Source organism: Myxine glutinosa, chromosome 1 (assembly GCF_964187855.1).
Source record: "Myxine glutinosa chromosome 1, kmMyxGlut1.1, whole genome shotgun sequence".
Lineage (NCBI taxonomy): Eukaryota > Metazoa > Chordata > Myxini > Myxiniformes > Myxinidae > Myxine > Myxine glutinosa.
The window spans coordinates 380,834,921-380,979,099 of record NC_136261.1 but is presented as its reverse complement, the minus strand read 5'-3'; the positions used below and the strand labels follow the sequence as shown (position 1 = coordinate 380,979,099).

The following is a 144,179-nucleotide window of genomic DNA, read 5'->3' as shown; positions in this document are numbered from 1 at the left end:
ACAACCAGAAGCCTCCCCGCCATCTTGCTTGTACGGTACCTCCCCACTGCCTAGTAGAAACACACACACGTGTAATGACATATTAGTACGGCAGATAGGTGAAATATTTGGGAGAATTGTGACTTTGATGATACAAGCACGAGAGTTGGCACACAGTTAGAGTATGCCCGAAGGAAGATATTTGGCTATAGGGCCATCGCAGATTTGTCCTGTGACAACAATGGCGGCCATTTTTCAAAATGGCCTCCATTGCTTGTTATTTTACATAAATTTGGTACATTACTGCGTATAAACTGTTGTTGTGGTCATACAAGCTTGACATTTGGCACATAATTAAAGACCCCTAACTATAGAGTTATCATATATTTGTCCTGTGACAACAACGTTTTTAAAATGGCCGCCATTTATATGGTATATTATGGTATATGGTATATGGTATATGGTATATTAATTTGTATAAACTGTTGTTTGAATCATACAAGCATGGTATTTGGTACACAGTTAAATATTCTGACTATTAGAGTCATCACAGATGTGTCCAATAAAAATGGCGCCCAATTTTTAGTACGGCAGATAGGTGAAATATTTGGGAGAATTGTGCCTTTGATGGTACAAGCACGAGAGTTGGCATGCAGTTAGAGTATGCCCTAAGGAAGATATTTGGTTTTTGGGCCATCACAGATTTGTCCTGTGACAACAATGGCGTCCATTTTTCAAAAAAGGACAAATCTTTGATGACCCTAGAGCCAAATATCTTTATTAGGACATACTCTGACTGTGTGCCAAATGCCATACTTGTATCATCAAAGGCACAATTCCTGCACCTATCTGCCATACTACAGACTTGGCATTTAAAATGGAATATTTTTTTTTCTTGACGTGGGTTTACTTTCTGAACTCAGTATATCAATCTGGTGAGTTTCTTTTACCCTTCGGTGATGCCTTTGTTGAAAGAACCATGTCACTGATTGTCTTTCACAGCAACAAGTCAATAACAGGATTATATCACAGGTGGCGTGACAAAATGTAAGGACAGGTACATTTGACGATTGGCTTCACAATCGGGTATATAAGGGTTGTTGCATTCTGTATTAGCTTCCTCTGGAGATGGTCCGTCAACTTGACAATGTTGTTTGTCATGGAGTGGTGGCTTTACGAAATTCTGGCATGAAACAGCGTGCTATTGCTCGGCAGTATTGCATCACTCAAGGTCAGGTGTCAAAGATCCTGAAACGAAATGCTCAGAGGGGTGTCCCTACTCCAATACCGAGGCCAGGACTTCCACGCAGAACCACAAGGAGAGATGATCGCCAGCTGCACCGGTTAGTCTGCAATGGCCGTACCAAGTCAACTAATTGGCTTAGGGCTGAGTGGCAGCAACTGACAAATGTGCCTGTATCTAGAAGGCTAGTCAACCAACGACTGATTCAAGCAGGCTATCGTGCCAGGCGTCGCCTGAGAAAGCCACGCCTGACCAGACAACACAGACAGCGCCGATTGCAGTGGGCCAGAGAGCACCGTCAATGGCAGCCAGGACACTGGAATCACGTGACCTTCAGTGACGAGTCTAGATTTCTGGTCTATCGTCAAGATGGCAGCGTCTGAGTGCACAGACAAGTGCATGAAGCCCACCACAAAGATTGTATAGTGCCAAGAGTCCAAGCTGGAGGTGGTGGGGTGACCGTTTGGGCTGCTTTTCATGCAGGGGGCAAAACTGACGTGGTTGTTCGGAATGGAAACTTGATCCAGTTCAAGTACATGGTCATTCTGGAAGAAACATTGCTTCCATTTGCTCGTGCAGCCTTTCGAGGAAACTTTTTCTTCCAAGATGACAATGCACAGCCTCATCGTGCTCGCATGATCCAACACTTTCTTTCTGACCGTGATGTAGAGCATATGGAGTGGCCTGCCATGTCCCCGGATATGAATCCGAAAGAGAACTTGTGGGCAGAATTAACGCGTCAAATCGACCACTTGGACCAGCAGCCGACCTCTGTGTGTGAATTGCAGCAGGCTATTGTCACTGCATGGCAAGCGATTCCTGTCCAAACCTTGGCAAATCTCGTGAACAGCATGCCTCAATGTGTACGTGCTCTCGTGAATGCTCGTGGGGGTTACACGAAGTACTGAACTGTAATTTTACTGTCCCTAATCCCAGTCATAATTTAGCTTTTGTTTTTGTTGAATTTTTTTTGGCTAATGTGCAAAATAAAGAGATACTTCTGGAAAACGTACAGAAGTTTAACACAGTACTGTCTGTGAATTGAGTTCGATATCAGTTTACATCACTTTCAAGGATCAATTTATTTGCTTCGAAATGTCAAATGTGGTTTTTGTTTCTTTTAAAGGTCACATTAACAAAATCTGGAATAATTTCAACATAATTCCAATGAACTTTTGGTTCTAAGTCATCTTGAAAAGTAAGTTCACCCCCACTAAAAAAATATTCCATATTAAATGCCAAATCTGTATATATATGCCATGGTCTTGCAAGGGGGTGAAATACATGTTTTTTTATGATTATTGAAATGTTTGAGAATGGTTATGGGATTTGTGTGAGTGAATGGGGTAGAAATCCACCGAGCCATGTCATTCACCTGTAACACCTGGACAGGGCCCGAGGAAATTTGGGCCCCATTGGGATGGCTCTGCAGGTAACGTTGGGTATTGTGCCATCCATCGGGGGACATGGTCTGTTGGAAGGGGTTGTATCAATGTTTTTTGTTTTTTTTTGGCATTTTCGGATAAGTTTTGTGGTTAAGGTAGGTTTTTGTGAGCTTTGATATTTTTCTTCCTGTGCCAGGAGTTAGGAGCAGGGACTTCAAGCTTTGTAAATATTTGAAATGTAAATTGTTGCTAAAGGGGATAGAACGTTAAGAAGAATAGATAAGTAGCTATGGCTCGCTTCTCACAGCCCTCCTGGTTTATTTCATAGGCTAATTAAGTGTGAGACGTGCTAATTTGGTGGGAGTCGTGCTAAGTGCTAATTAAGTCGGTAAGTGTGAAGACTGGAACGGTAATGCCTGCAGTGAACCTTGTGGGGGATACGGTTCAAGTGGGGTGAGGGGGGGGGAGGGGACTGCGGGAGGAGAGGAGACTGTGGGAGGAGGAGAGGAGACTGTGGGAGGAGGAGAGGAGACTGCAGGAGGAGGAGAGGAGACTGCAGGAGGAGGAGAGGAGACTGCGGGAGGAGGAGAGGAGACTGCGGGAGGAGGAGAGGAGACCCGGGGAGGGGGAGAGGAGACTGGGGGAGTGGGAGAGGAGACTGAGGGAGAGGGAGAGGATACTGGTGGAGGGGGAGAGGACACTGAGGGAGGGGTAGAGGTGTGAGGAGAAGTTGGAAAGGAATGAGGAGGAGGAGTAAAGCGACCCCCACTCTCCCCTGTGTGTGACCCACTCTCCCGTGTGTGTGACCCACTCTTCACCGCGTGTTTGACCCACTCTCCCCCATGTGTGTCACCTGTGGAAGAAAATTAATTATTTGTGTTCGTAATTTGTATAATTGAATGGATTTTCTTGAGCCTCCAACTGTTGTTGCAAACACTTAAGTTTTAATTGTTTAATTGCTTGTGTTACGGATTCGTCACTTCCGTCGTTGTGGTTTTCATCCACTGTAATCATTTTTGGTTCCATGTACTATTATTGTTATCGTATAAGTGAAATGGAGATAACTGTTTTCAAAAGGTAAAAAATTAGTGTTTTAAAAGAAACCGGAAACCGGATCGGGAGGGACCCGGAAGACGAAGAGGAGGAAAAAAGCGGGGCAAGTGAGGTCGGGAAGAAAAGCCGAGCTGCTTTGAGGTCTCGAGGAGACGCTGGTGGACGGGGGTCACGAGCGAACTTTGGTTTTCCCGGGAAAGGGATTCCTGTGACAGAGTGGTTATCGCTGTGACAGATAAACCTGCGTGATGGGTTTTGTGGTTGATTCTGAAGAGAATCGTTGTTGGAGAGCAGGTACGCCTCCATTACAGTCCTGCCCGCCATTTTGCCTCGCTCCCGCCATTTCGCATCGCTCCAGCTTTTTCACCTCGCTCCAGCCATTTCACCGCACCCAGCCGTTAGCCTGGTTTGCGTGTGTAATGTGGATTTCGAGTGGGAATTTGCGGTTCGCCGTTTGGGAGCCGTTGAACATTCATACCCGAAGGTGTGATTTCCCAGTCGCCTTTTGGGTGCACCTTTGCGCCTCTTTGGCAGCGTTGACTGTCAGCCGACCTGTATTCTGGTCTCGATACGACCTTTTTCTTGTGATCACCGGAGCGTGGTTCGACTTTGGCTTGGTGCCGGGACAGAGACTTTGGGGAATGTTCTTTTCACTCACTTGGAGCACAGTGAGTTATCGAGTAAGAAACTGATGGTACCATCATAGGAATAATATGGTATTTTGGTTGTGCAATTGAAAGTATATTGTACTTGTGCTGTTATTCTTGTGTGACATTAATACAATACTTGTTTTTTGGTAACAATCGGTGGGTGTGGTTTCACCATTGGTCATTGACACACATAATAACACATCTTTCTGCCGTGACTCCTTTTGGGGCTCGGAGGTACACCATAAACGGGGTTTGGGGAGGAGCACATAACAGAAATTGGGGCCTCGTCCAGGATTGAATTCCCTAACATTCCCAAAATTCGCAAATTTGGAATTTTCTAACATTCCCAATTTTTTCTGAAAATTTGGAAATTTTTGTGTGAAGGTTAACAGGTGCTAACTAATAGTCACCCTGGTGTTTGACGCAGAAAAGTTTGCGACGTCCCCAATGAGGCACAGTTCCAGGCGTTAAAAAGATTGGAACTAAATGATATTGGCAAAATATTGTAACTTGGAGGTCCGAGGTAGTATGAAAAAAGCAGAGATGCAGACATTGGTGGTGGAATCTCTAGTGGGCCAAGGAACATGGGAAGAGGTAGCCTTGGAATGGTTACCCGAGGAAAAAGGAAATGTGGAGCTCCGGAAAATGGAGATGCAACTGCAGAGCCAGGAAAGGTTAAAAGAGATGGAATGGAAAAGGAAAGAGCAGAACGGGATCGAGAACTCGAGGAGAGAAGAGCAGAGGAAAGAGCAGAGGAAAGGAGAGCTGAAAAGGAAAGAGCAGAGGAAAGAGCAGAACACGAACGAGAACTTGAGGAGAGAAGAGCAGAGGAAAGAGCAGAAGAAAGGAAACCTGAAAGTTATTTAAAGGAACGGGACATGGATTATCAGAGGGAACTTAAACTCAAAGAGCTGGAATTACTGGGGGAGTGGAGAGAAGTAGTATCCATGCCGGGCTAGTTCGACAACCATTCAGAACTCTTGGGATGTTGGTAGGCATGTGAGGTTGGTTCCACCCTTCAATGAAAAGGAGGTAGCCAAGTTATTTTTACACTTTGAAAAGGTGGCTCAAATGTTAAAATGGCCTGCGGGGTCCTGGATTATATTTGTACAAAGTGTTCTGGTGGGTAAAGCTCAAGATATATTTTCGGCTTTACCGATTGACCAATGTGCAGATTATGAGATAGTGAAGAAAGCCATTCTCAAAGCCTATGAATTGATCCCTGAAGCTTACCGACAAAAATTCAGGAATGCCAGGGATAGGGAGAGTGAGACCCATGTGGAGTTTACCAGAATGAAGGAAACTATGTTTGATAGGTGGTGTGACTCGAAGGAGATTGGGAAAGACTTCAACCTTTTACGACAATTGATCTTGGTAGAGGAATTCAAACAGTGTGTCCACGTGGACAATAAAGTACATCTGGATGAAAAAAAGGTACCGGAGTTGTATGAGGCAGCAACAGTGGCAGATGACTATGCCTTGACACACCGGATGGGGTTCCACAAACCTAACCTCCCGCCTAGAGTTAGCTAGGGGATTTACGGTAAATGTGGTTCGGAGAACTAATTTTCATGGAGGCGGCCTAGAGAGGACTATGGGGACAAATCTGATACCGCGACTTTTAGGGATCAGAAGACTGCAGTTCCAAGACATAGCTATCTTCTAGGGGGCCCGAGGCAGACCAGGAGTTTTTCCTCTGGGCCGACTTGCGCTTTTTGCAAGAAACCTGGGCATTTGATGTCCCAATGTTACGCCCTGAAAAGGAATAATCAGGAGCAGAGTCAGACTAGTTCAACTCCGAATGCGTTGGCCAATGCGTGGAAACGTCCTTTGAGGACAGTGCATTGTGAAGGTTCCCGTGCCAAAGTTACGGCATCACAGAACGACCTTGTCCAAAAGGGTTACAAACATTTTATTTCTGAGGGGTTTGTGTCACTGGATGGGGACTTAACTAACAAGAGACCTGTTAGGGTATTGAGGGACACAGGAGCACATCAATCTTTGATGCTTGAGGGCATTTTGCCATAGTCGGAGAAGACGGCAACCGGGGTTAGCGTTCTTTTACGGGGGTTTGGGGGCAATGTTAAAGCTCCTCTTCATGTCATCCATTTAAAGTCTGATTTGGTGTCAGAACCAGTCACTGTGGGGTTACCAACCACTCTTCCTGTGGAGGGAATCTCTTTTATTATCGGGAATGATTTGGCCGGTGGTCGCGTTTCTGGTAATCCGATGTTGATTGAAAAGCCCAGTATGCAAAATAACACAGCACAGATAGAGCAGGAGATTCCGGGTATCTTTCCATCCTGTGCAGTGACTCGTGCTATGGGTAGGAAGCGCTCTGAAGAGAAGAAGAAGGCAGGCGATGTGGATTTTGGGTTCCTTAGAGATATTGGAGGAAAAGTCTGGAAGAAATAATAGGAAAGGGAGTGACATCAAGGAACTTAAGGAAAAGGTGGCATCTGGAACAATAGAGGAAATGGAGTGTCAGTCGGAGACATCTGGGAACGTGGCTGAACAAACGGTGCTGGTCCGAAAGAGACTTGTTGAAGAACGACACAGAGATTCGGAGCTCCGGAGTTTGATTGGTAAAGCCGTTACAGAGGAAGAGGCTATGAAGATACCTGTGGGTTACTTCATGAAAGGGGAAATACTCATAAGAAAATGGAGACCACCTTGGGTGCCAGAAAATGATGAGTGGAAAGTTCATTACCAAATTGTGGTGCCACCGCTGTACCAGAAGGAGATATTGAGTTTGGCCCATGAGACACCTTTGGCCGGGCACCTTGGAGTGAACAAGACATGTGACAGAATATTGGTACATTTTTTCTGGCCAGGATTGCGACATGATGTGGCGGAGTTCTGTAAATCTTGCAACTCTTGACAGCTGGTGGGAAAACCTAATCAGAAAGTCCCATACACACCTTTAAAACCAATTCCAGCTTTTGAAGAGCCATTCAGCCGAGTCATTATTGACTGTGTCGGCCGTTTATATAAAACTAAGGCTGGACATCAGTATTTGCTGACCATCATGTGCGCTTCCACGAGGTTCCCACAGGCAGTGCCTCTTAGAAAAATTACTGCAGCAGTTATTGCGAAGGCCTTGATTAAATTTTTCACTTTGGTTGGCCTACCTAAGGTCATCCAGTCTGATCAGGGTTCCAATTTCATGTCAACGCTTTTTCAGCAAGTGGTACACCTGTTGGGAGTGGAACAAGTAAGATCAAGTACTTACCATCCCGAGAGCCAAGGGGCCTTGGAAAGGTTTCACCAGACATTGAAGAATATGATTAGAACGTATTGTTTTGAATGTGACAAGGATTGGGATGAAGGAATACCCTTATTGTTGTTTGCTACGAGGGAATCTGTTCAGGAGTCATTGGGATTCAGTCCTTTTGAACTCGTGTTTGGACTCGCAGTTCGAGGACCATTGAAATTGGTGAAAGAACAGTGGCTACAGGAGGAGTCGCAGTCAACAGTGGTAGAGTATGTGTCAACGGTTAGTTACAGATTGGTAAAGGCTTGTGAAGTTGCGAGAAGAAACTTGAAAGTGACACAGGATAAAATGAAAGTGAGACATGACAAGAAATCTCAGATAAGAAATTTCAGTCCTGAGGACCGAGTGTTAGTGTTGCTTCAAGTTCCAGGTCAGCCACTGCAGGCTAGGTATTTTGGTCCCGATGCAATCGAAAGGAGGGTTTATGAAACAGATTATGTGGTGACAACTCCCGACCGACGGAAAAAGCGGCAGCTGTGTCATGTCAACCGACTGAAGAAATATTATGATAGGAAGCCTGTGGGAAAAATGGTTCCTGTCTCACCTGTCGTGCCTGTAGTTGGGGTGCAAGAGAATCCAGAGGTTGAGGCTGTTGTGAAGTTTGATAACATTGATGACCAGGCTTGTCCCAGATTGACGAACACGGAAGTGTTGAGCAATTTAGATGAGAAATTAAGTTATTTGACGAGGGAACAACAAGGACAACTTTCCAGCCTAATTTTTGAGTTTGCACATTTGTTCACAGATGTACCTGGTCGTACCGACTTGGTATATCATGATATTGAGGTGGGGGAAGCCACTCTTGTGAAGCAACACCCCGATCGGATGAACCCTGTGAAGATGGAGTATCTTCGGAAGGAGGTTCAGTATATGTTGGAGAACGACATCATCGAACCAAGCAGCAGTGAATGGAGCTCACCATGTGTGTTGTTCCCAAAACCCGATGGCAGTTTCGCTGTTGTACAGATTTAAAACATGTTAATGCAGTGACCAAGACCGACTCATATCCCATCCCGAGGATTGATGACTGGATTCATAGAATAGGCCCAGCTAAATTTGTAACTAAATTTGACTTGCTGAAAGGGTATTGGCAGATTCCTCTTACTGATAGAGCCAAGGAAATCTCGGTTTTAGTCACACCAAATGGGTTGTATCAGTACAAGGTTCTTCCCTTTGGATTGAAAAACGGGCCTGCTACATTTCAACGGCTGATTAATCAGCTTATTGCAGACCTTGAGGGGGTGGAGGCTTATCTGGATGATGTCATCATCCACACCATGACCATGGAAGATCATCTTAAACAAATTCATGTATTTTTCAAGAAACTGACCGACGCAGGGTTGACCATCAACTTATCTAAGAGTGAGTTTGTAAAAGCACAGTTGGTGTTCCTCGGCCATGTAGTACGTCAGGGTCAGGTGCATCCGATGACAGCCAAGATAGAAGCCATTGATCGCCTCCAAGTTCCAAAAGGGAAGAAGGAGCTTATGAGATTCTTGGGTATGGCTGGTTGGTACCGGCGGTTCTGCAGGAATTTTTCTGATGTGGTAGCCCCATCAACGAATTTGCTGAGGAAAGAGACCAAGTTTGTTTGGGATGACAAATGCCAGGCTGCCTTTGCCCATGTCAAAGCGATATTAATGAGCTCTCCTGTCCCAGCAGCCCAGGATTTTCAAGCACCTTTCAAGTTGGCCATTGGTGCAAGTGATGTGGGGGATTGGGCAGTTCTATTACAGGAAGATGAGGATGGCGTGGATCAACTGGTGTGCTACTATTCCAAAAAGTTTAACAAACACCAGGAAAATTATGCCACTGTGGAAAAAGAGACCCTTGCTCTCCTGTTAGCGCTTCAGCATTATGATGTGTATCTGGGAACTACTACCTTTCCTATAAAAGTCTTCACTGATCACAACCCCTTAACGTTCATTCAAAAAATGAAAAATGAAAATCAGAGGTTGATGAGATGGAGTTTGTCTTTGCAGGATTTCAACTTGGAAATCGAGCATGTAAAGGGCAGGGACAATGTCGTTGCTGATGCTTTATCCAGAGTGAACGAACTTTGAAAATTCCTGTAGGGTGTTTGGAAGTTTTGTTGCTTTCTTCTGGGGAATATTAATTATTGTTGCTCATGTGAATTGATCATTTGGGTGTGAGTTTTACTTTTGTTTGTTAAAAAGGGTTTTTGCATGAAAATAACGTTTTCACAATGTTCAAACTTTCTTTCTTGAGGGTGGGGAGCGTTACGGATTCATCTCTTCCATCGTTGTGGTTTTCATCCACTGTAATCATTTTTGGTTCCATGTACTATTATTGTTAATGTTTAAGTAAAATGGAGATAACTGTTTTCAAAAGGTAAAAAAATAGTGTTTTAAAAGAAACCGGAAACCAGATCGGGAGGAACCGGAAGAAGAAGAGGGAGGAAAAACGCGGCGCAAGTGAGGTCGGGAAGAAAAGCCGAGCTGCTTTGAGGTCTCGATGAGACGCTGTCGAACGGGGGTCACGAGTGAACTTTGGTTTTCCCGGGAAAGGGATTCCTGTGACAGAGTGGTTATAGCTGTGACAGATAAACCTGCGTGACAGGTTTTGCTGTTGATTCCGAAGAGAATCGTTGTTGGAGAGCAGGTATGCCTCCATTACGGGCCCGCCCACCATTTCTCCTCGCTCCCGCCATTTCGCATCGCTCCAGCCTTTTCACCTCGCTCAAGCCATATCACCGCACACAGCCGTAAGCCTGGTTTTCGTGTGTAACATGGATTTCGAGTGGGAATTTGTGGTTCGCCATTTGGGAGCTGTTGAATGTTCATACCCGAAGGTGTGATTTCCCAGTCGCCTTTTGGGTGCACCTTTGCACCTCTTTGGCAGCGTTGACTGTCAGCCGACCTGGATTCTGGTCTCGATACGACCTTTTTCTTACGATCACCGGAGCGTGGATCGACTTTGGCTTGGTGCCGGGACAGAGACTTTGGGGAATGTTCTTTTCGCTCACTTGGAGCGCAGTGAGTTATCGAGTAAGAAACTGATGGTACCATCATCGGAATAATATGGTATTTTGGTTGTGCAATTGAAAGTATATTGTACTTGTGCTGTTATTCTTGTGTGACGTTAATACAATACTTGTTTTTTTGGTAACAATCAGTTTGTGTGGTTTCACCAATGGTCATTGACACACATAATAACACATCTTTCTGCCGTGACTCCTTTCGGGGCTCGGAGGTACACCGTGACCAGGTTTGGGAAGGAGCACGTAACACTTGCTCAAGCTTAATTAATACATGTATTAATCAGCATTAAGTGTAATCCATTTTATTCAACAGTAACTATTTGTCTGAGAGCTTTTGGACAAGTTTGAAATCTGTGCAACTGATGAACTCTCGCAGGTCTGGCTCGTGTGCAAACCCATGAGGCAACCAGCCTGCTCGTCGAAGAATGGCTTATCAGCGCATCGACCAGTTTGAAGTTGTTTTAATTAAATATTCATAGGATTTCATGTTACCTTTGAAAAGGATTTAAAACGTTAACTCATACATTAAAGATTCAAACTATGGAACAAGTATTTAATTGTTAGTAAGTCTGTAACTTGTAATCCTCTGAACTGAATCTTGTAACTATAACTTGTAACAATAACTTGTAACCCTCTGAATCTGAACACTTGTAACCCTCTTTTCTCCAGGCGGGAGATTGGGCCACCATCTGGTCTTCATTAAGAACCCAGATGTTATCTTAAAAGTCACAGAACTTGTTGATACTGAATTGCAAGGCAGACCAGATTCTTTGTAATACCATTTAAATAATTGGTGACATTTATGACTGAGTAAGAGATAACTAGTGTGCTGTCCTTTCAATCGACAATGGAAAGAACCTGCAGTACCATGGATGGATCCAACAGATGGTGCTGAGAGACCACGAAATTCTGCTGCCTTCATTGTTAATTTGTAAAAGTTTCTTGAATCTCTTGCAACTTTTCTTATCTCGTTCCCTCATAACCCTATCTAAGTTCCTCCCTCTTTCTCTCCTCCCCTCAGCCCCCACCCCATCGTCCTTGTTCTTCCCAAAAGTATAAGAAGACTGTGCTGCTCCAATGCTTCAGGATTTTGCTTAGGAATTGGTGTGTGTGTGTGTGTGTGTGTGTGTGTGTGTGTGTGTGTGTGTGTGTGTGTGTGTTCTTTTTGGATTCTTGCCAAGTGGTTTTCTGTATTCCTTTGAGTAATATCTTCCTTGTAACTGAAGTGAAGTCCTCCATGTTGCATTAAAAATCAGTCAATTCTCTTTTGAAAGGTTTGGACAATTTAATTTTTTGTGTTCTGTCATTCAATCAAGACTAAATTAATTAATTCCCCAACAATAATGGTGACGGCAGGAATGAAACTCACGTACACGAATGGGTAATGGGGAAAAAACTCACGTACACGAATGGGGAATTGCAGGCAGGAATGATTGGCTGGAAGGAGAAGGTTCAGGTCCGTGCAGAACGGGCGGCAGGGAGGTCCGGGAATCGCGACATGCCATTGGTGTCCCGCGGGCACGCACTTGTTCTTGGTTCAGTCGCAAAAAGCCCGGTCGTCAGCCTCCTTATGCGACTCTCCAGTGCTCCTTTCTCGTGTGCCTCTGAAGCTCATCCGCTCGTACCTTCTCCTTGCTCGTCTGCGCGTCTCTGCCTCATGCGTCGTCTGGTGGGGGCCTTGCGCCCAGGGTTTTATATCCACCCCCATGGAACCTTCACGAACCTGCTAGATCTTTCTGTCCACGCCCTCTCAAGCCATGCCCACCGATTCCTGGTTGGTCATTAGGGGGCTCCCTGGCTCCACCTTTGATGACGAGGTGGGGCCACGCCCTTCTTCTCCGTGATGACCTCATGGGCAATGGAGTTTTGCAGACGCTGAAAACAACCCAAAGCAGTAGCGGCGAACGCCGCCGTACTGGCGCTTTTAGGAGGCCATGGGGATATGGTAAGGGATCCTATCTTATTTGATTTGATGCAACGGAGAGTCAACTATTAGAAACAGGTCCTTAACTGAAACACATACTAATGATATAACTATTGAGAGGTCCTATGGTGTCCTACGTGTTGCAATGTGGACTAACTAAGGTGCAATTATTTCAATTAACAGCCAATTACGGGGAAATGTACACAGGGGTTTATTTATAAGGGAATTTACTACTAAATTTACATGTGAAGGTTCTAAAAACCGCAACAGTATCAAAGAACCTATTGCTGATTTTTGATGACCATGTATTATGTTTATTGTGTGTGTGTGTGTTTATCTGTTTGCCTGTTCTTGCATTCGTTTTTGTTATGTATAAGTGATTTGTGATAGAGATCTGGTTTTGGCCATGTAATGATTCGGTTTGGGGACACCGGACTTTGATCAAGTGAAATACCCTGATGTGTTTGATCGTTAGGACAGATCTGATCTGATTCTGGCTGTTCAGCACAGGTGACCGCAATTGTTAGCGGTGGTTCAGCCGTATCACGAACCTAGTCTTACTGCCGAGGAGAGGTTGTGAAAACAGTGATTTGTTGTACGGTGTGGTTGATTTGATTGTTTGTCACAGTTGGTGACCGTTGTGTGCTTACACGTTTGGTTACTGATATCCAGCCGGATCTAGTATGAGTGTTGAGTGAGTTGTGTGCTTATTCAAGTGGAGTGCGTGGAGGGACGGTTGTGTGCGTGTTGATTGCATTTTCCCTGATTTGATTTTATCTGATCTGATTTTGATCTGTTTGAGGTACACTGGTGTTGAATTGATTGTAGCTTTGGTTGAATTGTTGCTTTGATTGTGCCTTTGACTGTTCCTTCCTTTGATTGTTGTCGATTTCTGATCTGATTGATTGTGCTTTTCTGTTGTCTTGATTTTGTCTTGATTTGGCTCCCTCTTTGAGAGGGATTTGACACTTTTTGGATGTCTTTGATGTTGATTTGACTCTTTTTTGAGTTCTGTCAATCATTAAAGACTAAATTAATTAATTCCCGAACAATCCTCTGGGCCTTTAAGGGTACTTTGGTTATTCAGGGTATTTAAGGGTCTTTTGGGTTTAAAGGGTCTTTTGGGTTTAAAGGGTCTTGAAGGGTCTTTCGGGTCTTCAGGGTGTTTTGGGTCTTCATGGTGTTTTGGGTCTTTGGGGTCTTTTGGGTCTTCTGGGTTTTTTGGGTATTCGGGGTGTTTTGGGTCTTCTGGGTCTTTTTGAGTCTTCGGTGTCTTTTGGGTCTTTGGATGTTTTGGGTCTTCGGGTTTTTGGGTCTTACGGGTATTTTGAGTATTCAGGGTATTTTGGGTCTTTGGGGTCTTTTGTGTCTTTGGGGCCATTTTGGTCTTCGGGGGTCTTTTGGATCCTCTGGGCCTTTGAGGTGTTTTGGGTCTTCAGGGTATTTTGGGTCTTCAGGGGCTTTTGGGTCTTAAGGGTCATTTGGTTCCTCTGAGTCTTTAAGAATATTTTGGATCTTCCGAGTCTTTTGTGTCTTCGGGGTGTTTTAGGTCTTCGGGGTGTTTTGGGTCTTCGGGCGTGTTTTGGATCTTCAGGGTTTTTTGGACCCCACGGCCTTTATGGGTAGTTTGGGTCTTCGGGGTCTTTTGGGGTCTTCAGAGTATTTTGGGTCTTCAAGGTCTTTTGGGGTTTAAGGGTATTTTGGGTCTTCAGGGGTCTTGGTGGTCTTAAGGGTCTTGGGGGACTTAAAGGGTATTCAAAGGTCTGAGTGGTCTCAGCAGTCTAAACGTAATTAAGAGTTCATGGACTGTTTTGGGTGTTTATTTTTTGAAGAAGAAGAAGACGTTTTGGTCGCCGATAAACTAACAAACAGAAGACGTCATGCGGAGCACGATACTTGCAAAATCCTTCCCCCACCACCAAGAAAAAGAAATTCCATTGATACAGCAAATTGTCCATTTCATCAAGATTAAAATTGACAATCTTGATCAAATCTCAGGTCAATAGGAAAAAAAGTGACGATTTTTCAGATGAAAAATGATTATTTTCGAAGGTTGACCTTGAGCTGGCCTTTGCCCTTTTGACCTCAAAAAGTATGTTTCCCAATTTAGTGACTCGATATGCAAATGCTGTTCAATTTTCAAGTCAATTCGATGAAAATTGAGGATTTTAGATATTTGGCCTATGTTTACCTTTTGGCCTATGTTGACCTCAAGTATACTTGGTGGTTGAATTAAGTGAGCAGATATGCAAGTCCTCTTCAAATTTCAAGTCAATCAGATGAAAATAGAGGATTTTAGAAATGTGGCCCATGTTGACCTTTTGGCCTATGTTGACCTCAAATATACTTGGTGGTTGAATTCATTGACCAGATATGCAAGTCCTCTTCAAATTTCAAGTCAATCGGATGAAAATTGAGGATTTTAGAAATTTGGCAAAGTTTTGTGACATTTGGCCTATGTTGACTTTTTGACCCCCAAAAACAATAGGCTTCTCAATTGGGACGACCTATACAACTTGGTGAAGTTTCGTGACGATTGGTTTGGAATTGTGACCTGTAGGCCGGTGACAGACAAACAGACAAACAGACAAACAAACAAACAGACAGACAGAACCACAAACACAACCGACCAATATACTTGAAAAATCTTTGATATTTTGCAAGTAACAAGAAGACGTCATGCAGAGCACGACGATACTTGCAACCCCCCCCCCCCCCCCCACTCCCCAAGAAAAAAAAATTCCATTGATGCAGCAAATTGTCCATTTCATCAAGATTAAAATTGACAATCTTGATCAAAGCTCGGGTCAATAGGAAGAAAAGTGACGATTTTTCAAATGAAAAATGATGATTTTGGAAGGTTGACCTTGAGGTAACCTTTGACCTTTTGACCTCAAAAATAGTTGGTTTCCCTATTTATTGACTCAATGTGCAAATGCTGTTCAATTTTCAAGTCAATCGGATGAATATTGACGGTTTTTCAGATAAAAAGTGATTTTGGAAGTTTGACCTTGAGTTGACCTTTGACCTTTTGAACTGAAAATAGTATCTTTCCCAATTTAGTGACTCGATATGCAAATGCTGTTCAATTTTTCAAGTCAATCGGTTGAGAATTGACGGCTTTTTAGATGAAAATTGATGATTTTAAAAATCTGACCTTAAGTTGACCTTTGACCTTTTGACCTAAAATAGTATCTTTCCCAATTTCGTGACATGATATACAACTGCTATTCAATTTTCAAGTCAATCGGATTTAAAATGGCGATTTTAGAATATTTGACCTCCAGATGACCTTTGACCTTTGACCTCAAAATCAATCGGCTTCTCAATTGGGACGACTTATACAACGTGGTGAAGTTTCGTGACGATCGGTTTAGAATTGTGACCTGTAGGCTGGTGACAGACAAACAGACAGACAAACAGACAGACAGACAGACAAACATACAGAACCACAAACGGAACCGACCAATATACTTGAAAAATCTTCGATTTTGCAAGTAACAAACATAACCACTAACGTTTGCTCTATTATAATAAGATAAGTACATCGCGTTCTGTGAAACTAACTGTATTTGAGAACCTGCTCTCATTGTGCGAGGGTGCGTCATCGCGTTGTTTATGACGTCACGGGTAGAACCTCCTCCTTATTGGCTAGGGAGTTGCGCATCTTGCTTCCTCACTTGAAAACGCTTCGGTCGGAGGTGAGGGAACGTGTCTGTACTCGTGACCGGGTTTAGGAATAATTATCAAGTTATTGATGAGAAATGTATGACAATTGTGTTTGTTGAGGGGAAATGTTTCAACATAACAAATGTACAATGATGAGGAAAGAAGGGGGAGCCATATCCATATTTGATTCACACATTCGTTCATTTCGTCAACATGACACCGATAATGGCGACTGAAGAAGAAGAAGAATATAATATCGGATCTGTGAACTCGAGTATCAAACTTATCATATTCCATCTTTATCCGTTTAGCTTGTTTCCGTTTTGAAATCTGTTCCGAGAGATCCTCCTTTTCTAAGGTTGAATTCGAACACTTGGTCCGTCAGACCCTCATTGAGATCCATGCTGGGTCCATGGACTGAGGTGATTGTGGTGATGAGCGAGAAACCACCATTACTGATTGTATTTTATTTTAAAGTGAACACATTGATGGACTCGAGTCGAACGTGACAGAACTGGCTGGATTTACACGGCTGAAGGTGGATTTGGGGTGTATTAATGGGGGGTAGAAAATATCAAGGTTTTGGATGGGGACACAGCTGTTTTGAAGACCTGGAGGGAGGAGTGGGATTGAAGAGAATGCTGGAGTTTGTTCCAGAGGTGGGGGAGGGGGGGGGGGGGAGAGGAATGAAAGATGGAAGGTGAGCAGAGAGTCTTGATTTTGGCAGTTTCACCAGAGGAGGGTTGCTAACAGATATTGAGAGTCATGAAGGAATATTTGGTGGACAGAGCACAGACAGAGCAGGGGGAGCAAGGCCAGAGAGGAGTCTGTAGAAGACAGAAAGACCCCAACCTGCCTGCGTTGAGAGAGTGAAAGGCCCTCATTCAGCTTCATCGTGGGAGATACCAGTGATTCTCAAAGCCTTGGTTTCTACAGCGTGAAGCTGAGTTAGGTGTGAGGCAGGAACACCAGCCCAGAGTTGAGAGCAGTATTCCATCAAGCTGCAGATGACAGCTTTGCATGTGGTGAGAAGCTCAGTCGTGCCAAGAAAGGACTTCGCACGACGGAGGATGCCCAGTGACCGACTGGCTTTGAAAGCCAGCTTGGAAATGTGGTTTTCCCAGAAAAGATAATGGCAGATAGTGAGACCCAAAAAGCTTGAGTTACAGAACTTCTTGGAGAGGATTGTTGAGAAAGTATATGGGAGGGTTGTCCAGACGGTTTTTTCGGAGAGATATAGTGAGAGTGTGAGATTTGTCAGAATTTAAAGACATGTTCCACTTGTTTGACCAGTTTGTGATTTTATCCAGGTCTGCAGAGAGTGAAAAGGCTTCTGAATGCCGATCTGAGGGTTAAGAAATGCAGCGGCAGAGGTTGGAGTCTTCAGCTAAAAGATAGAGAGGATCTTCCATAGAGCCGGAGAGATCATTGATGATGACCAGAAAAATCACGGGCCTAGAACACTGCCTTGGGTATCTCCAGTCTGGACAGGAAGGGGAGATGAGAGAATTTAGAGCCACATGTTGACTACAACAGAAAAGGAAATCCTCGAGCCATGTGTGGAGATTTCCATGGATACCATAAAAGGAGTGTTTGGTAAGCACGGCGGGGTGCCAGACTCCATCGAAGTCACGAGATATGTCAAGAGACGGCTCTGATGTCCTGTTTGGCGTTGAAGGCACTCATCACTGGTAAATGGAGGGAAGGAAGTATCAATTCATTGCTGGTAAATGGAGGGAAGGAAGTATCGATTCATTGCTGGTAAATGGAGGGAAGGAAGCATTGATTCATCGCTGGTAAATGGATGGGAGGAAATATGGATTAATCGCTGGTAAATGGAGGGAAAGAAGTAACGATTCATCGCCCTGAAGGTGGCCAGAGGCAGTATGTTATTGTGTTGTCCGTACAGGCTAAAGCTCGTTTTTCTCAGCAACCACATGTCCAATTGTTGTCTGAATCCAAAATTTGAAGAAAAAAAAGTCCAAATCTGTCCAATTTTTTTTTTGTCCAAATCTGTCCACAACTTTTTGTAGATACAGTATCTTGTTCACAAACAAACAGACCGACAGACAAACAGACAAACAAACACACAGGGGTGAAACATAGACAGTAGAATGACACTCAGTAGAGCATCCTTTTAACCTCAAAAATAATCGGTGATTGAATTCAGTGACCTGATATGCAAATAGTCTTCAAATTTTAAGTGAATCGGATGAAAATTGACAATTTTAGAAATTCTGCCTATGTTGACATCTTGGCCTATGTTAACCTCAAATATAATTGATGGTTGAATTCAGTTCGCTGATATGAAAATCCTTTTCAAATTTCAAGTCCATCACATGAAAATTTAGGGTTTTAGAAATTTGAAAAGGTGGTTTACCTTTGGCCGATGTTGACCTTGTGACCTATGTTGACCTCATAAATAGATGGTGGTTGAATTCAGTTCGTTGATATGAAAATCCTTTTCAAATTTCAAGTCTCAATCATATGAAAATTGAGGATGTAAAAAAATTGAAAAGGTTGTTGACCTTTGGCCTATGTTGACTTTTTGACCTCCAAATAAATAGGAATCTGTCAGACCACCAAATCTACCATTTCATGAATATTCGTGGAGATGAGTTAAAAATTGTGATCTGTCGCCAAGTATAAGTGAGCGAACAGACAAACACAAAAACATACACAAACCAGAGTGATCAACATACTTGTCAAACATATATATTGTTGCGGTTTTGAGAAGTGTACATATAACATCATTAAAGGTTAAAGGTTTGCCCCCCATAGTTAGTCCACAAGCAACACGCAGGCCCATTTAGAACATTAGTTATGTCATAGTATGTGTTAGAATAAGGCCATTTCCCTAGTATCATCTGTGTTGTGTAAAAGAAATAAGATAGGCCCCCTTTCATTTTGCCTCTACCCTCCAAATCTACCTCGGGCAGAATCCATCCCGCGGCCCCTTTTTGCTATTCCACCGCATTAAGGTTGTTAACTAGCCGAACGGACATGAGGTGGGCCTGACAAGAAGGTCGGGGTGTGGTGGTGTTGAGGGTGGAGCGGCGGAGACAGCAGCGGTAAGGGCCACCAGCCAATCAGGGCTCGGGTGACATGGGTGACAGGGCATGGTATGGGCGTGCCTATAAAAGCCACCAAACAAAGCCCTCGCCAGGACTTGCACCAGTGGCATTGTGAAAAGGACTGATGCAGAGGACTAAGGCTGGCACTGTATGAGAGGGACTTGCTGGCGTTACGAGAACTGGAAGGAATTGCGCCGCGCATGTGAACTTGTGTAGGGAGCGCATATGAACTTGTATTGTGGGCGCATACAAATCGTATTGGGAGCACATATAGCGCCGGTCCAGTTATTACGTACGCATCTGAGCCGCAAGTGTAACCGCCCAGTCAGCCTTACCTTTCACCCCGTAATTGTCTGGTCTGCGCCAACAACCCACGGGGAGCTTCTGCCGGCTGACCATCTTCTTCGCGGTGCGAGTCGGTGACCAGAGCCAGCTGCGTGGGCACCATCCCTGGACCATCAACCTGACCATCTGCAACCCCGTGTGAGTGTGTCTTAGTGTGAAACGGGCCCGTGTCCTGGGATAAATTAAGACTGTGTAAGGCTGCACTGTGTGTTCTTCTGATGATTACTGTACATAGTGTAATAAACCATCGATTCTTCCTTGTTTCTTCCTAATTTGACGGTATCAGTGATTTCCTCCATTGGGTAAGCGTGGCACGATTAGGAACCGCTCGGATCGGGATCTAGTCCTTGATAACGGCTCGGGTCATGGTTCGCTACTGCTCGGCGTTTCCACCCATAAACGTGATTCAGGCGGGGCTCATTTCCTTGCCTCCTGGGTGGCGTTGGTACTTAGGTAATAGGAATTCGGCCTACAACCCTATTTAACACCGTCCGGAAGGAACGTCATAGCCCCGGATCCCGTCGGCTAGTCAAAGACAAGGGGACTAATCCCCCCCTTGGTAAGGGGAAAGGCCGACGAGGAGACCACAATAATTGGTGTCAGGAGTGGGATTTGACCCACAGTGCGCTTAACGCACTCCAGATTACGAGCGGCCGAAATTTAATAAAACCAAATTTAAAATCGTGCCATGGATAACCAAGACGTTCGGATGCCGGTGGGGGTAGAAGAGGAGGAATTAGAATTAACCCAGGACCCCCGGGAAGAATTGGAACACTTGGCAATGGAGGACATTGATGAGGGGCAGGTAGCAGGAGAAGAACAAAATGGCGGCGCCTCGCACGTGGCAGCGGCAGCCGAGCCCGCTGTGCGACCCTGGTGCAACATTTAATTGTACCTAATTCAACTAATGGCAAAGATGGACACCCAAGAGAAAAAATTGAATTAAATGGGGGACCAATTGAAAGTAGAAGGGGACAAATCAAGGAGGGAAATGAAGGGCGAAATTTGGCGATTAAGTGATAACATAAATAAAATAAATGGGAGAATGGACATCCAAGAAAAAAAGATGGATGCGCAAAGTAGCCAAATGAAAGAAATGAAAGACGGGGTAATGGGGATTGGAAACAGAATAGGTGGCCAAATTAAAAAAAATGGGGAAAGACATAGGGCGCAGGTCGAGTGGGAAAGTCGCCTTGGTACGCGACGAGGTAACGCGATTTGAGGAACGCGTGAAAAGCGAGTTTGAGCAGGGCACAGCTAACTTGACCGAGGGTATGGAAATAGCGACCCGGGGTGTGGAAAAGCCAACGGCCGCCGAATTGGACAGGGCAAATTCATATGTACCGGCGGTCGCCGAGCTGGAAAAAGAAAATGAAATGTGTATAGTTGAAATTGGGGTTGCGGAGATGGCAGAGTTAGAAATTGAATGGTCAGAAAAAGTGATGGAATACGTGCAAAGTCCGTGTTCGCATTGTGATGTTGTGCTGCCTAACCCCAATGGAAGTTTGCAGTTGGTGCAGGAGAAGAGGATCCTGAAGGTGAGCAGGAGCTTGTATAGCGGGAATGTGTATGGCGTGAAGAGATTTTTCTCGCGCTTGGGATCCAGACAAAGCCCGGGCGCCCGTGGAAGATATGTGGTGTGATGTACGCGAGTGAATGGCGTGAGTGTGCGAACAGCACCGGAGCGAGAGTGTGAAACCGGGTGCGGAACGGAGTGTATGTGGGAAGAGTGTGAAACAGAGTGTGCGATGGACGTGGAGAGTGAGAGAGAGTGCACACCAGAGCTCGTGATTGGGTGTGCAACAGAGTGCTCGCGAGATCTCGGAGACGGTGGGAGGGATTTTCGAAGCTCCACACGGTCTCCACGTTTTTCGAAGTTAAGTCTGTTCGCAATTGTATTTTGTCGAAACTGTATTTATCTTTCGGGGTGTGAAGTTATTGTGTGCAACTTTGGTTGTTTCTCGGTGTTTATCTTTCATAAATTGATCGTCTGTTTGCCGTGTCGCGAGCAAGGCCTTTGCCGCGTCGCGAACGATTTTAAATCGAAGTTAAGTGATTGTTCCCATTTGTATTTTCGTTAAAACTGTATTTATTTATGGTGTTGTACGTATATTGTGTCCCGACGAAGATTTTTCGGTGCAAATCTTTCATACCTGTATTGAAAATCGTGTTAATTCGTGTCGTGTCTTGAGGCCTTGTACAGTGTGCACTGTACAACCTTGAGGCTTTGTTTTTCTCTCAGCGGTCCGTCGTTAGTGATCCAATAACTTTCGTTCTCTGTATTCCCAGTCTTTTCACCCATAGCCTACTTCCTTGTGTAAATCTCAACTCAAAAAAAAAAAAAAAACTTCCTTCTCTGTTCTCATTCGTTTATTCATTCTTATTCGTTCGTTCGTTCTTCGACCACGTGTTTCTCCCCCATTTCCCCAGATAGTTTTCACTCATTAACCTTCAATGTTTACACTTTCCCCTCAAGTTATGTATTCCGTCATATTTTATAACACCTTTTTCTTCTTCTTCTTTAAAAGGCTGCTTTCGACTTGCTCACCAAATCAATTCATCCCCAAAAAAATATCCATCTCCTATAGTGCCTTTTTTCTACATTCTCTAAACTCTCCTGCACTCCATCCTCCATCCAGCGTCCTTAAACGTATTTTTAACTCGAAGGTTACAAGAAACTCATTTTGCAATAAATGTTCGTTTCCCATAAATCGTACACTTTCAAAAATCCAATCTCACCCCTCCCCTCCAAATCTTCCCCATCACCCCTCCCCTCCAAATCTTCCCCATCACCCATCCCTTTCAAATCTCCCCCCTTGCCCCCTCCCTCCTAAACTACCCCCTCACCCCTCCCCGCCAAGACGCCCCCTCGCCCCTCCCCTCCTAGACTCCTGCCTCACCCCTCCCCTCCAAATCTCCCCCATATCCCATCCCTTTCAAATCCCTCCCCTTGTCCCTTCCCTCCCAAACTCCCCCCTCACCCCTCCCCTTCAAATCTCCCCACCCTCATTGCTTCTCAATTTCCCCCCTCTCACTCCCCCTCCTCGAAGCGTCCTCCCCGCTTCTTCCCCCTTCAAACTCTCACCTCCATCTCCCCCAACCTTCTGCCTCGCTCTTCCCCCTCCTCAAATAACACCTCATTGTGGCTCACCCAATCACCATCAAACCTTTTGTCCGCCCCATCCTTCCCTTTCTCCGAGCTATTCTGAAATCTCTGACACACCTTCAACAGCTCTCCCTACCTCTTCCACCTCTTCCACATCTTACCCTACCCCTCCTCCCCCCTGTTCTGTATCTGATGCTCCCCCTTCCTCTTCATTAACGGTATGGACCTCAAACATCCGGGGCTTTCGTTCAAACTTAACTGATCTCTCCATACAGGTTGCTTCTGTCAAACCAGACGTGATCTGCTTAACAGAAACTTTCCTCCTTTATGATGTCTCTGATTCCATAGTATCTCTCCCGGGCTACTCCCTCCTCCAGTATGATAGACCTGAGCCTCGTCCTGGAGGCGGGGTTGCTATCTTTATCAAAAACTCTCTTCCTCACTCGCCCTGCACTGCACTCTCTCCACCTCACCCCCAGGAATACCTCTGGCTACGGCTTCCCCTTCGCTCCCACCTCTTGTTCATATGTGTGTTGTACCGTCCACCAAACAGTGATGACTCCATCTACATCTCGCTGTCTGATGATATGGACCAACTTCTATCTACTCATCCCAACTCTCTCTTCCTCATATGTGGTGATTTCAACTGTCATCATGCCAGTTGGCTGGGTGTGGGTACCTCTCTCACCAGCCATGGCTCCTCAGCAAAGGACTTCTGCGACTCACTGGGACTGACACAATCTGTCAATTTCTCGACCCGGATCTCAGTCAACGGAACATCTTCTCTTCTGGACTTGGTTATGACTAACTTCCCTGAAAATGTCTGCTGCTCTTCTTCTGCTCCGATCGGATCATCTGATCATGTCCTTGTTAAAGTGGACATCTCTCTGACCATCCTCAGGGAGCCTGCTCAGCGTCGACGAGTCTGGCATTTCACTCAGGCCAACTGGCACGGTCTTCAAGCAGCCATCAATCATCTGGACTGGTCTCCCATCTCTACCACCTCTGACATCAACTCATCCTGGGAATTCTTCAAAAGTAAATTGCTCTCTCTCATGCACAGATTTATCCCATCTCGTCTTCAGTTGTCATACCCTTCCTCCTGTCCATGGTACACGGAACCCTGTGGTGAGGCTGTTGCCCAGAAACAACTTGCCTTCGTCTCCTGGAAAGCAAATCCAACGGAAGGAAATCTCATTTCCTTTCACAAAGCCCGAAACAAGTGTGTGTCCACCCTCAGGAGAGCCAGGAAACAATATCTCTCCGTTCTCAAGACCGAACTCTCTTATCTGTCTCCCTCTTCCAAATCCTGGTGGCATCTGGTCAAATCGGTTTCTGGTGTTTGTTCCCCCTCCATCCCCTCCCTTACCTCAAACGGCTACACAGCTGACTCCACACGTGAAAAAGCTGAATGCCTCAACTCTGTGTTTGCCTCTGAATCTTGTGTCCCAAACCCATCCCTCTCTGTACCCACCATACCCAGTCGTACCCTGCTGCTCCTGGACTCCGTGTCCTTTCCTCCTGACAAGGTGGAAAAGTTTCTGTCAACCCTCGACTCTGATTCTGCAACTGGACCCGACGGCATCAGCCCACGGGTCCTAAAATCCTGCTCTGCTGCTCTATCTCACCCTCTCTCTGTTCTCTTCACCCTCTCTTTTGCTCAAGGTCAACTGCCATCTGCTTGAAAATCAGCCAACATCACCGCTTTGCACAAAAAAGGTGCAAAAACAGATCCTAGCAACTACAGACCAATCAGCCTTCTCCCAATTATCAGCAAAGTCATGGAATCCATCATTGCTTCGGATATGAAATCTTTCCTCTTCTCCAATGGCTTGATCTCTGATCATCAATTTGGTTTCAGACCAGGTCACTCTACTCTGGACATGCTGCTTCTGCTGTCTCAACAATGGATGGAGGTCCTCAATGCCAAACAGGAAATTAGAGCTGTCTCCCTCGACATATCACGTGCCTTCGACACGGTCTGGCACCCCGCTCTGCTCACCAAACTCTCATCCTTTGGTATCCATGGAAATCTCCATGCATGGCTGGCGGACTTCCTCTCTAGTCGTCGTCAACGTGTGGCCCTGAATGGGTTTCTCTCATCTCCTCTTCCTGTTCAGGCTGGAGATCCCCAAGGCAGTGTTCTGGGCCCCGTGCTTTTTCTGGTCTTCATCAATGATCTCTCTGACTCTCTCGAAAATCCTCTCTATCTCTTTGCTGATGACTCCACTCTCTGCTGCTCCATTCCTCTTCCCTCAGATCGGCAGTCTGCTGCCTCCTCACTCTCTGAAGACCTGGACAAAATCACAGACTGGTCAAACAAGTGGAACATGTCTTTCAATCCTGACAAATCTCACACTCTTACTATGTCTCTCCGAAAAGATCGACTGGACAACCCTCCCATCTACTTTCTCAACAATCCTCTCCAAGAAGTTCTGTCGCTCAAGATTTTGGGTCTCACTATCTGCCATGATCTTTCTTGGGAAAACCACATTTCCAAGCTGGCCTCCAAAGCCAGTCGCCGACTGGGCATCCTCCGTCGTGCGAAGTCCTTCCTCGGCACACCTGAGCTCCTCACCACATACAAGGCTTTCATCCGCAGCTCAATGGAATACTGTTCTCCCCTATGGGCCGGTGCTCCTGCCTCACACCTAGCTCGGCTTCACGCTGTTGAAACCAAAGCTTTCAGAATTATTGGAATCTCCCGCGATGAAGCTATCTCTGAGGGCCTTTCACTCACTCACCGCAGGCAGGTAGGTGGTCTTTCTGTCTTCTACCGACTCCTCTCCGGCCTTGCACCCCCAGCTCTCTCTGTGCTCTGTCCCCCAAATATTCCTACAGGTCGCACAAGATCTGCCAGCAACCCTCTGATGGTTAAACTGCCGAAATCTCGGCTCTCTGCTCACCTTCACTCTTTCATTCCTCTTTTCTCCCGCCTCTGGAACAAACTCCCTCACTCCCTTCAATCCCACTCCTCCCTCCAGGTCTTTAAAACAGTTGTTCACCACCATCTCTTATCTTCCCCCATCCAAAACCTTGATCTTTTCTACCCCCGCTAATTCACCCAAGATCCACCTTGTTTGAAATTCCAACTTCTTTCCTGGAAGACCTGGCAGTGTCCATATGTTTTATACCTCTCCCACCGCCCCCTTCCCATGCCCCCCCCCCCCAAAGCCCTCGCCCTCTCTCAGATCTCTCGATGTCTCCATGTCTCTCGGTCCCTGCTCTCAAATGTTGTGTTTGTGTCCTTCCCCATCTCTCCCCATCTTGTCTACCGCTCCCGATGTTACATGTTTTATGTGTCGGTTTGTCTTTCTGTGTGATTAATGTTCGCTCTTTCACGAGCCTCGATCTTGTATACAAAAAAAAAAAAAAAACCCATGGGTAAGTGTGCGATGATTGGGTGTGCAACAGAGTGCACACCCGTGGTTGTTACAGAGTACGTAATGGGAGAGAGTGTGCCAGGATGTGCGCGAGAGGAGTGCGTAACGAAGTATGTGAGTGGAATGAGTGCGCCTGGGGAGTGTGCACCTGAGTGTGCGAGAGAAGAGTGTGCACAGGAGAGTGCAGTAAGGGAGTATATCTGAGGCGCTGGGACGCCTGGAGGTGCGAGAGAGGAGTGGGTCGCGAGGTGTGAGTGTGAGAATGCGACTCAAGCATCGACGCAGACCGGGGCAGCGTTAAGGGCGACGGATAGCCGACGCGAACTCTCGGTGCATAGTGCGTTTTGTGTGCTGCAGGGACCGGCGGGGTCGTTGCCGCGGAAGCATGCACGATTCGTGCCGGGCCCCGCCCTGTATGGTCGGTGCTGCGCCGTGGCGGTAAAGGCGAACGGCAAGGTTCAAGGGGAGGTAGGAGAGGTCGGGGCCGCGCACCCTTGCGGGTGTGGTGCTTCGACCGTGGCCGGCTGGGTCATCGTGCCGGGGACCGGAAGGTCTCGCGCAGAGATGGCGCCTGGAACCTTGGCCCAAGTATGCCTCCTCCCCTGAACCGAAAATGCGGGACGGACCCAACCTACAGGAGACCAACCACCCGTATGCATTGCTCGGCTTTGCAAAGCCGAGCTGTGACAATGTACTTCCCCACCGAGAGGCTCAAGTGTAGTGGACGGATAGCGATAGTGTTGGCGAATGGTACCCGGCATGGAGGGAGTGGTGGTTTCGCCATCCTCACATTTTGGGGCAAAGGAGCATTCGATTATGGGGTTTGGCAGTGAAAACTAGCCAGGGTGGGCTAGGATAATGTCAGGGATTTAGGGAAATGACAGTAGGAGACATAAGATTTAAGTAGTGACTTTTGTACCAGTAGAGGGGACGTACAGAGATTAGATGGATGATAATGACGAGGGATGTGCTTAGTGTAAGGGAAGACGGGGAGCACAAGTTTTTGGGGAAGTAGTCAGATAAATGATGCCGTGTGTGTGAGGACCTTTGTGGTGAGCGTGATGAGATGAGGAATTGATAGAGAATGTCGGTGCTTGTTGAGCAAATGAGGAATTGATCGGGAATGGCTGAGCGTGGGAAAATCTGATTGGTGAGCAAATGAGGCAATGGTTTGGGATCACCAGAGGTGGTGTATTGAGGATGAATGGAGTGTGTTAGAAGAAGGACTTGCATGGTGTGCAAGTAGAGAACAGGAGTGTGGAATAAATGGTGTGCAATGCTTGGTGTGAGATGAGTAGTGTGGAATGCATGGTGCGAAGGAGTGAATGGGGGAGAGATGCACCCCTTCACGAGTACCCGGGGCGGGTAGTTTAAAGCTAGGTAGAGGGTTTAGGTAAATTGTTTGGATATTGACAACTGTGGTGCAGGTAGTAGCAATGAAGTGCTTGGTTTGGTGCATGAGTCTGTGGAGATGGCTGGGCGTGTGGGCCTGTTGGTGAGTATGGTTATTGGAGCACTCCGCCACTGGTAGTTTGTCGGCCAGGTGAGGCCACAGGTAGGCTCTGGGAGCCAGTTGGGGTTATTCAGTGGGGCCCGAGGATCCAAAGGAAGGACCCGGGTAGCCCAATGCCAGAGAGGGCATTAGAGGGGTGAGAGAGCCAGGAGGGCCTTCCCCAGTTAGGTCGTCGCAGGAGCAAGGTAAGCTCGGGTGGCGACTTCAGTGGCAGAGGTGCGTGGGTAGGTAGACCCGCTAGTGGATTCACATGACCCAGCCCCGAAATTGTGCGAGGGCACAGTGTGAAAAATTGGGGGTGAGACCCAAATTGGAAGAGCACCACGATTGGCAAATTAAACCAATGGATTGGCAGAGCAAAGATGCAGAGAAAAAGAGCAAAGAAGATGGCAAATTGGATTGGCAGAGCAAGACCCCGGGTAGTGTAAAGTGTTAATGTTATTAGAAGTATAGTTAGGATAAGAAATCTCTTCGCACCATACACATCCACTCACCAGGGTGACAGGACTCCACACCACGTTTTGTAAACGATTTGGAATGTAAAGACGCATCTCGACGGGATTTGACAATGTGTGGATTCCATCTCTTCCTTCTTGGGAAGGATTGGATGACGAATTTGGAATTAGAGAGAGATATTGGAGACTAGACGGTAGAGAAGAATTTGTGAACTGCGGATATGGGGAGGGGGAAGGGTAGTGTAGGCTGACATGGGGGGTGACGAACGGCTAGGGACGAGCTTTCTCGGCTCGCATCTCCCATGCTCCTCATGTTGCATTGCCTTGTATTGTGTGTACCTTTGTGCCTTTGCCCCCGCTAAACTCTCTGCTTTGTCTTTCCTCTCCACCCATGTACCCATATCTTTTGTTGAGGGGAGTGTGCAGGAATACTGAGCTGTGCAGCTGCACTTTGCAACACTGTGCAGCTGCACCCTGCTACCTGTTGCCTGCACCAGTACACCTATGGACCACACGTTCTGTGGCCTGGAACCTTTGCTGGGGCAGACCTTTGCTGCAAACGTTACCTGGCTCACTTACCTGCGGACCACTGTTCTTAAGTGGCGTTGATGCCATGCAGTCGGACCACCCAAGTTGGCCCTGCTGGCCTGCAATAAAAAAAAACGGACATGGTTTGTGCCTTTTTATTTCCTTTGGTGTGTCAGGAAACAAGACTTCAAGCTTTATTATGGCACACCGAAGATGAAGCAGGAAGATGCAGCCAAGAAGCAGCGGCCCAGCAGCACAAGATGACATCGTTGATTATTGTGAATGTGCATTCTTGTGATGGTGCATTTTTGTGCATGATTGTGCATTTTGGTGTGTTTTGGTACATTCTTGACATATGGTGTATTGGTGCAGTGCTCACTTTAGTGGGTTCGGCTCGGGGATGAGCCTGGCGAAGGTGGGGGGCAGTGTTGCGGTTTTGAGAAGTGGACATATAACATCATTAAAGGTTAAAGGTTTGCCCCCATAGTTAGTCCACAAGCAACACGCAGGCCCATTTAGAACATTAGTGATGTCATATTATGTGTTAGAATGAGGCCATTTCCCTAGTATCATCGGCGTTGTGTAAAACAAATAAGATAGGCCCCGTTTCATTTTGCCTCCACCCTCCAAATCTACCTCATTGGGCAGAATCCATCCCGCGGCCCCTTTTTGCTATTCCACCACATTAAGGTTGTTAACTAGCCGAGCTGACACGAGATGGGCCTGACAAGAAGGTCGGGGTGTGGCGGCGTCGAGGGTGGAGCGGCGGAGACAGCAGGGGTAAGGGCCACCAGCCAATCAGGGCTCGGGTGACATGGGTGACAGGGCGTGGTAAGGGCGTGCCGATAAAAGCCACCGAACAAAGGCCTCGCCAGGACTTGCACCAGTGGCATTGTGAAAAGGACTGATGCAGAGGACTAAGGCTGGCGCTGTATGAGAAGGACTTGCTGGCATTACGAGAACTGGAAGGAATTGCGCCATGCATATGAACTTGTTTTGGGAGCGCATATGAACTTGTATTGGGGGCGCATACGAATCATATTGGGAGCGTATATAGCGCCAGTCCAGTTATTACATTTGTGGCTGAGCCGCAAGTGTAACTGCCCAGCCAGCCTTACCTTTCACCCCGTAATTTTCCGGTCTGCACCAACGACCCGCGGGGAGCTTCTGCCGCCTGACCATCTTCTTCACGGTGCGAGTCGGGGACTGGAGGGAGCTGCCTGGATGCCATCCCTGGACCATCAACCTGACCATCTGCAACCCCATGTGAGTGTGTCTGTGTGTGAACGGGCCCGTGTCCTGAGATAAGTTAAGACTGTATAAGGCTGCACTGTGTGTTCTTCTGCTGATTACTATACATAGTGTAATAAACCATGTGTTCTTCCTTGTTTCTTCCTAATTCGACCGTATCAGTGATTTCCGCCATTGGGTAATCGTGGCACGATTAGGAACCACTCGGATCGGGATCTAGTCCTTGATAACGGCTCGGGTCACGGTTCACTACCGCTCGGCGTTTCCACCTATAACCGTGATTCGGGCAGGGCTCATTTCCTTGCTTCCTGTGCGGCGTTGGTACTTAGGTAATAGGAATTCGGCCTACAACCCTATTTAACGCCGTCCGGAAGGAACGCCATAGCCCCGGATCCCATCGCCTAGTCAAAGACAAGGGGACTAATCCCCCCCTTGGTAAGGGGAAAGGCTGACGAGGAGATCCGCAACAATATTATAGTGGGGTCACCGGTGGGAATCCCATGGGCATGGACGTGTGTGACATTTCGACATATTGAGTTAGATGCTGCACCTGCACATTCAGTTTCACAAAATGGTTAATGGCAATTTATCAGATCCACAAATAATGTAATCTACACAATGTGATTACTTCTGATAACATGAGAATGCATGTGCGTGCACATGGGAAATACAGTTTGAAATGTGTTATTGCATCTCACGTAAAATGTGACTTTAAGAGCTCAAATCCTCTCTCGCTCCCACATCACGCACATGGGGAAGAGTGGTACGCACTGTCAGGGAATTGGTTTGCGGAGACTCAAGACTCCAATGACCAGACACAGGTTTTACAAAAGGTCTGGTTTATTAACTGGTTGTTCACTTTCATTCCAATACCAAATAACTACCGTTTAACTCAATAGACCAGGTCACTCTATCCGCATGGTCCTTCTCGTTCGGCCGATGTTCCTCCGCCATTCCCATCGGGCAGAGGTTCTGATGATGGGCGCTCGTTCGGTCCGTCGAGCAGGAGTTATCGTGGCAAGTCCTTTGGCTCAAAGTCCCTTCTGTTTATATCGGCACACTTCAGTTAATCCTCTGTCCGCTGAAATCGTAATCCCTTCTCCGCTGACGTTACTGGTCGCCTCCCTGGCACCAGGTAGCCCCCCTCCTGCTGTGAGTTCCATTTACCAAACAATAGGGGGGTGCTCCAGCCTGGGGCTGTGACCAGGTGTTTCAAGAGATTACCATGTTCGTGCACATTCTGCTTCATTACCAGATTTAATCAATGAGTTACCAGTGCCAATCAATACGTTACACTGAGTTACACTTCCACAATTCCCTCATCTTTTTGTTTTTGTTTATATTAACCATTAATCTAAACATCAATATAAGTAAACAGTCAATCACTACAAGTAAACATCATTACAAGTATAAGTAAATAATCATAACTTTGGTAATCAAATTCCCTTAGGCATACACCATCATCCTGCAAGAATCACAAAACATTTCGTTGGTCATTGACTTCTTCCATATTGTTCAATCTATTGCATTTGCATCACAAATATATTTTCAAAACAACACTTCACCATCACCAAGATACAACACTTTCACTTCATTTTCAAGTTTTGTAAAGCATCTGCACCATCTGGCAAAAACGTTTGCCTCCACACAAATGTTGACTTTGTTTGAAAGGAAGGGCTGATCACTTGTGTTTGAATCCAGGTATGAAACATTTTCTCCTAATGTCTTCATAGCTCCTGCACTACTTCGTGTAGGATTTCGCTGTTGTGGTAACATTGCGGAGTCATAGACTGACCCTGCTCTCCTTGTAGCATTCTTGCCACTTTTTGCTGTAAACCATTGTAATTCCTGAACAAGGCCTTCACCCAGTTGTAGTCGACTTGCCTCCTCCCTCATTGTGAGTGGGCAGCAAGTATTGGTGTGACGTTGATTGGCCAGCAAGATGTGGAACAGGGATGCCGGATGCATCCACAATGATGTTGGGACCATGGTGTTCAGGTCATCCATGGTCCATACCAGGAGTGGCCCACAGAATCGCGCACAGCTGTTGTGAAAAGGCACAGCCATTGGTTTGCAGCTCCATGCTGGCTCCCCGGAAGTTGGTGAAGTAATAACATATGTCCCCACATTTCACAGAGGTTGCGGGTAAAATGTCGTTGTCCTGCAACTTCTGATGTGATGAATGTTCGAAGCCTTCGAACAAGAGTAAGTGATCGCCTTTCTTTCATATGTTGCAGTGTGATCCAGGCAAATGGTCACATACATTTCCTTGGTGAAGGTAAGCATTCATCTCCAAGTTACACGGGAGAATGTCTTCATCATTCTTTGAGAAAGAGGGTGTATGCCATGATTAACTTCATTTTTAGCCACAAATTTTCTTTCTCGAACTTCTTCCCAATTCCGTTAGCACTCCCTTCAAAATGTGATCTCGTCTTATCCTTATGCTCAGTCACATCTGAATCTGCTTTCCGCACACACTGAATCAGATAGGGTACATCTTACCATGAAATCAGCATAATCATGTATATCTTCCGACAGTTTCACATTCAACAATTTGTTGTTTTTTCTTAACACATTCAAAAAGTTATATTCATTTATATGCGTCACACAAATAATATTCAATCAGGTATGTATTTCACTACTAAACTAAGAATAGCATCCACAATTGCTTTCAGGTTAATATAGTTCAAAAATTAACTCATGCAGGTATTTTAGCACTACTCTAAGAAAATAAATTGTATATGATTACAATCACAAACGGGAATATCTAATTCCCAACAACAATTTTCCCAAACCAACAAATTAAGCATAATGTATTATTATCATAATTCCTCCCACTTTTTTTTCTTTTTTTTTTTAAATTATTAACAGTGTGTCACTCGTGGTGATATGAGTTCACTGATCTTGTAAAACTGACACAATTCATAACATTGTCGTTATGCCATTATCTTAACCCTACTGTATTCATTTACAACATTACTTGATTCATTCTTTTAATCTCGGTATTATTCATATCATCATTAAAATCTTTCTATTTTAGGTCCATATTTGTTTCTATTCTTATCAACCTCCTATGGTTTATCAATTTGTTCCAAAACACTGCAACCAAAGGTTTTAACCAAAGCTCTACCACACTATTTCCAATTTGAACTCAAAATGCTAATTAAACAACAATTCAAAGAATTAACTTCAATGGGTCAACAAACTCATTTTATAAACAGATCTAATTTTCCCATCCAATAATTTTCCTTGCCAAATGTCATATTGCAACACTTTAATAAACCTTCGAAAAATGTCTCCCAAATCAATAAATTCCCTTTTTCTTCCCAAATACTCATCTGTAAATTACATATTCAATTACAGTTTCTCCCAATTTGTTCGGTCTAAATGGCCACCGAAGTGGCTGCCAACATGCAGTACCGTTTTTATCTACCAAGCAAGTATTCGTCCACATAAGGCCTCTACCAAAATGTTGTTTGTAAAAAAACAAATCTGGGATTTCTGATTACATGGATGCACACTCTCAGGACATTTCAGGCTGCTTGTTAACAATCCACTATGATAAATTAATTCCTTTACCCACAATCAAATAATTAGTACAAATTGAGGATATTCTCCCTATCACATTCATTTATAGATTCATTATGTTGGATCTAAATTTTCTCCCACTGCTGCAAGGAAGAACAATAGCTCTTATAAGTCTTTGTAATATCTCACTTCATTTACCCAGCATCAAAGAATTTATTTACTCTCCATTCCCATCTGTTAACCAGTGACTTTGTTTGAACTCCAAAACTTAATTTGATGAATCCCATGTGTACAGCTACCACTTATTGAAACCCCTACTTTTGTAGAAAATATCCAAGTAAGTGTTTTTACACCCCCTTAACTGTTGCTCATCCATTTCTATGCACCCAGTGAGTACTACTGACACCAGTATGCCAATATAGGTGTGCGAGATTAACAAATATGTTGCAGGTACACGTGACATTGCGTTCTGAGTATAAATAACGTAACGGCGCGTTCATGGCTGCCCCTTGGTTTAAGATTCACAATGCATTCCGTTTTAAAACTCACAATAGTTCCAACCAGCAAGATATTCTTTACTATTTTCCCATATCATCTATGCCTAATACACAACCATACATGCAGCACAATTTATATGCTGATAAAACTCAAGTTTATAAATATATATATATATAAATCCATGAGCAGAGTATTCTGGGAAGTCAGTGTAAGACCTCTCCCAAATTTGGATAATTTTGTACTCCCTCATTTCTTTTTATGAAGCTCATATCCATAAATAGATGTTATTCTCATATAAATTCTATCAAAAATGGAATCCCAAAATTACTCACAATTTTACTATTAATTAATGGCTGCTCATAACCCAGCACATCAAATCTTTATATTCCATCTCCCTTGACAAAAGAGATAATGTTCATAATCAAATTATATTTCTATTTTATTTTACGGATTCTCTGGATATTCAATCCCATCCACATAAAACTATCCATTTCCAGACAGGCACACTGTCAGTGTCAACAATCTTGTAAGATTGATATACAAAACAACAAAAAACAAAAACACTAACATTGACACACATAAACACACACACACATGCATTATGCGTATTTGTTTGCGTTGGAACCATTATTTACAGATCCGGATGGGTGTCAATTTTATTTCAATTTTTCAAAATTTGTCCTTCAATTTTAAAAGCGCTAATACACAAATGGACCAAAAAGTTTATTCTTAGAAAACCCCTATGACGTCACATTGACATTACCCTTTCAGTTCTCACAATAATTTATCCAAATTTGACTACCCACCCATTTGTATGTCAGTCGACCACTGACCTATCATTCGTGTGGAACAATAGTCCGAAATTCCCACCTGATCATCATGTGACTCTTGTCACTTGGTTTCAAAAAATTTGCAACGCAATTGTTCCAAACTTTGTAAATTTAAAATTGCTGTGCCCAAAATAGAAGAACCAATTTTGGCATTTGATCAATTAATTATTAATTTGTTAACAAGCAAAAAGAAAAAAATGAATCATTCTTGCTCTGAAAACTTTTCAGACACAAGAATCATCGACAGTTATTCATGTTTGCCCAGTAATCGAATCTGTTGAGGCCAATCATCATTTGGGATTTGCAGCAATGAAGGCCTAATCATTGTCTGAGGTACCGGTAAGCACTGGTACCCTTGATCTTGGTTTGCCCCATGAACTTGTCTTCCTGTTGACATACGGACATCTTCTTCTCCAATGTCCCATCTTTCCACACTCGAAACACCGGTTTCTGTCGTTGCCTGATCTGTGCACCTGTGCACTTGTATTGCCGGGCTGCATCTCTACATCCCTGAGTTGCCACTGCAATCTCTCGTTATCTCCTGAAACACGCAAAAATTATCTGTACCGTCCTTTTTGGGGAGACAACTGGAAATCAGATGGGACAACTGTCACTTTCATTCCTAATTTCGAGGGCAGTTGTGCATTTGTCTCCTCCACTGTATCCTGTATCCTTTTTATTTTAAGTTCTAGATCCGTTATCCGTTCTTGCTGTTCCCGTTGTCTGGATTCACCATCCCAAAGATGGAATGCAAGCCAGTCTACCGTTAGATTCTGTCTCTTCCTGGCTTTCAATCTTTGTTCCAATCTTTCCAATCGACTTCGCTCAAATGTACCATCTCTTGGAAACTCCATCATGTCCCTTTGTCCACAAATACCAATTCTCGACCTGCCTTATAGCTTCGGCACCATAACGGTCGTACATATGATGTGTACAAGTACCTTTTTGTGGAATCTCTGGTTGTCCTTGTGTATTCTTGCAGGCTCCATTTCCCATTCTGCCTTTTATCAAAGTAGCGTTGGATGTGTTGTAGCTTGTTCCAGGTTCCTCTAAAGCTTCACTCGTACCTCCAGGAAGGATCTCTCCACCTGTTCACACGGTGATTTCCAGAGAGTCTCCCTCAGTTGTGGCTTTTGCACAATCCAATCTCACAGATCAGTATTTGCAGATGAGCCGGAGGGTCAGTATGAAATGGGTGAATCCTCAGGTGTCCGCTCTGTTGACGGGGAAATCACACAATGGTAACCGCACATATATATCTGTATATAAACTCACCACCTTGCTCAATTTTCCCAGGTTGTCTCCACATTGATAATATCTCGCAAAGATATCAAAGCTTCTTTCTTGAGACCGCATTTTCATCAATCAAACAATCAATATATTCAATTCAATTTATTCAGTTCAATTTATTCAGTTAAATTTATTCAATTAAATTCAATCAATTAGATTCAATCAATCAAGAATATCCAATCATATCATTCAACTTCTTCCATAAGTGTGAAGAATATCCAATCATATCATTCAACTTCTTCCATGATTGTCAAGAATATCCAATCATATCATTCAACTTCTTCCATAAGTGTGAAGAATATCCAATCATATCATTCAACTTCTTCCATAAGTGTGAAGAATATCCAATCATATCATTCAACTTCTTCCTGAGTGTGAAGAATATCCAATCATATCATTCAACCTCTTCCTGAGTGTGAAGAATATCCAATCATATCATTCAACCTCTTCCATAAGTGTGAAGAATATCCAATCATATCATTCAACTTCTTCCTGAGTGTGAAGAATATCCAATCATATCATTCAACCTCTTCCTGAGTGTGAAGAATATCCAATCATATCATTCAACCTCTTCCATGAGTGTGAAGAATATCCAATCATATCATTCAACTTCTTCCATAAGTGTGAAGAATATCCAATCATATCATTCAACTTCTTCCTGAGTGTGAAGAATATCCAATCATATCATTCAACTTCTTCCTGAGTGTGAAGAATATCCAATCATATCATTCAACTTCTTCCATAAGTGTGAAGAATATCCAATCATATCATTCAACTTCTTCCTGAGTGTGAAGAATATCCAATCATATCATTCAACTTCTTACATAAGTGTGAAGAATATCCAATCATATCATTCAACTTCTTCCTGAGTGTGAAGAATATCCAATCATATCATTCAACCTCTTCCTGAGTGTGAAGAATATCCAATCATATCATTCAACTTCTTCCTGAGTGTGAAGAATATCCAATCATATCATTCAACTTCTTCCTTGTGTATTCTTCATTCGCACGCACGTTCATTCGTTCGCACGTTCATTCGCACGCCGAGCAAGTCGTGTGCTTTGAGCAAGTGCAAAAATATCTGTATATAAAATTCCATTGTCCGCTGCCTTAATCGCACACCCTGAGCGGGCAACGTTTACAAGTGCTAAGCAAATGTGCGTGTGCAAACAGGTGTACGCGCGTTTCTCAGTGACGTGTGTCAGACGAACTGGCGCATTTATTTACACAGCGAAAAAACCCGTATTTACAGATCGCTAGAGAAAAAAAAACACGAATAATAGATAAAACCGTGTGTAAGACCTCTCCCAAATTTTGTCCGCTCATTCACTTTTCCTGATTCGCATCAAGGATCTCCATCATCAGACAGCGTACTTAATTCCGCATTTTAATGAGAATTCAACAGGATTTTATGACTCAAAGGAAAAAGAACGAGCAGACCTTTTACAGGACGATCGTTACAAAAATCGTTACATATATTAAAGTATTTATAATGTCGAAAAATCATATCTTAATTCTTACAAAATTTGGTTCTTTGAATAAATCACAGCACCGGGAGAACCAGCTCAAAAAATGGATCTTTGTGTTTATTCAGCACCCTAGTAATTGGTTCTTTGTGTACTAATTACACAGCACCCAGGCCCCGCTCATATGGATCTTTGTGCAGCGCTGCACAGCACTTGAGCAAAAGGGGTTTCATCTACATTTTCCTTATCCGGTGTACCATCCGTGATATTTGTTTGCTCATTCACTATTCCTGATTCGTCATCAAGGATCTCCATCATCACAAAGCGTACTTAATTCCGCATTTTAATGAGAATTCAACAGGAATTTACGACTCAAAGGAAAAAGAACGAGCAGACATTTTGCAGGACGATCGTTACAAAAATCGTTACATATATTAAAGTATTTATAATGTCGACAAAAATCATATCTTAATTCTTACAAAATTTGCTCTGCCACATGAAAGTGGTGACAATGGGTGGTCTGCCATTGCTTTTCCACAAAAGCACTACGAGTTTTGGACATGGCGGGAAAACTGAAATTTTTTTTATTTAAAACGGGTGTACACGATTGTACACATGTACGGACCTTACAGAACCGGCAAACAAATCGCCTCATGGTGCACTTCATGAGCCGATTTGCCCGCAGATCTGGGCAAGGCTTTTAATACCCAGCGTCATGTCCTCGCAAGCTCACGAATAAATAGAATCATTTAAAACGTTTCATCCTTGAATTACCTGTGGACAATCACAAGTCCCACACACCAAATCCTCCATCTTCAGAATTCATCTATCTATAATTCCAGTAATCTCTGTCTGTACGTTTGTACGTCTGTTTGTCTGTGACCGCTGTTTCTCGACAACCACGGGTCCAATATACTTTTAACTTGCCAGGTATATTGCTGGGGACCCGAGGATGTGCCTTTTCAAGGTTTCATATTAATCGGACAATTACTTACCGAGCTATGTCCAAAAAACGATTCAACCAATCAGAGAGCAGCGAACTATCGCGTGATTAGCCGTTCGCCGTTCGCTTTGGCATTGCGAATGGACCAAACCATTGCATGTAAATAGAGGGGGGGGTTCTGTGGTCGTTGCGAATGGACCAAACCATTCATGTAAATAGAGGGGGGGGGGGGTTCTGTGGTCGTTACTGCCACGTGGTTTCAAAGTTTTTTTTTGTTGTTGTTGTTTGCACGCATGTTTTTTTGCACCCACGTACGGGCACGCCCTAGGATGTTTACACACACACACACACCCCTACACAAATTTTTTTTTTTTTTTTTGGCAAGGAACGGGCACCCACGTACGGGCACGTCCTAGCTTATATATAGTACGGGCATGCCCTAGTATTTCATAATGGACAGATCCCCAAGACGTCATGCTTACCTTGGCGACGTCCACTCGAAATTCCAGCGGTGCCTCCAGATTGTCAGGGAATTGGTTTGTGGAGACTCAAGACTCCAATGACCGGACACAGGTTTTACAAAAGGTCTGGTTTATTAACTGGTTGTTCACTTTCATTCCAATACCAAATAACTACCGTTTAACTCAATAGACCAGGTCACTCTATCCGCATGGTCCTTCTCGTTCGGCCGATGTTCCTCCGCCATTCCCGTCGGGCAGAGGTTCTGATGATGGGCGCTCGTTCGCTCCGTCGAGCAGGAGTTATCGTGGCAAGTCCTTTGGCTCAAAGTCCCTTCTGTTTATATCGGCACACTTCAGTTAATCCTCTGTCCGCTGAAATCGTAATCCCTTCTCCGCTGACGTTACTGGTCGCCTCCCTGGCACCAGCTAGCCCCCCTCCTGCTGTGAGTTCCATTTACCAAACAATAGGGGGGTGCTCCAGCCTGGGGCTGTGACCAGAGGTTTCAAGAGATTACCATGTTCGTGCACATTCTGCTTCGTTACCAGATTTAATCAATGAGTTACCAGTGCCAATCAATACGTTACACTGAGTTACACTTCCACAACACATACACACACACACACACACACACACACACACACACACACATATATGTACACCCACACACATGCACACACACACACATATATATATATATATATATATATATATATATATATATATATATGTATATAAGTGTATATATATATGTATATAAGTATATATAAGTTCAAATCTCTATATATAAAGGAGGAGTGTCTGTGTGTCTGTCTGGATGTCCGCTTATAACTCAAGAACTACACATCGGAGAAAAGTTTTAGACACAGATTCGGAATCAGCATAAAATTCCGGTGGTTATAGGGTACTTTTTATTTTAATATCAATGGTTTAAAAAACCGCGCCAGCTGCAATTCCATGGTGTAGTTTGTGGCGGCGGCGCTATTGCCCCTTTCCGTTCCCATGACGCATTGCGGTTCCGATTCGCGATAAGGTCTATGCGCTATCACCGACACTTTTACACCTTTTCCATACCTTTTAATCAGATTTACCTTATCGTCCATCGTAACCACATTACGCTTGGAAACACTAGCATTATCCTTCTTCGGACCCATGGCTAACACAGACACAGTAAAGGAATACTGTACGTCGCCTCTGTTTTGAATGAGAATCAGCGGTTGCGCGTACGTACATTATACTGTACGTACATATTAATATATTTTTAATGTGCTTTTTGTTGTATTTTAAATTGTTTTTTAGCTTCTTTTATTGTTAATTTATGTACTATTTTATTTATTTTAAATATATTTTTAAGGAAAACAAATGTTTTCACGTCCGTAGGAGTGACGTAATGTCGCACATAATGACGTTCGCTGCCCGGTCATGAAAGAAATTATGATTCTCTTGCCAAAGTGACATGCAGATCAGGCAGTAAACCACCCAACTGAGTTTCTCAACAGTCGTCAGCCTCAAGGACTCCCAACACACAGGTTGATTCTCAAGGTGGGAGCACCAATCATGCTTCTAATGAATCTTGATCCACCAAAGCTGTGTAATGGAACACGATTGACAATCCAGCAAATGATGCCGCATGTCCTAGAGGGAACCATCCTCTCAGGACAATACAAAGGAGAGAAAGTATTCATTCCAAGGATACCACTTATTCCACCTGACCTTCCATTCTCCTTCAAGAGGCTTCAGTTCCCCATCAGGCTATGTTTTGCTATGTCCATCAACAGGGCGCAGAGGCAATCAATGAAGGTTGGAGGCCTGAACTTCACAGAACAAGTGTTTGCCCATGGCCAGCTGTACGTGGGCTGCTCGAGGGTTGGAAAACCAAGCAATCTTTATGTCTTGGCACCACGTAAGAAAACCAGAAATGTATACCCAGAGGTTTTGAGAAATTGAAAATTGAAAAAACGTCATGTAGGAAATGTACTGTGATATTGCTCTAAAATATACATGTTCTTTTCATCATATATTTGTATTGTTCTTATTCAACCCGGGCGCAGCCGGGTACCTCAGCTAGAGAAATTGAAAATTGAAAAAACGTCATGTAGGAAATGTACTGTGATATTGCTCTAAAATAAACATGTTCTTTTCATCATATATTTGTATTATTCTTATTCAACCCGGGCGAAGCCGGGTACCTCAGCTAGTAGTTATATATACACAAAGAATTAAGTTAAGCACCCCCCCCGTTTTTTTACAACCTCGCACATTACAAGTTTGTTGTCGTCAAAACAGTGTAATATACCCATGATATTGCTATATTTTCTGGAGAAGTGATATTATGGTCACATAAAAACATAACAATCATGCCGTTTTCAATATTTTATTCTGCATAATTTAAGGTGAAAATTTTTGGGAATTTTAGGCATATTTTCACCTCAATTTAAGTATGGAGCTATAGGTCCATCACGGACAGTGTGGATGACGTTTATGTTTTCTAACGTACAGTCATTGTTCTGAGAAGACCTCTAGCGATCTTTGCGTCAATAACGTCAATAACGTCAATAACGTCAATAACGTCAATAACGTGTAATGTCAATAACGTGTAAGTGACGTCAATAACGTCAATAACGTCAATAACTAATGTCATACCAATCATTATTTGATCTCACATACCTTAGAATATATGCCAATGTATACATATACACAAAGAATATATATTAGGGGGTGCTTACCTTAATTCGTTGTGTAGGGGTGCTTAACTTAATTCTTTGTGTATATATAAGTTCAAAACACACCTGGTCACAAGTGTGCCAAACTGACCGGGTCCTCAGTCGAGGTCCTCAGCATCATCCCGTTTCGGCCCTTCAACCTCGATACGGTCAGCTAAGGTGGGCCAGCAGGGGCACATACACATCCACATACAGCAACTACACCTGGATGCGTACATACCCCCACCCCCAGCCAGTGCGAACGCAGACTACAACAACAACAACACATCTGCATCCAGAATCCACAGCACCAAACAAACACGGTGGAACACTCAAACACCCACCTTTATACCCTTCAGCACTCACCAACAAAAGACACCAGATCATTCATACACACACATACACACCCATACACACACACACACACACACACACACACACACACACACACACACACACACACACACACACACACACACACAACACCAACCAACCAACCACATACCCTTACAACATACACCACTCAACATACAAAAACACACACTCATGCAAAATTTAAGTCATGCAAAAAAACACACACCCTCACCCACTGACTCATATACACAAAATAAGAAATAATAATAGTAACAAAAAAAAAAAAAAAAAAAAAATACACACAACCAACCTACACCGTTCGACGTGCCTCCATAAACTTCCTCCATATCCAAAATGAGCCTTTCAAGGCAACCTGGGCCACCTTGTCACACATCCTCCTTCTTTCTGTCCCACACACTCCAAGCTGAGCAAGAAATGCAGAAAAGGAATTTTCCAATATACCCTCTGCACCCCACCTCAAATGGCTGACACGAAACTCGCCAACCCTTCTCCCGGCACTCTGCCTCCAGCTCACTGTACTTTCCTCTCTTCCTCTCGTGCACCTCCTCCATATTCTCTTCCCAAAGTACCGACAATTCCCCTAAGATGACCTGTCTTGTTGCACCTGACCAAATGACAATGTCAGGCCGCAACCTTGTCACACAGATCTCCTCTGGGAATACCAATTGTGGCTTTAGATCTGCCACTACCTGCCAATCACAAGCATCTGACAGCCCTCTTGCTTTCCACCTCCTCCTCTTTCCACCTCTTACCACTTGGCCCTCTTTGACAAACCACACCTCTCCCCCATCAGTCTCCTTCTCCACTCTTCTTTCTCTCGACCTCAGCACTTCTTGTTGCACCAATCACCATCTGCACCACCACCGCCAGCACCTGATCATGTTGCCACCTGTATTGTCCTGCTGCCAATGCAACTGAAAATGCACTCAGTGCATGCTGCACCGTTTCCACACCTCCACACAAATAACATCTCTCCTCCTGCAACAACCCCCACAATCTCAAGTTTACTGGTGACGGAAGCACATCATACGTTGCCCGCAACAGGAAATTCAAAAATATTGGCTCCATCCTCGAAATCTCTTGCCACTTCAATATCCTCACCCGCACACCTTCCCACTTAGTCCAAGCACCTTGCTGTGCCTGACCGACTGCTTTCACATATCTCCCCTCCTCTTCCTTCCTTCTCCCCTCCCTCTCAACCATCTTCCTCCTCTCTTTCACACATGCCTTTCCCCATCGCTCATGCTTCATCCACCCCAAGCCATGCTTCCCATGCTGTACCATCCCCATGACCTCCTCCTGTTGCAACCGCTCCTCCATCTCGTCCACCTCTGCTCTTGCACTTCCGACTTCCCTTCTTCTCTGGGAGAGCATTCTTTACCACTGCATCACTTGAATCCCGTCAACATCATGAACTTCCGCACCCTCACCACCTTAAACTCCTCGGTTAATGATGTCAAGGGATACTGGAGTTTCCCACCCTGACCATAAAAGGCAATGTTCGTCAAACAGCATGGCACTCCCAACCACCTCCTCACAAACCCGCTCACCACAACCTCCATCCTCTCCACATGCCCAATTGCAATATCATACATCATCAATGGCCACAATACTCGTGGCATCAATCCAAACTTCAAACACCATACCTTCAACTCACCTGGCAAACCACATCCATCAATCCTCTTCAAACCTCTCAAAAGCTTCTTTCTGACCTCCTCCACTGTTCCCACATCATTCAACTCCACTGTATACCATCTTTCCAAACTCTTCACAGGGGCCTCTACCAACGATGGAACCACCTCCCCTCCCAGCTCAAACCTGTGCATGTTATCCACCACTCCTCGTCTCACTACCACACTCCTCGACTTTCTTGCTTTAAATCCCATTCTTGCCCACCGCATCAACCTTTCCAGTCGTCCCAGTAACTCTATTGCTGCATCAGCGGACTGTTGGACAACTGTCAGGTCATCCATGAAAGCAAACATTGCTGGCAACCTCTGACCAGGGGCTAGCTCCACTTCTTTCCCATGTCCACTCACCGCACGTATCAACAACTCCATAACCAGCACAAACAAAATAGGGGAGATGGTACATCCCATCAGGATCCCCACTTCCAACTTCTGCCACTCTGTTACATAGGAATGTGTCGCAAACCGCATCCAAAACTGATCATAATATGCCATCAAAAAATCCCTAAATCTCCGTGGCACCCAAAATAAATCCATGGCATACCTGATCAAGGCATGCGGCACTGACCCATATGCATTCTCCAAATCCAGCCATACCACCGCCACATCCTTCCTTTGCCTCTTTGCCTCCTGTAACACTTGCCAGACCATTGCCGAGTGTTCAATGCATCCTGGTGATCCTGGTATTCCTGCCTTCTGCACAGAACCATCCACAAAACCATTCCCTCTGATGAAGCCTGAGAGCCGTGCCGCAAAGACACTCATCAATATCTTCCCATCTACATCGAGCAATGATATTGGTCTAAACTGCTCCAGTGTCACAGCCTCCTCCTGCTTTGGAAGATAAACTCCTTCTGCCCTAGTCCATTGACTGGGCACCACTCCTTGCCTCCATACCACCTTCGGAGCCTTCCACAGATACTGCTTGATGCCTTCACAACTCTTAAACACCTTGTATGGCACTCCACTTGGTGCTGGAGCCGATGTCGCCCGTGCCTTCCTCAAAACTGCCTCATGCCTCAATCTCAGACATCATTGGCTCTGACAAATCAAATGGAACACCTGGCTCTGTCGGTCTCACCAATCCTTCGATGTCCTCCACCACTTCGTTCCTCCTTGTGTCTGCATACGTGACACGCAGGTGACCTTCCAACTCTTCCTTTGGTACCTTCAGTACACCACCTCAACACGGCTCCAACAGATCCTTCATAAACTGAAAAGGCTTCTCAAAGAACCTCTTTCTCTTCCTCTGCCTCTCCTTTCATCGCCTCTTCATCCTTTCCACTCTCTTCAACTTCACCAACCTCATCACCTGATTCGTCAACACCTCAAGCCCATTCCTCTCCCCTTCCACTGCCCTCTTCCATCTTCCATTCAAACTCCTGAACTCCATTCTCAACTCATGGATCTCCCTCTGCCTCCTGCTCAAACATGCCTCCTTGTCACCCCTCTCTACACACTCTTTCACTCCAAACGTGACACATGCATACTCAAACACAATCTCATTCATCTTTCTCAATCTATCTTCCACCCTTCCTTTCAACCTATGAAGCGCCCCACACATCACTCCATCCATTCTCTCCCATATTTCCCTTTCTCCCATACCTGGCCATTTCACTCTCCTCCTCACATCCTTTCCCTGCTGAAGTACAACCCCAGGACATACAACACTGTGGCTTGCTACCTGGCTGTTTCTCCCGCCGTCTTACGTGTCCCCTTTTCAAAGGCACTGCATTGCTGTACCTCCTCCTCACCCACCTTACGCACACACCCCATTCGGCTCTGACGGACATGCAATCCTCTCACTGACCCAAACTCACGTCCACACCCACACTTCTCTCGAACCTGCCCTGCCTCCACATGCACACTATCACCCCATAGACATACATCTCCCACACGATCACTCCCACACCCTTTCCTGGCCTGATGGATCCTCAACCCTCTGATGGATCCGAACTTCACGTCCACACTGACATTTTACCAGACTTGCATCCACAATCCGTTCTCGTTTGTCAACATCAGTATGGGGGTCTTTATCCGTTTTATCTGTGCGTTTGGGCCCATCTTCCGCCCCACCTCTCGGAGAGCCCTTGGTTTCTGCATATATATATATATATATATATATATATATATATATATATATATATATATATATATATATATATATATATATATATATTAATTATAAGCGTGAAAGGTTGTCTGTTTGTTTGTTTGTTTATTTGTTCTGAAACAGCGTCGCCATTTCTCAACGGATCTTCACCAAATTTGGCACGGGGGTCCCTATGCACCACAGAATCACTGCTGAACCAAAAAAATCCTGCTACTGAACCAAACTGAACTGCTGAACCAAAAGACATATTCTGTCATTTTAAAACCACCAAAGTGTGTTAGGTTTCCCCGTTTCATAGAATGTATCGTTTGATACGTATAATGCTTTAAAACTGTTTTAAGCCGCGTCGCAGACGCTGCTCATAGAGTGCCCTCTGCTGTTGTTGTTGTTGTTCTTGTTCTTCTTCTTGTTCTTGTTGTTGTTCTTGCAGCGAAGACAAAACCTCAAAGCTCCACCCATTCTGGGAACCATAGCTCCACCCATTCTGGGAGAGGATTCATATAAACAAATATCCACCATTTTATTAACTCGCATAGCTTTGAGGCCTGTTTTGTAGGCCCGTGGTGTCTTGCTCTCTCACACAGTTTTCTTTCAAATCAAATTCGATATATCATTTCATTTTTCACAGTCGCTAACATAGTTTTAGACTCGGTTGAAAAAAAACGGGAAGAAAATCCGATGAAAGTTGCCGTTTATAGAACGAAATGAATTCTCAAAGGCCTGGAACTTCAAGTCCATTGAGATTTTTTTTTTAAATCGCGGCATGGTCAGTCATACACCGCTCGAAATAACAGACGGGAAAATGCCGAGATTTATATATTTTGTTTAAATCGCGGCATGCTCAGTCATACACCGCCCGAAATAACAGATGGGAAAATGCCGAGATATATTAAAAATTCGTCCATTTGATGACAATCGTCACGATGAAATATTTAATTTATACGTCGTCACAATAATGTGGAGAGAGGAGCACAGCTTCGTTCACGTGTCGCCACACATGGGAAATTGCCGAGATATTTTTTTTTTTAAATCGCGGCATGGTCAGTCATACACCGCCTGAAATAACAGACGGGAAAATGCCGAGATATATTAAAAATTCGTCCATTTGATGACAATCGTCACGATGAAATATTTAATTTATACGTCGTCACAATAATGTGGAGAGAGGAGCTTCGTTCACGTGTCGCTACACACGGGAAATTGCCGAGATATATATTTTTTAAATCGCGGCATGGTCATGGCATGGAAAAATAACATCAAGTAATCGAATCAATAGGAATGTCCTGTGCCTATAACATCGACGTTATAGGCACAGCTGCATCCAAGCATTGTGTAACATCGACGCGGCTTTTGTTTTAATTAAAACTTTTTGTGCTTGTTTTTTTTTGTTTGTTTTGTTTTTACCTCAGAAGAGATATCAACATCTACCTCAGCGAATGTCAATCGCGGTGTCAGTATTTGATGAACTTATAAAGCCTTAGGTGACTTATAAGTGTGACCAGCATGTGCACGGGATTCTTCCCAGAAGAATGAGTGGTCGCATTAGCTTGTACGACTTAAAATGAGCGAGTTTTGTTTTCACGTTTGGGCCAGTTTTACATGTTGTATCCCTAAGGAATGAAACGAACGTTTTTCCTTGCTTCCAATTTTATTTGAAGTCACACATGCCTCAAAATACACCAGAATTGAACGCTGAATCCGAAAATGTAAGTGAAATTGCCTTGTTTTTTAAACATTATCTTCAATATATTCTAAATATATATCTGTGCAGTGTCTGTCTTGTGTTGTCTTGTCTTGTGTTGTCACTGAACTACTCCCTCAAAATTTTGTAAAATCGTACGATTCCAACCTGACCCACGGCAGGACTATGCGCTCTACTGAGTGGCGTTCTAGTTTCACTTATGAATATCATCACAAAAGGTACTGTTTTTGGAGATTGCAGATGTTACATGTACTCCATTGAATGGCAAAAGCGTGGATTGCCACACATCCACATTTTGGTCTGGCTTAAGGATAAGATTCGTCCAGCTCAGGTAGATGATATCATCAGTGCAGAGATTCCAAATCCTACCGAGGACAAAGTATTGCACGAAGTAGTGGTGAAGCACATACTCCATGGTCCCTGTGGTTAGAGGATACTTAATCATTACTGATCATTACGTTTCTTCTTATGTCTTTCAGACCGTGTTCATTGTTGAAGTTGCAATAAACCGCCAACTGGATTAACAAAGAGAACTGGTCTTATTTATGAACACGGTCCATTGACCTGCCGAGAGAGGTAACGCCTACCAGGAGCAAAGCTCCCGCCATTATGGCCCAAAGTGTCACAGGAGCACGCAAGCCTCCTCACTACGATTGCCACAACCTTGGAGGTAACACATGGAAACGTTCCCACAATTGTGTCCTCGACAGTCGAGTTTATGCACTTCGTGTCACGTGGTCACATCAACACTCATTCTCCTTGCATGAAAGCGGGAAAATGCACAAAACGATACCCAAGACCTCTTCTTATAGAAACTCAGACAGATCAGGAAAGATATCCTTTGTACAGAAGAAGAAAGCCAGGTGATGGGGGCTTCACCACTACTCTCAGAGTGAAACAACAAGAAATTGTCATTGACAACCAGTGGGTGGTGCCCTTCAACCCTCTCCTTTCACGCATCTTCAAATCACACATCAATTTTGAAGCATGCTACTCAGTCAAGTATGTCTTGAAGTACGTCAACAAAGGTACTGATCAGGCAGTCTTTGGTCTGCAGAGAGAGGAAACCAAAAATGATGAGGTATCAGCATATCAGATGGGTCGTTACATCAGCAGTAATGAGGCTGTGTGGCGTATTCTCAACTTTCCCATTCATGAACGCCACCCCAATGTTATGCATCTTGAGATCCATTTGGAAAATGGGGAAAGAGTTTACTTCACAGAAAAAACCACGCTGCAGCGAGCCCAGCAGCCACCTAGAACCAAACTAACTGCATTCTTTGATTTGTGCAAACAGGATTCCTTTGCTAGAAGTCTTCTCCACTGTGAAATGCCCGGATATTACACCTGGCAAGAAGGGAAAAAGGCATTTCAGCCAAGAAAGCAAGGTGCAACAATCCCTGGACACCCTCACATCAGATCCAGTCAAGTGTTAGGTCGTGTCTACACTGTTCATCCCAGCAACTCTGAGAGCTTTTATCTCAGACTCCTCCTGCACAACATTCATGGTCCAACCTCATTCCAGGATCTCAAGACAGTTGCTGGATATGTCTGGGCAACATACCGTGAAGCTTGCCTGAGAAGAGGTCTCTTGGAAGATGATGCACATTGGAACAGTATCTTGGAAGAGGCTGCAGTCTCGCATTCTCCAAGCAAGATGAGGAGCCTCTTTGCTGTCATTATCTGTGCCTGTTCACCATTCAATCCTGAGCAACTTTGGCATAATCACCAGGACAGCATGACAGAAGACATACTGTATCATGCACAACAAGTCAAAAAGCCCAAACCTGCAGTTTACCTCTGCCATGTACAAACAAGCACTGGTACTCATTGAAAATACTGTACAGTCCATGGCTGGCAAGGATCTTCAACAGTGTGGACTGCCTGCTCCTGTACGAACTGAACCTGCAACTCTCAGTCGAGAGATGCTTCAGGCAACCACCTACGACATTCAACAGCTGCAACAGTATGTCCACCAAAATGAACCACTCTTGGTTCCAGATCAAAAAGAAGCTTATACAAGGATCAAACAATTGTTGACATCTGACTCGGGTGGAATTGTTTTCCTTGATGCCCCTGGTGGAACAGGCAAAACGTTTTTGATCAACTTAATTTTGGCACAAGTTCGTTCACTCCAGCAGATTGCTATGGCAGTGGCCTCATCTGGAATTGCTGCAACTTTGTTCACAGGTGGCAGGACTGCTCATTCTGCCTTTAAGCTGCCACTGAACCTGGCCCACAATGAGTCCTGTGTGCAATATTGGCAAAGGATCTGGACAGGCACAGGTTCTAAAGCAGGCCAAGCTGATAGTATGGGATGAGTGCACAATGTCCCACAGACTTGCATTTGAGGCTCTCGATCGCACCTTACAGGATCTCAGAGGTAACACTAAAATCATGGGTGGAGTCACACTCTTCTGAGCATAAGAGAGTGTAAGAGACCTTGAGCATAAGAGAGGGTGAAGAGAACAGAGAGAGGGAGTGAAAGAGCAGCAGCACAGGATTTTAGGACCTGTGGGCTGATGCCGTGAGGTCCAGTTGCAGAATCAGAGTCGAGGGTTGACAGAAATTTCTCCACCTTGTCAGGAGAGAAAAAAAACACGAGAGTCCAGGAGCAGCTGGGTATGACTGGGTACGGTGGGTACAGAGAGGGATGGGTTTGGGACACAATATTTGGAGGCAAACACAGAGTTGAGGCATTCAGCTTTTTCATGAGCGGAGTCAGCTGTGTATCCGTTTGAGGTAAGCGAGGGGATGGAGGGGGAACAAATACCAGAAACAGTTTGACCAGACGCCACCAGGATTTGGAAGAGGGGGCAGGTTTGAGAGTTCAGTATTGAGAGAGGAGAGATATTGTTTCCTGGCTCTCCGGAGTGTGGACACACACTAGTTTCGGGCTTTGTGAAAGGAAATGAGATTTCCTTCTGTTGGATTTGCTTTCCAGGAGGCGAAGGCAAGTTGTTTCTGGGCAAAAGCCTCACCACAAGATTCCGTGAACCATGGACGGGAGGAAAGGTATGACAACTGAAGACGAGGTGGGATAAATCTGTGCATGAGAGAGAGCAATTTACTTTGGAAGAATTCCCAGGATGAGTTGATGTCAGAGGTGGTGGAGATGGGAGACCAGTCCAGATGATTGATGGCTGCTTGAAGACTGTGCCAGTTGGCCTGAGTGAAATGCCAGACTCGTCGACGCTGAGGAGGCTCTCTCAGAATGGTCAGAGAGATGTCCACTTTAACAAGCACATGATCAGATGAGCCGATTGGAGCAGAAGAAGAGCAGCAGACATTTGCAGGGAAGTTAGTCATAACCAAGTCTAGAAGAGAAGATGCTCCGTTGACTGAGATCCGGCTTGGGAAGTTGACAGATTGTATTAGTCCCAATGAGTTACAGAAGTCCTTGCCCAAGTACTTTTGTGCACTTTGGAGGAGAGGGAGCGGAGGAAGAAGAGCGCATCTCTTGGCTCTGGCTCAGTAGCCTCTGACTGTTGAATCCTCGAGGAAGAAGAGTCTCAGGTTTTCTTTCTCAGTCTTTGGAGCTCTCTCTCGGTCTGCCTTTTGTCTCGGTTGGCCACGGCTGTCTTGTGTGCGATCGTGAGGAGAACTTTTTGAAGATGAGTTGCGGTTTGGAGGAAGAGACGAGTGAAAGATAACTGGCCGCACAAATTACCTCACGTTTGTGAGGCCGTAGAGAGCAACTTTGCACCATTTTGTGCATTTCCCGTGTGAGCGGCTTCGGGCCACCTTGTTGTCCTGACTTCATTCAACGATCTCGTTGAGCAAGCTGAATGCCGGCCTTCCAACAGAAACCTTCATTTTCTTCATCTATCTCTTTGTCTGTTCTGTGCCTGAGTGGAGACGTCTCAAATTAGATTTTAGATTTACCTCACCTTTCATTTTTTTCGAAGTACAATTACTTTTAGTAAATAATTACCGTGGTACTTTCATTTGATGTATCCTGTTTGCATGGTGTTGCGTTCGAGAATAAACCGATGTGGCTCCATCCAGGTAAGCACCTTGGTTCCCTCACCACGTGCGACAGGCCAACTGTTGGAATTAAGGACTGTTTCGGCTATTCATCACCCAATGGTGTTAACCGCCAGGGATGACAGGACAATACAATTGATGGGTTGAGACGCTGAGAGGAATAGACTCATCCAGGTCTGAAGGGGATTACATGGAAGACTGGCAATGCAAGAAAAGCAAAGGAGGATGAGATGGAGTGAAGCAAGCAAAACAAAAGTCCGAAGAAAGAGTCAGAAGCACCTTTATGTTCCTGGATGACGATATGTTCGTCGTTCTCCATGAAGCCTTTGTACGACCTTGTTTGGAATATACTCGCTCTGTGGAGTCCGTCGCAATTAATATTGCTTCCTTGGGAAATATACAAAGGAGAACAACAACAATTGGCTGCAGGTGCACCTGAATGCATGGACATGGAGACCTTTAAGATGCTCAATAAACGCGACAAGGTGAAGATTACCTTCAGCCTGATGCTCCCGCAAACAGAGGATACTCTGTCAAACTGCCAAGTGATCTCCTGCGTCAAAGTTTATTGTGTCACGTTATTGTTCTTGCATCGGAGATTATGGGAAGCAATGGAGAATGTTGACCTTTCCACAACAGAGGGACGGTGTTGGAGACTGCTCATGGAAGAGATGCAGAACCACTTGGTAATTTATTTCCCAAAGCCGGTATGGATTTGTGGTTTAATAAATCAAAGGGAGATTGTGTTTAATAAATTGGATGAAAAAAAATTCACAAGCTGGTCAAACACTTGAAATATGTCCTTCACCCCTGACAAATCTTTCTTTCCCCCTCTCTCTCTCTGAAAGTACGATCTGGCAACCTCTTCCCCCTCACATTTTGGAATTTTGGGACTCGGCGATTCTTCTTCCTCTTTCCTGTGAAAATACGGTCATTGAATTTCCAAATAAACTTCACTTTCCTCCAGTGTTCAAATTCTCTCATGATACAAATGCTTTTCCTTTAAATCTTTAATACAGGTGAATAAGTGCTACTTGCCAGTGTGACGAACTGAATTCCCACCAACAAGTTCCAGAGTAATGTTGTTGTTCAATCCGATTTCTTAAAACTGGTTTCTTATTTATTACCAGAAAGTTATTGATGTGGGGAAACTGTCTGCATATCAGCAAATCAGTGGCATGGATTACATCTGAGCACAAATACCCAGGCTTCATACACATCCCCTGTGCTTCTGTGTGTGGCCTTCCCACCATTGAATGTCTTCATCGTAAAATTTCTGAACAGGCCGAGATTTTACATAAATTTCGAAACTTTTAATGTATTACATTTGGCAAAATCAACATTCACATCAACATGTAATACAATTACAGTATTGTCTTAAGATATGCAATTTTGTTTTTTGGGGGTCAGAGTGTGTGCCTTAGTGTGGTGAAAGTTTAAAGCACTGTAACTGATTTAAACAGAAGATAATGCCTCAAGTGCAGAGGTACTTCATATATTGGCACTTTGTTAGATCAAGGCACTCAGAGTGGAGCAAACATCAGGAAGAGTGGGATGTTTTTTGCCTCTCAAGGTTCACGAACCATGTACGCTCAAGTTCGCTGTGAGAAGGATTCCTGTGATATGCAGCTGGAATCGGAACAGCTGACTGTGCTCGTGTGTGGAATGAAGGTTGAGGAGCTGGAAGCATTTCCCGAGATTCTGCAGATAAAGATAGAGGATGTGAACTCCTTTGGTCTGGCTGAGGAGCAAAGCAACCAGCCGAATGGTGAGTTGTGTGAATCTGATGGTATCTGTGTTTGTTCAGTGCGCTTTTTTTTGGATACTGAATGGAGGCTCCTCAAAGACCTAGAGCAGAATGGAAGGGAATAAAATAGAAAGGGGAAACAACAATAGAAGAGTTAACATAAGAGCTAACATTAATCACAAAAACACAAAATGACACATAAAACATATGATACAGGGAGTGGGAGTCAATATGGGCAGAGAGAGGGAAGCACACAAGTACAACAGCAGAGAACATGGAAACTGTAGACAATAGGGACATCGGGAGATCTGTGTGAGGGAGAGGGCTGGAGGGAAGAGGTATGGGAAGGGGGTGGGTGTTGGAAGAGGTACAAAACACATGGACACTGCTCCGACTTCCAGGAAAGAAGTCGGCATTTCAAAAAGGTTTTTTCAAAAAGAAGTAGGTATTAAAAAAAATAATTAAAGGGTCGTCAAAGGTCTGAGGGGTCTCAGCAGTCTAAATGTAATTAAGAGTTCACGGACTGTGTTTTGGGTGTTAATTTTTTTTTTTGAAGAAGAAGACGTTTTGGTCGCAAAAACAAACAAACAAACAAACATAACCATATGCGTTTGCTATATTGCAAGAAGATTATCTGCATTTGTCAACATGCTAACCTGCCACACTCTTTCGAGACAAAAAAGTTGCATGTTGGATCGCAATGGTTTATAATTTGACAATAAAAGCAGTTTGGTGGAGAAAACCTCTATTTCGCCGCTGTACATTTTTCTTACCTTCTCTGTTTTGCTGGTTGTGATTTTCGGTGGTGGTGAAATTCTGCTGAAGATGTGGTCAGGGAGGAAGCATCTCATAACATCGAGGCAGTTTGTATTTGAGTTCATATTTGAGGCAGAACATTATACTTTGATATCGTAATGTTTTTACATGACGCCATTACCGAGGGAAATGTTTTATTTTCTCTCTTCAGGGAAGATTTTAATGTTTTGATCGAGATTTTAATTTTTTCTAACGATTTTAATGCAATATTTATTTCTATATTTTAAGAGTGTGGAACCAGCTATACATGTGACACAAGAGTGCCTGCATTTAATAAAAGTTACTTTTCCAGATTTATTTGTGAAAGTGGAAGTGAAAACTGAGCACGACATTGACGTCCACCTGGATCGACCTGAACCAAATGATGCTGAGGCTTCTGTCCTCACGAACCATCCCCGTGAAGGTTTCTGTCGATGTCCACACATTTTGATTCGAACAGTTTGATGATGAACTCTGGTGTTAAGAAAAAATAACCACGTTGTGATTTAATTGCTTTAAGAAATAACCATGATGGTCGATCAATTTCTCAAACATCATTTATCCCTTTCATTATTATATCAAATATTTTTACCAACTCCTGTACGGGTATTATATCAAATATGCCTTGTTGTATCTTATTTTCCTTAATTTGTACAATCAATTCTGATTGCATTTTCATTTGACACCTGTTAGTATAGCCCCCGTTAGACTTTGTCCAAAACGGGGGTTTTTGGATTGGGTCTCGTCCACCTGTCTGCAACCATATACCAGAGATGTATGGACCGATTTTGTTCATACTTGGCAGAAAGACAACACATGATGGTGTTCATTTGCACATCATTTTGTTTTGCTTTGCAATCAAAGATGGCCGACTGGAGGCCATTTTAGGTGTAAAAACACTGTGTTGAAAACTTCCTCGGCCATTTCTCGGACACGCATTTACTGATGTTGTTCAAACCTGGCAAACAGATGAGGAATGATGGCTAACATATGCACGTCATTTTCCTTTGAGATCAGATCCAAAATGGCCGACCGTCAGCCATTTTGTTCCTTAAACATATCCCCAACCATTTATTGAACATGCATCGCCGATTTTGATCAAACTTGTCATAAGCACCACATGACGGCATATATGTGCACCTCACTTTATTTTGTGATCTTATCAAATATGGCGGACTGGTAGACTGGCAGCCATTTTTGTTGTAAAAACGCAATATTGACCATATCATCAACCATTTAACGGACATGCATTTACCAATATTGTTCAAACTTGGAACACAGAAAATGAATGATGGGATACATATGCACATCCTTAGCTTTCGAGATTCGATCCAGGATGGCTGATTGGTGGCCATTTTGTTCCTCAACTGTGTCCCCAACCATTTATGACATGCATGGACTGATTTTGTTCAAACTTGGCACAACGACAATGCATGAGAGTATACATATGCAGAAGATTTTGTGTTGCAATCCAACTAAAGATGGCCGACTGACGGCCTTTAACTCCGTATGGCAAAATTAGTAAAACCATGGGGACTATGACATTTTACTTGTTTTTTTTCTCATGGGTTTCTTTTACATGTTTAAATATGATCTTGGCTCATCGAAAAATGAGGTGACAGAGAGAAAAAAAGGCAACAAATTGATAGTAAGGCAGTCAGGCCACAGTTGGACGGACGCAAGGAAGTCGCAACAGCAAGAGGAGAAGGGGAGGAAACAATCAGCTGATAATCTTGTTTTTGGGGGTTTTGGTTACTGTGTCGAGATAATATTTTGGGTGGGGAAGTGGATGGCATGATGTGGTGGTGAACTTTGTAGCCTTGGTGGAGAGAGTACAATTCAACTATATTTGGCCTCATGTGATCACTTTTTGTAAACACACACACACACACACACACACACACACACGCGCGCAGTAACCTCATCACCAAAGAAGGACGTGGATATACCCTTACAACCAATAGAAGAACATCCAAAGAAATAGGAAAGGTGACACATCTCCTGTAAATTAATGATTTAATGCTCTTCACCACAAATGATGAAATATTGATAGAATAACTAAAAGTAGAAATTAAAACAATTTGGATGTATTGTTGTTCCACATATGGGACCACACAAAATAGTGAGTGGATCACGAATGCAATTATACTTCTTTGGAAAACCATGAAGCAATAGTACTACTGTAGAAAACGATGTAACGTCACAAAATGTGACATGTTATGAGATGTTTAGTCTCAGAAAAGGCAAGCTGAGATATAAGAAACCTTGTCTGTGATGTAGCATGCCTGCTGTATTCAAACGGTTCATCCTAAGTTGTTAAAAATCTTGGCTCATATCAAAGGGTCTTGATGGTATAAAGGGGTCTTTAAGGTCTAATGGGGCCTCATGAGTCTTTTTTTTTTTAATTCAAGGTCTAGGCTCAGCGAAGAGCTACGACAGAGACCAACAGATCATCTCTAACCTTCACCAATGCATTTTATTATGATACACTAACCCACTACACAAGGGGAAGGAGCTATTCTAATCTTACACAATGGAAATAACCACATGAAGGGACCTGTATGGTGGTTGCCATTGCCTCTGAGCAGTGTTCTAAAACCACAGCATTATGAATATCTTGGGGAAAACCCAAACTTTTGCACAGTCCTGTATATTTACCTCAAGAATATTTTTTTACTTTTTTGAAGTGGAACAAATACATATTGTTACGTTTGTGGGGGTAGATTATGGATTACCATAGTGGAGGCAGGATGGTATAGTTATAGCATGGACCGTGGACGAGTATGAGACATCTCGTTGTAGGGAATCCGGAGCTTAGGTTGTTTAAGTGTCTTCACACGAGAAGTGAAGCTATGGTAATTAGATAGGGGTTAAGATTAGTTTTCCCCCAGAATGTGATTGCCCTCGGTGGGTTTTCCCTATGTTTTTACAATTACAACAAGGCCAACCATAAAACCATCCATTAACCAACCATAACCAACATAACTGCCGTCAGAACCCCAAACATTCTCGATCGGCAACTATACCCCGCCGCCAGAGGATTGTAACGGGCAGGCCATGCCCCAAGCTTCGTCATTGTTCGTGGAGACAGGGTGATTCGCTGGGGCTCGGGATTGGCCAGAGTGACATCATCGAGAGGGTTCGAGAGGAAGAAAGAAGAAGAGTCGTTCTCTCGGTCACTTTGGTCTAGAGCTTTCGGCTGCGGCTGGCTCATGTGCGCTTGTGAGGAGACTTTTCGGAGTTTTGTGGAACCTTTGCAACGTTGAAGCAGGGGGCGCTATTGGTTAGTGGTGCTCTTCGGGGGAGCCTAAAAGGGAAGCATTTTATTTTGATTATGTTTTCCCCTGTGTGTTTTTGTGACTGAGTGTAGATGTCTCAAATTAGGATTTAGTTTCACCTCATCTTTCTTTTTCACTTCTTTAATTTATTTTCATTAAATGATTGTGTTGCATTTCATTTGTTGTGTTGTGTTTCCTTGTTCGTGGGTTCAGGAATAAACCCGTGTGGCTTCTGTCCAGGTGAGCACCTCGCCGCCTTCTGTCCCGTGTGCACGCCAAAAAGTACTGCCAATTTTCGGGCTGCCACCTCGGGAGTAACAACGATGGGCCATTTGTCACCCAGTGATCTTAATCGTTGGGCGACAGGACAATATGTACATGTTTGTATACGTTTGTCAGAATTATATCACGAGTATTGAACAGAATTGCATTTCTTTTACAGGTCATGTGATGTTGTATTTACAGGTGGATTCATTGAATCTACAAGGGAGACTGCACCTACTTTTATGAACAGCGGAGACACAGGCCTGCAATTCTCGCCAACTGAAACAAACAAGAGGACTTTTTCGAAACACAGCAAAACGAGTAATGAATTGTTTGCACGTAATAATTTTCACCAGGCTCACAAAGGAGCGAAAGATGAACGCCCATTCATATGTAAAATTTGTGTAAAATCCTTCAGTCATTCATCCAGCTTTACATCACACCTGCGAAAACACAATGGTGAATGCCCATACAAATGCACAAGTTGTGGAAAATCTTTCAATCGATCATCCACCCTTACAAGGCACGTGGAAATTCATAATGGTGAACGCCCATACAAATGCATAAGTTGTGGAAAATCTTTTTATCACTCATCCAACCTTAAACGTCACATGAAAATTCACAATAATGGTGAACGGCCGTATGAATGCAAAAGTTGTGGAAAATCTTTTAATCAATCAGCCTACCTTAAACGTCACATGAGAATTCACAGTGGTGAACGCCCATACAAATGCACAAGTTGTGGAAAATCTTTTAATCATTTATCCACCCTTAAACGTCACATGAGAATTCACAGTGGTGAACGCCCATACAAATGCACAAGTTGTGGAAAATCTTTTAATACTTCATCCCACCTTAAATCACACATGACAATTCACAATGGTGAACGCCCATACAAATGCACAAGTTGTGGAAAATCTTTTAATCAATCATCCAACCTTAAATCACACATGACAATTCACAATGGTGAACGCCCATACAAATGCACAAGTTGTGGAAAATCTTTTAATCATTCATCCACCCTTAAATCACACATGAGAATTCACAATGGTGAACGCCCATACAAATGCACAAGTTGTGGAAAATATTTTATTAATTCATCCAAACTTAAATCACACATGACAATTCACAATGGTGAACGGCCGTACAAATGCACAAGTTGTGGAAAATCTTTTAATAATTCATCCCACCTTAAATCACACATAACAATTCATAATGGTGAACGGCCGTACAAATGCACAAGTTGTGGAAAATCTTTTATTAATTCATCCAAACTTAAATCACACATGACAATTCACAATGGTGAACGCCCATACAAATGCACAAGTTGTGGAAAATCTTTTAATAATTCATCCACCCTCACAAGGCACATTAAAATTCACAATGGTGAACGTCCATACAAATGCACAAGTTGTGGAAAATCTTTTAATCAATCATCCAACCTTAAATCACACATGACAATTCACAATGGTGAACGCCCATACAAATGCACAAGTTGTGGAAAATCTTTTAAGAATTCATCCAACCTTAAATCACACATGAGAATTCACAATGGTGAACGCCCATACAAATGCACAAGTTGTGGAAAATCTTTTAAGCATTCATCCACCCTCACAAGGCACATTAAAATTCACAATGGTGAACGTCCATACAAATGCACAAGTTGTGGAAAATCTTTTATTAATTCATCCAGACTTAAATCACACATGACAATTCACAATGGTGAACGCCCATATAAATGCACAAGTTGTGGAAAATCTTTTAATAATTCATCCACCCTCACAAGGCACATTAAAATTCACAATGGTGAACGTCCATACAAATGCACAAGTTGTGGAAAATCTTTTAATCAATCATCCACCCTTAAATCACATATGACAATTCACAATGTTGAACGCCCATACAAATGCACAAGTTGTGGAAAATCTTTTAATAATTCATCCAACCTCACAAGGCACATGAGAATTCACAATGGTGAACGCCCATACAAATGCACAAGTTGTGGAAAAACTTTTAATCGGCCATCCGCCATGAAATCACACATGACAATTCACAAATGACATTACATTTGGCTTCCTGTTCCGCCGGCGAAGTAGTGTTCATCCGAGCTCTCCACGTCACCAAAGTTAAGTATTTTCACGTTTGTGTTTTTGTCAAATTTGTACTCTTTATTTTACTGTGTATGTGTTTACTGTGAATTTCTAGTTATATCTCGGTTTGTAAATCGTGCATACTTGTGTGTAATAGTCGTTTTGTTTGTGCCGTGTTTGGGGCCTGGGCCCTGGTAGTGTTTTGTTGTTTATTTACTTTCGTTTTATCATTTTATTGCTTTTGTCTTTGTTTTTCTTTTCACCCTATACCTCCCCCGAACATCGTACCCTCTGTTAAAAGTCTGGAACCCAAAAAAACACAAAATTAATAATTTCCTCCTCTCCTCGCGGCTCCTCCTCCCTCACGACCACGTGTTGTCTCACCCCACCCCTTTTCTCTCCTTCCTTAATATCTCCTTCCTCTCCAGCCGATACTCACCTTTCCAATTCTAGTTTTCAACATACTCCTTCAACCTTTCTCCTTCTTCCTCAGATCCACTTTCCCTTCACCTTCAAAACAAAACAAAATATATGAATGAAAAATTAAAAAGGAGACAAACTCCCTCCTGGCGAACGTCCATACAAATACTAAAACAATTGCATATACACCTCTGTAGGAGCTGTGCTCCAACGCAAATCGGAAGAATGGACGCGACAAAAAGCTGGAATTCGTCCGAGTTTCTTTATTGTGTAAAATCAACTAGGGTACTCTGAAAAGCCCGTTTATCGGGCAGCAATATATATACACATTATCCCGGAGCGTTTGCCCGGGAAAGGTAAGACCGGGCGTGCCCGTGCGTCCTGGGCGAAACCTGGAAAGGCGAGTCTGGACATGCCCGGGCGTCCTGGATGAGGCCTGGCAAGTCGAGAGCGGGCATGCCCGGGCGTCCTGGGCGAGCCCTGGAAAGGCGAGACCGGGCGTGCCCGGGCGTCCTGGGCGAGCCCGGCATGGTGATCGCTCCGCGTCCTCGGTAGGTGCAAGGCGATTGTCTATACCCAGCGGTAGCTGCTACACACGTCCCCCCAAAATCGACTTGCACTGGCAGGGTCAATTTAAGGGGGGTCCTGATGACCCGGCCGAAGCGACCCCTGGCGGGTCGTGTGGGGGGGGGGGTCCGGTGTGGTGGTGGGTGTTCGAGTGGGGGGAACCGTGGATGGGGGGCGGCCTCGCCGTGGCGGAAGGGCCAACCATGGCGGTTGGTCGATGTCCAGGTGCGCCGGCTTGAGGCGGTCCACCGCAATCCGGTCCGACCTGCCGCCGATGTCGATGACGAACGACTTGTCGTCCCGTCGCAGGACCCGGAAGGGCCCGTCGTACGGCGGCCGGAGTGGCCCCCGATGTGCGCCATGACACACAAAAACGTACTCCACTGTGCGAAGCGCTGGGGGGACGTAGGACTGGGGGTCACCATGGTGGGACGTTGGCACGGGGGCAAACCGTTGGGCGGTCTCCTGGAGGTCCGAGCGCTGGTGAGCTGCGGACCAGGGACTGGTAGCGTCGGGCACGAATTTGCCCGGGACGCGTAGCGCCTGGCCGTAGACAAGCTCGGCGGTGGACGCCCGGAGGTCCTCCTTGGGGGCCGTGTGGGGGCCCAAAAGGACCCACGGCAGCCGGTCGGCCCAACCGCCGTCCTGAAGACCGGCCATGAGCGCGGCCTTCATGGAGCGGTGGAACCGCTCGCACAACCCATTGGCTTGGGGGTGGTAGGCCGTGGTACGTGGAGCTTGACCCCCAGGTTGCGGGCGACCACGCCCCACAGCTCGGAGGTGAACTGCGGTCCGCGGTCCGACAAGATGTCCGCCGGTGTGCCGAAGCGGGCGACCTAGGTGGCGATGAAAGCCTGCGCCACGTCGGCGGTGTTGGTGGAGACTAGGGGAACAGCCTCCGGCCACCTGGTGGTCCTGTCCACCATGGTGAGCTGGTGTGTGAAACCCCATGATGGGGGGAGGGGGCCCACCAGGTCCACGTTGACGTGGTCGAAACATCGTTCGGGCACGGTGAAAGGTGCCAGCGGGGCCTGGGTGTGTCAGTGGACCTTGGCCTGTTGGCATGCTGTGCAGGTGCTGGTCCAATCGCGGACGTCCCGTCAAAGGCCGTGCCAGACGAATTGCGCCGACACCAGCTTCTGGGAAGCTTTCCGGCCCGGGTGGAAAAGGCCGTGGAGGGAGGCAAAGATGCGGCGTTGCCAGGTAACGGGCACGATGGGGCGAGGCTGGCCTTGGGAGACGTCGCAGAGCAGGACAGTGTCCGCGTAGGGGATGTCGGCCAGGCGGAGGCCCGTGTCCGCTGCCCGGAGGGCTTCCACTGTGGTGTCGGTGGTTTGGTCAGCCGCCATAAGCGCGAAGTCCACGCCGAGGTGGACCGCGTTCGCGCTGGCCCGAGAAAGACAGTCGACCACGGCGTTGTCTTTGCCGGTGACGTGCCGGATGTCTGTGGTAAACTCCGACACGGCGGAGAGGTGGCGCTGTTGGCGGGCCGACCACGGATCCATGACTTTGGCATTTGCGTAAACCAATGGCTTGTGGTTGACGAACGCCGTGAAGGGTCGGCCCTCCAGGAGGTGGCGGAAATGGCGAATGGCTAGGTGTAGACCGAGGAGCTCGTGGTCAAACGTGCTATATTTGAGCTCGTTTGGCCGGAGTTGCCGGCTGAAAAAAGCGAGTGGCTGCCAAACCCCATTAACCCATTGCTCATGTACGGCACCCACCGCGTAGTCGGAGGCATCCGTGTTGAGGGCGATGGGAGCGTTGAGCACCGGGTGAGCGAGCAGTGTTGCGTCAGCGAGGGCCCGCTTTGAGTTTTTAAAGGCCGCGTCCATGGCTGCGGACCAGACGACGTCGTGCTTGGCCGGCTTGCCCCGGAGGGCTTCGTAAAGGGGCCGCATGAGTTGAGTAGCGCGGGGCACGAAGCGGTGATAGAAATTCACCATTCCAAGGAATTCCTGCAGGGCCTTTATGGAGCGGGGACGCGGAAACGTGGCGATGGCCTCGACCTTGGTTGGCAGCGGCACGGCCCCGTTCTTGGTGATGTGGTGGCCCAAAAAATCAACGGCCGTCGTGCCGAAGTGGCATTTGGCCGGGTTGACGATGAGGCCGTGCTCGCTGAGGCGCCCAAACAGTGTTCGGAGGTGGAGGAGGTGCTCAGCCCTGGACGTGCTGGCGACGAGGATGTCGTCCAGGTAAACGAAGAGGAATGGCAGGTCGCGCTGCATGCCGTCCATAAGGCGCTGGAACGCCTGAGCCGTGTTCTTGAGGCCAAACGGCATTCGCAGGAATTCGAATAAGCCGAACGGCGTGATGACGGCCGTTTTTGGGACGACGGCTGCCCTGACAGGTACCTGGTGGTATCCCCGTGTTAAATCGATCTTCGAAAAAATGACCCGTCCTGCCAAACAGGCGGAGAAGTCTTGGATGTGCGGGATCGGATACCTGTCGGGGGTGGCAGCGTCGTTAATGTGGCGGTAGTCGCCACATGGGCGCCAGCCGCCCCCTGGCTTTGGGACGATGTGTAGTGGCGAAGCCCACGCGCTATCGGAGCGCCGCACGATGCCGAGGTGTTCCAAAGCGTCGAACTCGGCTTTGGCCATGGCGAGATTGGCTGGGTCGAGGCAGCGGACTCTGGCGTAGACCGGCGAGCCCGTGGTTGGTATGTGGTGCTCGATCCCATGTCATACTGCGACGGCCGAAAACGTCAGCCGCGTGAGGGCCGGGAACTCCGTGAGCAGGCGAGCAAACCCGTTCGCCGCCGGGAGGGCGCATGCCAGCTCGGTCGGCGCGGAGCTGCTCAATGTGCATGCCAGGGAGCTGAAGGTCTCGGCGTTGATGAGGCGACGCCGTTTGACGTCAACCAGCAGCCCGTGTGCGCAGAGGAAGTCGGCGCCGAGCAGAGCCTTCACGCTTTCACCTTCACGCTTGCGGTTACAAAAGTCCAATTAAAGCATTGGCTGCCGAAGTAGAGGGTGACGTTGTGCTGGCCGAAGGTGCGGATGGCCGATCCGTTGGCCGCAACCAAGGAGGGGCCACAAACCGCGGACTGCCTGTCCTGATCGGAGGCGGGTATGACGCTCAGTTGGGCGCTGGTGTCACACAGGAAGCGCCGTCCGGACGCTTTGTCCCTGATGAAATGTAAGTTGCCCGTGTGGCCAGCGCTCATGGCTGGTAATGAACGCCGGCCCGGCAGTTTCCCGACTTGCCGAAGGTGCACGGGGGTTGGCATGTCCGGGCCTTCTGTCCGAATCTGGCATGATAGTAACACCACGCTTGGTCAGGTGGAGGCCCCGGTCGTCGTGCTGGAGGTGGTCGGCGCAGGTCGCACAACATCTGCCTGCAACCATCTTCTGGTGAAACTGCCAAAATCAAGACTCTCTGCTCACCTTCACGCTTTCATTCCTCTTTTCTCCTACCTCTGGAACGAACTCCCTCACTCTCTTCAATCCCACTCCTCCCTCCAGGTCTTTAAAACAGCTCTTCACCACCATCTCTTATCTTCCCCCATCCAGGACCATGATCTTTTATACTCCCCGTTAAAACATCCCAAATCAACCCCTTGAAATATCCAACTTCCTTCCTGAAATTCCTAGTCGTGTTCCTTTGCTTTAATACCGTGTACCCCTTCCCCCTCCCCCTCCCCCACCCCAGCCCCAGCCCTCTCCCTTCTACATATCTGCGGACGTCCCTGTTCTTTATTGTTGTTGTGCTTATATGCTTTCCTCTCTACCCCCCTCTTGTCCCCCGCTCCCTTTATTTAAAGTGTGTTTTTTGGGTCCGTGCACGTTTTCGTGTGTAATGTATTCACTCTTTCACGAACCTTGACTGTGTCCCCCAAAAAAAAAAAAAATGAAGAAAGCCTGTACATGTGCACAAGTTTTGGAAAATCTTTTAATTAGTCATCCACCGTGGAAGTAAAATAATGAGTTCACAATGTTCAATTGATGGTTCTTTTTGAAAAAGAGAATTTATGACCATAATTATAAGGTAATGCAGAACTCTAGAGACCATGTGATTGCTGCAAAGCATTTTGGGCTAGTACTAAAAAAGTGATGAGCATTTTGTTTTCATCTCTATGTTTCAAAGCTTTGCAATGTAAAAACTGCTCGTATAAGATAACAGATCACAGAGTCTCTTGTTTGCCATCTACTGATCACTATCTGTTGTTTACTTGTAAAATCCTCAATGTCAACAGGACGAGGCATGAATTGTGATTTCCCCATAAATTGGCACATCTGTTTATTTCACTGTATATAAGTGGTTCATTTGAAACATTTCACGAGAGAGGATGAACGTGCGCATGTGCTGACCCTGTGTTGTTTTGGCACCTCTCTCCATGTGCACGTATTTAATAAATGATTCAACCAATCTGTGAACTGGTATGACTTGATCGAGGTTCGAGTTATTCCGCGACAGTAAATGGTGATGGGGATGGAATCGCAAAACCCTGCATGTGATGGGGGGAGGAGGGGTAGGGCATGAGGGTGGAAAGGCGTGAGTAGAGTGGAGTGGTTCAGCTGAGGTGATGCAGATGTGAATGGCTGCCTAAATGTGAATGGCCGCCTAAAAAGGGAAGGTAAGAGAACCTTGCTGAGATTCTTTTCCTGTCCTTTTTGTTGTGTCACATTCGCTGAAGTCGTGCTCCCCATCTGTGAACCCAACGGGTGACGCGATCCTGAGAAATTGAGTAGAATTATTTATTTTTAGGGAACAGGTTGTGGAAACCCATCATTCTAATGTAATATAGTATCGAAATCCCTGGAGCTTCAAGCTCACAGGATCCTAGAAGTCATTTAAGTGTGGGAACCAAGGGGCTCCTGCTGATTTCTGAAATCCTTGTAAATTTGTTATAGGATCAGAGTTCGTATAGGGACTTGGACCCATATGCAAACAATATGCAAACACGGGTCATTGACCCGTTTAGGTTTAGGGATTTGAAATCCTGCTGATCCGAATGTTCCATTGCACTAAAGGTCTGGAATCCCGTGGCATTGCTCAGTATATGATTGTGGCTGTGCACTTTTGTGAGTGAATTGTTTGATTGACAAACTGGGCATTAAGCGAGATAAGATGAAGGTCTCGGTGTACCCCATAACTCCTAAAGCAGGGGTTCCCAACCTTTATTGTGTTATGGCCCCCTTGGCTCCCAGAGCACATCCCCAGCACCCACCTCCCTTTCACGAGGGTCGAGCGGCAGAGCACATGTAAGCAGGCTAAGGGGGTCTGGGGGCATGGCCCCCCAATTTTTTGATTTCTAGATGCTCTGTGGTGCAATGGTGCATTCTGAGAGGTGTTTTTTACTTTAAATGGCTATTTTGTTTGTATGAGAATTGGTAAATTATTACACAGAAAATGAGGATTTCCAAGTAGCCAACATGAACTTTTTGTTCCATCATTTTTTTCTGTTCCTTACTGGCTCCCAACTACATCGTTTTTGGAAGAAGCAAACAAAGCAACATCACTCGAATGATGCATGTTTGATATGAGATTTTAATATTATCAGTAGCAACACTATGGACAGCATAAAATAGAACTGTCACACAAGAAAATAGTATGAAAAGGTTCCAAGTCAAGAATATGTGAAAACTAAAAACCTCTGTTGTGTCTGTATTTAACGCAGTGTGTTATAATCTCACAAAAAGAAACTCAATTCGACAACAACTCAGGTAATCAAACCTCGGGATGTGGTGCATGCACCGTAAAAGTGAATTAAAAACTCAGTGGGATGGCTGTAATTGCATTTTAGCTACCAATTGGGGTATTCACGGTTGAGTCACAGTCATGGCGCAGAGGAGGTCATCTTCCACATGGAGCCGATTACACTGTTTCGATTTGATATTCAATAGCATGGAAAACCCCACTTCACAGAGATAGGTAGACGAGAATGGTTGAAGCACCTGAATAGCTATCTGGCTGATATTAGGGTAGCGACCCATTCCCACCCAAAACTCCGTCAAGCTCTTCTCTTCGAATGTGTCTTTGGAAAATGAATCGTTTCGGAGATCCAGGAATTCATCTTGCATTGCCTCCGGCATGCTCTCCATACAAAGGTTGACAGAAAAATGATTCCTCACAATTTTTTACCTCATTGTCATCTAAATCAGGAAAATACCTATGAAATTCTAGCTCCAGTGACAGCAGATGCTCAAGAATGTCATTTTTCAGAACGGGATCAAGCTCTTTTCCCATGCTGTCATGCAATTCAGACATTCTTTCGAACATAGCAATGTTTCCTGTGTTCACTTTCCTGCGCCAGTTTTGGCGCTTGGCAACAAATCCTCTGAGATGATCGTGGAAAAGAATAATATTCGTCGCTCTTCCTTGGAGCTTGAGGTTCAGCTGGTTCTGCTGCTTGAAAATGTCAGCAAGATAAGCAAGTCGTGCGTTCCACAATTCTTTGTCGTAATGCTGCAGGAGGTCATGTTTTCCTTGAAGATTCAAGAATGTTTGACTTCCGCATGAAGTTCAAAGACGCGGTTCAGAGCATTCCCGTTCGATAGCCAGCATACAGCAGTATAGTACAGCAATGTTTCATGTTCCGCGTTCATGTCTTTGCACAGCTCCTTGAACATTCGGGTGTTGAGAGCCCCTGCCTTGATGTAGTTAACAATCTTGATTACGACTTCAAGAACTTTCTTCAATGAAAGAGGGAGAGTCTTACAAGCCAGGGTGTAGCGATGAATCATACAGTGGGTTCCTTTCGCTTGTGGTGCCAGCATCTTCACTTTTGCTTGGAATCCGGATTTGGAACCAAGCATGGCAGGAGCACCGTCAGTACAGATGCCGCATACATTCTCCCACTGAATTCCTCCCGCATCGATGAACAACTTCATTTTTTCCATGCCGTCGTTAGCTTTTGTCGTTGTTTCCAGGGCACTGCAGAACAATAATTCTTCCTTGATATCATCTCCCTTGACATAGCGAACGAATCCCAGTAGCTGGGAGCAGGAACTAACATCGTTCGATTCATTAAGTTGAAAAGAAAACAAGCCGAAAGGCGCCGCATTAATCTCATTGATGATCTGTTGTTTCACATCTTCCGACATGTCACGGATACGACGCTGCACTGTGTTATTCAATAAAGACACCTTTTCAACTTTGCGAGCCTCTGCCTTTCTGAGAACCCGTTTGACAATGAGGAGGGTACAAGGCTTGATGAGTGTCTCCCCAATGGAGTGGGGTTTTTTCTTCTTTGCAATTTCAAGAGAAACTTCATAAGAAGCCTGGGCAGTTGCTACATTTTGTTGTTGAAAAGCTCCTCCCTCATCCAACTTCTGTCGCTTTAAATATCTTTCATGCCGCTTGAAAAATTCGGGATCCTGCTTTGCAAGTTGTGCATGATTCATCTCGAGGTGCAACTTCAACTTGGATGGCCTCATGGATTCAGTACTCAAAACCTTGTGACAAAGCACACATTGTGGTTTCTATTGGCCAGACATGGTAATGGACGTGAATCAAAGCTGTATGTATTCGTCAAGATATTTTCTTTTTTTACACCCAAAAGCCATAACGTCAAATCTGCAATAGGGAAAAAACAAAACAATATCAAAGTGAAAACAATATTGTTATAGATCGCGGTTAGGATGTTATAGACCGAGCGGTGGTTTAAAACCGCGACCTAACAAAACTCATCCGATTCCACCCGAACGTTGGTTGTATCGCACCCCAGCTGCTCAATGAGGGAAAAGACAAAAACGACGAATGCAAAGAGGAAAACGAAGGCAAAGAAAGGTTTGGAAATACTACGGAATTTATTGACTATTTACACACAAGCAAAAAGAAAGCAGTCACGTTTATTTACAAGCACATCAGACGCAGGTGACACAGGGAAAATACTAGCTTATCTAACAGTCTTAATTAACCCAGGACAGAACAAACAGAACACTGACTCACGCGGGGAATTGCAGAAATCGCAGGATGTGGAGGGCTGGAGGGAGAGGGATGTCCAAAGGGGGGTCCCGCAGCACAACTGGCGCGTTTAGCAGCCGCCGTTCAGGCCAGGCCCCATGCTGCGGTTTTAGCTGCTGTTTTGGCTGCCGTGTACGTCGCGTGCTTTTCCAGGCCTTCTCCCACTCGTCTGGTCCAAACCCTCACTCTTTCTTCTTTTCTCTCACTCCTCACCACCGCAACCACTGACCCTCCTCTGGCAACCGACTCAGACCAACTCATCTCTCTGGGGAACGCCCCGCGGCGGGTTATATAGGGCCCGCCCCTCAACCTTTGCGAACCTCCCCCAAGCGTTCTCTCTCCGCCCTCTCAAGCCAAACCCCTTGTTCATGGTTGGTCGAGCGGGGCTGGTTCACTCCTCCCCCTCTATGACGAGGTGGAGACACGCCTTTCTTCCCCAACCCTGCCTCGTGGCCAATGGCGGCAATTGGATCGGAGGGGAGGTAATATGGGCAATCGAGGCTCAGCAGTGACGAGAGGGGATGTAATATGGAAATGGAGGTTTCGGGGATGGGAAGGAAGGGGGATCTATTCTCTTTCACTGGTGCAATGGAGTACTTCAATTAATGGGAGACACAGCCTTACCCTAAAACACAGAATAAGAGATAACTATCAACAGGTATATTCTATTACTTGGCTGACGTGTATGCTTGCGGACTATGGGACGCCCTTTTGGTCTTTACACAGCTCCGGAGGCAGGAGGCACAGAATAAACAATAATCACAATAATAAAGCACACAATAAAAAAATACACAGTCCTCATATCCGCAACACTGCACCCTCCTCCTCTTAGGCACGTCCCGGGCCTATAACTTTTACCCTTAGTGTGACACGTAGGTGTAGTTCCCTCTACTTTTAACCTGACCCTGAGTGCGACAGTTTTAAAACATAAATAAATGTGTCCCGCTGCTCCATTGCACCCTGCCTAACAGACTTACGCCCACAGTTAACCGAATTGCGGAATGGTCTTCAAACTATACACTGACGGTGGGAAGCATTATTTACAATTGACGCTATTTTTATTTACAAAACTAACCCAGGACCTGTAATTGTTCTTTCGGGGGGGGGGAGACAGTCTGCTCTGCATCAATGCACCATGAAAGCACTTATAACGCACCAACACACCCTCAAGCACCAATCAGTGCAGTCACCACTGTTCAATGAATGTTCAATAAAAATAAAATCAACAACCCCTAACCCTGCAGGTGATCTCTTGCTCTTCGGCTCCCTCTGCTGGTGATTATCATTTGTCTTCCAGATGTTGTCATTTCCATTTTGCTTTGCTTACTGGCGGCCTATTTTCAATAAAGTGTGCCCAATGTGTCCCTTTTTTTATTTGATTTTATTTATGGCCCACAGGGCCGACTAGTGTGGTTCACCTGTGGGGCATCGGTGCCCTGGGGCCAAGGTCCGCCAGCGAGATTTCGGGCCCTCATGGCCGGTTCCAGCAGAGGGGCCATGCCCCAACCCATGGGGTCCATAAGTGGTGCTCGGCCACAGACATGTGGTCCATAATGTGGTGCATCGATGCAGACAGCTGGTTCTGGGAATTTCGGGCGCACAATGGCCGACCCACGCACGCTCCCCTCGGCGCCCAACGGCGCACAGGTCATGTGGGAGACAAAAGGGGAAAGACAATTGAGCGAGGGGTAAGGTCACAAGGGTACACATCAATAAGGCAATGCAAGGCGAAATGCGTACGGAGGGCGAAGTGAGAAAGCTCGTCCCTACCGTACGTCACCCCCCTGTCACCTAGCCTACCCTTGCCCTTACCCCATATGTACAAAAATCTACACATTTACAAATTCGTCACTACTGTCACGTCTTCCCCATATTTCCCCTATACCAAATTCGTCTCCACAATCCCTCTACTTCAAAATTTGCCATCACCAAATTCATCATCAATCCTCATAAGGAGGCAGAGATGGAACATCAAAGCACAATGTCACACCCACGTCATGATGCGTCTCACCATCCAAACATTTGCACAATAAAAATAACAAAACATGGCATGGTGCGGAGTACCTGTCACCTCAGGTGAGTGGATGCAGATGGTGCGAGGAGATCCTTCATCCTAACTATCCTCTAAATGATTTTAACACACTTTACACTACCCGGGGTCTTTCTCCGGCCAAACCATTGGCCCTCTTACACTATGGGTTCTAAAAACCAATTCCCATTGGCCAAACTGTGGTGCTCTTCAATTTGGGGTCTCACTCCCCCGATTCATCTCCCGGTGCCCTCGCACAATTTCTGGGCCGCGACGTGTAACTCTCCCAGCAGGTCTACCCACCTGCACACCCCCACCACTGCAGTTGCCTCCGAGCTTACCTGCTCCTTACCCTAACCTAACTACCTGGGGAAGGCCCTCTGGCGCTCTCCCCACTCGGTGCCCTCTCTGGCACTGGGCTACCCGGGTCCGTGCTCCGGATCCTCGGGCCCCATCCACAACTCTACCGGCTCCCAGAGCCCACCTGCGGCCTCACCTGGCCGACATCCTCACAGTGGTGGAGTGCCCAACCAACTACACACACTAACAGGCTACACGCCCAGCCATTTCCACAACACTAATGCACCCATCCAAATACCATTCTGTCACCCGCACCACAGATGCCAATATCCACCCACAATTTACCTGTACCCTCTACCTAACACTTACACTACCCGCCCCGGGTATCCGTGATGGGGGTCCACTCTTCCCCCATTCACACCTTCGCACCATCCACTCCACTCCACAATTTCCACCATTCTCACTCCACGACCATCCATTCCACTACTCCATACCATTTATTCCATACAACCATTTATTCCACACACCTGTCCTCCATTCACCTGTCGTTGCACACCTGTGCAATCCTACCTGGTGCCACCTGCACCCTCCTCCTCTTCCTGGACCAGTTGGTCAACACAACACACAATCACCACTACTCCCTCATACACTGCTCCACACACCTGTTCAGTTGCACACCTGTGCTCTCACACCTGGTGCCACCTGCACCCTTCTCTCCCCAAGCGCATTCGCGCTGATCCACAACACTCATTACTCATACACTGTTCCACACACCTGTCCAGTTGCACACCTGTGCAATCACACCTGTTCAATTCTCACACACACAGCATCATCTCAGCTAACTACTCCCCTCTGAAACTTGCGCTCCCCAGTCGTCCCTTTAAACTATTGCGCTCCCTCGTCATTATCATCCCTACTAATCTACCTGCGTTCCCACTACAGGTATCAGTCACTAACTAACCTTAACGTCACCTAATGTCATCTTCTAGGGCCCTATCAATATAACCTAACCCACCCAGGCTAGTTTTCACTGCCATACACCCCATAAACTATTGCGCATTTGCCCCACCTGTGAGGGATGGTGGATTTGCCATCCCACCACATCGGGGGTCTCTCACTATCAATTTTTTTCGTCCAGATTCCAACCAATTCAAAAATTTTTCATTTACTGCCAATTCTACCCACTATTATAAATTTCGTATCAGATCACTACCATCATCATCCGTCTACTTATTACATCCTCTCGGTGCGCCGTGACATCATTAAACTCGGTTCGTAAAGCCGAGCAATAAATCCGGGTGGTTTGGTTGCCTGCAGGTTGAATCCATCCGGCTTTCGGTTCAAGGGAGGTGGTTTGGTTGGACCGAGGCTCCACGCACCATCTCGGCGCGGCACCTTGCGGTCCCGGGCCCGATGGCTCAATCTCCCCCGGTCGGAACCCCGTCCCCGCGAGGGGGCACCGTTCCGCCTCCTCCCACTCGCCCTTGAACCGGACCGGTCGCCTCGCCCGCCAAAGCCCGGACTCGACCGTGCGGGGCGGGGCCAAGCCCGAATCGGCGACGACGCTTCGAAGAGAAGCGACGCAGCATCGACCCGCGCCGGGCCTCGCACCCAACAAAGCACCCCACGCCCCGAGTGCTCGCATCGGCTATCCGTCGCCCTAACCGCTAACCTGGTTACCATCGATGCTTTACTTGCATGCTTACAAGCATACGCTACCCCTTTCACCCTCACAAAACCTGGCGTTCCAACGCCGTCCGTACATTCCACCAACGTTCTCCCTGTTACACACCACACCTCTCGCGCACACTTTGGTCCACACCTCTCCTCCGTTACGTCCTCCGTAACACTCACCATGGGCGTGCACTCTTGCATCCACCCACTAACGCGCTCACATGGGCTCTCCCACACCCGCGCCATGACCAATTCAGGTGTGCTTTCTCGCACACGTTCCACCACCACCTTACTCTCCGTGTCACACTTCGTACACCCCGACGTGCATTCTCGCTCGCACTCGGTTTCACACTCGCGCTCCGATGTGCCCTCTCGCACCTGCGCCACCACCAACTCACTATTCGTGTCACACTCCGTACACCCCGACGTGCATTCTCGCTCGCACTCGGTTTCACACTCGCGCTCCGATGTGCCCTCTCGCACCTGCGCCATCACCAACTCACCATTCGTGTCACTCCCCGTACACCCCGACGTGCATTCTCGCTCGCACTCGGTTTCACACTCGCGCTCCGATGTGCCCTCTCGCACCTGCGCCATCACCAACTCACTATTCGTGTCACACTCCGTACACCCCGACGTGCATTCTTGCTCGCACTCGGTTTCACACTCGCGCTCCGATGTGCCCTCTCGCACCTGTGCCATCACCAACTCACTATTCGTGTCACACTCCGTACACCCCGACGTGCATTCTCGCTCGCACTCGGTTTCACTCCCACACTTTATAACACACCCACTCGCCGACGCACACTTTTTCCTCACACGCGTGCCATTTCCACTCACACGGGACCCTTCACCAACGCCCGGGTGCTTCCTCGATCCCAAGCGCGGGAAAATTCTTTTGTCGCTAAACATCCTCCTGCAAAATCTACCCGCACAATATACAGCACGACTCACCTTCGGGGTTCTTCTTCCTCCCTGCACCAAAACCTGCAAACTTCCATTTGGATTAGCGAGTACATCATCATGGTTTGAGCAGGGACTTTGTACATTATCCATTTCTCCCTGCAATTCCCGGGCTACCTCCGTCATCTCTTCAATTTTAATTATTCCCGCTACTGCTTTTTCTTTATTAACCTCGGCGACCGCTGGCTCTAACAAAACACCCTCCTCTACCTCGGCGATCGCCGGCTTTTCTAAACCTCGTGTCGCGATTTCTACCCCCGTCATTGTACCCGTGCTTTTCTCCGCTTCGCTCAACCAGCGCTTTTCGACTCGCGTTACCTCCTCGTGCACCCGTGGGACCTGCTCGCCCAACCTGCGGTCAATGTCTTCCTGTATTCTTTTTACCGTGGCGTTTATTTGCTCCTGAAATCCAACCGGGTTGTACCTTGCTTCGTGCCTCGCTTTTTCCGCGTCTAGCCCCTGGGTAGCCATCATTGCATCAAATCCCTTACTGTCACCCCTCAGAGCGGCACTGAAATGCATCATCAAAACACCCCAGTCCATTGGCACTGCGGGTCCGGCTATCGCCGTCACGTACGGGAGGCCGCCATTTTGTGCACCTGATACACCCTCAACCACACCTTCCTTACTCTCCTCCACCATTTTTTTTCCTAAGTCCTGGGTCGATTCTACCCCGTCTATCTCTCCCACCGGCATCCCGTCGCCTTGAACAGCCATGGCGCGATTTCCACAAAATTCAGGTTTTGTAAAACAAAACAAATTTCGTCCGCTCCAAATTTTGACCAAATTTTTTTTTTTCTCTATTCGTTTGTTTTTTTTTAAAATTTGGTCGGGCCTCGAATCCCACTCCCAGACACCAATTGTTATAGATCGCGGTTAGGATGTTATAGACCGAGCGGTGGTTTAAAACCGCGACCTAACAAAACTCACCCGATTCCACCCGAACGTTGGTTGTATCGCACCCCAGCTGCTCAATGAGGGAAAAGACAAAAACGACGAATGCAAAGAGGAAAACGAAGGCAAAGAAAGGTTTGGAAATACTACGGAATTTATTGACTATTTACACACAAGCAAAAAGAAAGCAGTCACGTTTATTTACAAGCACATCAGACGCAGGTGACACAGGGAAAATACTAGCTTATCTAACAGTCTTAATTAACCCAGGACAGAACAAACAGAACACTGACTCACGCGGGGAATTGCAGAAATCGCAGGATGTGGAGGGCTGGAGGGAGAGGGATGTCCAAAGGGGGGTCCCGCAGCACAACTGGCGCGTTTAGCAGCCGCCGTTCAGGCCAGGCCCCACGCTGCGGTTTTAGCTGCTGTTTTGGCTGCCGTGTACGTCGCGTGCTTTTCCAGGCCTTCTCCCACTCGTCTGGTCCAAACCCTCACTCTTTCTTCTTTTCTCTCACTCCTCACCACCGCAACCACTGACCCTCCTCTGGCAACCGACTCAGACCAACTCATCTCTCTGGGGAACGCCCCGCGGCGGGTTATATAGGGCCCGCCCCTCAACCTTTGCGAACCTCCCCCAAGCGTTCTCTCTCCGCCCTCTCAAGCCAAACCCCTTGTTCATGGTTGGTCGAGCGGGGCTGGTTCACTCCTCCCCCTCTATGACGAGGTGGAGACACGCCTTTCTTCCCCAACCCTGCCTCGTGGCCAATGGCGGCAATTGGATCGGAGGGGAGGTAATATGGGCAATCGAGGCTCAGCAGTGACGAGAGGGGATGTAATATGGAAATGGAGGTTTCGGGGATGGGAAGGAAGGGGGATCTATTCTCTTTCACTGGTGCAATGGAGTACTTCAATTAATGGGAGACACAGCCTTACCCTAAAACACAGAATAAGAGATAACTATCAACAGGTATATTCTATTACTTGGCTGACGTGTATGCTTGCGGACTATGGGACGCCCTTTTGGTCTTTACACAGCTCCGGAGGCAGGAGGCACAGAATAAACAATAATCACAATAATAAAGCACACAATAAAAAAATACAGTCCTCATATCCGCAACAATATAAAAAAAAAAAAACTTTAATTTTTAGTATGGTTCAAATTACCCCATGGCCCCCTGAGAAATACACCATGGAACCCCAGGGGGCCATGGCCCCCAGGTTGGGAACCAAGGTCCAAAAGGATATTTTGTTTTGCCACTGGAAGGTGGGGGAATTGTGTGTTTGATTTTGACTGAGTTCGGAAGAATAGAGCTCTTGTTTCTTGTATTTTGTATTTGGACTTGCATTAATTTGCAGATTGTGCAAAGTGTTGTGCTGTTTTAATTTCATACACTAGGTCAGTAGGAGGAGGAACAGACTTTATAAGATGAGTCAGGTAAGTCCGCCTGCAAAAGGAATAGAGGACGGATTGTTCCCACATTTGGTGAAATAGTTTTGTGTGCAAGTACTAGTGTATATGTGTGTAACAGTGCACTTGTTGTGAATAAAGTGGTTTTAAGAGTGATTATTAATTCCTCAGTCGAGACCAGCACGTAAAAGCAGCCTGGCTGTAATGAGTGTCCTCAAGGTCACAGCTTTTACAATCCAGTGTATGACAGTAAACATGCTTGAGATAGAACTGTCCAACCACCAAAAGGGGCTGTGAAAACAACTGACTGATGTAACTCCACATTTGACCTTAGCTGTAACTGAAGGGCTTGCCTCTAAGGAAATTGGTTCCATGGTAACAATGATGAAAGCAGTGCCAAGAGAAGAGAGGCAACTGATGGTTGATTATTTTGGAAAAGATCTCTGGAAGTTGGATTTGTATGGGAAAGAAAAGCGAAAATGATGTCGCCTGCACTTTAAGGAATTGTGCAAATTCCACGGGCAATGATAGGAGTATCATTGGAAGAACTGGAGAAGGTACCTAAACGACTATGGACGACATAGTCAGGTTCACTATGTTAACAAATATAATTTCGTTCAAAATTTTGGGAGATTAGCAAAACTATACATTTTTGGAATATTCAGAGCATGAGGAATCCAAAAATTAATGTTTACATTTGCGTGGACACCTTTGCGAAAATGACACTCAGGACAATGATGAAGATAGTCAAGTTCACTTTGTTAACAAATATAATTTCTTTCAAAATTTTGGGATGAGCAAACCTGTACATTTTTGGAATCTTCAGAGCATGGAGAATCTGAAAATCAATGTTGGCATTTGCACAGACACCTGCATGGCCGCCATTTTGGATTTTGAAAATGGCCGCCATAAAATACATATTTTGCGTGATCTCGGCTTCTAGTCAACCTAGAGACTTAATTAAATATGCTAATCCTATGTTTTCTGGGTCAAGGAATCCAATAAAGGCCTCAAAATAGTGCTCAGGATTATAGAAAAGCAACAAACAAAGGTAATTGAAAACCATTGTCTTTATATTTGTGATATAATGTTTTTTTTTTTGTTTTTTTTTGTATACAAGATCGAGGCTCGTGAAAGAGCTCACATTAATCACACAAAAAGACAAACCGACACACAAAACACAAAAAACAATGGGAGCGGCAGACAAGATGGGGAGAGAGGCGGAAGGACACAAACACAACATTTGAGAGCAGGGACATCGGGAGGACTTGGGGGGAGGTGGGAGAGGAATAAAACATATGAACACTGCAAGGACTCTGGGGTGAATTACTGGGGGTAGAAAAGATCAAGGTATTCGATGGGGGAAGATAAGAGATGGTGGTGAACAGCTGTTTTAAAGACCTGGAGGGGGGAGTGGGATTGAAGGGAGTGGGGTAGTTTGTTCCAGAGGCGGGAGAAAAGAGGAATGAAAGAGTGAAGGTGAGCAGAGAGCCTAGACTTTGGCAGTTTAACCATAAGAGGGTTGCAGGCAGATCTTGTGCGACCTGAAGGAATATTGGGGGGACAGAGCACAGAGAGAGCTGGGGGAGCAAGGCCGGAGAGGAGTCGGTAGAAGACAGAAAGACCACCAACCTGCCTGCGGTGAGTGAGTGAAAGGCCCTCGGAGTTGACTTCATCGCAGGAGATTCCAATGATTCTGAAAGCTTTGGCCTCAACAGCGTGAAGCCGAGCAAGGTGTGAGGCAGGAGCACCAGCCCAGAGGGGGGAACAGTATTCCATTGAGCTGCGGATGAAAGCCTTGTATGTGGTGAGGAGCTCAGGTGTGCCAAGGAAGGACTTCACACGATGGAGGATGCCCAGTCGGCGAATGGCTTTGGAGGCCAGCTTGGAAATGTGGTTTTCCCAAGAACGATCATGGCAGATAGTGAGACCCAAAAGCTTGAGCGACAGAACTTCTTGGAGAGGCTTGTTGAGAAAGTAGATGGGAGGGTTTTCCAGTCGGTCCTTTCGGAGAGACATTGTAAGAGTGTGAGATTTGTCAGGATTGAAAGACATGTTCCACTTGTTTGACCAGTCTGTGATTTTTTCCAGGTCTGCAGAGAGTGAGGAGGCTGCAGACTGCCGATCTGAGGGATGAGGAATGGAGCGGCAGATAGTGGAGTCATCAGCAAAGAGATAGAGAGGATTTTCCAGAGAGTCAGAGAGATCATTGATGAAGACCAGAAATAGCACAGGGCCCAGAACACTACCTTGGGGAACTCCAGCCAGAACAGGCAGGGAAGATAAAAGAAATCCATTCAGGGCCACACGTTGCCTAAGACCAGAGAGGAAATCCGCAAGCCATGAGTGGAGATTTCCCTGAATACCATAGGAGGTGAGTTTGGTGAGCAGAGCTGGGTGCCAGACCGTATTGAAGGCACGTGATATGTCAAGTGAGACGGCTCTGATTTCCTGTTTGGCATTGAGGACCTCCATCCATTGTTGAGACAGCAGAAGCAACATGTCCAGAGTAGAATGACCTGGTCTGAATCCAAATTGATGATCAGAGATCAGGCCATTGGAGAAGAGGAAGGATTTGATATCCGAAGCAATGATGGATTCCATGACTTTGCTGATAATTGGGAGCAGACTGATTGGTCTGTAGTTGCAAGGATCTGTTTTTGCACCTTTTTTGTGTAAAGCAGTAATGTTTGCTGATTTCCAAGATGCTGGCAGATGACCTTGAGCAAAAGAGAGGGTCAAAATAACAGAGAGAGGGTGAGATAGAGCGGCAGAGCAGAATTTTAGGACCCGAGGGCTGATGCCATCTGGTCCAGTTGCAGAATCAGAGTCGAGGTTTGATAAAAACTTCTCCACCTTGTCAGGAGAGAAGGACACAGAGTCCAGGAGCAGTTGGGTTCGACTGGGAAAGGTGGGAACAGAGAGAGATGGGTTTGGGACACAATATTTTGAGGCAAACACAGAGTTGAGGCATTCGGCTTTGTCACGTGCGGTGTCAACTGTGTAGCCATTTGAGGTAAGGGAGGGGATGGAGGGGGAACAAACACCAGAAACGGATTTGACCAGACGCCACCAGGATTTGGAGGAAGGAGACAGGTTTGAGAGTTCAACCTTGAGTGTGGAGAGATAGTGCTTCCTGGCACTCCTGAGGGTAGAAACACACTTGTTTCGAGCTTGGTGGAAGGAACTGAGATTGCCGTCAGTTGGATTTGCCTTCCAAGACACAAAGGCAAGTTGTTTCAGGGCAACTGCCTCACCACAAGATTCATTGTACCATGGATGGGAGGAAGGGTAAGACAACGGAAGACGAGATGGGATAAATCTGTGCATGAGAGAGAGCAGTTTGCTTTGAAAGAATTCCCAGGAAGAATTGATGTCAGAGGCATTAGAGATGGGAGACCAGTCCAGTTGATTGATGGCTGCTTGCAGACCGTGCCAGTTGGCCTGAGTGAAATGCCAGACTCGTCGGCGCTGAGGAGGCTCTCTGAGAATGGCCAGTGAGATGTCCACTTTAACAAGCACATGATCAGAAGAACCGATTGGAGCAGAAGAAGAGCAGCAGACATTTGCAGGGAAGTTAGTCATAACCAAGTCCAGAAGAGAAGATACTCCATTGACTAAGACCCGGGTTGGGAAATTGACAGATTGTGTCAGTCCCAATGAGTCGCAGAAGTCCTTTGCTGAGGTGCCATGGCTGGTGAGAGATGAACCCACACCCAGCCAGTTGGCATGATGACAGTTGAAGTCGCCACATATGAGGAAGAGAGAGTTTGGATAAGTTGATAGAAGTTGGTCCATGTTGTCCGACAGAGAAATGTAAATGGAGTCATCACTGTTTGGAGGACGGTACAGAACACATATGAACAAAAGGTGGGAGCGGAGAGGAAGCCATAGCCAGAGGTACTCCTGTGGGTGGGGTGGAGAGAGGGCAGTGCAGGGAGAGTGAGGAAGAGAGTTTTTGATAAAGATGGCCACCCCACCACCAGGACGAGGCTCAGGTCTATCGTACCGGAGGAGGGAGTAACCAGGAAGAGATATTAAGGAATCGGAGACATCTTGAAGGAGGAAAGTTTCTTGTAAGCAGATCAAGTCTGGATTTTCAGAAGCAACCTGAATGGAGAGATCAATCAGGTTTGAGCGAAGGCCCCGGATGTTTGAGGTCCATACCGTTAGTGAGGAGAGAGGGGAGCATCGGGTGCAGGACAGGGGAGGGGAGGGGTAGGGTCAGATGAAGGGTGAGAGGGGATGTAGGAAGAGCAGTTGATTGTGTGTCAGAGATTACAGAAGAGTTACAATAAAGGGAAGGATGAGCAGGGCGAAAGGTTTGATGGTGATGGAATGAGGCACAGTGAGAGTTTGTTTGAGGGGGTGCAGAGGAAAGTAGAAGGTTGGGGGAGGTGGAGGTATGACATAGAAGGGAGACGAAGTGGGGAGGAGGTGGCAGCTTTGAGAAGGAGGTGGGAGGACGGAGAATTTGGGAGGGATGGTTGGGGGGGGAGATTTGAAGGGGAGGGGCAAGGGGGGAGTTTAGAAAGTGGATGATTAATGAAAGATGAACAAATATAACAAATTGGGTTTGTTGTGATTTTCAAGTTCGCGATTCGTTTAAGAACGATGGATGAGGGATGGAATGAATGAGAATTTAGAGCATGGAGTGATTTGGAATCATTAGAGATTGAATATTTTTTTGAAATGGAATGAGTTGAAGAGGAAATTGAAAGGAGCCTTTTAAATAAGAAGAAAAACAGCATGTTGTAATAAACCACTGAATAAAACACTGAAGGGGATAGTTGAAACATATTTAAACAGAACTGTGAAGAACAATCTTATATTCACAAAAATACCAATGGGGAGAGGAAGCCTAGAGCGACGAACACGAGTCACTTGAACAGGGCAAAAGGTGGAAGGCAAGCGGAAAATGGGGGCGGGGCGAGACAGCGCACATGGGCAGAGGCAAAAGCACACGAGGGGAAAGGGGAAAAAAAAAAAATTATTTGTTTTTGGGGGGGGGGTGTGGGGGTTACAACGTTAGACAAATAGTAGATGTTTGGTGAAGCTTGGTGGAGAAGGGGAAATCAAAAAAGCTAGCAAAACAGCGAAGGAAGGAACAACCTTCGTCGGGGGAAGCCTGAGGCTGCAACTGTGAAGATATTGCATTACATAATACATGATCTTGCAAGTCCTTTGAAGTTATAGGTTGTTATAGGAAGTTATAGGTAGTATCAGATTGAACTATAAGTCCTATACACAGGATCTATGAGGTCTATACCGTTCAGGAATATGCTTTTACAGATCTTCATCACTGTCCTGAGTGTCATTTTCGCAAAGGTGTCTACGCAAATGTAAACATTAACTTTTGGATTCTTCATGCTCTGAATATTCCAAAAATGTACAGTTTTGCTAATCTACCAAAATTTTGAACGAAAAAACATAGGGAACCTGACTAACACATCCAAACGTCGTAGGGCAGATTAAGGGGGCACAGCCGTTAACAATCAAGATCGACCCTACAAAACAATTGCCACGATGAAACCAGTAAGTAAGCAGTTTCGGAGGATTGAGAAATGGCGAGTACCAAGTGCATATCTACACCAACTAAACAAGTCCCTACATTGGATGACATCGGAATTCTGCAGGATGCCATGACTGATCAGAAATGCGCTAGGTGGGTCAATCATGGATGTTTCCTTCACGATTATTTTAAGGTATGGATGTCTAGCCACGGCGGTGTAATACCGCTGCAAGCCATGTAACCATGGTTGGCTCATATAACTCATGAGCAAAGGGGGAATGGTATCCATGGTATCTAAGGAATGGTATACACTGGGATTTATTCCAGTGGCAGACCAGTGTTGCAAAACGTGTATGATTGGCCCGCAACATAAAGTAGGGGGAGCACAAGGAATAGACGGTCAAGGGGCACGTCCACCATCAATGGGACTGTTTGGACACATGCAAATGGATTTTATTGAAATACCTCAATGCGTTCTCTTTATGTAGCACTAACCAGAACTGTGTGAGCATTTCATTTGAAGGTGAAGGAAGCCCTTCCGGAAACAGCAGCTGAGGACTGCCATAAGTTTCAAGAGGGCATATGTGAACTCAGAAAGCCAATAGGAGAAGGATTCTTCTTCGGATACTCGCTGAGGATGCTGATGTTTGTACTCAGACTGAGACTGGTTTTACTAGTGATTGTGCTTTACTTGGTTAATGGGGAATTTACTATACAAACGAAACAAAGAAATACAACAGCGGATTTGAATATGTAGGTGTATAGTAATGGAGAAAGGAAGGATATAACAAATTTGTGGCCAGTTATAACCCTACCTATCATTTTGCAAAGATGCCCCTTTATTTGACTATCCAGCAACAAGTGAAAGGTTATTTGTGCTGGGCCCACCTCAAACTGCACAAGGCTGTAGATTCATGGGTAATTGCACTTGCCAATATTACTTGCATTCTAGGGAGTGCTTCAGTGTAACTGCAGTGTTGGGGAGAGAGAGGGAGGTGGAACCTCACCTGGCCGAACCATTCTCCATACCTTCTCTACACACTTACCAATTCGTCACTAATGTCACGTTTACAATTAACAAGTGACGTTAATTGTATTTACAAAACGCAACCCAGGACCTGCGATTTCTTTTTGGGGAAACAAAAAGAAAATCCTGTGGGAGGGGAGGAGACAGCAGGCACTGCATCAACGCACCAGCACCAATAATCACCAAAACGCACCGCAGTGCACCTCAGTTCAATAAAACAAACACACTGTTGGTGGTCTTGCTCTTCGGCTCCCTCTGCTGGCCGATGTTCTTCCAGATGTTGTCATTCTTGATGGCTTGCTGCCTAGTTGTAATGATAATAAATAAAAACACAAACCGTGTCCATTTTTATTTATGGCCCACAGGGGCCGAATATGGGTGGTTCACCTGTGGGCTTGGTGCCACCTCACCGGGTCTGCAAGCAAGATCTTGGGCCATCGTGGCCGGTCCCAGCAGAGGGGCCATGCCCCAACCCGTGGGGTCCATGAGTGGTGCTCAGCCACAGACATGTGGTCCATAAGTGGTGCGTGGATGCAGGCAGCTGGTTGCGAGAATTTCGGGCACACAGACGCGGCCTCTCGCACGCTCCCCCTCAATGCCCAGAGAGCACGATCCTCGGGTCTTGGAAGGAAGACAGAGATGACAGGTTAGCGAGGGGTAAGGTCACAGGGGTACACATCAATGAAGGTAATGCAAGGTGAGGTGCGCCTGGAGACTGAGCGGAGAAAAGCTCATCCCTATCGTACGTCACCCCACCCGTCACCTGTTCTACCCTTGCCCCTTACCCCCGTATTTACAAAATCTACACACTTACCAATTCGTCACTAATGTCACGTCTTCCCCATATCTCCCCTATACCAAATTCGTCACAATCCCACCAATCCAAAATTTGCCATCACCAATTCATCATCAATCCCTCTTAAGGAAGGAGAGATGGAACATATAGCACAATGTCACACCCACATCATGATGCGTCTCACAATCCAAACATTTGCACAAAAAGAACCAAACCATGGCATGGTGTGGAGTTCTGTCACCCCAGGTGAGTGGATGTAGATGGTGCGAGGAGATTCTTAATCCTAACTATCCTCTAAATGACTTTAATACACTTTACACTACCTGGGGTCTTTCCCTGCCAATCCATTGGCCATCTTACACTCTATGCAGTTTTAAGAACCAAATTCCCATTGACCAAACTGTGGTACTTTATCAATTTGCAGTCTCACTCCCCTGGTTCATCTCCCTGTGCCTTTGCACAATTTCAGGACTGGGTCGTGTGGCTCTCCCAGCAGGTCTACCCACCTGCACAGCTCCACCACTGCAGTTGCCTCCGAGCTTACCTGCTCCTTTCCTAACCTATCTGGGGAAGGCTCTCCCTGGCGCTTACCCCCCTCGGTGCCTTCTCTGGCACTGGGCTACCCGGGTCCTTCCTCTGGATCCTGGGGCCCCATTGAACTCTAACTGGCTCCCAGAGCCTACCTGCGGCCTCACCTGGCCGACATCCTCACAGTGGCGGAGTGCCCATTTAACTACACACACTAACAGGCCACACCCCCAGCCATTTCCTCGTCACTAATGCACCCATCCAAACACCATTCTTCCACATGCACCACAGATGCCAATATCCAACCACAATCTACCTATACCCTCTACCTAACTCTTAAACTACCCTCTCCGGGTATTCATGATAGGGGTCCATCCTCCCCATACACTCCCTTCGCACCAACCACTCCACATTTTCCACCATACTCTCTCCACACCATCCATTCCACACTTCATGTATTCCATACCATTTATTCAACCATTCTCCATACCCCTGTTCACTCACTTGTACACCTGTGCTCACACACCTGGTGCCACCTGCACCCTCCTTCCTCCCAGGCTTCTTCATTCACTCAATACAATGCACAATCACAATTATTCCTCATACACTGCTCCATACACTTCCATGCTCAAGACAACCCACAGTCACACTTTTCACCATACACTTCTAACTCTCCAAACCATTGCCTCAGGCACCTAAATTCTCCCACGCTCATAGACACATCTTTCCCGAGCATTGCCTAGCAATTCCTCATTTGCTCAATACTAAGACTCTCACACACCCACGGCATCATCTGATCTATCTGGTGCCCTTATAACTTGGTGCTCCCCATCTTCCCTTTAAACTAAGCACATACCACGTCATTAACAACCATTCTAACCTCTCTATGTCCCCGACTACCTGTACAATGTCGCTACTTACCTGTACAGTTACCTATGGTCATTTCTCTAGATCTCTATACAATTATCCAAACCCTCCCTCGGCGAGCTTACACTGCCAAACCCCATAGCTAGTGCTCATGTGCCCCGTGTGAGGGATGGTGGATTTGCCATCCCACCACCTCGGGCATCTTCCATTATCAATTTTTCCCATTCAATTCCAATTCTTGCCAATCCAAAATTTGCCAATCATCTGCCAATCAAATTTTGCTGATCAATTTTTGCCAATCATCAATTCCCTATCCCTACCAAATGTCCATTAACTTGAGCCTCGGTGCGTCGTTACATTCGCAAAGCTCGGCTTCGCCAAGCCGAGCAATGAACGTGGGTGGTTCGTTTCCTGCAGTTGGATCCGTCCGGCATTCGGTTCAGGGGAGGGGGTTTGCTCGGGCCGAGATTCCAAGGCCCACCTCGGCACGGAGCCTTTCGGTCTCCCGCCCGATGGCCCGATCTCGCCGAGCCAGAACGCCACAACCACAAGGGGTCGCCGTGCCGACCCTTCCTACCTGCCCTCGACCCGGACCGCCCGCTTCGCTTAGCGAAGCACGGACGCGACAGTGCAGAGCGAGGTGCGGCGTGGATCGCGCACGGCGGTTCCTTTGAAACTGCCGTGGTTACGATCCCCGCTGGTTCCCGCAGCACCCAAAGCCTGGCACGAACTGAGGGCTCGCGTCGGATAACCGTCGACCGAACCGCTGCTCCGTTTAACGTCGATGCTTCAATTGCATGCTCACACCATGCTTTCCGTTCCTTATTCACACATCCAGGTGTCTCCATACACTTCGTTATTGTACCTTCTCTTACACACCACCCAGGTACACTCATTACGCTCACAGACTTCGTCACACACCTGACCACCGCACACCTTGGCACACACTCATCGTTCGCACACATCATCAACACACCTCTTCGTGCCCACTCCTCGGTCACACCCTCTGTGACAACCATGGGTGTGCACTCTTTTGCACACACAATCACGCGCTTCCATGTGCCCTCTCGCACGGGCCCCAACACCAACTCAGGTGTATATGCCCGCACACGCTCGACCATTCCAGGTGTGCATCCTTTCATTCCAGGTGTACATTCCTTCTCTCCTGCCACAACCAACCCGTACTCCATGTCACTCTCACCACCACACTGTCGTGCATTCCTTCTCACTCTCCATAGTCGGACCTCCTTGCACACCTCTTCCTTACACACACTCTGCACCTGTCGCACACCTCATCAGCGGCCTCTCACAAACGCCCGGATCTAAACCAACACCCAAGCCCCTTGAATCTCCCCTCACACCATATACATTTCCGATTATATCACCACTCACCTCGGCACCTCGTCTTCGCTCCTCCTCCGCCACCTGCAAACTCTTAATTTGGTCAGTGAGCACATCATCATGATTTGAGCACAGACCTTGTACATAATCCATCACTTCCTCCTTTATCTCCCTCTGAGTTTCCCTCCATCTCTTCTTAATTTCACTCACCCCCTCTTCCACTTCCTCCAATTTTTGTTTCACCTCTTTTATTTCCCGGTGCGCCCCCTCAATTTCTTCCTCTAATCCATCTTGGTCATCTCTATGTGCGTTCTTACTTCCCATTCTTTTGTCTCCATTGCCTATGTCACCTCGTCCAACCTCTTTGTCAGTCCCTCATGTACCATCTGACATTCCCTCTTTGTCGCTATAACATATTTTTTAAATTTCTTTCTGTGTCACTTTCAACCCCCTGATTACCGCAGTGTTCTTCTCCACTTGCTCCCCTAATTCCTTTTGTCCCACTTTCAGCTGCCCCACCCCCTGCGTCAACTCCTCTATGCCACCTTGTAACTTTGCCGTCCCATTTCTCACCTCTTTCTCCATACGCTCCTCACCCCGCTTTACCTCCTCGCGTACCCCCGCGACCTCTTCGCCCACACCTCGTCTGATCTCCTCCCCCATTTCTCCCATCTCTTTGGTAGATGCCGCCCTCATCTGCTCCAAATCATTCCTCTGGGCATCCAATTTGGTTTCTAACCCGATTTTCAACTCCTCTATCTGATTCCCCATCTGTTTAATTTCCCAGGTGGATTGCTCCCCTATTTCCCCTCAATTTGCCTTCCATGGTGTTTTCTAACCCCTCTAACCCATTCTTCACCCCTTCCATCTGTTTCTCCTGGGCAGCCATTCTGTTTTCCAACCCCGTTAACCCCTCCTTCATTTCCCCAATTTGGCCCCCCAAATTAGACACTTAGTTGGCTTTGCCGTCCTCCAGTTGGCCCCCCAATTTACCTTCTAGCCCTTCCAAACTGTTGTCTAACCCCTCAAATGTATTGTCTAAACCCTCAAATTTATTGTCTCAACCCTCAAATTTGGCTTCTAGCCCCCCGATTTGATTTCCCATTTTACTTAACCCATCTCTCAATCCCCCGATTTGGTTTTCCAATCCCCCAAATTTACTGTCCAACTTCCCAATTTGGTCGCTCACTTGTTTACCCTGAGCAGCCATCCTATGCTCTGACTCTATCATACAAGCCCTCATTTGTACCATAAAGGTGTCCATATATGATTGTAAATATACCACCCCCATCTGCGCAGCGGGCGTGGCCCCCGCCACAGCCATGTGCGAGCCGCCGCCATTTTGTGCGCCTGAAACCCCCGCAACCCAATGCATATTGCCTTCCTCCTCCATGATTCGCACCTCTTCCCTGGAGTCCTGGGCTGCTTCTAACCCTTCTTCTAACTCCCCCACCGGCATCCGGTCGCCTTGATCTTCCATGGCACGATTTAAATTTAGGATGTTAAAATAAAATTTTGGCCACTCGTAATTTTGAATACGTTAAGCGCACTTTGGGTCCGAATCTCGCTCCTGACACCAATTGTTATGGAAAAGGAGTACGGCGCTCCCCTTAACTGGGGGGGGGGGGGTAATCCCCCTTCTATTTGCACTGGCCGTCTCCGGTCCTGAAGATACCCCGCTCCCTTGTGGGGCTGGATTGCCCGAAGTGATTGGTCAAGGGATTCCCGTACACCTCTGGTAATCCCTCCACAAGGCAGGTGGGTAACTTCGCTCGAGACCACGGGCAAGATGTTATTTGCCGCGCTGTTTTTAGCAGCCCGCGGTTCGAACCATTAGCAAAGACTAAACCCGATTCTGAGCGTTGGCCAAATCGTGCCACAGGTACTCAATGGGGGAAATCACAAAGACGAACGGATGTGAAGGAAAAAAGGCAAAGGTAGGAAGAACAGGCATTCATGACTAATTATGTACAAATCAACGAAACCCAGGGAGAAGGAAAGAAACGAAAATAATTGCAGAAGAGGAAGAAGACACAGTGCAATTCTAGCTTATCTATACAGGCTTAACTTAAATCCCAGACAACACAGACAAACAGACGACAGTCAGACTTACACGAATGGGAATGAAGCAGGAATGGCTGGGGAGAGAAAAAGGATCAGGCGGTCCACAGAACGGCCGGGATGGGAGCGAGTAGTCACCGGCTCTCCACCCTCGGGTCCACACCGCCGGGATGCTCGTAGCAATGCGTCGGAGCTTGTCCTGGCTAGGCTGGTTGGGATAGCGTCTCCCTCGGTTCAGCACACCTCCCTCGTCGCTTGTTCAGGCACCTCCCTTCACAGAACTGTTTGCCACGGAACTCTTCCACGACTCTCCGGTGGGGGCTCTCTCACTCATCTGCCTAAGCAGTCCCTCCCAACCTCCTCTTATGAGGCGCGTGGCGATCAAGCCGCCGGCCTTTTGGAAACGCCCATTGTTGAGCTCGCCTAGGCCTTGATTGGTCGCGAGGGTTCACCGATCCCGCCCCTTGATGAGGCGTTGGCAAAGCCACGCCTTGTTCCTGGCGCTTGGCTGACTCCTCCCACCTTCTGCTCCGAGATTACCTCGTGTTCAATGGAGTTTGGGGGCGATTATGATGCCAACAACCCCACCCAATGCAACGGCAGTGAAACGCCACTTTGGAAGCCACGGCGATATTGTAGGGGATCTATCTTATTTCATTTGGTGCATTGCAATGTAAACTAGTGGAAAACAGAGCCTTAACTACTACACATAATAAATAAATAACTATAGGGAGGTTCTATAGTTCTCTACGTGTGTGTGATGGACTAACTAAAAGGACGACCTTTGATCTTTACATGAAACGGAGGTCTTTACAAGAATCATTACATTTACAGAGGGTGGTATTTACAAAAACACAGGATTCTGAAATCCGCAACAATATGTAGCATATAAATTTCTACAGAAACATTTCAAACATTACTACATCCATTGTTACTTCACCAAAAAATAATTTTTATGATTCATTCACCATGTGGAATTAGTTGACGCAGTTAGTTGACGCAATTATTTGATGCAATTAGTTGCGATCGCAGTTGACTCACACATGAACGTGTCGTCAGGGCCTTTGTTTGCCCTCTAAGGTGGCGTCGCGTTTGGTTGTTAGGTGCTTCGTGACGTCAATGCATAAGGTCCATTTCTCCCGGCTCCCCGGTAGGGGAGGGGGATAACTTGGTGCTCGGGACGGGGGAGGTTCCAAGACTAACCTCCAATTCCCCTATTTCCGGCTCACTCCCGAAACTGCCAGAAGCCTCGCTATGCACCTCCATTTCACCGACCTCCGACATCCGCTTTGAGGAAGGCCGTTTCCCGCGTGCGTATTTATTTTAATTCCAAAACAAAATTTAAATTTGTTGAAGACGCATCGCGCTTCGTATGTCCAATGGACTATACAAATTTATCCGCCTCGACGATGAAAATTTCGGTTCCAAATGCTGGGTGGGGTTTTTCACCCAGCCGGCATCGACTCGCTGCCTCTGGCCAAAAACATTAACCGCTAGGTTCGAATCCCTACTGCTTGACACCAATTGTTTTGTTAGGGTCCAATCCCACTACTGACTACCAATTGTCGCGCGGCCATCTTTGATTAATATCAGATGGTCACGGAAGCCGATCGCGAAGGCCTTAACCCCTGAGGCGAAAACTCGATGGCGGACTCTGGAACCAAAAAGCTACACCAAAGCGCGCGGGATGGAGGGGGGCGCGAGAGCCCTGCAGCCGTACCTATTAAATCAATCACACGGGAAACTGCGTTCAAGTATGTACAGCAAAATAATACAAGGATTTATTCAAGTAAAAAGGCAAGGACAGGAAAAAGCACATGCCGGTAATAAATATCCTAATCGGGACGTCCCCACGCACCAATTTCAGAAACGAGACACAGGAATATGAATTAATAAAAAGAAAAGCGTCCGTTATGTAATTGTAAAATTTTCTGCAGATGCGGCCTTATCTCGTCTGTCGTCGTGCGTCCCCAAGCTCCGCCGCACACCATGAGGCCCCTCGCTCCAGCACCACAGCAACGCGAAGGCCCCAGCCAATGCCCACTCTGTTCGCACACGAGGCCCCAAAGCAGGAAAAGCACCGCACGTCCAACGCAGGCTAGCAGCTCCAAGCGAGGTCGATCTTCACACACGATCAGCCTGCCACGTCCCAGTCAGCTCTCCCGAAGCAAACGTGCAAAAAGCAAGCGAACTCCACTCGGGCTATGACTCAACTCAACTCGGGCTGCGCAAGACGAAGAAGAGCTGCAATAACGAGCTGCACAAAACAAGAACCGGATGTGCTCTCTCCCTCCCTCCGTCTCTGCCTTAAATAACCTTTTTGGTGACGTCAACCTTGGCGCACTACCAACCAGTGACTTCCACCGAACCTTCCAGCTTCGCGCCTCTCGCACTCGCTGGCTGGAGGTTCACGCCCAGCGTGCCGACCAATCACAGGACCGTAGCATTGCGATAGCTCGTAGCGTGTAGCGTGGTGATAGTGCATGGCACTCGATGTAGTTAGGCCTGTCGGAGGTGTAATTGGCGGCGGCAATCATCAGCGGTGCCCCGGCCTGGTTTCTTTGCCTGTTCCTTCCGAAGTCACTGTCAGGGAAGGGAGTTATTTAGTGTTGCACTAAGGAGATCCTAACTAAGTGTCTAAGTGGTGTGCATTGCCATAAGGGACAAAGGTTTAGCTACGAGGTGTGACCCACAGGGGCGCTACTCTTTAATCCCTACTCTACTTATCACTCGAACATTCTGGTATGCTCACAGGTATACTCTTAACCGACAAAACGCCTACTCATGAAACTTATTACAAGGTAGATTCCTTACCGCGACAGACGAAGCACGTTACCTACACAGATCTATCAGGCTCTACATATCACTACCCTACCGACATAACAATACGTATGAGGGCGAGTCAAAAAGGTTTTCCTTTTCCAACAAGTTTTAGAACCAGAAATGTGACTTCTATTTATGGCTTCAGGAGAATCATCCAGGACTGGGAATAACTGACATGTTTATAAACTGTACAGAAAAGGTTGAACATCCGGGTACAGTTTATTAGTGTGGACTCATTATCCTGCGCTCGCGAAACGAAAAGCAGGGTTAAGCATTCAGTTCCGTACGTGTGCCGTGTGCCGTGTCTCCATTTAAAAAATTCATTTTCTCAGCAACCGTTGATCCGATTGACATGAATTTATCACCATAAGAGCGCCTCCTCCTGTAGAATATTAAAAGGTTTATTATGACGTCATAGGTCACGTGGTACAGGCGCCATCTTGGAAAAACCGAAAAATGTTGCACCTCTTTATCTCCAAAACTGCTGCATGAAAAAATTGAAACATGGCTCATTGTAAAGAACTCCATATGGGGAATAGGTGTTGTTAACGATAACGTCATTGGTGCCATAATTATGGTGCCGATGACGTCATTGGTGCAACATCGGCCCGGCAAAGCACATGCCAACTCAGACGCTCTCTCTCGGCGACCCTGTTGGGAGGCACAGTGCAAATTTTGTGACAGGCAGGAAGCCAAGGATCCAATTGGGCAGAACCAATTTGATGCATGCCTATATGCAGCGTGGGTGACAAGACAAACTTTGCCACAACCCCCACCTGAATTTGGTGATGTAAATTGGTGAGAGAATCAAAGGGAGGATCCTGTTTTTGGCCCCCTTTTTCATTGGCTGGAGGAGGACAAAAGAGCTTCTTGGGAAGAAATTGCTCCACACGGGGCCCAGGTAAAGGCCTACTGGGCACAATGGCAGATGTTGGGTTTGAATGATGGCCATTTGTATAGAAAGGTGGTAAGACCAACGGGTGATGTGGCTTCCTGGTTGACAGTTGCACTGGACAAACTGAAGGAAGTGGTTATGGGGCACGTACATGGGACTACAACAATGGGACATTTGGGCGTGGCTAAATCTTTGTCCAAGTTACGGCAGAGGTTCTACTGGCTGAATTCGGGCAGGGACATTCAAAATTGGGAGAGATCCTGCGCCTCTGCCACGGTAAGAAGGGATCCCCACGTGCGTGCAAGTCCTTGCTCCAGGTGTACAACGTGGGAGCACCACTTGAGCGGGTGGCAGTAGATGTGGTGGGGCCCCTGCCAGCCACCCGCGGAGGGAACCGGTACATTATGGTGGCAATGCACTACTTCACCAAGTGGTCAGAATCCTACCCATTGCCCAACCAGGAAGCACGGCTGGTAGCTCAGGTTCTATTTGAGGGATTATTCTCCCAGTTTGGTATTCCAAGGGAGCTGCACATCGACCAGGGCCGGAACTTTGAATCTGCGCTCCTGGGTCGGTGTGCGAGCTCCTCCAAATGAATAAGACCCGGACGACCCCACTTAGGCCTCAATCGGATGAGATGGTGGAGCGATTCAACAGGACCCTTTTAACCCAATTGGCCCTCTTCACCTCCGATCTCCAGCAGGATTGGGACGAGCATCTTCCTTTTGTACTAATGGCATACCGGACCGCACAGCATGCGACCACTCGGTGCACCCCCGCCTTGTTGATGTTCGGTAGGGAGATGCTAGTCCCCACAGATTTGTTGATGGGACCCTCACCAGAGGAACCGGGTGAAGCATCTGTGGAAAGTTATGCAACCAATTTGAAAAAGAGCATAGAAAAGGCTCACGAGTTTGCGAGGAAGCAAATTGGCTTGGCTTCCTCGCATATGAAATTGCAGTAAGACGCCCGGGCACATTCACCTCGGTTCCTTCCCGGAGACATTATTTGGCTCTTCTGGCCCTGGCGGAAGTAGGGTGTGTGCCCAAAACTCACCTCACCCTGGAAGGGCCCCGGGGTGGTGCTTCGGCAGGTGACTGATGTGTTTTTCAAAATTCTGTTGGGCCTGCATGCAGCTTCCACAGATAGTCCACAGGGAGAGATTGAGCCCCTACCTGGGTCGTGGGGCTCCTGGGTGGATTGGCAGGGTGCGGGATGGCAAACTAGGTGTGGTGGATGACACTCCTGGACCCGACCAACCTGCAACTATCTGCACATCAAGGTAAAGGTAAGGCCTTGATGTTTACTGTCCCAGGCTTCGGTACTTGCTCATTTAAATTGGGACATGAGTAATTTGGAATAGGGGACGGGTGAGAGTGACGTCATGGCCAGTGAAGGGATTAGAATGTGTGCCACAGAGGCTTGTGGGTGGCGTTTGTGTTAGTGTTGTGGTTATGTGTTTTGATGTGGTCGTGAGGATGGAGACTGAGTTATGATGGAGTTATGTTGGAGTGATGTGTTTAAAATGTGAATGGGGATTCCACATGTAAGCAGATGTAATGTCACAATGCATGCATGTCATACATGTAATGTCATGCAAGTAAGCAGCATGTCACATGTAAGCAGTATCTTTTTGTGACATCTTTTTATTGGAAATATGTGGTTGAGAATTGAATGGCAGCGGGAAAGGAAATGGATTTTATGGGTGGGGAAGGTGTATGTGTCCGCAAGTATGGATCAAGCTCTGGAGGAGCGGTGACTGCGGCCTCCTCTGCGTTAATTGCCTCTGGCAGCCAGTGATGTCTGGAAATTGGGAGCCCCTCGGCCTTGGGGTCTGGTTGGCGCCCTGTAGTGTGGAGACCCGTGGCGACCCATGAGGCTGTGTGAAAGCCTGAGCCAACAGAGCCTGGTGTGGAGACCTCCCCTGCAGGATGACAGTTAAAGGAGCTGTTTGGCTGTCACAGGGACAATAATTAAAGGGGGGAGGGATGAAGACGTCCGAGACGTCATGATCTTGACCCGAGAGCATGACCGAGATCCGAGATCTTGACCCGAGTCATGACCCGAGAGCCAAATATCTTTCTTAGGACATACTCTGACTGTGTGCCAAATGCCATACTTGTATCGTCAAAGGCACAATTCCTGCACATAACTGTCATACTACAGACTTGGCATTTAATATGGAATATATTTTTTTTCTTGACGTGGGTTTACTTTCTGAACTCAGTATATCAATCTGATGAGTTTCTTTTACCCTTCGGTGATGCCTTTGTTGAAAGAACCATGTCACTGATTGTCTTTCACAGCAAGAAGTCAATAACACGATTATATCACAGGTGGCGTGACAAAATGTAAGGACAGGTACATTTGACGATTGGCTTTACAATCGGGTATATAAGGGTTGTTGCATTCTGTATTAGTGGAAAACAACTGCTGCACGTCTACAAAAGTTGTTGCGGCTTCCTCTGGAGATGGTCCGTCAACTTGACAATGCTGTTTGTCATGGAGTGGTGGCTTTACGAAATTCTGGCATGAAACAGCGTGCTATTGCTCGGCATCAACACAGTATGGCATCACTCAAGTTCAGGTGTCAAAGATCCTGAAACGAAATGCTCAGAGGGGTGTCCCTACTACAATACTGAGGCCAGGACTTCCACGCAGAACCACAAGGAGAGATGATCGCCAGCTGCACCGGTTTGTCTGCAATGGCCGTACCAAGTCAGCTAATCGGCTTAGGGCTGAGTGGCAGCAACTGACAAATTTGCCTGTATCTAGAAGGCTAGTCAACCAACGACTGATTCAAGCAGGCTATCGTGCCAGGCGTCCCCTGAGAAAGCCACGCCTGACCAGACAACACAGCCAGCGCCGATTGCAGTGGGCCAGAGAGCACCGCCAATGGCAGCCAGGACACTGGAATCATGTGACCTTCAGTGACTAGTCTAGATTTCTGGTCTATCGTCAAGATGGCCGCGTCTGAGTGCACAGACAAGTGCATGAAGCCCACAACAAAGATTGTATAGTGCCAAGAGTCCAAGCTGGAGGTGGTGGGGTGACCGTTTGGGCTGCTTTTCATGCCGGGGGCAAAACTGACGTGGTTGTTCGGAATGGAAACCTGAACCAGTTCAAGTACAGGGTCATTCTGGAAGAAACATTGCTTCCATTTGGTCGTGCAGCCTTTCGAGGAAACTTTGTCTTCCAAGATGACAATGCACGGCCTCATCGTGCTCGCATGATCCAACACTTTCTTTCTGACCATGGTGTAGAGCATATGGAGTGGCCTGCCATGTCCCCGGATATGAATCCGATAGAGAACTTGTGGGCAGAATTAACGCATCAAATCGACCACTTGGACCAGCAGCCGACCTCTGTGTGTGAATTGCAGCAGGCTATTGTCACTGCATGGCAAGCGATTCCTGTCCAAACCTTGGCAAATCTCGTGAACAGCATGCCTCAATGTGTACGTGCTCTCGTGAATGCTCGTGGGGGTTACACGAAGTACTGAACTGTAATTTTACTGTCCCTAATCCCAGTCATAATTTAGCTTTTGTTTTTGTTGAATTTTTTTTTTGGCTAATGTGCAAAATAAAGAGATACTTCTGGAAAACGTACAGAAGTTTAACACAGTACTGTCCGTGAATTGAGTTCGATATCAGTTTACATCACTTTCAAGGATCAATTTATTTGCTTCGAAATGTCAAATGTGGTTTTTGTTTCTTTTAATGGTCACATTAACAAAATCTGGAATAATTTCAACATAATTCCAATGAACTTTTGGTTCTAAGTCATCTTGAAAAGTAAGTTCACCCCCACTATAAAAAATATTCCATATTAAATGCCAAATCTGTATATATATGCCATGGTCTTGCAGGGGGGTGAAATACATGTTTTTTTATGATTATTGAAATGTGTGAGAATGGTTATGGGATTTGTGTGAGTGAATGGGGTAGAAATACACCGAGCCATGTCATTCACCTGTAACACCTGGACAGGGCCCGAGGAAATTTGGGCCCCATTGGGATGGCTCTGCAGGTAACGTTGGGTATTGTGCCATCCATCGGGGGACATGGTCTGTTGGAAGGGGTTGTATAAATGTTTTTTGTTTTTTTGGGGCATTTTCAGATAAGTTTTGTGGTTAAGGTAGGTTTTTGTGAGCTTTGATATTTTTCTTCCTGTGCCAGGAGTTAGGAGCAGGGACTTCAAGCTTTGTAAATATTTGAAATGTGAATTGTTGCTTAAGGGGATAGAACGTTAAGAAGAATAGATAAGTAGCTATGGCTCGCTTCTCACAGCCCTCCTGATTGATTTCGTAGGCGAATTAAGTGTGAGTCGTGCTAATTTGGTGGGAGTCGTGCTACGTGCTAATTAAGTCGGTAAGTGTGAAGACTGGAACGGTAATGCCTGCAGTGAACCTTGTGGGGGATACGGTTCAAGTGGGGTGGGGGGGGGGGAGAGGGGACTGCGGAAGGAGAGGAGACTGCGGGAGGAGGAGAGGAGACTGTGGGAGGAGGAGAGGAGACTGTGGGAGGAGGAGAGGAGACTGCGGGAGGAGGAGAGGAGACCCGGGGAGGGGGAGAGGAGACTGGGGGAGTGGGAGAGGAGGCTGAGGGAGGGGGAGAGGATACTGGTGGAGGGGGAGAGGACACTGAGGGAGGGGTAGAGGTGTGAGGAGGAGTTGGAAAGGAATGAGGAGGAGGAGTAAAGCGACCCCCACGCTCCCCTGTGTGTGACCCACTCTCCCCTGTGTGTGACCCACTCTCCCCTGTGTGTGACCCACTCTTCACCGCATGTTTGACCCACTCTCCCCCATGTGTGTCACCTGTGGAAGAAAAGTAATTACTTGTGTACGTAATTTGTATAATTGAATGGATTTTCTTGAGCCTCCAACTGTTGTTGCAAACACTTAAGTTTTAATTGTTTAATTGCTTGTGTTACGGGTTCGTCACTTCCGTCATTGTGGTTTTCATCCACTGTAATCATTTTTGGCTCCATGTACTATTATTGTTATCATATAAGTGAAATGGAGATAACTGTTTTCAAAAGGTAAAAAATTAGTGTTTTAAAAGAAACCGGAAACCAGATCGGGAGGAACCGGAAGAAGAAGAGGAGGAAAAAAGCGGGGCAAGTGAGGTCGGGAAGAAAAGCCGAGCTGCTTTGAGGTCTCGAGGAGACGCTGGTGAATGGGGGTCACGAGTGAACTTTGGTTTTCCCGGGTAAGGGATTCCTGTGACAGAGTGGTTATCGCTGTGACAGATAAACCTGCGTGACGGGTTTTGCGGTTGATTCTGAAGAGAATCGTTGTTGGAGAGCAGGTACGCCTCCATTACAGGCCCGCCCACCATTTCGCCTTGCTCCCGCCATTTCGCATCGCTCCAGCCTTTTCACCTCGCTCCAGCCATTTCACCGCACCCAGCCGTTAGCCTGGTTTGCGTGTGTAATGTGGATTTCGAGTGGGAATTTGCGGTTCGCCGTTTGGGAGCCATTGAACGTTCATACCCGAAGGTGTGATGTCCCAGTCGCCTTTTGGATGCACCTTTGCGCCTCTTTGGCAGCGTTGACTGTCAGCCGACCTGTATTCTGGTCTCGATACGACCTTTTTCTTGCGATCACCGGAGCGTGGATTGACTTTGGCTTGGTGCCGGGACAGAGACTTTGGGGAATGTTCTTTTCACTCACTTGGAGCACAGTGAGTTATCGAGTAAGAAACTGATGGTACCATCATAGGAATAATATGGTATTTTGGTTGTGCAATTGAAAGTATATTGTACTTGTGCTGTTATTCTTGTGTGACATTAATACAATACTTGTTTTTTGGTAACAATCGCTTGGTGTGGTTTCACCATTGGTCATTGACACACATAATAACACATCTTTCTGCCGTGACTCCTTTTGGGGCTCGGAGGTACACCATAACTGGGGTTTGGGGATGAGCACGTAACAGAAATTGGGGGCCTCGTCCAGGATTGAATTCCCTAACATTCCCAAAATTCGCAAATTTGGAATTTTCTAACATTCCCAATTTTTTCTGAAAATTGGGAAATTTTTGTGTGAAGGTTAACAAGTGCTAACTAATAGTCACCATGGTGTTTGACGCAGAAAAGTTTGCGACATCCCCAATGAGGCACAGTTCCAGGCGTTAAAAAGATTGGAACTAAATGATATTGGCCAAATATTGTAACTTGGAGGTCCGAGTTAGTATGAAAAAAGCAGAGATGCAGACATTGGTGGTGGAATCTCTCGTGGGACAAGGAACATGGGAAGAGGTAGCCTTGGAATGGTTACCCGAGGAAAAAGGAAGTGTGGAGCTCCAGAAAATGGAGATGCAACTGCAGAGCCAGGAAAGGTTGAAAGAGTTGGAATGGAAACTGGAAAAGGAAAGAGCAGAACGGGATCGAGAACTCGAGGAGAGAAGAGCAGAGGAAAGAGCAGAGGAAAGGAGAGCTGAAAAGGAAAGAGCAGAGGAAAGAGCAGAACACAAACGAGAACTCGAGGAGAGAAGAGCAGAGGAAAGAGCAGAAGAAAGGAAAGCTGAAAGGGAGTTAAAGGAACGGGACATGGATTATCAGAGGGAACTTAAACTCAAAGAGCTGGAATTACTGGGGGAGCGGAGAGAAGTAGTATCCATGCCGGGCTAGTTCGACAACCAGTCAGAACTCTTGGGATGTTGGTAGGCATGTGATGTTGGTTCCACCCTTCAATGAAAAGGAGGGTAGCCAAGTTCTTTTTACACTTTGAGAAGGTGGCTGAAATGTTAAAATGGCCTATGGGGTCCTGGACTATATTTGTACAAAGTGTTCTGGTGGGTAAAGCTCAAGATGTATTTTCGGCTTTACAGATTGACCAATGTGCAGATTATGAGATAGTGAAGAAAGCCATTCTCAAAGCCTATGAATTGATCCCTGAAGCTTACCGACAAAAATTCAGGAATGCCAGGGATAGGGAGAGTGAGACCCATGTGGAATTTACCAGAATGAAGGAAACTATGTTTGATAGGTGGTGTGACTCGAAGGAGATTGGGAAAGACTTCAACCTTTTACGACAATTGATCTTGGTAGAGGAATTCAAACAGTGTGTCCACGTGAACAATAAAGAACATCTGGATGAAAAAAAAGGTACCGGAGTTGTATGAGGCAGCAACAGTGGCAGATGACTATGCCTTGACACACCGGATGGGGTTCTACAAACCTAACCTCCCGCCTAGAGTTAGCCAGCGGATTTACGGTAAATCTGGTTCGGAGAACAAATTTTCATGGAGGCGGCCGAGAGAGGACTATGGTGACAAATCTGATACCGTGACTTTTAGGGATCAGAAGACTGCAGTTCCAAGATATAGCTATCTTCTAGGGGGCCCGAGGCAGACCAGGAGTTTTTCCTCTGGGCCGACTTGCGCTTTTTGCAAGAAACCTGGGCATTTGATGTCCCAATGTTACGCCCTGAAAAGGAAAAATCAGGAGCAGAGTCAGACTAGTGCAACTCTGAATGCGTTGGCCAATGCGTGGAATCGTCCTTTGAGAACAGTGCATTGTGAGGGTTCCCGTGCCAAAGTTACGGAATCACAGAACGACCTTGTCCAAAAGGGTTACAAACATTTTATTTCTGAGGGGTTTGTGTCACTGGATGGGGACTTAACTAACAAGAGACCTGTTAGGGTATTGAGGGACACAGGAGCACATCAATCTTTGCTGCTTGAGGGCATTTTGCCATAGTCGGAGAAGACGGCAACCGGGGTTAGCGTTCTTTTACAGGGGTTTTGGGGCTATGTTAAAGCTCCTCTTCATGTCATCCATTTAAAGTCTGATTTGGTGTCAGAACCAGTCACTGTGGGGTTACAAACCACTCTTCCTGTGGAGGGAATCTCTTTTATTATCGGGAATGATTTGGCCGGTGGTCGCGTTTCTGGTAATCCGATGTTGATTGAAAAGGCCAGTATGGAAAAGAACACAGCACAGTTAGAGCAGGAGAATCCGGGTATCTTTCCATCCTGTGAAGTGACTCGTGCTATGGGTAGGAAGCGCTCTGAAGAGAAGGAGAAGGAAGGCGATGTGGATTTGGGTTCCTTGGAGATATTGGAGGAAAAGTCTGGAAGAAATAATAGGAAAGGGAGTGACATCAAGGAACCCTAAGGAAAAGGTGGCATCTGGAACAATAGAGGAAATGGAGTGTCAGTCGGAGACATCTGGGAACGTGGCTGAACAAACGGTGCTGGTCCGAAAAAGACTTGTTGAAGAACGACACAGAGATTCGGAGCTCCGGAGTTTGATTGGTAAAGCCGTTACAGAGGAAGTGGCTATGAAGATACCTGTGGGTTACTTCATGAAAGGGGAAATACTCATAAGAAAATGGAGACCACCGGAGGTGCCAGAAAATGATGAATGGAAAGTTCATTACCAAATTGTGGTGCCACCGCTCTACCAGAAAGAGATATTGAGTTTGGCCCATGAGACACCTTTGGCCGGGCACCTTGGAGTGAACAAGACATGTGACAGAATTTTGGTACATTTTTTCTGGCCAGGATTGCGACATGATGTGGCGGAGTTCTGTAAATCTTGCCACTCTTGCCAGCTGGTGGGAAAACCTAATCAGAAAGTCCCGTCCGCACCTTTAAAACCAATTCCAGCTTTTGAAGAGCCATTCACCCGAGTCATTATTGACTGTGTCGGCCGTTTACATAAAACTAAGGCTGGACATCAGTATTTGCTGACCATCATGTGCGCTTCCACGAGGTTCCCAGAGGCAGTGCCCCATAGAAAAATTACTGCAGCAGTAATTGCGAAGGCCTTGATTAAATTTTTCACTTTGGTTGGCCTACCTAAGGTCATCCAGTCTGATCAGGGTTCCAATTTCATGTCAACGCTTTTTCAGCAAGTGGTACACCTGTTGGGAGTGGAACAAGTAAGATCAAGTACTTACCATCCCGAGAGCCAAGGGGCCTTGGAAAGGTTTCACCAGACATTGAAGAATATGATTAGAACGTATTGTTTTGAATGTGACAAGGATTGGGATGAAGGAATACCCTTATTGTTGTTTGCTCCGAGGGAATCTGTTCAGGAGTCATTGGGATTCAGTCCTTTTGAACTCGTGTTTGGACTCGCAGTTCGAGGACCATTGAAATTGGTGAAAGAGCAGTGGCTACAGGAGGAGTCACAGACAACAGTGGTAGAGTATGTGTCAACGGTTAGTTACAGATTGGCAAAGGCTTGTGAAGTTGCGAGAAGAAACTTGAAAGTGACACAGGATAAAATGAAAGTGAGACATGACAAGAAATCTCAGATAAGAAATTTCATTCCTGAGGACCGGGTGTTAGTGTTGCTTCAAGTTTCAGGTCAGCCACTGCAGGCTAGGTATTTTGGTCCCGATACAATCGAAAGGAGGGTTTATGAAACAGATTATGTGGTGACAACTCCCGACCGACAGAAAAAGCGGCAGCTGTGTCATGTCAACCGACTGAAGAAATATTATGAGAGGAAGCCTGTGGGAAAAATGGTTCCTGTCTCACCTGTCGTGCCTATAGTTGGGGTGCAAGAGAATCCAGAGGTTGAGGCTGTTTTGAAGTTTGATAACATTGATGACCAGGCTTGTCCCAGATTGACGAACACGGAAGTGTTGAGCAATCTAGATTAGAAATTAAGTTATTTGACGAGGGAACAACAATGACAACTATCCAGCCTAATTTTTGAGTTTGCACATTTATTCACAGATGTACCTGGTCGTACCGACTTGGTATATCATGATATTGAGGTGGGGGAAGCCACTCTTGTGAAGCAACACCCCGATCGGATGAACCCTGTGAAGATGGAGTATCTTCTGAAGGAGGTTCAGTATATGTTAGAGAACGACATCATCGAACCAAGCAGCAGTGAATGGAGCTCACCATGTGTGTTGTTCCCAAAACCCGATGGCAGTTTCGCTGTTGTACAGATTTAAAACAGGTTAATGCAGTGACCAAGACCGACTCATATCCCATCCTGAGGATTGATGACTGGATTGATAGAATAGGCCCAGCTAAATTTGTAACTAAATTTGACTTGCTGAAAGGGTATTGGCAGATTCCTCTTACTGATAGAGCCAAGGAAATCTCGGTTTTAGTCACACCAAATGGGTTGTATCAGTACAAGGTTCTTCCCTTTGGAACGAAAAACGGGCCTGCTACATTTCAACGGCTGATTAATAAGCTTATTGCAGACCTTGAGGGGGTGGAGGCTTATCTGTATGATGTCATCATCCACACCATGACCATGGAAGATCATCTTAAACAAATTCATGTATTTTTCAAGAAACTGACCGAGGCAGGGTTGACCATCAACTTATCTAAGAGTGAGTTTGTAAAATCACAGGTGGTGTTCCTCGGCCATGTAGTACGTCAGGGTCAGGTGCACATAATAACACATCTTTCTGCTGTGACTCCTTTCGGGGCTCGGAGGTACACCGTGACGTGACAGCCAAGATAGAAGCCATTGATCGCTTCCAAGTTCCAAAAGGGAAGAAGGAGCTTATGAGATTCTTGGGTATGGCTGGTTGGTACCGGCAGTTCTGCAGGAATTTTTCTGATGTGGTAGCCCCATCAACGAATTTGCTGAGGAAAGAGACCAAGTTTGTTTGGGATGACAAATGCCAGGCTGCCTTTGCCCACGTCAAAGCAATATTAATGAGCTCTCCTGTCCCAGCAGCCCCGGATTTTCAAGCACCTTTCAAGTTGGCCATTGATGCAAGTGATGTGGGGGATGGGCAGTTCTATTACAGGAAGATGAGGATGGCGTGGATCAACTGGTGTGCTACTATTCCAAAAAGTTTAACAAACACCAGGCAAATTATGCCACTGTGGAAAAAGAGACCCTTGCTCTCCTGTTAGCGCTTCAGCATTATGATGTGTATCTGGGAACTACTACCTTTCCTATAAAAGTCTTCACTGATCACAACCCCTTAACGTTCATTCAAAAAATGAAAAATAAAAATCAGAGGTGGATGAGATGGAGTTTGTCTTTGCAGGAGTTCAACTTGGAAATTGAGTATGTAAAGGGCAGGGACAATGTCGTTGCTGATGCTTTATCCAGAGTGAACTAACTTTGAAAATTCCTGTAGGGTGTTTGGAAGTTTTGTTGCTTTCTTCTGGGGAATATTAATTATTATTGCTCATGTGAATTTATCATTTGGGTGTGAGTTTTACTTTTGTTTGTTAAAAAGGGTTTTTGCATGAAAAGAAAGTTTTCACAATGTTCAAACTTTCTTTCTTGAGGGTGGGGAGTGTTACGGATTTGTCACTTCCATCGTTGTGGTTTTCATCCACTGTAATCATTTTTGGTTCCATGTACTATTATTGTTAATGTTTTAAGTGAAATGGAGATAACTGTTTTCAAAAGGTAAAAAAATAGTGTTTTAAAAGAAACCGGAAACCAGATCGGGAGGAACCGGAAGAAGAAGAGGGAGGAAAAAGCGGCGCAAGTGAGGTCGGGAAAGAAAGCCGAGCTGCTTTGAGGTCTCGATGAGACACTGGTGAACGGGGTTCACGAGCGAACTTTGGTTTTCCCGGGAAAGGGATTCCTGTGACAGAGTGGTTATCGCTGTGACAGATAAACCTGCGTGACGGGTTTTGCTGTTGATTCCGAAGAGAATCGTTGTTGGAGAGCAGGTACGCCTCCATTATGGGCCCGCCCACCATTTCTCCTCGGTCCCGCCATTTCGCATCGCTCCAGCCTTTTCACCTCGCTCCAGCCATTTCACCGCACACAGCCGTTGGCCTGGTTTTCGTGTGTAACGTGGATTTCGAGTGGGAATTTGTGGTTCGCCATTTGGGAGCCGTTGAACGTTCATACCCGAAGGTGTGATTTCCCAGTCGCCTTTTGGGTGCACCTTTGCACCTCTTTGGCAGCGTTGACTGTCAGCCGACCTGGATTCTGGTCTCGATACGACCTTTTTCTTGCGATCACCGGAGCGTGGATCGACTTTGGCTTGGTGCCGGGACAGAGACTTTGGGGAATGTTCTTTTCGTTCACTTGGAGCACAGTGAGTTATCGAGTAAGAAACTGATGGTACCATCATCGGAATAATATGGTATTTTGGTTGTGCAATTGAAAGTATATTCTACTTGTGCTGTTATTCTTGTGTGACATTAATACAATACTTGTTTTTTGGTAACAATCAGTTGGTGTGGTTTCACCATTGGTCATTGACACACATAATAACACATCTTTCTGCCGTGACTCCTTTCGGGGCTCGGAGGTACACCGTGACCGGGTTTGGGAAGGAGCACGTAACACTTGCTCAAGCTTAATTAATACATGTATTAATCAGCATTAAGTGTATTCCATTTTATTCAACAGTAACTATTTGTCTGAGAGCTTTTGGACAAGTTTGAAATCTGTGCAACTGATGAACTCTCGCAGGTCTGGCTCGTGTGCAAACCCATGAGGCAACCAGCCTGCTCGTCGAAGAATGGCTTATCAGCGCATCGACCAGTTTGAAGTTGTTTTAATTAAATATTCATAGGATTTCATGTTACCTTTGAAAAGGATTTAAAACGTTAACTCATATATTAAAGATTCAAACTATGGAACAAACATTTAATTGTTAGTAAGTCTGTAACTTGTAACCCTCTGAACTGAATCTTGTAACTATAACTTGTAACAATAACTTGTAACCCTCTGAATCTGAACACTTGTAACCCTCTTTTCTCCAGGCGGGAGATTGGGCCACCATCTGGTCTTCATCAAGAACCCAGATGTTATCTTAAAAGTCACAGAACTGGTTGATACTGAATTGCAAGGCAGACCAGATTCTTTGTAATACCATTTCAATAATTGGTGACATTTATGACTGAGTAAGAGATAACTAGTGTGCTGTCCTTTCAATCGACAATGGAAAGAACCTGCAGTACCATGGATGGATCCAACAGATGGTGCTGAGAGACCACGAAATTCTGCTGCCTTCATTGTTAATTTGTAAAAGTTTCCTGAATCTCTTGCAACTTTTCTTATCTCTTTCCCTCATACCACTATCTAAGTTCCTCCCTCTTTCTCTCCTCCCCTCAGCCCCCACCCCATCGTCCTTGTGCTTCACAAAAGTATAAGAAGACTGTGCTGCACCAATGCTTCAGGATTTTGCTTAGGAATTGGTGTGTGTGTGTGTGTGTGTGTGTTCTTTTTGTTTTCTTGCCAAGTGGCTTTCTGCATTCCTTTGAGTAATATCTTCCTTGTAACTGATGTGAAGTCCTCCATGTTGCATTAAAAATCAGTCAATTATCTTTTGAAAGGTTTGGACAATTTAATTTTTTGTGTTCTGTCATTCATTCAAGACTAAATTAATTAATTCCCCAACAATAATGGTGACGGTGACACAGGATGCTGACACTGGAGCGATCTGGAGTGACAGGAGAGCAGAGAAGTGAGTGGAGGTGAATGCAAAGAGATCGAGCCTAAATTTGAAGGTAAGGGACCAATTTTGTACCCTGATAAAGCTGTCTTCACCTCGCACGTTCTACAATCTCTCTCTTCTCGCTCCACGACATCTGGAAACATATTGTTACGGAATCCGGGGGACGGCACTCCTGTTAGCAAGGGGGGGGGGTTAATCCCTTTTTCCTGTTAAGCTGGCCGTCTCCGCCAGTCCTGGAAGTATGACGTCACTTCCGGCCGATGGTACGTAGGGTCGTAAGCCCAATTAGTCTTAATACCTAAGTATTACCACCGGCCGTCAGCGAGGAAATACTCCCGCTCGTGCCGCAGCGTAATTGATGGATTGCGCCGAGCGAAGCAAACTGCGGCACGAGCGGGTAACAATGACTAAACCCGATTGCGAAGCGGTTCGGCCAAAATTGTGCCACAGGTACTCAATCGGGAAATCACTAAAGCGATCGGATGAGAAAGAAACCAAGGTAAGGAGGAACAGGTATTTATTAATTATGTACAACAAACCAAAGAAAGAGAAGAAACGAACGTAATTTACAGAAGAGGAAGAAGAAGATACACAGGGCAATTCTTAAACAGGCTTACTTATTGATCCCCAGACAACACAGACAGCACAAACTCACGTACACGAATGGGGAATTGCAGGCAGGAATGAATGGCTGGAAGGAGAAGGTTCAGGTCCGTGCAGAACGGGCGGCAGGGAGGTCCAGGAATCGCGACATGCCATTGGTGTCCAACGGGCACGCACTTGTTCTTGGTTCAGTCGCAAAAACCCCGGTCGTCAGCCTCCTTATGCGACTCTCCAGTGCTCCTTTCTCGTGTGCCTCTGAAGCTCATCCGCTCGTACCTTCTCCTTGCTCGTCTGCGCATCTCTGCCTCATGCGTCGTCTGGTGGGGGCCTTGCGCCCAGGGTTTTATATCCACCCCTGTGGAACCTTCACGAACCTGCTAGATCTTTCTGTCCACGCCCTCTCAAGCCATGCCCACCGTTTCCTGGTTGGTCATTAGGGGGCTCCCTGGCTCCACCTTTGATGACGGGGTGGGGCCAGGCCCTTCTTCTCCATGATTACCTCATGGGCAATGGAGTTTTGCAGACGCTGAAAACAACCCAAAGCAGTAGCGGCGAACGCCGCCGTACTGGCGCTTTTAGGAGGCCATGGGGATATGGTAAGGGATCCTATCTTTTTTGATTTGATGCAACGGAGAGTCAACTATTGGAAACAGGTCCTTAACTGAAACACATACTAATGATATAACTATTGAGAGGTCCTATGGTGTCCGACGTGTTGCAATGTGGACTAACTAAGGTGCAATTATTTCAATTAACAGCCAATTACGGGGAAATGTACACAGGGGTTTATTTATAAGGGAATTTACTACTAAATTTACATGTGAAGGTTCTAAAAACCGCAAGAGTATCAAAGAACCAATTGCTGATTTTTGATGACCGTGTATTATATGTTTATTGTGTGTGTGTGTGTTTATCTGTTTGCCTGTTCTTGCATTCGTTTTTGTTATGTATAAGTGATTTGTGATAGAGATCTGGTTTTGGCCATGTAATGATTCGGTTTGGGGACACCGGACTTTGATCAAGTGAAATACCCTGATGTGTTTGATCGTTAGGACAGATCTGATCTGATTCTGGCTGTTCAGCACAGGTGACCGCAATTGTTAGCGGTGGTTCAGCTGTATCACGAACCTAGTCTTACTGCCGAGGAGAGGTTGTGAAAACAGTGATTTGTTGTACAGTGTGGTTGATTTGATTATTTGTCACAGTTGGTGACCGTTGTGTGCTTACACGTTTGGTTGCTGATATCCAGCCGGATCTGGTATGAGTGTTGAGTGAGTTGTGTGCTTATTCAAGTGTGTTGTGCGTGGAGGGACGGTTGTGTGCGTGTTGATTGCATTTTCCCTGATTTGATTTTATCTGATCTGATTTTGATCTGTTTGAGGTACATTGGTGTTGAATTGATTGTAGCTTTGGTTGAATTGTTGCTTTGATTGTGCCTTTGACTGTTCCTTCCTTTGATTGTTGTCGATTTCTGATCTGATTGATTGTGCTTTTCTGTTGTCTTGATTTTGTCTTGATTTGGCTCCCTCTTTCAGGGGGATTTGACTCTTTTTGGATGTCTTTGATGTTGATTTGACTCTTTTTTGAGTTCTGTCAATCATTAAAGACTAAATTAATTAATTCCCGAACAATCCTCTGGGCCTTTAAGGGTGCTTTGGTTATTCAGGGTATTTAAGGGTCTTTTGGGTTTAAAGGGTCTTTTGGGTTTAAAGGGTCTTGAAGGGTCTTTGGGGTCTTCAGGGTGTTTTGGGTCTTCATGGTGTTTTGAGTCTTTGGGGTCTTTTGGGTCTTCTGGGTTTTTTGGGTATTCGGGGTGTTTTGGGTCTTCTGGGTCTTTTTGAGTCTTCGGTGTCTTTTGGGTCTTTGGATGTTTTGGGTCTTCGGGTTTTTGGGTCTTACGGGTATTTTGAGTATTCGGGGTATTTTGGGTCTTTGGGGTCTTTTGTGTCTTTGGGGCCATTTTGGTCTTCGGGGGTCTTTTGGATCCTCTGGGCCTTTGAGGTGTTTTGGGTCTTCAGGGTCTTTTGGGTCTTCAGGGGCTTTTGGGTCTTAAGGGTCTTTTGGTTCCTCTGAGTCTTTAAGAATATTTTGGATCTTCCGAGTCTTTTGTGTCTTCGGGGTGTTTTAGGTCTTCGGGGTGTTTTGGGTCTTCAGGGTGTTTTGGGTCTTCAGGGTGTTTTGGGTCTTCAGGGTGTTTTGGGTCTTCGGGGTGTTTTGGGTCTTCGGGGGTGTTTTGGATATTCAGGGTCTTTTGGATCCTCACGGCCTTTACGGGTAGTTTGGGTCTTCAGGGTCTTTTGGGGTCTTCAGAGTATTTTGCGTCTTCAAGGTCTTTTGGGATTTAAGGGTATTTTGGGTCTTCAGGGGTCTTGGTGGTCTTAAGGGTCTTGGGGGCCTTAAAGGGTATTCAAAGGTCTGAGTGGTCTCAGCAGTCTAAACGTAATTAAGAGTTCATGGACTGTGTTTTGGGTGTTTATTTTTTGAAGAAGAAGAAGAGGTTTTGGTCGCCGATAAACAAACAAACAAGAAGATGTCATGCGGAGCACGATACTTGCAAAATCCATCCCCCACCACCAAGAAAAAGAAATTCCATTGATACAGCAAATTGTCCATTTCATCAAGATTAAAATTGACAATCTTGATAAAATCTCAGGTCAATAGGAAAAAAGTGACGATTTTTCAGATGAAAAATGATTATTTTCGAAGGTTGACCTTGAGCTGACCTTTTTTCTTTTTTTTTCTTTTTTTCTTTTTTTTTTGTATACAAGATCGAGGCTCGTGAAAGAGCGAACATTAATCACACAGAAAGACAAACCGACACATAAAACATATAACATCGGGAGCGGTAGACAAGATGGGGAGAGAGGGGGAAGGACACAAACTCAACATTTGAGAGCAGGGACCGAGAGACATGGAGACATCGAGAGATCTGAGAGAGGGCGAGGGCTTTGGGGGGGGGGGCATGGGAAGGGGGCGGTGGGAGAGGTATAAAACATATGGACACTGCCAGGACTTCCAGGAAAGAAGTTGGAATTTCAAACAAGGTGGATCTTGGGTGAATTAGCGGGGGTAGAAAAGATCAAGGTTTTGGATGGGGGAAGATAAGAGATGGTGGTGAACAGCTGTTTTAAAGACCTGGAGGGAGGAGTGGGATTGAAGGGAGTGAGGGAGTTTGTTCCAGAGGCGGGAGAAAAGAGGAATGAAAGAGTGAAGGTGAGCAGAGAGCCGAGATTTCGGCAGTTTAAGCATCAGAGGGTTGCTGGCAGATCTTGTGCGACCTGTAGGAATATTTGGGGGACAGAGCACAGAGAGAGCTGGGGGTGCAAGGCTGGAGAGGAGTCGGTAGAAGACAGAAAGACCACCTACCTGCCTGCGGCGAGTGAGTGAAAGGCCCTCAGAGATAGCTTCATCGCGGGAGATTCCAATAATTCTGAAAGCTTTGGTTTCAACAGCGTGAAGCCGAGCTAGGTGTGAGGCAGGAGCACCGGCCCATAGGGTAGAACAGTATTCCATTGAGCTGCGGATGAAAGCCTTGTATGTGGTGAGGAGCTCAGGTGTGCCGAGGAAGGACTTCGCACAACGGAGGATGCCCAGTCGGCGACTGGCTTTGTAGGCCAGCTTGGAAATGTGGTATTCCCAAGAAAGATCATGGCAGATAGTGAGACCCAAAAGCTTGAGCGACAGAACTTCTTGGAGAGGATTGTTGAGAAAGTAGATGGGAGAAGTTGTCCAGTCGAGCTTTTCGGAGAGACAAAGTTAGAGTGTGAGATTTGTCAGGATTGAAAGACATGTTCCACTTGTTTGAACAGTCTGTGATTTTGTCCAGGTCTTCAGAGAGTGAGGAGGCTGCAGACTGCCGATCTGAGGGAAGAGGAATGGAGCGGCAGAGAGTGGAGTCATCAGCAAAGAGAAAGAGAGGATTTTCCAGAGAGTCGGAGAGATCATTGATAAAGACCAGAAAAAGCACAGGGCCCAGCACACTGCCTTGGGGAACTCCAGCCTGAACAGGAAGGGGAGATGAGAGAAATCCATTCAGGGCCACACGTTGACTACGACCATAGAGGAAGTCCGCAAGCCATGCATGGAGATTTCCATGGATACCATAGGAGTAGCGTTTGGTGAGCAGAGCTGGGTGCCAGACCGTATCGAAGGCACGTGATATGTCGAGGGAGACAGCTCTGATTTCCTGTTTGGCATTGAGGACCTCCATCCATTGTTGAGACAGGAGAAGCAGCATGTCCAGAGTAGAGTGACCTGGTCTGAATCCAAATTGATGATCAGAGATCAAGCCATTGGAGAAGAGGAAAGATTTCATATCCGAAGCAATGATGGATTCCATGACTTTGCTGATAATTGGGAGCAGGCTGATTGGTCTGTAGTTAAAAGGATCTGTTTTTGCACCTTTTTTGTGTAAAGCGGTAATGTTTGCTGATTTCCAGGATGCTGGTAGATGACCTTGAGCAAAAGATAGGGTGAAAAGAACAGAGAGAGTGTGAGATAGAGCGGCAGAGCAGGATTTTAGGACCCGTGGGCTGATGCCGTCTGGTCCAGTTGCAGAATCAGAGTCGAGGCTAGACAAAAACTCCTCCACCTTGTCAGGAGAGAAGGACACAGATTCCAGTAGCAGTTGGGTTCGACTGGGAAAGGTGGGAACAGAGAGAGATGGGTTTGGGACTAAAGATTTTGAGGCAAACACAGAGTTGAGGCATTCGGCTTTGTCACGTGCGATGTCAACTGTGTGGCCATTTGAGGTAAGGGAGGGGATGGAGGGGGAACAAACACCAGAAACGGATTTGACCAGATGCCACCAGGATTTGGAGGAAGGAGACAGATTTGAGAGTTCGTTCTTGAGTGAGGAGAGATAGTGCTTCCTGGCACTCCTGAGGGTAGACACACACTTGTTCCGAGCTTGGTGGAAGGAACTGAGATTGCCTTCAGTTGGATTAGCCTTCCAAGAGGCAAAGGCAAGTTGTTTCAGGGCAACTGCCTCACCACAAGATTCGGTGTACCATGGACGGGAGGAAGGGTAAGACAACTGAAGACGAGATGGGATAAATCTGTGCATGAGAGAGATCAGTTTGCTTTGGAAGAATTCCCAGGAAGAATTGATGTCAGAGGCAGTGGAGATGGGAGACAAATCCAGACGATTGATGGCTGCTTGAAGCCCGTCCCAGTCGGCCTGAGTGAAATGCCAGACTCTTCGACGCTGAGGAGGCTCTCTGAGAATGGCAAGAGAGATGTCCACTTTGACAAGCACATGATCAGAAGAACCGATTGGAGCAGAAGAAGAGCAGCAGACATTAGCAGGGAAGTTTGTCATAACCAAGTCTAGAAGAGAAGAAACTCCATTGGCTGAGATCCGGGTCGGGAAATTGACAGATTGTGTCAATCCCAGTGAGTCACAGAAGTCCTTTGCTGAGGTGCCATGACTGGTGAGAGAGGAACCCACACCCAACCTGGTGGCATGATGACAGTTGAAGTCACCACATATGAGGAAGAGAGAGTTGGGATGAGTGGATAGAAGTTGGTCCATGTTGTCAGAGAGTGAAATGTAAATTGAGTCATCACTGTTTGGGGGACAGTACAGAACACATATGAACAAAAGGTGGGAGCGGAGAGTAAGGCGTAGCCAGAGGTACTCCTGGGGGTCAGGAGGAGAGAGGGCAGTGCAAGGAGAATGAGGAAGAGAGTTTTTGCTAAAGATAGCCACCCCACCACCAGGACGAGGCTCAGGTCTATCATACCGGAAGAGGGAGTAACCAGGAAGAGATATTGAGGAATCAGAGACATCTTGAAGGAGGAAAGTCTCTGTTAAGCAGATCAAGTCTGGATTGTCAGAAGCAACCTGTATGGAGAGATCAGTCAGGTTTGAGCGAAGGCCCCGGATGTTTGAGGTCCATACCATTAAAGAAGAGAGAGGGGGAGCATCGGGTACAGGACAGGGGAGGGGAGGAGTAGGGTAAGATGAAGGATGAGAGGGGGAGGTAGGGAGAGCAGATGATAGTGTGTCAGAGATTACAGAAGAGTTCCAAGAAAGGGAAGGATGAGGAGGATGAAAGGTTTGGTGGTGAAGGGATGAGGCAGAGTGAGGGGTTGTTTGAGGGGGGGCATGGGACAGTAGAAGGTTGGGGGGGTGGAGGCATGAGATAGAAGGGAGACGAGGTGGGGAGGAGGCAACTTTGAGGAGGGGGGAGGAGGGAGAATTTGAGAGGAATGGTATGGGGGGAGATTTGAATGGGAGGAGTTGGGGGGGAGTTTTGAAGGGGAGGAGTGAGGCGGGAGTTTAGGATGGGAGGGGCAAGGGGGGAGTTTAGGAGGGGAGGGGCAAGGGGGGAGTCTAGTAGTGGAGGGGCAAGGGGGGAATTTAGGAGTGTAGGGACAAGGGGGGGGGGATTTGGAGGGGAGGGGCAAGGGAGGAGTTTATGAGGGGAAGGGCAAGGGGGGAGTTCAGGAGTGGAGGGGCAAGGGGGGGATTTGGAGGGGAGGGGCAAGGGGGGACTTTAGTAGGGGAAGGGCAGGGGGGGAGTTCAGGAGTGGAGGGGCAAGGGGGGAGTTTAAGAGTGGAGGGGAAAGGGGGGAGTTTAGGAGTGTAGGTGCAAGGGGGGGGGGATTTGGAGGGGAGTGGCAAGAGGGGAGTTTAGAAAGTGGATGATTAATGAAAGACGAACATTGATAACAAATTGGGTTTGTTGTGATTTTGAAGTTAGCAATCCGATTCAGAACGATGGAGGAGGGATGGAATGAATGTGAATTTAAACCATGTAGTGAGGGAGACGTATAAGATATTGAATTTCTTTTTTTTGACGTGGAATGAGTTGGAGAGGAAATTGAAAAAAGCCTTTTAAATAGGAAGAAAAACAGCGTGTTGTAATATACCACTGAATAAACCACTGAAGGGGAAAGGTTAAACATATTTAAAATAATATTTAAACAGAACCGTGAACAATCTTATATGCACAAAATACCAACGGGGGGAGGGCCAAGAGGGACCACCACGAGTCACGTGAACAGGGCAAAAGGTGGATGGCAAGGAGATAATGGGGGCGGGGCGAAAAGCACCGCGATACACCTGGACAGAAAGTACAGGATGAGACAACGGCACACGTGGAGAAAGGAAAAATAAATGTTTTTTTGTTGTTGTTGTTGTTGTTTTTTGGTGTGGGTGGGGTGGGGTGGGGATTTAAAACGTTAGACAGAGAGTATTACGTTCGGTGTAGAAGGGAAAAACTGAGAGCCAAGCAAAACACGATGTAGGGGACTTAAGTTAACAAACACCGATGGGGGTACAAGGCCGCACACGAGGCGCAGAACAGGCTTAATTAATTACGAGTTACAGGAAATTCAAACCAAAACTAACTATAAACAAACAATAAAGCATGGACGATAAAGTAACGAGTTGAAATTTGACAAAGACACGAATGAAAAAATAACCACTTTGGATTCCCGGAGAGAAACCAAGCCTCCAGGTCGGAAGCTTCAACAACTAGGCCGCGTGGCCGCGCGCGGCATGAGATACTCGACTATTTTTTACAGGTATGAAAGATTAACCCCGATAAAACTTCCGAGGGACACTTAAAAGGTACACACACGTAAGATAAACAGTTTAGACAAGAATACAAATGTGACAATGACATAGCTTCGAGCGTGCGTGAAGATCGTGGAACAGCTTCGAAAATCCGTGACCGCCCCGATCGTGACCCTTTGACCTTTTGACCTCAAAAAGTATGTTTCCCAATTTAGTGACTCGATATGCAAATGCTGTTCAATTTTCAAGTCAATTCGATGAAAATTGAGGATTTTAGACATTTGGCCTATGTTGACCTTTTGGCCTATGTTGACCTCAAGTATACTTGGTGGTTGAATTCAGTGACCAGATATGCAAGTCCTCTTCAAATTTCAAGTCAATCAGATGAAAATAGAGGATTTTAGAAATGTGGCCCATGTTGACCTTTTGGCCTATGTTGACCTCAAATATACTTCGTGGTTGAATTCAGTGACCAGATATGCAAGTCCTCTTGAAATTTCAAGTCAATCGGCTGAAAATTGAGGATTTTAGAATTTGGCCTAGGTTGACCTTTTGGCCTATGTTGACCTCAAATATACTTGGTGGTTGAATTCATCGACCAGATATGCAAGTCCTCTTCAAATTTCAAGTCAATCAGATGAAAATTGAGGATTTTAGAAATTTGGCAAAGTTGGTGACATTTGGCCTATGTTGACTTTTTGACCCCCAAAAACAATAGGCTTCTCAATTGGGACGACCTATACAACTTGGTGAAGTTTTTGTGACGATTGGTTTAGAATTGTGACCTGTAGGCCGGTGACAGACAAACAGACAAACAAGAGGACGTCATGCGTAGCACGATACTTGCAAAATCCGCCCTCTCCCAAAAGTTTTCCAATGATACATGATGGCCTATGTTGACCTTTTGGCCTATGGTTACCTCAAAAATACTTGGTGGTTGAATTCAGTAACCAGATATGCAAGTCCTCTTCAAATTTCACATCAATTAAATGAAAATTTAGGATTTTAGAAATGTGGCCTATGTTGACCTTTTGGCCGATGTTGACCTCAAATATACTTGGTGGTTGAATTCAGTGACGAGATATGCAAGTCCTCTTCAAATTTCAAGTCAATTGGATGAAAATTGAGGATTTTAGAAATTTGGCCTATGTTGACCTTTTGGCCTATGTTGACCTCAAAGGTACTTGGTGGTTGAATTCAGTGACCAGATATGCAAGTCTTCTTCAAATTTCAAGTCAATTGGATGAAAATTGAGGATTTTAGAAATTTGGTCTATGTTGACCTTTTGGCCTATGTTCACCTAAAATATAATTTGTGGTTGAATTCAGTGACGAGATATGCAAGTCCTTTTCAAATTTCAAGTCAATTGGATGAAATTTGAGGATTTTAGAAATTTGGCTTATGTTGACCATTTGGCCTATGTTGACCTCAAGAATACTTGGTGGTTGAATTCAGTGAGCAGATGTGCAATTCGTCTCCAAATTTCAAGTCAAATGGATGAAAATTGAGGATTTTAGAAATTTGGCCTATGTTGACCTTTTGGCCTATGTTGACCTCAAAGATACTTGGTGGTTGAATTCAGCGAACAGTTATGCAAGTGGTCTTCAAATTTCAAGTCAATCGGATGAAAATTGGGGATTTTAGAAATTTAGCAAATTTGGTGACCTTTGGCCGATGTTGACCTTTTGACCTATTGACCCCAAAACAATAGGCTTCTGGCTTTTGACCAACTCTACCATTTGGGGAAGTTTGGTGAAGATCGGTTGAAAATTGTGACCTGTAGGCTGGTGACAAACAAACAAACAAGAAAACGTCATGCGTAGCACGATACTTGCAAAATCCACCCTCCCCCAAAAGTTTTCCAATGATACATGATGGCCTATGTTGACCTTTTGGCCTATGGTGACCTCAAAAATACTTGGTGGTTGAATTCAGCAACCAGATATGCAAGTCCTCTTCAAATTTCACATCAATTAGATGAAAATTTAGGATTTTAGAAATGTGGCCTATGTTGACCATTTGGCCTATGTTGACCTCAAGAATACTTGGTGGTTGAATTCAGTGACCAGATGTGCAAGTCCTCTCCAAATTTCAAGTCAATCGGATGAAAATTGAGGATTTTAGAAATTTAGCAAAGTTGGTGACCTTTGGCCTATGTTGACCTTTTGACCTCTTGACCCCAAAAACAATAGGCTTTTGGCTTTTGACCAACTCTACCATTTGTTGAAGTTTCGTGAAGATCAGTTGAAAATTGTGACCTGTAGGCCGGTGACAAACTAACAGAGTCACAAACACAACCGACCAATATACTTGAAAAATCTTCGATTTTGCAAGTAACAAGAAAACGTCATGCGTAGCACGATACTTGCAAAATACGCCCTCCCCCAAAAGTTTACCATTGATACAGCAAATTGTCCATTTCATGAAGTTTAAAATTTACAATCTTGATCAAAGCTCGGGTCAACAGGATGAAAAGTGACGATTTTTCAAATGAAAAATGATGATTTTGGAAGGTTGACCTTCAGTTGACCTTTGACCTTTTGACCTCAAAAATAGTTAGTTTCCCTATTTAGTGACTCAATGTGCAAATGCTGTTCAATTTTCAAGTCAATTCGATGAAAATAGAGGATTTTAGAAATTTGGTCTATGTTGACCTTTTGGCCTATATTGACCTCAAAAATACTTGGTGGTTGAATTCAGTGACCAGATGTGCAAGTCCTCTCAAAATTTCAAGTCAATTGGATGAAAATTGAGGATTTTAGAAATTTGGCCTATGTTGACCATTTGGCCTATGTTGACTTCAAAAATTCTTGGTGGTTGAATTCAATGACCAGATATGCAAGTGGTCTTCAAATTTAAAGTCAATCGGATGAAAATTGAGGATTTTAGAAATTTAGCAAAGTTGGTGACCTTTGGCCTATGTTGACCTTTTGACCTATTGACGCCAAAAACAATAAGCTTCTGGCATTTGACCAACTCTACCACTTGGTGAAGTTTGGTGAAGATCGGTTGAAAATTGTGACCTGTAGGCCGGTGACAAACTAACAAACAGAGTCACAAACACAACCGACCAATATACTTGAAAAATCTTAGATTTTGCAAGTAACAAACAAACAGACAGACAGAGTCACAAACACAATCGACCAATATACTTGAAAAATCTTCGATTTTGCAAGTAACAAACAGAAAGAACCACAAACACAACCGACCAATATACTTGAAAAATCTTTGATTGTGCAAGAAACAAGAAGACGTCATGCAGAGCACGACGATACTTGCAACCCCCCCCCCCCCCCCCTCTCCCCAAGAAAAAAAATTCCATTGATGCAGCAAATTGTCCATTTCATCAAGATTAAAATTGACAATCTTGATCAAAGCTTGGGTCAATAGGAAGAAAAGTGATGATTTTTCAAATGAAAAATGATGATTTTGGAAGGTTGACCTTGAGTTAACCTTTGACCTTTTGACCTCAAAAATAGTTGGTTTCCCTATTTATTGACTCAATGTGCAAATGCTGTTCAATTTTCAAGTCAATCGGATGAATATTGACGGTTTTTCAGATAAAAAGTGATTTTGGAAGTTTGACCTTGAGTTGACCTTTGACCTTTTGACCTAAAAATAGTATCTTTCCCAATTTAGTGACTCGATATGCAAATGCTGTTCAATTTTTCAAGTCAATCGGTTGAGAATTAACGGCTTTTTAGATGAAAATTGATGATTTAAAAAATCTGACCTTAAGTTGACCTTTGACCTTTTGACCTCAAAAATAGTATGTTTCCCAATTTCGTGACATGATATACAAATGCTATTCAATTTTCAAGTCAATCGGATTTAAAATGGCGATTTTAGAATATTTGACCTCCAGATGAGCTTTGACCTCAAAATCAATCGGCTTCTCAATTGGGACGACTTATACAACGTGGTGAAGTTTCGTGACGATCGGTTTAGAATTGTGACCTGTAGGCCGGTGACAGACAAACAGACAGACAGACAGACAAACAGACAGAACCGCAAACGGAACCGACCAATATACTTGAAAAATCTTCGATTTTGCAAGTAACAAACGTAACCACGAACGTTTGCTCTATTATAATAAGATAAGTACATCGCGTTCTGTGAAACGAACTGTATTGGAGAACCTGCTCTCATTGTGCGAGGGTGCGTCATCGCGTTGTTTATGACGTCACGGGTAGAACCTCCTCCTTATTGGCTAGGGAGTTGCGCATCTTGCTTCCTCACTTGAAAACGCTTCGGTCGGAGGTGAGGGAACGTGTCTGTACTCGTGACCGGGTTTAGGAATAATTATCAAGCTATTGATGAGAAATGTATGACAATTGTGTTTGTTGAGGGGAAATGTTTCAACATAACAAATGTACAATGATGAGGAAAGAAGTGGGAGCCATATCCATATTTGATTCACATGTTCGTTCATTTCGTCAACATGACACCGATAATGGCGACTGAAGAAGAAGAAGAATATAATATCGGATCTGTGAACTCGAGTATCAAACTTATCATATTCCATCTTTATCCGTTTAGCTTGTTTCCGTTTTGAAATCTGTCCGAGAGATCCTCCTTTTCTAAGGTTGAATTCGAACACTTGGTCCGTCAGACCCTCATTGAGATCCATGCTGGGTCCATGGACTGAGGTGATTGTGGTGATGAGCGAGAAACCACCATTACTGATTGTATTTTATTTTAAAGTGAACACATTGATGGACTCGAGTCGAACGTGACAGAACTGGCTGGAATTACACAGCTGAAGGTGGATTTGGGGTGTATTAATGGGGGTAGAAAATATCAAGGAATCTGTAGAAGACAGAAAGACCCCAACCTGCCTGCGTTGAGAAAGTGAAAGGCCCTCATTCAGCTTCATCGTGGGAGATACCAGTGATTCTCAAAGCCTTGGTTTCTACAGCGTGAAGCTGAGTTAGATGTGAGGCAGGAACACCAGCCCAGATTTGAGAGCAGTAGTCCATCAAGCTGCAGATGACAGCTTTGCATGTGGTGAGAAGCTCAGTCGTGCCAAGAAAGGACTTCGCACGACGGAGGATGCCCAGTGACCGACTGGCTTTGAAGGCCAGCTTGGAAATGTGGGTTTCCCAGAAAAGATAATGGCAGATAGTGAGACCCAAAAGCTTGAGTGACAGTACTTCATGGAGAGGATTGTTGAGAAAGTATATGGGAGGGTTGTCCAGACGGTTTTTTCGGAGAGATATAGTGAGAGTGTGAGATTTGTCAGAATTTAAAGACATGTTCCACTTGTTTGACAAGTTTGTGATTTTATCCAGGTCTGCAGAGAGTGAAAAGGCTTCTGAATGCCGATCTGAGGGTTAAGAAATGCAGCGGCAGAGGGTGGAGTCTTCAGCTAAAAGATAGAGAGGATCTTCCACAGAGTCGGAGAGATCATTGATGATGACCAGAAAAATCACGGGGCCTAGAACACTGCCTTGGGTAACTCCAGTCTGGACAGGAAGGGGAGATGAGAGAATTTAGAGCCACATGTTGACTTCAACAGAAAAGGAAATCCGCGAGCCATGCGTGGAGATTTCCATGGATACCATAAAAGGAGTGTTTGGTAAGCACGGCGGGGTGCCAGACTCCATCGAAGGCACGAGATATGTCAAGAGACGGCTCTGATGGCCTGTTTGGCGTTGAAGGCACTCATCGCTGGTAAATGGAGGGAAGGAAGTATCGATTCATTGCTGGTAAATGAAGGGCAGGAAGTATCGATTTATTGTTGGTAACTGGAGGGAAGGAAGCATTGATTCATCGCTGGTAAATGGATGGGAGGAAATATGGATTCATCGCTGGTAAATGGAGGGAAAGAAGTAACGATTCATCGCCCTGAAGGTGGCCAGAGGCAGTATGTTTTTGTGTTGTCCGTACAGGCTAAAGCTCGTTTTTCTCAGCAACCACATGTCCAATTGTTGTCTGAATCCAAAATTTGAAGAAAAAAAAGTCCAAATCTGTCCAATATTTTTTTTGTCCAAATCTGTCCACAATTTTTTGGAGATACAGTATCTTGTTCACAAACAAACAGACCGACAGACAAACAGATGAAAAATCGGTCAGAGACCGAGGACTTGCCGGAATTTACTTTTTTATCGGCCATTTAGGACAAATATGGCGGCCGAACCACGTGACCGATGATGTCATCATGAACATATTTTATTCCCCATGGAGAGTTCTTTACAATGAGCCATGTCTCAGCTTTTTCTGTTCTGCACTTTCGGAGATATTGAGGTGCACAATTTTTCGGTTTTTCCAAGATGGCGGCCGAACCACGTGACATATGACGTCATCATTAACATATTTTATTCCCCATTGAGAGTTCTTTGCAATGAGCCATGTCTCAATTTTTTCCATTCTGCACTTTTGGAGATATAGTGGTGCAAAGTTTTCCCATTTTTCCAAGATGGCGGCCGAACCACGTGACCGATGCCATCATCATTAACATATTTTATTCCCCATGGAGAGTTCTTTACAATGAGCCATGTCTCAATTTTTTCTGTTCAGCACTTTTGGAGATTTTGTGGTGCAAAGTTTTGCCGTTTTTCCAAGATGGCGGCCGACCACGTGACTGATGACGTCATCATTAACATATTTTATTCCCCATGGAGAGTTCTTTACAATGAGCCATGTCTCAATTATTTCTGTTCAGCACTTTTGGAGATATAGTGGTGCAAAGTTTTGCCGTTTTTCCAAGATGGCGGCCGACCACATGACATATGACGTCATCATTAACATATTTTATTCCCCATGGAGAGTTCTTTCCAATGAGCCATGTCTCAATTTTTTCTGTTCAGCACTTTTGGAGATATAGTGGCGCAACGATTTGCCGTTTTTCCAAGATGGCGACCGAACCACGTGACTGATGACGTCATCATTTACATATTTTATTCCCCATGGAGAGTTCTTTACAATGAGCCATGTCTCAATTTTTTCTGTTCAGTACTTTCGGAGATATAGAGGTGCAAATTTATTCGGTTTTTCCAAGATGGCGGCCGAACCACGTCACCGATGACGTCATCATTGGGGCACAGTATATTAGAGGGCAAGACCATTATGTGTGCAAAGTTTGGCGATTCTCCGTGCAACGGTGTAGACGCAGTGCTGCAAACAGACAAACAGACAAACAGACAAACAGACAAACAGACAAATGAAAAATCGGTCAGAGACCGAGGACTTGCCGGAATGTACTTTTTTATCGGCCATTTAAGACAAATATGGCGGCCGAACCATGTGACCGATGACGTCATCATTAACATATATTATTCCCCATGGAGAGTTCTTTACAATGAGTCATGTCTCAATTTTTTCTATTCAGCACTTTCGGAGATATGGAGGTGCTAGGTTTTTCCAAGATGGCGGCTAAACCACGTGACCGATGACGTCATCATTAACAAATTTTATTCCCCATGGAGAGTTCTTTACAATGAGCCATGTCTCAATTTTTTCTGTTCAGCACTTTTGGAGATATAGTGGTGCAAAAGTTTTGCCGTTTTTCCAAGATGGCGGCCGACCACGTGACATATGACATCATCATTAACATATTTTATTCCTCATGGAGAGTTCTTTACAATGAGCCATGTCTCAATTTTTTCTGTTCAGCACTTTCGGAGATATGGAGGTGCAAACTTTTTCGGTTTTTCCAAGATGGCGGCCGAACCACGTGACTGATGACTTCATCAGTAACATATTTTATTCCCCATGGAGAGTTATTTACAATGAGCCATGTCTCAATTTTTTCTGTTCAGCACTTTCGGAGATATGGAGGTGTAAATTTTTTCGGTTTTTCCAAGATGGCGGCCGAACCACGTCACCGATGACGTCATCATTTGGGCACAGTATATTAGAGGGCAAGACCAATATGTGTGCCAAGTTTGGCGATTCTACGTGCAACGGTGTAGACGTAGTGCTGCAAACAGACAAACAGACAGACAGACAGACAGACAGACAAACAAAAGAAAAATCGGTCAGAGACCGAGGACTTGCCGGAATGTACTTTTTTATCGGCCATTTAGGACAAATAGAGCGGCCGAACCACGTGACCAATGACGTCATAATTAACATATTTTATTCCCCATGGAGAGTTCTTTACAATGAGCCATACCTCAATTTTTTCTATTCAGGACTTTTGGAGATGTGGAGGTGCAGAGTTTTTCGGTTTTTCCAAGATGGCGGCCGAACCACGTGACCGATGACATCATCATTAACATATTTTGTTCCCCATGGAGAGTTCTTTACAATGAGCCATGTCTCAATTTTTTCTATTCAGCACTTTCGGAGATATGGAGGTGCTAAGTTTTTCGGTTTTTCCAAGATGGCGGCCGACCACGTGACTGATGACGTCATCATTAACATATTTTATTCCCCATGGAGAGTTCTTTACAATGAGCCATGTCTCAATTTTTTCTGTTCAGCACTTTTGGAGATATAGTGGTGCAAATTTTTGCCGTTTTTCCAAGATGGCGGCCGACCACGTGACATATGACGTCATCATTAACATATTTTATTCCCCATGGAGAGTTCTTTACAATGAGCCATGTCTCAATTTTTTCTGTTCAGTACTTTCGGAGATATAGAGGTGCAAATTTATTCGGTTTTTCCAAGATGGCGGCCGAACCACGTCACCGATGACGTCATCATTGAGGCACAGTATATTAGAGGGCAAGACCATTATGTCTGCAAAGTTTGGCGATTCTCCGTGCAACGGTGTAGACGCAGTGCTGCAAACAGACAAACAGACAGACAAACAGACAGACAAACAGACAGACAGACAAACAAACGAACAGATCAACATACTTGCCGGAATCTTTTCCGGCAAGTAACGAACAGATCAACATACTTGCCGGAAAATTTTTCCGGCAAGTAACAAACGAACAGATCAACATACTTGCCGGAAAATTTTTCCGGCAAGTAACAAACAAACAGACAGGGGTGAAACACAGACAGTAGAATGACACTCAGTAGAGCATCCTTTTAACCTCAAAAATAATCGGTGATTGAATTCAGTGACGTGATATGCAAATAGTCTTCAAATTTTAAGTGAACGGGATGAAAATTGACAATTTTAGAAATTTTGCCGATGTTGACATCTTGGCTTATGTTGACCTCAAATATAATTGGTGGTTGAATTCAGTTCGCTGATATGAAAATCCTTTTCAAATTTCAAGTCCATCACATGAAAATTTAGGGTTTTAGAAATTTGAAAAGGTGGTTTACCTTTGGTCGATGTTGACCTTGTGACCTATGTTGACCTCATAAATAGATGGTGGTTGAATTCAGTTCGTTGATATGAAAATCCTTTTCAAATTTCAAGTCTCAATCATATGAAAATTGAGGATTAAAAAAATTTGAAAAGGTTGTTGACCTTTGGCCTATGTTGACTTTTTGACCTCCAAATAAATAGGAATCTGTCAGACCACCAAATCTACCATTTCATGAATATTCGTGGAGATGAGTTAAAAATTGTGATCTGTCGCCAAGTATAAGTGAGCGAACAGACAAACACAAAAACATACACAAACCAGAGTGATCAACATACTTGTCAAATATATATATTGTTGCGGTTTTGAGAAGTGTACAAATAACATCATTAAAGGTTAAAGGTTTGCCCCCCATAGTTAGTCCACAAGCAAGCGGCATGGTCGCGGCATGGCATTAAATTGCGGCATGGTCGCGGCATTAAATCGCGGCATGGTCGCGGCATGGTCATGGCATGGAAAAATAACATCAAGTAATCGAATCGATAGGAATGTCCTGTGCCTATAACATCGACGTTATAGGCACAGCTGCATCTAGGCATTGTGTAACATCGACGTGGCTTTTGTTTTAATTAAAACTTTTTGTGCTTGTTTTTTTTTGTTTATTTTGTTTTTACCTCAGAAGAGATATCAACATCTACCTCAGCGAATGTCAATCGCGGTGTCAGTATTTGATGAACTTATAAAGGCCTAGGTGACTTAGAAGTGTGACCAGCATGTGCACGGGATTCTTCCCAGAAGAATGAGTGGTCGCATTAGCTTGTACGACTTAAAATGAGCGAGTTTTGTTTTGACGTTTGGGCCAGTTTTACATGTTGTATCCCTAAGGAATGAAACGAACGTTTTTCCTTCCTTCCAATTTTATTTGAAGTCACACATGCCTCAAAATACACTAGAATTGAATGCTGAATCCGAAAATGTAAGTGATATTGCCTTGTTTTTTAAACATTATCTTCTATATATTCTAAATATATATCTGTGCAGTGTCTGTCTTGTGTTGTCTTGTCTTGTGTTGTCACTGAACTACTCCCTCAAAATTTTGTAAAATCGTACGATTCCAACCTGACCCACGGCAGGACTATGCGCTCTACTGAGTGGCGTTCTAGTGTCACTTATGAATATCATCACAAAAGGTGCTGTTTTTGGAGATTGCAGATGTTACATGTACTCCATTGAATGGCAAAAGCGTGGATTGCCACACATCCACATTTTGGTCTGGCTTAAGGATAAGATTCGTCCAGCTCAGGTAGATGATATCATCAGTGCAGAGATTCCAAATCCTACCGAGGACAAAGTATTGCACGAAGTAGTGGTGAAGCACATGCTCCATGGTCCCTGTGGTTAGAGGATTCTTAATCATTACTGATCATTACGTTTCTTTTTATGTCTTTCAGACCGTGTTCATTGTTGAAGTTGCAATAAACCGCCAACTGGAGTAACAAAGAGAACTGGTCTTATTTACGAACACGGTCCATTGACCTGCCGAGAGAGGTAACGCCTACCAGGAGCAAAGCTCCCGCCATTATGGCCCAAAGGGTCACAGGAGCATGCAAGCCTCCTCACTACGATTGCCACAGCCTTGGAGGTAACACATGGAAACGTTCCCACAATTGTGTCCTCGACAGTCGAGTTTATGCACTTCGTGTCACGTGGTCACATCAACACTCATTCTCCTTGCATGAAAGCGGGAAAATGCACAAAACGATACCCCAGACCTCTTCTTACAGAAACTCAGACAGATCAGGATGGATATACTTTGTACAGAAGAAGAAAGCCAGGTGATGGGGGCTTCACCACTACTCTCAGAGTGAAACAACAAGAAATTGTCATTGACAACCAGTGGGTGGTGCCCTTCAACCCTCTCCTTTCATGCATCTTCAAATCACACATCAATGTTGAAGCATGCTACTCAGTCAAGTATGTCTTGAAGTACATCAACAAAGGTACTGATCAGGCAGTCTTTGGTCTGCAGAGAGAGGAAACCAAAAATGATGAGGTATCAGCATATCAGATGGGTCGTTACATCAGCAGTAATGAGGCTGTGTGGCGTATTCTCAACTTTCCCATTCATGAACGCCACCCCAGTGTTATGCATCTTGAGATCCATTTGGAAAATGGGGAAAGAGTTTACTTCACAGAAAAAACCACGCTGCAGCGAGCCCAGCAGCCACCTAGGACCAAACTAACTGCATTCTTTGATTTGTGCAAACAGGATTCCTTTGCTAGAAGCCTTCTACACTGGGAAATGCCTGGATATTACACCTGGCAAGAAGGGAAAAAGGCATTTCAGCCAAGAAAGCAAGGTGCAACAATCCCTGGACACCCTCACATCAGATCAAGTCAAGTGTTAGGTTGTGTCTACACTGTTCATCCCAGCAACTCTGAGAACTTTTATCTCAGACTCCTCCTGCACAACATTCATGGTCCAACCTCATTCCAGGATCTCAAGACAGTTGCTGGATATGTCTGGGCAACATACCGTGAAGCTTGCCTGAGAAGAGGTCTCTTGGAAGATGATGCACACTGGAACAGTATCTTGGAAGAGGCTGCAGTCTCGCATTCTCCAAGCAAGATGAGGAGCCTCTTTGCTGTCATTATCTGTGCCTGTTCACCATCCAACCCTGAGCAACTTTGGCATAATCACCAGGACAGCATGACAGAAGACATACTGTATCAAGCACAACAAGATTTAAAAAAACCCAAACCTGCAGTTTACCTCTGCCATGTACAACCAAGCACTGGTACTCATTGAAAATACTGTACAGTCCATGGCTGGCAAGGATCTTCAACAGTGTGGACTGCCTGCTCCTGTACGAACTGAACCTGCAACTCTCAGCCGAGAGATCCTTCAGGCAACCACCTATGACATTCAACAGCTGCAACAGTATGTCCACCAAAATGAACCACTCTTGGTTCCAGATCAAAAAGAAGCTTATACAAGGATCAAACAATTGTTGACATCTGACTTGGGTGGAATTGTTTTCCTTGATGCCCCCTGGTGGAACAGGCAAAACGTTTTTGATCAACTTAATTTTGGCACAAGTTCGTTCACTCCAGCAGATTGCTATGGCAGTGGCCTCATCTGGAATTGCTGCAACTTTGTTCACAGGTGGCAGGACTGCTCATTCTGCCTTTAAGCTGCCACTCAACCAGGCCCACAATGAGTCCTGTGTGCAATATTGGCAAAGGATCTGGACAGGCACAGGTTCTAAAGCAGGCCAAGCTGATAGTATGGGATGAGTGCACAATGTCTCACAGACTTGCATTTGAGGCTCTCGATCGCACCTCACAGGATCTCAGAGGTAACACTAAAATCATGGGTGGAGTCACACTCTTCTGAGCATAAGAGAGTGTAAGAGACCTTGAGCACAAGAGAGGGTGAAGAGAACAGAGAGAGGGAGTGAAAGAGCAGCAGCGCAGGATTTTAGGACCTGTGGGCTGATGCCGTGAGGTCCAGTTGCAGAATCAGAGTCGAGGGTTGACAGAAATTTCTCCACCTTGTCAGGAGAAAAAAAACACTAGAGTCCAGGAGCAGCTGGGTATGACTGGGTACGGTGGGTACAGAGAGGGATGGGTTTGGGACGCAATATTTGGAGGCAAACACAGAGTTGAGGCATTCAGCTTTTTCACGAGCGGAGTCAGCTGTGTATCCGTTTGAGGTAAGCGAGGGGATGGAGGGGGAACAAATACCAGAAACAGATTTGACCAGACGCCACCAGGATTTGGAAGAGGGGGGCAGGTTTGAGAGTTCAGTATTGAGGGAGGAGAGATATTGTATCCTGGCTCTCCGGAGTGTGGACACACACTAGTTTCGGGCTTTGTGAAAGGAAATGAGATTTCCTTCCATTGGATTTGCTTTCCAGGAGGCGAAGGCAAGTTGTTTCTGGGCAACAGCCTCACCACAAGATTCCGTGAACCATGGTCGGGAGGAAGGGTATGACAACTGAAGACGAGGTGGGATAAATCTGTGCATGAGAGAGAGCAATTTACTTTGGAAGAATTCCCAGGATGAGTTGATGTCAGAGGTGGTGGAGATGGGAGACCAGTCCAGATGATTGATGGCTGCTTGAAGACCGTGCCAGTAGGCCTGAGTGAATTGCTAGACTCATCGACGCTGAGGAGGCTCTCTCAGAATGGTCAGAGAGATGTCCACTTTAACAAGCACATGATCAGATGAGCCGATTGGAGCAGAAGAAGAGCAGCAGACATTTGCAGGGAAGTTCGTCATAACCAAGTCTAGAAGAGAAGATGCTCCGTTGACTGAGATCCGGCTTGGGAAGTTGACAGATTGTATTGTCCCAATGAGTTGCAGAAGTCCCTTGCCCGAGTACTTTTGTGCACTTTGGAGGAGAGGGAGCGGAGGAAGAAGAGCGCATCTCTTGGCTCTGTCTCAGTAGCCTCTGACTGTTGAATCCTCGAGGAAGAGGAGTCTCAGGTTTTCTTTCTCAGTCTTTGGAGCTCTCTCTCGGTCTGCCTTTTGTCTCGGTTGGCCACGGCTGTCTTGTGTGCGATTGTGAGAACTTTTTGAAGCTGAGTTGCAGTTTGGAGGAAGAGACGAGTGAAAGATAACTGGCCGCACAAATTACCTCACGTTTGTGGGGCTGAAGAGAGCAACTTTGCGCCATTTTGTACGTTTCCCGTGTGAGCGGCTTCGGGCCACCTTGTCGTCCTGACTTCATTCAACGATCTCATTGAGCAAGCTGAATGCCGGCCTTCCAACAGAAACCTTCATTTTCTTCATCTATCTCTTTGTCTGTTCTGTGCCTGAGTGGAGACGTCTCAAATTAGATTTTAGATTTACCTCACCTTTCATTTTTTTCGAAGTACAATTACTTTTAGTAAATAATTACCGTGGTACTTTGATTTGATGTATCCTGTTTGCATGGTGTTGGGTTCGAGAATAAACCGATGTGGCTCCATCCAGGTAAGCACCTTGTTTCCCTCACCACGTGCGACAGGCCAACTGTCGGAATTAAGGACCGTTTCGGCTATTCATCACCCAATGGTGTTAACCGCCAGGGATGACAGGACAATACAATTGATGGGTTGAGACGCTGAGAGGAATAGACTCATCCAGGTCTGAAGGGGATTACATGGAAGACTGGCAATGCAAGAAAAGCAAAGGAGGATGAGATGGAGTGAAGCAAGCAAAACAAAAGTCCGAAGAAAGAGTCAGAAGCACCTTTATGTTCCTCGATGACGATTTGTTCGTCGTTCTCCATAAAGCCTTTGTACGACCTTGTTTGGAATATACTCGCTCTGTGGAGTCCGTCGAAATTAATATTGCTTCCTTGGGAAATATACAAAGGAGAACAACAACAATTGGCTGCAGGTGCACCTGAATGCATGGACATGGAGACCTTTAAGATGCTCAATAAACGCGACAAGGTGAAGATTACCTTCAGCCTGATGCTCCCGCAAACAGAGGATACTCTGTCAAACTGCCAAGTGATCTCCTGCATCAAAGTTTATTGTGTCACTTTATTGTTCTTGCATCGGAAATTATGAGAAGCAATGGAGAATGTTGACCTTTCCACAACAGAGGGACGGTGTTGGAGACTGCTCATGGAGAGATGCAGAACCACTTGGTAATTTATTTCCCAAAGCCGGTATGGATTTGTGGTTTAATAAATCAAAGGGAGATTGTGTTTAATAAATTCGATGAAAAAAAATTCACAAGCTGGTCAAACACTTGAAATATGTCCTTCACCCCTGACAAATCTTTCTTTCCCCCTCTCTCTCTCTGAAAGTACGATCTGGCAACCTCTTCCCCCTCACATTTTGAATTTTGGGACTCGGCGATTCTTCTTCCTCTTTCCTGTGAAAATACGGTCATTGAATTTCCAAATAAACTTCACTTTCCTCCAGTGTTCAAATTATCTCATGATACAAATGGTTTTCCTTCAAATCTTTAATACAGGTGACGAAGTGCTACTTGCCAGTGTGACGAACTGAATTCCCACCAACAAGTTCCACAGAAATGTTGTTGTTCAATCCGATTTCTTAAAACTGGTTTCTTATTTATTTCCAGAAAGTTATTGATGTGGGGAAACTGTCTGCATATTAGCAAATCTGTGGCATGGATTACATCTGAGCACAAATACCCAGGCTTCATACACATCCCCTGTGCTTGTGTGTGTGGCCTTCCCACCATTGAATGTCTTCATCGTAAAATTTCTGAACAGGCCGAGATTTTACATAAATTTCGAAACTTTTAATGTATTACATTTGGCAAAATCAACATTCACATTAACATGTAATACAATTACAGTATTGTCTTAAGATATGCAATTTTGTTTTTTGGGGGTCAGAGTGTGTGCCTTAGTGTGGTGAAAGTTTAAAGCACTGTAACTGATTTAAACAGAAGATAATGCCTCAAGTGCAGAGGTACTTCATATATTGGCACTTTGTTAGATCAAGGCACTCAGAGTGGAGCAAACATCAGGAAGAGTGGGATGTTTTTTGCCTCTCAAGGTTCACGAACCATGTATGCTCAAGTTCGCTGTGAGAAGGCTTCCTGTGATGTGCAGCTGGAATCGGAACAGCTGACTGTGCTCGTGTGTGGAATGAAGGTTGAGGAGCTGGAAGCATTTCCCGAGATTCTGCAGATAAAGATAGAGGATGTGAACTCCTTTGGTCTGGCTGAGGAGCAAAGCAACCAGCCGAATGGTGAGTTGTGTGAATCTGATGATATTTGTGTTTGTTCAGTGCGCTTTTTTTTGGATACTGAATGGAGGCTCCTCAAAGACCTAGAGCAGAATGGAAGGGAATAAAATAGAAAGGGGAAACAACAATAGAAGATTTAACATAAGAGCTAACATTAATCACAAAAACACAAAATGACACATAAAACATATGATACAGGGAGTGGGAGTCAATATGGGCAGAGAGAGGGAAGCACACAAGTACAACAGCAGAGAACATGGAAACTGTAGACAATAGGGACATCGGGAGATCTGTGTGAGGGAGAGGGCTGGGGGGAGGAGGCATGGGAAGGGGGTGGGGGTTGGAAGAGGTACAAAACACATGGACACTGCTCCGACTTCCAGGAAAGAAGTCGGCCTTTCAAAAAGGTTTTTTCAAAAAGAAGTAGGTATTTCAAAAAGGACTTAAAGGGTCGTCAAAGGTCTGAGGGGTCTCAGCAGTCTAAATGTAATTAAGAGTTCACGGACTGTGTTTTGTGTGTAAATTATTTTTTTTGAAGAAGAAGACGTTTTGGTCGCAAAAACAAACAAACAAACAAACATAACCATATGCGTTTGCTATATTGCAAGAAGATTATCTGCATTTGTCAACATGCTAACCTGCCACACTCTTTCGAGACAAAAAGGTTGCATGTTGGATCGCAATGGTTTATAATTTGACAATAAAAGCAGTTTGGTGGAGAAAACCTCTATTTCGCCGCTGTACATTTTTCTTACCTTCTCTGTTTTGCTGGTTGTGATTTTCGGTGGTGGTGAAATTCTGCTGAAGATGTGGTCAGGGAGGAAGCATCTCATAACATCGAGGCAGTTTGTATTTGAGTTCATATTTGAGGCAGAACATTATACTTTGATATCGTAATGTTTTTACATGACGCCATTACCGAGGGAAATGTTTTATTTTCTCTCTTCAGGGAAGATTTTAATGTTTTGATCGAGATTTTAATTTTTTCTAACGATTTTAATGCAATATTTATTTATATATTTTAAGAGTGTGGAACCAGCTATACATGTGACACAAGAGTGCCTGGATTTAATAAAAGTTACTTTTCCAGATTTATTTGTGAAAGTGGAAGTGAAAACTGAGCACGACATTGATGTCCACCTGGATCGACCTGAACCAAATGATGCTGAGGCTTCTGTCCTCGAGAACCATCCCCATGAAGGTTTCTGTCGATGTCCACACATTTTGATTCGAACAGTTTCATGATGAACTCTGGTGTTAAGAAAAAATAACCACGTTTTGATTTAATTGCTTTAAGAAATAATAATGATGGTCGATCAATTTCTCAAACATCAATTATCCCCTTCATTATTATATCAAATATTTTAACCAACAATAATATGCCTTGTTGTATCTTATTTTCCTTAATTTGTACAATCAATTCTGATTGCATTTTCATTTGACACCTGTTAGTATAGCCCCCGTTAGACTTTGTCCAAAACGGGGGTTTTTGGATTGGGTCTCGTCCACGTGTCTGCAACCATATACCAGAGATGTATGGACCGATTTTGTTCATACTTGGCAGAAAGACAACACATGATGGTGTTCATATGCACATCATTTTGTTTTGCTTTGCAATCAAAGATGGCCGACTGGAGGCCATTTTAGGTGTAAAAACACTGTGTTGAAAACTTCCTCGGCCATTTCTCGGACACGCATTTACTGATGTTGTTCAAACTTGGAAAACAGATGAGGAATGATGGCTAACATATGCACGTCATTTTCCTTTGAGATCAGATCCAAAATGGCCGACCGTCAGCCATTTTGTTCCTTAAACATATCCCCAACCATTTATTGAACATGCATCGCCGATTTTGATCAAACTTGTCATAAGCACCACAAGACGGCATATATGTGCACCTCACTTTATTTTGTGATCTTATCAAATATGGCGGACAGGTAGACTGGCAGCCATTTTTGTTGTAAAAACTCAATATTGACCATATCATCAACCATTTCTCGGACATGCATTTACCAATATTGTTCAAACTTGGAACACAGAAAATGAATGATGGGATACATATGCACATCCTTAGCTTTCGAGATTCGATCCAGGATAGCTGATTGGTGGCCATTTTGTTCCTCAACTGTGTCCCCAACCATTTATGACATGCATGGACTGATTTTGTTCAAACTTGGCACAACGACAATGCATGAGAGTATACATATGCAGAAGTTTTTGTGTTGCAATCCAACTAAAGATGGCCGACTGACGGCCTTTAACTCCGTATGGCAAAATTAGTAAAACCATGGGGACTATGACATTTTACTTCTTTTTTTTTCTCATGGATTTCTTTTACATGTTTAAATATGATCTTGGCTCATCGAAGAATGAGGTGACAGAGAAAAAAGGCAACAAATTGATAGTAAGGCAGTCAGGCCACAGTTGGACGGACGCAAGGAAGTCGTAACAGCAAGAGGAGAAGGGGAGGAAACAGTCAGCCGATATTCGTGTTTTGTTGGGTTGTGGTTCATGTGTCTCGATAATATATTGGGTGGGGAAGTGGATGGCATGATATGGTGGTGAACTTTGTAGCCTTGGTGGAAAGATTACAATTCAACCATATTTGGCCTCATGTGATCACTTTTTGTAAACACACACACACACACACACACACACACACACACACACACACACACACACATGCAGTAACCTCATCACCAAAGAAGGACGTGGATATACCCATACAACCAATCAAATAACATCCAAAGAAATGGGAAAGGTGACACATCTACTGTAAATTAATGATTTAATGCTCTTCACCACAAATGATGAAATATTGACAGAATAACTAAAAGTAGAAACTAAAACAATTTGGATGTATTGTTGTTCCACATATGGGACCACACAAAATAGTGAGTGGATCACGAATGCAATTATACTACTATGGAAAACCATGAAGCAATCGTACTACTGTAGAAAACGATGTATCGTCACAAAATGTGACGTGTTATGAAATGTTTAGTCTCAGCAAAGGCAAGCTGAGATATAAGAAACCTTGTCTGTGACGTAGCATTCCTGCTGTATTCAAAGGGTTCATCCTAAGTTGTTAAAAATCTTGGCTCATATCAAAGGGTCTTGATGGTATAAAGGGGTCTTTAAGGTCTAATGGGGCCTCATGAAGCTATGGTAATTAGATAGGTGAAGCTATGGTAATTAGATAGGGGTTAAGATTAGTTTTCCCCCAGAATGTGATTGCCCTCGGTGGGTTTTCCCTATGTTTTTACAATTACAACAAGGCCAGCCATAAAACCATCCATTAACCAACCATAACCAACATAGCTGCCGTCAGAACCCCAAACATTCTCGATCGGCAACTATACCCCGCCGCCAGAGGATTGTAACGGGCAGGCCACGCCCCAAGCTTCGTCATTGGTCGTGGAGACAGGGTGATTCGCTGGGGCTCGGGATTGGCCAGAGTGACATCATCGAGAGGGTTTGAGAGGAAGAAAGAAGAAGAGTCGTTCTCTCGGTCGCTTTGGTCTACACTCTAGAGCTTTCGGCTGCGGCTCGCTCATGTGCGCTTGTGAGGAGACTTTTCGGAGCTTTGTGGAACCTTTGCAACGTTGAAGCAGGGGGCGCTATTGGTTAGTGGTGCTCTTTGGGGGAGCCTAAAAGGGAAGCATTTTATTTTGATTATGTTTTCCCCTGTGTGTTTTTGTGACTGAGTGTAGATGTCTCAAATTAGGATTTAGTTTCACCTCATCTTTCTTTTTCACCTCTTTAATTTATTTTCATTAAATTATTGTGTTGCATTTCATTTGTTGTGTCGTTTTTCCTTGTTCGTGGGTTCAGGAATAAACCCGTGTGGCTTCTGTTCAGGTTAGCACCTCGCCGCCTTCTGTCCCATGTGCACGCCAAAAAGTACTGCCAATTTTCGGGCTGCCACCTCGGGAGTAACAACGATGGGCCATTTGTCACCCAGTGGTCTTAATCGTTGGGCGACAGGACAATATGTACATTTTTGTATACGTTTGTCAAAATTATATCACGAGTATTGAACAGAATTGCATTTTTTTTACAGGTCATGTGATGTTGTATTTACAGGTGGATTCATTGAATCTACAAGGGAGACTGCACCTACTTTTATGAACAGCGTAGACACATGCCTGCAAGACTCGCCAACTGAAACATACAAGAGGACTTTTTCGAAACACAGCAAAACGAGTAATGAATTGTTTGCACGGAATAATTTTCACCAGGCTCACAAAGGAGCGAAAGATGAACGCCCATTCATATGTAAAATTTGTGTAAAATCCTTCAGTCATTCATCCAGCTTTACATCACACCTGCGAAAACACAATGGTGAACGCCCATACAAATGCACAAGTTGTGGAAAATCTTTTAATCAATCATCCAACCTTAAATCACACATGAAAATTCACAATGGTGAACGGCCGTATAAATGCACAAGTTGTGGAAAATCTTTTTATCACTCATCCAACCTTAAACGTCACATGAAAATTCACAATGGTGAACGTCCACATGAATGCAAAAGTTGTGGAAAATCTTTTAATCAATCATCCAACCTTAAATCACACATGACAATTCATAATGGTGAACGCCCATACAAATGCACAAGTTGTGGAAAATCTTTTAATCATTTATCCAAATTTACAAGGCACATGAGAATTCACAATGGTGAACGTCCATACAAATGCACAAGTTGTGGAAAATCTTTTAATCAATCATCCACCGTTAAATCACACATGAAAATTCACAATGGTGAACGGCCGTACAAATGCACAAGTTGTGGAAAATCTTTTAAGCATTCATCCAACCTCATATCACACATGACAATTCATAATGGTGAACGCCCATACAAATGCACAAGTTGTGGAAAATCTTTTATTAATTCATCCCACCTTAAATCACACATGACAATTCATAATGGTGAACGGCCGTACAAATGCACAAGTTGTGGAAAATCTTTTATTAATTCATCCAAACTTACAAGGCACATGAGAATTCACAATGGTGAACGTCCATACAAATGCACAAGTTGGGGAAAATCTTTTAATCAATCGTCCACCCTTAAATCACACATGAGAATTCACAATGGTGAACGCCCATACAAATGCACAAGTTGTGGAAAATCTTTTAATCAATCATCCACCCTTAAATCACACCTGACATTTCACAATGGTTAAACGCCCATACAAATGCACAAGTTGTGGAAAATCTTTTAATCAATCATCCAACCTTAAATCACACCTGACATTTCACAATGGTGAACGCCCATACAAATGCACAAGTTGTGGAAAATCTTTTAATCGATCATCCAACCTTAAATCACACCTGACATTTCACAATGGTGAACGCCCATACAAATGCACAAGTTGTGGAAAATCTTTTAATCAATCATCCAACCTTAAATCACACCTGACATTTCACAATGGTTAAACGCCCATACAAATGCACAAGTTGTGGAAAAACTTTTAATCGGCCATCCTCCATGAAATCACACATGACAATTCACACATGACATTACATTTGGCTTCCGGTTCCGCCGGCGAAGTAGTGTTCATCCGAGCTCTCCAGGTCACCAAAGTTAAGTATTTTCACGTTTGTGTTTTTGTCAAATTTGTACTCTTTATTTTACTGTGTATGTGTTTACTGTGAATTTCTAGTTATATCTCGGTTTGTAAATCGTGCATACTTGTGCGTAATAGTCGTTTTGTTTGTGCCGTGTTTGGGGCCTGGGCCCTGGTAGTGTTTTGTTGTTTATTTACTTTCGTTTTTTCATTTTATTGCTTTTGTCTTTGTTTTTCTTTTCACCCTATACCTCCCCCGAACATCGTACCCTCTGTTAAAAGTCTGGAACCCCAAAAAATACAAAATTAATAATTTCCTCCTGTCCTCGCGGCTCCTCCTCCCTCACGACCACGTGTTGTCTCACCCCACCCCTTTTCTCTCCTTCCTTAATATCTCCTTCCTCTCCAGCCGATACTCACCTTTCCAATTCTAGTTTTCAACATACTCCTTCAACCTTTCTCTTTCTTCCTCAGATCCACTTTCCCTTCACCTTCAAAACAAAACAAAATATATGAATGAAAAATTAAAAAAGAGACAAACTCCCTCATGGCGAACGTCCATACAAATACGAAAACAATTGCATATACACCTCCCTGTTTCTTTGTTCTCTGCTTACCTGGCTGTCAATCTCCCATTCTTCTGTTCCTCCTTCTGAACCTGTTCTGGAATCCTTCATCCCCCTTAGCCTCCATGCCCTCACTTCAGGGAATTTCCCAGATAGTTTTTATGGTTTTGCTTAAAATCATCGGAATTGAATTGAATCTTTGGAATCTCCCACGATGAAGCTAACTCTGAGGGCTTTTCACTCACTCACTGCAGGCAGGTTGACGGTCTTTCTGTCTTCTACCGGCTCCTCTCTGGCCTAGCCACCCCCTCCCTCCCCCAGCCCTGTCTGTGCTCTGTCCCCTAAATACTCCTACAGGTCGCACAAGATCTGCCTGCAACCATCTTCTGGTGAAACTGCCAAAATCAAGACTCTCTGCTCACCTTCACGCTTTCATTCCTCTTTTCTCCTACCTCTGGAACGAACTCCCTCACTCTCTTCAATCCCACTCCTCCCTCCAGGTCTTTAAAACAGCTCTTCACCACCATCTCTTATATTCCCCCATCCAGGACCATGATCTTTTATACTCCCCGTTAAAACATCCCAAATCAACCCCTTGAAATATCCAACTTCCTTCCTGAAATTCCTAGCAGTGTTCCTTTGCTTTATACCGTGTACCCCTTCCCTCTCCACCTCCCCCACCCCAGCCCCAGCCCTCTCCCATCTACATATCTACCGACGTCCCTGTTCTTTATTGTTGTTGTGCTTATATGCTTTCCTCTCTATCCCCCTCTTGTCCCCCGCTCCCTTTATTTAAAGTGTGTTTTTTTGGGTCCGTGCACGTTTTCGTGTGTAATGTATTCACTCTTTCATGAACCTTGACTGTCTCCAAAAAAAATAAAAAATGAAGAAAGCCCATACATGTGCACAAGTTTTGGAAAATCTTTTAATTAGTCATCCACCGTGGAAGTAAAATAATGAGTTCACAATGTTCAATTGATGGTTCTTTTTGAAAAAGAGAATTTATGACCATAATTATAAGGTAATGCAGAACTCTAGAGACCATGTGATTGCTGCAAAGCATTTTGGGCGAGTACTAAAAAAGTGATGAGCATTTTGTTTTCATCTCTATGTTTCAAAGCTTTGCAATGTAAAAACTGCTCGTATAAGATAACAGATCACAGAGTCTCTTGTTTGCCATCTACTGATCACTATCTGTTGTTTACTTGTAAAATCCTCAATGTCAACAGGACGAGGCTTGAATTGTGATTTCCCCATAAATTGGCACATCTCTGTTTATTTCACTGTATATAAGTAGTTCATTTGAAACATTTCACGAGAGAGGATGAACGTGCGCATGTGCTGACCCTGTGTTGTTTTGGCACCTCTCTCCATGTGCACGTATTTAAAAAATGATTCAACCAATCTGTGAACTGGTATGACTTGATCGAGGTTCGAGTTATTCCGCGACAGTAAATGGTGATGGGGATGGAATCGCAAAACCCTGCGTGTGAGGGGGGGGGGGGAAGGGGTAGGGCATGAGGGGGGAAAGGCGTGAGTAGAGTGGAGTGGTTCAGCTGAGGTGATGCAGATGTGAATGTCTGCCTAAATGTGAATGGCTGCCTAAAAAGGGAAGGTAAGAGAACCTTGCTGAGATTATTTTCCTGTCCTTTTTGTTGTGTCACATTCGCTGAAGTCGTGCTCCCCATCTCTGAACCCAACGGGTGACGCGATCCTGAGAAATTGAGTAGAATTATTTATTTTTAGGGAACGGGTTGTGGAAACCCATCATTCTAATGTAATATAGTATCGAAATCCCTGGAGCTTCAAGCTCACAGGTTCCTAGAAGTCATTGAAGTGTGGGAACCAAGGGGCTCCTGCTGATTTCTGAAATCCTTGTAAATTTGTTATAGGATCAGAGTTCGTATAGGGACTTGGACCCATATGCATACAATATGCAAACACGGGTCATTGACCCGTTTAGGTTTAGGGATTTGGAATCCTGCTGATCCGAATGTTCCATTGCACTAAAGGTCTGGAATCCCATGGCATTGCTCAGTATATGATTGTGGCTGTGCACTTTTGTGAGTGAATTGTTTGATTGACAAACTGGGCATTAAGCGAGATAAGATGAAGGTCTCGGTGTACCCCATAACTCCTAAAGCAGGGGTTCCCAACCTTTATTGTGTTATGGCCCCCTTGGCTCCCAGAGCACATCCCCAGCACCCACCTCCCTTTCACGAGGGTCGAGCGGCAGAGCACATGTAAGCAGGCTAAGGGGGTCTGGGGGCATGGCCCCCCTACATTTTTTGATTTCGAGATGCTCTGTGGTGCAATGGTGCATTCTGAGAGGTGTTTTTTTCCTTTAATTAGCTATTTTGTTTGTATGAGAATTGGTAAATTATTACAAAGAAAATGAGGATTTCCAAGCAGCCAACATGGACATTTTGTTCCATCGTTTTTTTCTGTTCCTTACTGGCTCCCAACTACATCGTTTTTGAAAGAAGCAAACAAAGCAACATCACTCGAATGATGCATGTTTGATATGAGATTTTAATATTATCAGTAGCAACACTATGGACAGCATAAAATAGAACTGTCACACAAGAAAATAGTATGAAAAGGTTCCAAGTCAAGAATATGTGAAAACTAAAAACCTCTGTTGTGTCTGTATTTAACGCAGTGTTATAATCTCACAAAAAGAAACTCAATTCGACAACAACTCAGGTAATCAAACCTCGGGACGTGGTGCATGCGCCGTAAAAGTGAATTAAAAACTCAGTGGGATGGCTGTAATTGCATTTTAGCTACCAATTGGGGTATCCGTGGTTGAGTCACAGTCATGGCACAGAGGAGGTCATCTTCCACATGGAGCCGATTACACTGTTTCGATTTGATATTCAATAGCATGGAAAACCCCACTTCGCAGAGATAGGTAGACGAGAATGGCAGAAGCACCTGAATAGCTATCTGGCTGATATTAAGGTAGCGACCGATTCCCACCCAAAACTCCATCAAGCTCTTCTCTTCGAATGTGTCTTTGGAAAATGAATCGTTTCAGAGATCCAGGAATTCATCTTGCATTGCCTCTGGCATGCTCTCCATACAAAGGTTGACGGAAAAAGGATTCCTCACAATTTTTTGCCTCATTGTCGTCTAAATCAGGAAAATACCTATGAAATTCTAGCTCCAGTGACAGCAAATGCTCAAGAATGTTATTTTTCAGAACGGGATCAAGCTCTTTTCCCAGGCTGTCATGCAATTCAGACATTCTTTCGAACATAGCAATGTTTCCTGTGTTCACTTTCCTGCGCCAGTTTTGGCGCTTGGCAACAAATCCTCTGAGATGATCGTGGCACAGAATAATATTAGTCGCTCTTCCTTGGAGCTTGAGGTTCAGCTGGTTCTGCTGCTTGAAAATGTCAGCAAGCTAAGCAAGTCGTGCGTTCCACAATTCTTTGTCGTAATGCTGCAGGAGGTCATGTTTTCCTTGAAGATTCAAGAATGTTTGACTTCCGCATGAAGTTCAAAGACGCGGTTCAGAGCATTCCCTTTCGAAAGCCAGCATACAGCAGTATAGTACAGCAATGTTTCATGTTCCGCGTTCATGTCTTTGCACAGCTCCTTGAACATTCGGCTGTTGAGAGCCCCTGCCTTGATGTAGTTAACAATCTTGATTACGACTTCAAGAACTTTCTTCAATGAAAGAGGGAGAGTCTTACAAGCCAGGGCGTAGCAATGAATCATACAGTGGGTTCCTTTCGCTTGTGGTGCCAGCATCTTCACTTTTGCTTGGAATCCGGATTTGGAACCAAGCATGGCAGGAGCACCGTCAGTACAGATGCCGCATACATTCTCCCACTGAATTCCTCCCGCATCGATGAACAACTTCATTTTTTCCATGACGTCGTTAGCTTTTGTCGTTGTTTCCAGGGCACTGCAGAACAAGAATTCTTCCTTGATATCATCTCCCTTGACATAGCGAACGAATCCCAGTAGCTGGGAGCAGGAACTAACATCGGTCGATTCATTAAGTTGAAAAGAAAACAAGCCGAAAGGCGCCGCATTAATCTCATTGATGATCTGTTGTTTCACATCTTCCGACATGTCATGGATACGACGCTGCACTGTGTTATTCAATAAAGACACCTGTTCAACTTTGCGAGCCTCTGCCTTTCTGAGAACCCGTTTGACAATGAGGAGGGTACAAGGCTTGATGAGTGTCTCCCCAATGGAGTCGGGTTTTTTCTTCTTTGCAATTTCAAGAGAAACTTCATAAGAAGCCTGGACAGTTGCTACATTTTGTTGTTGAAAAGCTCCTCCCTCATCCAACTTCTGTCGCTTTAAATATCTTTCATGCCGCTTGAAAAATTCGGGATCCTGCTTTGCATGTTGTGCATGATTCATCTCGAGGTGCAACTTCAACTTGGATGGCCTCATGGATTCAGTACTCAAAACCTTGTGACACAGCACACATTGTGGTTTCTCTTGGCCAGACACGGTAATGGACGTGAATCAAAGCTTTATGTATTCGTCAAGATATTTTCTTTTTTTACACCCAGAAGCCATAACGTCAAATCTGCAATGACGAAAAAACAAAACAATATCAAAGTGAAAACAATATTAAAAAAAAAAAAACTTTAATTTTTAGTATGGTTCAAATTACCCCCATGGCCCCCTGAGAAATACACCATGGAACCCCAGGGGGCCATGGTCCCCAGGTTGGGAACCAAGGTCCAAAAGGATATTTTGTTTTGCCTCTGGAAGGTGGGGGAATTGTGTGTTTGATTTTGACAGAGTTCGGAAGAATAGAGCTCTTGTTTCTTGTATTTTGTATTTGGACTTGCATTAATTTGCAGATTGTGTAAAGTGTTGTACTGTTTTAATTTCATACACTAGGTCAGTAGGAGGAGGAACAGACTTTATAAGATGAGTCAGGTAATTCCGCCTGCAAAAGGAATAGAGGACGGATTGTTCCCACATTTGGTGAAATAGTTTTGTGTGCAAGTACTAGTGTATATGTGTGTAACAGTGCACTTGTTGTGAATAAAGTGGTTTTAAGAGTGATTATTAATTCCTCAGTCGAGACCAGCATGTAAAAGCAGCCTGGCTGTAATGAGTGTCCTCAATGTCACAGCTTTTACAATCCAGTGTATGACAGTAAACATGCTTGAGATAGAACTGTCCAACCACCAAAAGGGGCTGTGAAAACAACTGACTGATGTAACTCCACATTTGACCTTAGCTGTAACTGAAGGGCTTGCCTCTAAGGAAATTGGTTCCATGGTAACAATGATGAAAGTAGTGCCAAGAGAAGAGAGGCAACTGATGGTTGATTATTTTGGAAAAGATCTCTGGAAGTTGGATTTGTATGGGAAAGAAAAGCGAAAATGATGTCGACTGCACTTTAAGGAATTGTGCAAATTCCACGGGCAATGATAGGAGTATCATTGGAAGAACTGGAGAAGGTACCTAAACGACTATGGACTACATAGTCAGGTTCACTATGTTAACAAATATAATTTCGTTCAAAATTTTGGTACATTAGCAAAACTATACATTTTTGGAATATTCAGAGCATGAGGAATCCAAAAATTAATGTTTACATTTGCGTAGACACCTTTGCGAAAATGACACTCAGGACAGTGATGAAGATAGTCAGGTTCAATATGTTAACAAATATAATTTCTTTCAAAATTTTGGGATTAGCAAACCTGTACATTTTTGGAATCTTCAGAGCATGGAGAATCTGAAAACCAATTTTGGCATTTGCACAGACACCTGCATGGCCGCCATTTTGGATTTTGAAAATGGCCGCCATAAAATACATATTTTGCGCGATCTCGGCTTCTAGTCAACCTAGAGACTTAATTAAATATGCTAATCCTATGTTTTCTGGGTCAAAGAATCCAATAAAGGCCTCAAAATAGTGCTCAGGATTATAGAAAAGCAACAAACAAAGGTAATTGAAAACCATTGTCTTTATATTTGTGATATAACCGTTTTTTTGTTTGTTTTTTTTGTTTTTTTGTATACAAGATCGAGGCTCGTGAAAGAGGTCACATTAATCACACAAAAAGACAAACCGACACACAAAACACAAAAAACAATGGGAGCGGCAGACAAGATGGGGAGAGAGGGGGAAGGACACAAACACAACATTTGTGAGCAGGGACATCGGGAGGACTTGGGGGGAGGTGGGAGAGGAATAAAACATATGAACACTGCAAGGACTCTGGGGTGAATTACCGGGGGTAGAAAAGATCAAGGTTTTCGATGGGGGAAGATAAGAGATGGTGGTGAACAGCTGTTTTAAAGACCTGGAGGGAGGAGTGGGATTGAAGGGAGTGGGGGAGTTTGTTCCAGAGGCGGGAGAAAAGGGGAATGAAAGAGTGAAGGTGAGCAGAGAGCCTAGACTTTGGCAGTTTAACCATAAGAGGGTTGCAGGCAGATCTTGTGCGACCTGAAGGAATATTGGGGGGACAGAGCACAGAGAGAGCTGGGGGAGCAAGGCCGGAGAGGAGTCGGTAGAAGACAGAAAGACCACCAACCTGCCTGCAGTGAGTGAGTGAAAGGCCCTCGGAGTTGACTTCATCGCAGGAGATTCCAATGATTCTGAAATCTTTGGCCTCAACAGCGTGAAGCCGAGCAAGGTGTGAGGCAGGAGCACCAGCCCAGAGGGGGGAACAGTATTCCATTGAGCTGCGGATGAAAGCCTTGTATGTGGTGAGGAGCTCAGGTGTGCCAAGGAAGGACTTCGCACGACGGAGGATGCCCAGTCGGCGACTGGCTTTGGAGGCCAGCTTGGAAATGTGGTTTTCCCAAGAAAGATCATGGCAGATAGTGAGACCCAAAAGCTTGAGCGACAGAACTTCTTGGAGAGGATTGTTGAGACAGTAGATGGGAGGGTTTTCCAGTCGGTCCTTTCAGAGAGACATTGTAAGAGTGTGAGATTTGTCAGGATTGAAAGACATGTTCCACTTGTTTGACCAGTCTGTGATTTTGTCCAGGTCTGCAGAGAGTGAGGAGGCTGCAGACTGCCGATCTGAGGGATGAGGAATGGAGCGGCAGATAGTGGAGTCATCAGTAAAGAGATAGAGAGGATTTTCCAGAGAGTCAGAGAGATCATTGATGAAGACCAGAAATAGCACAGGGCCCAGAACACTACCTTGGGGAACTCCAGCCAGCACAGGAAGGGAAGATGAGAGAAATCCATTCAGGGCCACACGTTGCCTACGACCAGAGAGGAAATCCGCAAGCCATGAGTGGAGATTTCTCTGAATACCATAGCAGGTGAGTTTGGTGAGCAGAGCTGGGTGCCAGACCGTATCGAAGGCATGTGACATGTTAAGTGAGACAGCTCTGATTTCCTGTTTGGCATTGAGGACCTCCATCCATTGTTGAGACAGCAGAAGCAACATGTCCAGAGTAGAATGGCCTGGTCTGAATCCAAATTGATGATCAGAGATCAAGCCATTGGAGAAGAGGAAGGATTTGATATCCGAAGCAATGATGGATTCCATGACTTTGCTGATAATTGGGAGCAGACTGATTGGTCTGTAGTTGCAAGGATCTGTTTTTGCACCTTTTTGTGTAAAGCAGTAATGTTTGCTGATTTCCAAGATGCTGGCAGATGACCTTGAGCAAAAGAGAGGGTGAAAAGAACAGAGAGAGGGTGAGATAGAGCGGCAGAACAGGATTTTAGGACCCGAGGGCTGATGCCATCTGGTCCAGTTGCAGAATCAGAGTCGAGGTTTGATAAAAACTTCTCCACCTTGTCAGGAGAGAAGGACACAGAGTCCAGTAGCAGTTGGGTTCGACTGGGAAAGGTGAGAACAGAGAGAGATGGGTTTGGGACACAAGATTTTGAGGCAAACACAGAGTTGAGGCATTCGGCTTTGTCACGTGCGGTGTCAACTGTATAGCCATTTGAGGTAAGGGAGGGGATGGAGGGGGAACAAACACCAGAAACGGATTTGACCAGACGCCACCAGGATTTGGAGGAAGGAGACAGGTTTGAGAGTTCAATCTTGAGTGTGGAGAGATAGTGCTTCCTGGCACTCCTGAGGGTAGAAACACACTTGTTTCGAGCTTTGTGGAAGGAACTGAGATTGCCTTCAGTTGGATTTGCCTTCCAAGACGCAAAGGCAAGTTGTTTCAGGGCAACTGCCTCACCACAAGATTCAGTGTGCCATGGACGGGAGGAAGGGTAAGACAACAGAAGACGAGATGGGATAAATCTGTGCATGAGAGAGAGCAGTTTGCTTTGGAAGAATTCCCAGGAAGAATTGATGTCAGAGGCATTAGAGATGGGAGACCAGTCCAGTTGATTGATGGCTGCTTGCAGACCGTGCCAGTCGGCCTGAGTGAAATGCCAGACTCGTCGGCGCTGAGGAGGCTCTCTGAGAATGGCCAGTGAGATGTCCACTTTAACAAGCACATGATCACAAGAACCGATTGGAGCAGAAGAAGAGCAGCAGACATTTGCAGGGAAGTTAGTCATAACCAAGTCCAGAAGAGAGGATACTCCATTGACTGAGATCCGGGTTGGGAAATTGACAGATTGTGTCAGTCCCAATGAGTTGCAGAATTCCTTTGCTGAGGTGCCATGGCTGGTGAGAGATGAACCCACACCCAGCCAGCTAGCATGATGACAGTTGAAGTCGCCACATATGAGGAAGAGAGAGTTTGGATGAGTTGATAGAAGTTGGTCCATGTTGTCCGACAGAGAAATGTAAATGGAGTCATCACTGTTTGGAGGACGGTACAGAACACATATGAACAAAAGGTGGGAGCGGAGAGGAAGCCGTAGCCAGAGGTACTCCGGTGGGTGGGGTGGAGAGAGGGCAGTGCAGGGAGAGTGAGGAAGAGAGTTTTTGATAAAGATGGACACCGCACCACCAGGACGAGGCTCAGGTCTATCGTACCGGAGGAGGGAGTAACCAGGAAGAGATATTAAGGAATCAGAGACATCTTGAAGGAGGAAAGTTTCTGTTAAGCAGATCAAGTCTGGATTTTCAGAAGCAAC

General features: G+C 45.3%; 1 protein-coding gene across 1 annotated transcript; it reads left to right on the top strand.

The window, feature by feature from the left end:
• Window positions 1–49,668: 49,668 nt before the first annotated feature.
• LOC144893374 (uncharacterized) lies at window positions 49,669–134,475 on the top strand. The gene is given in 11 exon segments (XM_078783961.1): window positions 49,669–49,810; window positions 52,988–53,182; window positions 57,448–57,474; window positions 57,700–59,557; window positions 124,579–124,669; window positions 124,807–124,956; window positions 125,078–125,250; window positions 125,427–125,668; window positions 128,865–129,035; window positions 133,120–134,219; window positions 134,221–134,475. Coding segments are annotated over 11 exon segments (4,404 nt in total).
• Window positions 134,476–144,179: the final 9,704 nt, after the last annotated feature.